A 144,179-nucleotide genomic window follows, 5' to 3' on the forward strand; every position below is an offset into this window, starting at 1 on the left:
CTTAGATAGATGTCTTGTTTTAGATCACAACCTTATTGTTAGCATTAATTTTATCCTTTTACTATTCATTGTATATAAACTAATTTTCTATCTAGATCTTCATGTGTTCCAGTTTTTAGTTTATTGGGTGGGGGTACTGTAAAATATTCATCAAAATCCCTCTTTGCTAACAAGAGGAATGACTTTCAAAGGTCCATCTGGATATTTTTGTTTGAATTGGTGCTGTCCTGCTGCATTCCTATCTTTCTAAATAGAAAGAGGGTGATGGTGCAGAATCCTCTGATTTCAGGGAATACCACAAACTGAAAGGTTTTCTCATTTTATTAAAAAAAACCAAAACAAAACAAAAACAACACTCATGTAATATTATGATTCCATCATTGTTCTTTTTAGACACATTTATATAATGTCTTAATCTTATTCTACTTTGCTCTTTTTTATTTCATATGCCAAGAAGCATACCATCAGAGTAGTCTGTTATTAGACCTGGCATGCATCACAACACTACTTATCTCATGCTATTTCAAAGAAAATGACAAATAAATGTAAGAAGTGAATTACTATTCCCAGTCAAAGGTTGCCATTGTGCAATAACTTTTAAAGAGGTTCAAAACCCACAGCTCTCTCATTACAGGATGTCCCTGTAATGGGGGACAACCCACAAGCCCATAAGAATTTATTATATTTGTTCCACTGAACTGTGCCTATTTCTCATCAGATGGTTCTCCATGGTTATGAGAGGAAACAGAAGAGAGTTGGAAGGGGAAGTTCTGCGTCTGATCATTAAAAAGTGGTTTCGCCCAAAACTCTTTCTTTGGCACTTAGCTATTTTAAACAAAAAAGAATTATATCAAGTTGGAGTAACCACACTCAACCTTTTGTGCATGCAGTATGATACAGTTTTGATCTTTATTGTACATGAGTTTCTTTCAATAAACTTCTCAAGGCACCAGATGGATGTTCCTTTAAAAATGATCAGCTATTGAAAATTTTCTTCTCAATGCTCACACATGATCCCATACATAATAAACTGCATGCATTGTTATAGTTTAGGAATGATATTACCAATTTAGTAGTCCCACTAAAAAGAAAACCACAAGCTGCTCCCCTCCCCTCTTCTGTGGAAGATACAAAAGGCAGAGATTACATGCTTACTGGAAACAGCAAGGAGATAGGAAAATGAAGAGTAAGGGTAAGAATACTAATAACAAAAATGTAGAAAGAAAGGGTGATTTACCTGCAAATATGCTCACCAAACCTGGGACAATGAAAACCAGTTGAGGACAGACCCTTCGGTCATTTTGCACACCTTCTTCTCAAAAGCAAGAATCCCTTACTTCTGCCCCTGGTGATGACAGTGAAGGGATAGAATAAGAACCTATACAGTACGCATAGCTCCAGGCTCCACTCCCTCACAGTCACTGTGAAACAGTTAGCTCTGCCCTGGACAAAAATCAATCTTTGTTTTGAAGAAGAAATTATTATTTTGTGTATATGTTTCAAAATTACATTTACTTTATCATTTATCTGATTCCTTCATGGTATTAATTTTGATAATGAACTTTAACATTAAAATTGCCCCAAAACATCCTTACCTCTGCAGGTAACATTAATATTGGAGATCTGTTATTATTAGCAATGAAACCATTCCAGTTGCTTTCTTAAGTTTGGAAAAAGGCTGAGGGAGGATGAAGACACTCCTTTTTCATGCAGCCTCTATTCTCATCACTGTAGTGACACCATGGGAAACCCATTACCAAATATCAGAATGTTACCCATGCATCTCTCTGTGTTCTTTTCTTGCTTCCCAACCATCTTCACATCTGCCAGCCCACTGCCACCTTTCTTTAATGGCCAGAATCACCTCCTCCTCTGAAGGCCTTTATGCTGTGGCACAGACTGTAGTGTTACATAGACATCTTCTATCCCAGTGAGGTATGGGGACCCCATAATACCACTAGAGTCCTCTTCCAAAAGACACATATACAAACTGACATGAATAGTCTTTCTGATCTATTCTACCACTTTGCTGGGAAGGTAGAAGAATAGGAGATAAGAAAAATGCCCTTGGCTTCTAAATCTGTTTTCTCTACTTTGGGAGTGGAGATGCTACAACCGCCTTTGAGATGGAAGTTGGAGGTAACCACGAGCTATATCTCAAGCTATATTACTAGTGCTACATCATTAATATTTGACTTGATACACTGCTCATCCACTGACTCTTTGAATCTGCCTCACTGCCAGTCAGAGTTCAAATGCTGACTCCAGCCTGAATCCCAGGACCTTCACCCATCCGTTGCAAATCATGGCTGCTGCGTAGGATAGCAGATTTCTCGGAGCCACCTTTATGTCATTCATGGTAGTCCAAAGGCACACAGTGGACTTTGTCCACTTGTCCAAAAGGTGATCATAAATCTCCTGCTTGGGCCTTCTGGATGCTGTCATCCCTTCAGCGGTCTGGAGGATTACGGTCCTACAGCCTGGCTCTGGTTTTCTTTGGAAGGCAATTTCTGTCTGATGGGATAAGAGGAGCAGCAGCCCGGTGATCTTAGCGCTGCTAGAATAACTGTAAGGCAAGGTTTGAGGAACAGGAATGCCCCAGAGCCCGTGCCCCTCCCTTCGGAGCTGCGGTCTCCGCCATCAGCCAAACCGTGAGGGGAGGTGGCGCGGTGCCGGCCACCGCCCCCCGCTGCGTGAGGAAATGGCTCTCACGTGAGGGAGGCGGCAGCGCCCGGCTCACCCTGCCCGCTGCCCTGGGAGGAGGCGCCAGCGGGTCTGGGGCCGTCTGCACCATGCCGACGAGCTTCACGGTGGTGCCGGTGGAGGCCCAGGACGAGCAGCGGCAGCGGAACGGACAGCAGGAAGAGGAGGAAGACGAAGGCGACGAGAGGGACCGGGGCACTGGTGAGAGAGTGGAGAAGCGCCGAGGGTCAACGTGCGATTGAGAGCGTCGGCTCTTGGCGTGCGGAGGAGCGAGTCTGCCGCATGTGGCGGGCCGGCGGGCCGCTGGGGAGCCCTCGAATACTGTGGAGGGGCCGCATCGCTTCTCTGCAGCGAGCGATGCTGGGGTTGCCTGTCCAAGTGGAGAAGCGCGCTACAGGAAAGGGCCAAAGTCTGGCGCCTGGGGTGGCTGAGAGCTTGTTTCTCTTTGTTTCCATTAGTCAGCGCCGCTGGCCGAAAGGAGGAAGTACTTAGGGCGGGTCCAGCCGGGGGAGCGGAGCAGCCCGCGGTCGGGCGCGGCGCCTGCCTGGGGCGGTGTGGGGCGGTCAGCCTGCCTGCCGCCTACGGCGGGGAGCGGGCCGGAGCAGCGCCGCCCACGGCCGTGTAACTGACGGGGAAAACATGTAGAATCAATCGTTTAGGTTGGAAGAGACCTTTAGGATCACATCATCAAATCTAACCATTGGGCTCTCTTAAAAGCTAACTGCTTTTGGAGCTCACTAGAGAGAGGGCGAGGAGGAAAGATTCAGACTGTGGAGAAGAGCACGATTTAACCTGTCTTGCTTCAGGTGTTTGTCCAGCCATGTGCTTTTCCGTCAGATATAGCGTCTAGGGTTAAGTAGGTGTTGCTACGAGATGCTGTCGCATTTGCAGCCTTACTTCTTGCCAGGCCTCGCTCCTGAAGGCTCCTAGGGGAGAATCAAGTCGGAGGTGGAGCTCGGGCATCGTGAGGGTCTGCTCAGGACAGCCCCTTCTGCAGGGGCACTCGTATTTCTACCAGCCTTGCTGGGGAAATGAGTGATTTTTCACTTGGATGACACGGCACTGCTGGGAAAGCAGTAATTCTTGTGGCTCGTAACACTTATTTTTCTGAAGAGTGTTGCAGCAGCAATACCAAGCATGGTGTGTGAATCACTGCTAGCACTACGAGAGCTAGTTCACACCTTGCACGTTGTTTTCGACCCTCTGTTACAGTCGGTACTTTCGTAAAGGTATGAGTGGGGGGATAAACTTTGTTAGATGATCACAGGTGAATAAACTGGGGTTTTTTAGAGGTATCTTATTTTTGTGGTACAGATGACAGATAAATTCCATGGGATGTGGGATGTAAATGTAAAGAGATAAAAACTGAAATTTGACAAACTTAATATATTTACACTATTTTAGGAAGCTAATATAGTAAAACACCAAACTGACAAAGTTGGGTTATTTTCTTCCAAAACATTCTACTCTTAAACCTTACGTACCCATGAAAGATAGATATTACATATGGTTGCCTTTCTCTTAGTATATTCAAACAATGAGTAAGTGTTCTAATAACTGCCTCTTCTTTTTCCAAACAAATTGCAATAGAAAAACCAAAAGAACATAAGCTGTGGCAACAGTTTGTTTCTTGTACTAGATGGTACTAGTAGTATAGCATTAATCTGGACAAATTTTCTTCTGGTAGAAGAGCTAGTCAAAGAGGCAAGGTGTATGGTGTTTACTCAGATGGCTTCGCAAAATACTGAATACAGGCATGGTTAGATAGGATTTGTTAGACTGTATGTATATATGAAGCATCTGAAAGGCTCGGAACATTTTTAAATCCTGGGAAGGTGAGAGGAAGAGTGGAGCTGCTATTTTCATAGGGGTTTATCATGACCCTAAAGGCCAGATATTTTTAAAAAAAAATAATTAAAAAGTAGATTTTGAATGTTATTCAAAGATTTGACCCCAGGAACTAGTCTGCTCCTATCGCTAACATCCACTTAAGAGAACTGAAATACTTTGTATTAAGTTGTTTAAGGCTGGTATAGAATGTGTAATACATTAATGCATAACCTAGAAAACAGGGACATATTTAATTTGAAAGAGGATGAGCAAATTTTGTTGCCAATCTTAAAAAGAAACTTTTATAATTTAAAAATATTTGTTTTTAAAATGAGCTTACAAAATTACTAGAATTATGTTTTAAAGTGTTTATCTGCTACATCTTAAGTAGAATGAATGCCAAATATTCGTACATAAAATCAATGTTTAACTAACTTGCTTAAGGTCTACTAATATGTACTTGGTGCATAAAAGAGAGTTTTTTAATAGTAAATCGGTCTTTGGAATAGATTAATCCTACTTGTTGCTAATCTCTACTGTTCTGTTTAGTGGAGATATTTTAAAGTGAATTTATTTGTTAGAATTAAAATTTTAGAAGTACTTTTTAGATGAAGGTGTGTGGGATGTTTCAGTGACTTTGATCCTTTCCCTAAGCAGGGTGTTTATTGCTAATGAAAATCCTTCAGCTTAATTCTGTTTAGAAAGTTCAGTGACCATCAGGTAGTTTGTGTCATGTGCATGCTTCTTGCTGCCTGAAGTCTTAGTGGCTTGTTTCAGGATTAATCCAGTGCTAGTAAGAAACAGGATTTGTGGTCTTACACTAAGCTGGGAGGGAGGAAGGAACTGTCTATTTCCTGTTTCAATTATTGATACATGAAGAATCGGCAGAGGAGACGGATTTAATTTTCCTTAATCATGAGTGAACAAGGTTATGAAGAAAACAGGCCAAATTCAAGTGAGTCTCTTTGAAAGACAATACTGTGGTTCTAATAACTTTCTTACTGAAATAGGAGGTTCCTGTTCTTCCAGCCATATTTTAAAGAATTTGTAGAGGTTTTGCAGTGTTTTTATTAGAAGTAAGTTGTGCTTGATTAAAATAGTAGCCTAAGTAAAGAAAAGCTAAAAGTTAGCAATGTTGGTAACTTAGGTGATGGATGTAATATTAGAATCATCCATTATGTAAAGAGGTTTATTTACAAGGGGCTTACATCTGTTGTCTCAAGACAGCATATAAATTGTGCTAATTGTTAATAAAAATACTGCAATAAATTTGTGATGTAATAAATATGTTTAGACATATAATTACTAAAAAGAACCCAATAACATGAAACTTTTGAGTTAGGTTGCACTGAATTCTTAAACCAATGTGGCACAGAAGTTGATGCAAGATGTGTTCAAACAAGTTTATTGACACTTTTTTCATCATTTGCATTATAGAAAGGGAGTGGCTTTTAAAGCTTGAGTATATCTTAGAGCTCCAAGGAGTGCGTCAGTATGTGGATTTAGATTAAAAGTGTTAAGACATTTAGTTTATAAGATTCTATGACTTCCCTAGTTGCCTGCCAATTAAAAACTTGAGCATACGGGAAATAAATATGCATGATAGAGAAGATAGAATTATGGGTCTTGCCACAGGCAGCTTTCTTGTATGTGATGCTCATATACATCTGTTTTTTTGACTTTTAAATTTTATGTATTTTTGCCTTAAAAAGTTTCGTTACATTAACATTAGATATTTACTGTCTCTTGTGCAAATAGGATCTTATTTTCATATTCTCAGTTTTCAGTGGCTTGTTTTTAATGTGACCAAATACTATCTGAATGAAAATGTTACCATTGTTTGTATTTAAAACCTGGCTTTCATCTTTATGTGGCTAACTAGAACCTATCTCAAGGTACATGAACTGTGATTAAGAGTTGTCCATTGCAAACTATGAAGAGTTAGGACTTTTCTGTGAAGGATTATTCTCCAACTGCAGTTCTGCTTTAGATAACAGCATATAAAATTAGCAGTTCCTAGTGGGAATCAAAGCTTTTCTAGTTTTAGACATGTACTTGTTTGCAGAACAGTTATGTGTTATCATAGCTGAGCTATCTTATTTGAGGTCATGTGGTTCAAAAGTTTATATAATTCTCACTCCTTTGAACAACCACTGTATTCTTTTGCCACATGAAAGCAGTCTACTTTTATTTTTCAGATAGATGTTAAACTCTTACATCATATCAGGAGAAAAAGGTGCTTGCTTTGGACAAAACGTGATTGAATACAAAAGTAAATAGGAGCATTAGGAGAATTACTTGGATATGAATAATGATGGCAGACATAGTGTGGGACAATGGAAGCAGTGAATCTGGAAAGGATTTAGGGGTCAGACTGGAATAGAATATCATGAGCTTGGTTTAATGCTATAGTAAAGAGGTCTAGCCTGATCCTTGGAGTAGAGAGGTGACGATTATACTTCTGTAAATAGCATTAACTGAGACTGGTGTTAGGAGTCTGTATTTGATTTTTAAAGTTTGAAATTTTTTTGGTATTATGTAACTTAAAACCTGTACAGAATGTTAACACAAAAATAATTTAGAAGTTAGAAAAATGTTTTATGAACTTTTTCAGTTTTTCAAAAGATAGGTTGAGATGATTTGAATAAGTATAGTTCCCTTCATAGAGAGAAAATACTGTGAGTGGTTAAATTTGGAAGCTATACTAGGATGTTATAGCTAGAAGTTTAAAAGAGCCAAATTTAAATAGAAATATGAACAATTTGAGATTTTTTTCAGTACTAAAAAATTAATTGTTACATAAATTAATAGGGTTTTTTTTTCCTATTTCAATTCTGAAAACATCAAGAGATACACTGCTTAAATTTCAGTATGATTTTTTTCAAAGTTATAGAGTTTAATGCTCAAATGAAATTCCGCAGCCTGCAGGAAGATGGAAAATCAGATTAGATAGTCAAATTTTTTGTCCTAATCTCTTGAGCAGGCATCATAGTGCAAATTTAGGACCACTTAAATGATGGTTTCCTTGTCTACCTCTAGCTTTCTCTGCCACTTTCTGTATAACAAGACAGCTGTAACATATTTTTTTCATACTCTACTACTTGTAATTTGGGGTGGGAGAGGAAGCAGAAGTGGGAGGTTAGTGTGATTGTTATGAATGCTAAGGAAACTGTTTCTCTTTGAGTAATTGCTCATTCCTATGCTGATTGTCTCTGGTGACAGCATATGCATTTATCATTAGTTGTTCAATTCCTGTGAGGAACAGTATGATATGGGGATGCAGCTGGGTGTAATAAGCATGAGAGGGGAATTGCAAAATTGTTAGGGTTTGAAGGGACTTCTGGAGATCATCTAGTCCAACCCCTAAATAAGAGGGCCACCTCTTAGATAAAAGTGGCATGTTTAAGCTATACTGTTGGGTTCTGGTTTACACTGTATAAAATGGGCCAGTTTGGATCAGCTTAGAAATTTTTAACTGTTAATATACCTTAAAAGTAATCTACCTGTTGATGTTTGTGAGGATCAGTACTCTGAAACTTCTGAAGAATATGAATTTGGACACTGTGCTGTCTTTTGCCTCTGTGACCAATATTGAATTGTGACATGCAAAAAATTTTTATCTAAGTTTTGTTTGGTGTGTGGAAGTGTTAATAAAAAAATCATCTGATGACATTGTCAGAAAATTTAAGGCCAGCACAGCTCTGGGATAGTTTGTGATCATTTGTGTGGGTTGTACTGCATTAGCAGTTGGGGGACTGGAGTGTATGGGAGTGCACATTGTGATGATGTGCATCAACACATTAAGTATCACCTTGAGACATATCTCCTTCTTGCAGCTGTATGTCTTGTTTGCAGAAGAAAAATGGTTGCAGCTAATTTCTGTGCAGATATAAGCAGTCATCACAGTGCTTGAGTATCTGTAGAAATCAAGAGTAGGGCTTTTTGCATGTCCCATCAACATAGCAAATACCACACAGGCTTTTAGGAAAGGTACGTTAGTTATGGCTTTAATTTGTATATTGGTCCAGCAGTAAGCACAGGATTATGCTATGTTAAATGACCATTCTGTGTCAGATTAAAAATTGTAATGATAATTTTTAAAGTAGGTGCGGGGGTAGAAAAATAATTTTTCAAATTTAGGCTTTGATGACTTATGTTGGTTGACACAGAATATAACATCAACTGACAAAATTTTTTTTGTGTCAGAAGACAGATAAAACATACCATAAACAAACTCAAAGAAGATTGTTTTTTGTTATTCTGTTTTGTCTTTCTTGTGGTCCAAAATGAAATACTAGTCTAGATTTAAGATTTTTGCCTGTAAACCCTCATAAACTGAGTTACTTTCAGAAATCAAGCAACAGGAAATATAAATTCTTGGAGCATTTCGGTCTCAGAAACTGGATTTCAGAAGAAATGCAGCTTAAAGACATGTCTGAAACTACATTGGAAGTTATAATTTTTATGTTTCACTCAGCTCACACTTGAGAACAGACACAATTTCAGAGAAATCTAAGGAAAAGGTGATTTGCTTGCCAAGCATCAGAAGGGGCTGCCCAAGGAAGTGACTGAGTCACCATTCCTTGGTGGTGTTTGAAATATGTGTAGATGTGATGTTTAGGGACATTGTTCAGTGGTGAATTTCGTAGTGATAAGTGAGTGGTTGGGCTCAATGGCTCTTTTCCAACCTACATGATTCTGTGATTTGACTATCTGTGGTGGTTTAGCATGAATGTAAAAGGGTTTTTTCCTAAGGAAGTTATAGCATGGATTGACAGCTTGGCTGATGAATAAGAGTGCTATATACACCTCTGGAGACCCAGTCTTAAATCAAAAGTCCCAGGTGACTTGGCCCTTCCCTTATCCAGCTGGCAAGGAGCTAACATCACCTCCTAAGTCAGAAGTTCAGGCTGGGCTCCCCGGGGCCAGGCCTGACCAGGCCTCAGGGAGGGCCCTGTCTGTGGGAGAGTGGCTGGGGCTGGCCATGTCCCCTCTGTTCCCCCGGCAGTGTCCCCTCTGTTCCCCTAGCAGAGTCCCCTCTCTCCCCCGGCTCCTCCGATTGGGAGAGGAGGAGGATTGCAGATTGGCAGGGCTGGCCCCGTGCAAGGAGCCATGACAGCCGGGCTCTTGGCTTGGCTGCTGGAGCCTCTGGTTCGAGAGAAGAAAGTTTCCAGAATTCTTTCTCCAGAGCTCCAGAGAGCTGATCCAAGTTCAGGTTGCTTCAGATCTGACCAGGAGTGGAGAAGGGTCACCCATCAGCATTCCTGAGCATGCTCCTTCTCCTCCTTCCTCCCTCAAGCACCTGTGGTCTTGAAGTTCCAGGAGTCAGCTAGAGAAGGGAGGGAAAAAAAAAAAACCAAAAAAACGACTCTGGGCAAAGACATTAACCTTTTTCTCTCTTCCATGGAAGACAGAGTGATTTGAAATGTTGAGAGACAGCATTGAGACAAAGTCAGCAAAAGAACTGATAAAGACTATTGAAAGAAGGGATGGAGGAAGTGAACATTTCTAACCGGACTTCTCTGGATGTGAATTATGGAGAAATGGACTATTTCTTGTAATATCATAATGCTGTTTGGGGCAATGCAGGTTCTAGTCAAAGGATTGTGTGTACTGATATAAATGAGATTTAAATAAATGGAGTATGTATCTGGCTCCTGGTAAAAAAATAAGGAGGTCTCAGCCTTTGAGATGAAGATGATTTTGGAGAGGAAGTAATTAGGCCCCAGCTCCTGGGCATAAAAAGAGGTCTCTATTTCTTTTCACATAGAAATGGTTTTAGTGATAGAAGAGGAGAATCCTTGCTTTATACTAGTAAAGCATTCTTGAAATGATACCTCAAGCATGCAGAGACCCATAAGCCGCTTGAGAAACTGTTATGTGCGTGGGACTGCACAGAATCTGCAAAATTCTGGGTAGTTGCAGTTTTGTGACATTGAGAACCACCAGACCTTTTACTTGTGGCATGTTCTCCATAGCTCTGGAGAGGGTCCTCTCCCAAAGTGATACAAGATTGTGTTTAAATGGTGGCAACTGGCTGAAAATCATAGTTTTCTCTCTGTGTTGAGTGGGAAAGTGAACAATTTGGGGTAGGGGAGAAGGTGTTTGAATATCTCATCTTCCTTTCTCCCCTTTCCTTAGCGTATGCTAATAAAATCTGTCTGTTTGTACTTTTAAGTTGAGCCTGTTTCGCCTTTTTCTCCCAAAATCCTATCTCCCAGTTAGTTAACAAAATTCAGCAAACATAAAACCACCACATAAATAGTGCATTAGCCAAAAAACCAAACCAAAACCACTACACTATCTTAAAGCTTCCTAATAGAATTCAAGGGGATACAGTGTGGTGGTTTAGCATGGATGTGAAAAGTTTTTGATTTTTTTTTCACAAGGAAGTTCTAGCATGGATTGTGATTGACAGCTTGGTTGACGAATGGGAGTGTTTCTCCGCCTCTGGAAACACAGTCTTGAGTCACAGGTTCTGGTGATTTTTTGCTTTCCTTTTCTGGTCATCGAGAAGGTAACACCTCTTGTGAGTTGGGGTTCAGGCTGGGCCCCTCCGGGGCCAGGCGTGCCATGCCTCAGGGAGGGACCCTGCCTGTGGGAAAGCAGCCAGGGCTGGCCGTATCCTCTCTGTCCCCTCCCGGCTCCTCCAATGGGGAGAGGAGGAGGACTGCAGACCAGCTGTCTGACCCTGTGCCAAGACCACAGTGGCCCTGCTGTGGGCCTTGGTTGCCAGAACCGCTGGTCCAAAGGAGAAGAGACTTTTAAGAACTTTTCTCTGGAGCTCCAGGGAGCTGATCCAAGTTTGAGTCGCTTTAGATCTGACCAGGGGTGGAGGAGGTTTCATCCATCAGCATTCCTGAGCATGCACTCTCTCTCTCTCTCTCCCCCTTCCTCCCCCCACCATCATCTGTGGCCTTGAAGTTCCAAGACTCCGCTGAAGAGGGGAAAAACAAAACAAAACAAAAACAAATAAACAAAAAAGCCTCCAGCACCTCTGGGCAAAGACTTTAACCCTTTTCCCTCCTCCGTGGAAGACAGAGTGATTTGAAATGTAGAGAGACAGCATTGAAACAAAGTCAGTGAAAGAACTGATAAAGACTATTGGAAGATGGGATGGAGAAAGTGGACATTTCTGACTGGACTTCTCTAGATGTGAATTATGGGAAAATGGACTGGTTTTGTAATATCCTAATGCTGCTTGGGGGAGTGCAAGTTCTAGCCAAAGGGTTGTGTGTATCGATATACATGCGTTTTAATTAAGAATTTTGATTAGAATATGTCCCTGGCTCCTGGGAAAGAACAAGGAGGTTTCTATTTCTTTTGAGATAGAAATGAATTTAGAGATGGAAGAGAATCCCTGTTTTGTGCTAGAAAAGCATTCTTAAAATTATACCCCAAACATGTGGAAGCCCATAAACAGCGTGGAAAACTGTTATATGGGTGAGACTGCACAAAATCTGCAAAAATTCCAGGCGGTTGCAGATCTGTGAAAGCCACCAGACCTTTTTCTTGTGGCGTGTTCTCCATAACCCTAGAGAGGCTCCTTTACTAAGGTGATGTAGGATTGTGTTTAAATGGTGGCGACTGACTGAAAATCATGGTTTTCTCTCTGTGGTGAGTGGGAAAGTGAACAGTTTGGAGCAGGGGCCGGGGAAGGTGTTTGAATGTCTCAGAATGTCTCAATTTTTTTTCTTCCCCCTTTTCTTTAGTATATATTAATAAAATCTGTTTTTACTTTTAAGTTGTACCTGTTTTGCCCTTTTCTCCCAAAGTCCTATCTCCTAGTTGATAAATAAAATTTGGCAAATGTGAAACCACAACATAGGGTTAATATAAACCATAGATGGCTTTAGAATTACTAGTAAAATGAAGTCATTATTCCTTTTGTGTTCCATGATACCTTAGTAGGAGTAACTGAAATAAGCTTTTTCTATTGTCTACTTGATGCATGAGGGGCAAGATTTACAGCATTTGTGAAAAGTGTTAATCCTATCTTTTAGTTCTGCTTTTCTAATAAATAATTTCTTTTATGTTGAATCTTGTTTTGAAGAAAGGATGAGCTAAAGATTAAGATAGTTTGTTTGGGTAATTTCACCATAGATGTTGTCTGTGTCTTGAGATTCTGAAACTAGTTCTTTCTACTAAATGATGTAATACATGTCAATTTGATTTACATATTAATAAGACTCACTGTGTATCTAAACATATTAAATAAGCATACTTCAAAAGATGATGTTTTTTAATTTGAAATGAAGGTGATTTTGTTTACAGCAGTAATGAGACTAAAAAGTGTTCATAGGTGTTTTTATAAACATATTAACAATAAAAAGAGGACCAAGAAAAATCTGTTCTTTATTGGATGTGAAAGATAACATTGTAAAAAAGGATGAGGAAGTCTGAGGCCCTTCTTAGCCTCAGTCTTTAACAGAAAGACCAGTCATCCCCATGGCAACCAGCCCCCAGAGCTGGTAGAGAGAGATGGGGAGCAAAACTGACCCCCTGTAATCTAGAAAAAGTAGTCAGTGATCCAGTGAGCCACTTAAGCACTCTAAAGTATATGGGGCTGGATGGGACCCACCACAGTGTACTGGGAGAGCTGGCAGAAGAGCTTGCCAAGCTGTTCTCTTATCATTCTTGTTAGTCCTGATAAAGTGGGGAGGTTCCAGACAACTGGAGGTTAGCCACTGTGGTACATGTATAAGCTTCAATAAGGCAAAGCACCAGGTCATGTACAACAACCCCATGCAACTGTACAGGCTGGGAGGAGAGTGACTTGAAATTGGCTCATCAAAATAGGACCCTGGAGTGCAGGTTAGCAGCTCGTTGGATATGAGCCAGCAGTGTGCCCAGGTAGACAAGCAGGTCAATGGCATCCTGGCCTCTATTGAAAATATTGTGGCCAGCAGGACCAGGGAAAAGATTGTCGCTCTGTACTTCGCACTGTTAAGGCCACACCTCTGTGTCCAGTTTTGGGCCCCTCTCTTCAAGAAAGACATTGAGTTGCAAACTGTGTCCAGAGAAGGGCAATGAAACTAGTGAAAGGTCTGGAACACAAGTCTGATGAGAAGTGCGTGAGGAAGCTGGAGCCACTCGGCCTGAAGAAGAGGAATCTCTGGGGGTCCCTTATCACTCTGTATAACTACCTGGAAGGAGTTGTAGCAAGGTGAGGGTTGGCCTCTTTTCTCGGGCAACTGGCAATACGGCTAGAGGAAATGGACTCAAGCTGCACCAGAGGAGGCTCAGGTTTGACACGAGGAAGAATTTTTTTACTGAAAATGTGATTAAACGTTAGAATGAACTGCCAATAAAGTGATAGAGCCACCATCCCTAGGGGTGTTCAAGAAATGACTGGATGTTGCACTTAGTGCTATGTTAAGTTGGCATGGTAGTGTTTAGTCAAAGTTTGGACCTGGTCTTAGGGCTTTTTTCCAACCTTAATGCTTTTATGATTCTATGGTTCTAATGATTTTATGATAATTGTAGAAGTAGTCAGCAAACTGCAGATGACAGAGTACTTTTCAGTTTGCCTTTGTGGTCACTTTTTCAACACTGATTATCTTTCAAGTGAAGCTAAAATAATATTTGACATGATCAGCATTATCTATCAAAATGCTGTGCGAAACATACATGAATATAAAGAGAGAGCTGTATTTGAGAAACAGAACTTTATTGCAGTATGTCACTACCAGACTGTTTTGAAGACTATAGTTAGAAAGCTTTGTAATAGGCAGAGTATTGGTTGTAAGCACTGAAAAAAGTTCCTTATTCTTTAGATCCTAAGTTCTGCATTTTTCAGTTTGAAGCCTGTTAGGTGCATTTAACAAGACAGATTTGTTAGAGATACTGTGCTCTGAACTTTTTTCTAGTGGAGCAAAGCCAAGTAACTGTTTAGAAATACAAACATTCTCCTGCCTACACTTTAAAATACTTCCTGTGTAGTGCTGAGATACTGATTGTTACATTCAGACCTGGCTAGACAAAACTATAGTCTTTAACCTCAAAATTATGAATACTGATTCACTTTAATTTTTTTGCTACCCTTTTGGTGTTTAGATTACTCTAGTGGGACCCACTGAAGGAATAATTCAGTTGCATTGTATTCTGTATGAATGGAAAACAATAATTGAAACTTCCCAGCTCACTTTTTGAGGAGTAATCCTTTCTGAAGGGTTTGGAAATACCCTGAAAGGAGTAGTAATATTTAGTTAATAATTACAGGTACCAGCTGTCAGTTGGTGAGAAAGTTGATAGAAGTGTGGGCTCAGCTACACTGAAATCAAGCAACCTTTTTTTTTTTTTTTAACTTGGAATGCACCTTTTAAGGAATGGTTTATAAAAACTTCAGCAGAAACAATGGGGTGATTTCAGGAATGGACCTAAAAGAAAAACAATGTTCCAAAAATCTTGGAAAGAAAATGCTGTGTCTTAAGCAAGAAGTCCTAGTGCTCATAGGCTTTAGCAAAATGATAAGAGGAATCAGGGTGTATTTGTTTCAGGACAGAGTTGCTTTTTGTTGTCTGTGAAAAAGCTAATTGAACCTTTCTCTAAGTACGGTGGAGCCCGTTAAAGGATAAATGCCAATTTTTCAGATAATCTTGTGCAAAACCAACATGGTCAGTATACTGTGAAACATCTCAAGGTGTTAGTTCGTGAGGGAGATTCTTATGTGCTCATAGTATTCCTTCTGCTGGCCTTCCATTAACCTTTGTTGGAGGAGGGGCACCTAACCAGGCTGTAGGACTTGAAATTAGTGGGAGACCAAATATAAACTGTAGAGAAACAGAAAAATGAAAGTTGGAGGATATGGATAGAAGGAGATATATTGGATGTGTGAATTAATCACCATTTCTTTTCTGGACTGAGGAGCTAATTTTAGAGCCCTAATGTTTAGAACAGTTGTTATCTTCTGTCTGTTATGATCGTATGTGGTTTCTATGTCATGATACCAACAAGTATAGTGATACTGTGGAGAGTGATAGGAAATCAGTGGTGAGAAATCCACAGTTCCTCTTATGTTTTAGGGACTGAGATTTATTTCTGTCTGTTTTACAACCAAGATATGTTGTGCTGAGGCTAGTGTACACATTTTCCAGTGCTTTCCTCTGGGATTTTATGTGAGGATAAGTGTCTTGTCGGGAGCAGAGGGAGGAGACAGGAAAAGACTACAACTATTTCCCAACTATTCTTCAGTTCTGTACTGAAGAGACTGTGTAGGTGCTGTTGCTGTAATCTGTGAATACAAGGGTAAAAGGGTGGACAGGCAAAGTGCCACAGGCAAGGACTTGAGATTATTTGGAAATGCTGATGTTGTGACATTATCAGTATGTAATAGTTTTTGTAGTTCATGGGCTGAAAGGCAGTGAAAGTAATGCTGTATTTTTGAGAGGTGTGCCAGAGCAGGCCAGTAGAGCTACAGGTTAATGGAATTTATATTTTAATAAAGAATAGATTAAGTATAGCATGTCATCGAAGGGTCCCCACAACCTTTGCAAAATAATTCCTTTTGCATTGTATTTCATAAATTCCTGCCTCAACTACTGGAGATGTTTTGAGGGAGTCAGTAAAGTAATGAAAAGGTTGGCTGTGGGCTTATTTTATTCTATAACCAAAACCTTTATGTGACATGCAATTATCAAGTGTTTTTAGGGAAACTAGAAAGGGTAGGGGAGAAATCAGTATATGTGTGAAAGAATAAGAGTTAAGAGATGGAGCACTATGTGAAGATTAGACTATTAAATGAAACTGAATTTCCTTAAATGTTTAACATCCACATGTCTGAGATGAAAATTGGGTTTGCAGCCACCTATGGTGTTATTTAGAACCAGTTCTTAAACCAGAGCCTTGGAGTATTCCTTTTATGGTATAATGTATCTCTCTTTTTCTTTTCTTTGCTTTTTTTTTTTCCTTCTTGTTTTAATTGTGTTACTATTCCACTAGGAGATGGGATTGCCAGGGAAAATAGTCCATTTATTCACAGTGCAGAATTGGGCAGAGGAAACATGTATGAAGGAAAGAATATGGCTCTCTTTGAGGTAAGTTAAATACTCCAAAAACTTATTTTACCTTTAATGGAGATGAGCAAACACCTGCTTTCTTTTTGTCTTAAAATGTAGTGGGGGAGAAATGAGTTTTAGTAATTTTGTCAGAGTTTGATTCCTGCTAAAATTCCATTTCAGTGGATTTGAATGATGTATAGGTAAAAACAGTAAATATTGGTGTGCATTAACGTGAAGATATGAAAGAAGTCTTCATACATTTAATTTCTTTTGGGCTAGGATTTAGACATTGTTAGAGAAAGCTGCTAGAAATTAAATCTATTTGTTTTAAGACAGCAGTATTCAGTTTTAAAAGGGTTGGCAAAATAATTTTTTCAGTAGGGGAATTACAGACTTTTTGTAAAGCAGCAAAGCTATAAAACAAACTTATAAGCCATGACTTAGTTGTATTGTCCAACTACAGTGTAGAGCACACCATAGCAATTTCTAATGTAAATATAAATATATAAATAAGTATAATATAAATATAATATGTAATATGAATCCATAATATATTTCTAATGTAAATATATAAATATCTTGATAATAGATGTTTCATACCTTTTTAATCAACTGAATGATTGGAATCAATTAGTGATAAAAGTATATTAATTTAGTACTTTTAAGGGCCACTTTTGCAATTAGGTAGTATTTCTAGTAAAAACCTTAGTTGTTCTGCCCTAGCAGCATCAACTGGTCTTGTTCTGATGCTTGCTGTTAACAAAAGGTGCTTCCAACAGGGTTTGGCCACCTTGTTGTTGTATTCTTCTCAATGTTTTCTTGTTCTCTTATGTTTCTCCCTTCTTCCTTTCAATATCTTTGCACCGAGGACATGGTCTTTCATCTTACTCTGTGCATGACCCAAATAATGTATATTTACTATTTTTTGCTGTTTTAGAGAAAATTATGCTAAGGATTGAAGTAATGTTGATCATTGATTCTCTTTTTGACATGTGTGCAGTATCTTAGTGTTTTTTGACAGGAACAATGATATTAAAGTTCTGTTATTGAATTTCTCTCCTTCAAGATCTATTTCATAAAGCCATTTCCAAAACTTTATGTCATTCAAATTAGCTGTATTCCTCAGTGTTGATAATTTGGCCATAGCTGCTTTATGTCCGAAATCTGTTATTTTGAGTCATGGCTTACATTAAGTTAGCTGATATAAACCCATTACTTTTACATATCTCAGATTATAGACATTGCTGTTAACAGTATCACGTTGAGAGCCTTCTAGTGACTTCATTACCACTGTGTAGTTGTGGTAAATCTTTTTTGAGGCTATGTATGTTTCAGAGTAAATTTCCTATGATCTTGTTTTTCTCCTGTTTTCAGATGTTAGAGTTGTATAAACTGTTAAAAAGAAGTTTGACTGTTATGACCATTATCATTACCTAATCTCCCAGGCAGAGTTACGTTACTTCTTGTCTGTGTTTGTCAGCCTGATCTCTTGTCTTCTTTCCAGTGTTCAATTTTTTGTATTTAATAGAATTATCTTGGATCCATTTTTCTTGGAACTCTTGTGTTGTATATTCTTCGGGATTTTATTATTTGTTTTAGCATTTTTTGTTTTGTAGCAGATAATTGGCTAAAGAAAAATGAGCTGACTTCTGTGTCAGGTGCTATTACATATGTGCAATTATATATTATATATTATATATTGTATATATTTTCAACAAGTTAACATTTTGGAAGTAGTATGCCTGGTGTAAGATAAAATATGTAAGCCTGCAGCGGTAGACTTCAGAGAAATACTTAAGTATTTTAGTGCTTGAGAAATCATTTGTAGTCACTCTAAACACAAGCAAGATGCTGAAGAAACCCTACCAGTACAATCCACTAAAGACTGTGTTGTGATAAAAAATAGATTTTTAAAATTACAGGGGCCTTTCTGTAGGTTTTTCTTACATTCAAGTTGCATATTGTGAGATAGTATAAAAATATGAACGAAATGGTGCAACATAGCCATGTAGAGTTAAACTTCTAGAAAGAATAGAACTTTCTTGTTGGTTGAAAGCTGACTGGTATTTTGTCATGCTAATTTTTTTATTTGGCTGAATAAGGGCTGACCTGTTGAGTATGTGTTTGAAGTCATATCACAAAATGATGACTTAAAAAAAATCTATTTAATAAATGCAGTATTCTTCAAAACCCAACAGGAAGAAATGGATAGTAACCCCATGGTGTCATCTCTTCTGAATAAACTAGCAAACTATACTAATCTGACTCAAGGAGTGGTGGAACATGAAGCAGATGAAGACAGCAAACGAAAGGAAGTCAAGGTATTTAGGTTTCTAATAATCTATCAAGACAAAGCTATAAAGCTAGCTATAAGAGGTGCATTTTTCAACCTGTAAAGAGAATATGTGGACACCTAAAAACAGGAGTAAGATTTGCAATACCATGTTTAGAAAGGAAGCATTTGCAGCAGGACTTGTGTTAATTTGATGTTTTTGTTAGCGTATTTTAGCAAGACTTTGCTGTAAAGCTCCTAGGTAAAACATATGCAAAGCTAGGATCTGAAACATGGAGTATACTCAGTTTTTTCTTCCTTTCTTTTCTTCTTCCTTGTGAACTTGTGCAAGCATCCATACCTGTTACTACCTCTAGTGAGAGTACAGTAGGACTTTCTGCAAGTTTATTAATATATTTTAACTGCCTAATTTTTTAGGTAGTTATGTTAAGGCAAATTTGAGATGAAACAGGTCACTCTTTTAAACCTATAAGCATATTTGCACCTTTTAATATGGTAGTAGTTTTTTCGAGTAGCTGTCTTGGTTTTGTGTGTTGGAATAAGTATTTTTAAAACTTAATGGATACATTACAAGAAAACACTTTGTTGCAAACAATCAAAAATATTATACTTGGGAGAATGGAAGGCATATACTCTGCTTGACACATTGCTAAACACACTTCTTGCTTGACTGAATTCATCAAAGGTTGTCTCTCTACTGGATACCCAAAGTGTGCATCTCTGTATCTGTAGAAGTAGAATGCGTGCTACAGTTGGAGTCTGCAGTGGCATGTTGGATTGATGCCTCTGTCAGCAGGGGTTGTTTTGGAAGGAGAATGCTTGAATCAAAGCACGTGACCTGACAGAGTATAAGAACTTATAGGCAAGAGAGGGATGGTGAGCATGGTGACTGAAAGTAAGAAAATTAAGGTAGGTGCTAGGAATGGACAGTGCTGGGAGTCATCTATCTTTGTGTCAGAGAAGGGGTGCTGCTACAGAATTTATATGCTGAGCTATAAAGAAAAGAGGAGAAATGCGTGCGAATGAATAAAAGGAAAATGAGCATAGAGCAGAAAGGACAGAGATAAAAACATTTTTGAAAATACGCTAAGAAGGGCAGCTCATTTGACTGGAAGGGAGATTTTGAGTTGAAGTTGGTACTAGGAGAGTGGGCAAAGGTCAGGAATAAAGTCCAGCTGTTTGTTTAACTTTTTGCTTATCCTGCATTCATTCATGAGTGTGCTTTCTTTGTTTGTCTAGTTGTGCTTGGGCTATATTTGTTTCATCTCATCTAAAGATAAACTTCAGGTGTGAGAAAAGTAACAGTGATCTTCCCACACTTTCCTTAGTGTGAACCCTGTTGTCCATTCAGCTGCTGCATAGAGGTTTTTGTCAATGCAGCACGGTATTACTCTCTCTGGAGCTGACTAGCCAAATGAACACTCTCTCCTCATTTGCATTTGGTCTTGTTTATGCGCCATGTGGTGGCCTGATAACACAGTTATTATGTATGTGTCTTATTTTATTTATTATTATTAATTTTATTTCTGACATGTGATAGTTAAGTAGTAGCCTGTCAGAGTAGCATTTTTAATGGTGTGATTGAGACAGTAGTGTTGATGCTGCACATGGATATTGCCCAAGATGCTAAAAATAAAAAAAATACAGTCTAAATGGCATTCTATGTTTCCTTATAAGTACTTGGAAATGTAGTATTTTCTTAGTAATTTTGATAACTTCTAAAGCATCAATGCTTGCTTATTTATTTAAATTGATAGCCATTTATCACAGCCCATGTTGTGGTTTGAGACCATCTTATGTAACTGGAAAGCTACTGTGTAAAACTGTTGATTCTAACTAGAGTATTTCAAAGCCCAATTTCTCTTCATAAGTGTAGTAGGCTGAAACTGTAGTGATGAAGCTTGAATGATTTTGTGTCTTGATGTATGATGATCACTAGTAAATAAAAAGTACACATATACTGTGTTGTGGCAAGTTTTACAGTTTTTGAAAAAAGAAATTGTAGTCAGCGCTGCATTACTTCTTGCTCTGTCTTAATACCTTCTCTTGTCTTTTCTAAAAATTGAAAATAGTATTGGATATAATTTTTTATGCAAGCTGTGTGACAATTTGTGATCAAATTTTGAAGAATATAAATGAAATTTTATTATAGCAGTAATTTATCTTCAGCCTGTAACATTAGCCTGTAACTGGTATTTCAGAAAAAAGTTTGTGAAGTGTTATAATCAACAGATTAAGGGCCATCCTATCTCTATCAAGATTTCATCCTAATTCCTGTGGAACAAGAGAGTTTGCTATCAGAAATAGTTTTCTCTCTTTTCAGGAATTTTTCTTCATAAATAGAATATGAATATTTGCGAAGCTGAACACTGTGAAGCTACCATTCAATTTCACTTGCTATTTGTTTGTGGAGCATTTGTGATAAGTGTTTGTGGAATAAAGTTCTTATGAATTTAAATTTTTTAGTGCAAAGGAATTATGTTCTCACTTTGTTTCCAGGGTCCACAAATGGGCACTTTTATTGGCGTTTATCTTCCCTGTTTGCAAAACATCTTGGGAGTCATCCTCTTCCTGCGTTTAACATGGATTGTAGGAACAGCTGGAGTTCTTGAGTCTTTCATCATTGTGTTCATGTGTTGTGCTTGTGTACGTTAAACTTATTTTAAACTTCTGTAAACTTATTTATACTTCTTTTTTAAACTCTTGGCCAAATCTGCTGTTGGAAGGGTATTGATATCTTCTAATAAATGAGTATCGGGAGGAAATAAGCATATTTCATCATATTGGTTAAATTGTACTGGTATTTAACCAGTATGGTTGAACTGAGAGAAATGGGTTATATATTTAAGCAGTGAGTGTCACATGTCAGTCTAACCTGTATGGACATTCTTTTGAGTTGGTCCAAGTAAGCTTTTGTTGGAAGTATTACAAGTTTTATTAAATTGGCCTTTAGCAAATATTTCATTATTTACTTTGAGATCTGAACTGTTCTGCTTTTTACAGCTTCAGAACAAACAGAATAATAAACTACAAATCAAACTACAGCATTGCATCCATAAAGTAATTTTTTAGAATAAGTAATTTTTTAGCCACTTCTAAATGTTATCATAACAATGTTACAATTAGTTTTCACTACTTTTTAATTGGAATAATGAAAATACTATTCAATGTATTGTTTAACTTGTAGTCTGTATTCTTCTAGTTCTTTTTTAAAGACTGTGTTGAATATCTAAGTTAACTAAATCTTCTGCCGAAAAGTTGAGTACTTGAGTTGCATGGATATCCTAAAATAAGCATCTTGGTTAAAAAAGAAATAGTTCCATGTGGTTACTGTTATGCCCAGTCTTAAAAAAAAAATCAAAAAAACTAATATTTTTTTATTTCCTCTATTTCATCTTTTCACAGACTATGCTAACTGCAATTTCAATGAGTGCTATAGCAACAAATGGTGTAGTTCCAGGTAATGAAGAATTTTATCTTATATGGCAAATTCTCAAATGATGGAAGTTTAAATCTGGGATAAGAAATTCTTATAGTACTCAAATATCATAAGTAATGCTTTTGTGGCAAATGCATATTTTCTTTTAATTGATTTTGTAAATAACTTTTTTATGAGAGATGCAGTCTTTAACTGGGCTTTCTAGGAATTACAATCGGCAGCACATCTTTGTCATTATTCATTTGATCCTGTTTTAATCCAAGATAAGATGTTATCATTTGAATTAATAGAGCCTGGTCTTTACACAAAGCGAATATCTTTACAAGGCTACTACTTTTTTCTCTCCCAAATTTGCCTACATTCCATCTAAACACTGGAATTAGTTAGCTTGTTTTCTGCAAGAACAGTAACTGGTCTCATGTCAGAAATATTTTTCTATATAAATGCTCTAGGTTTTGCCCACCTCCTTAAATTTTAAGGATAGATGGATAAATTGATTCGGCTTCATAAAGTAAGAGGATTTTTTTAAAGTTGCAAAATCAGCCCTTGAAGCTCTTACCCTTTTCAGTTTCTTAGGACAATAAATGATAGTTCTGGTGTTCAGGCATTGGTATGAACTCTGAGCAATTTACCTAATGAACTTTAACTGAAGTTGTTGGGCAAAAGTAAAGGCTAGAATTTGTGTAGGATGTAGAATAATTGTACTGTAATTGTATTTCATGGATACAATGCCATATATGAAATAAAAATACAATAGACAATTTTGTTTAAAATACTTGTGTTTTATAATAAAATGGAATTATTCAAATCAGTGTGCAAATAACTAAAAGATTCTGCTCTTTTCCCCTTCATATTTTTAAAGTTCATTATAAAGATTTTGTTTAACATCTGTCACAGACTTTGAAGCCTGCAGCTCTTATGTGAGGCAGGTCTTAATTTTCACTTTTTTGTTGTTGGTGCCAGTTTCTTAGAGAAATGTTGCTTGTCCTGCAATATGTAGAGAAGGCAAAAAGCACGGATAAGAACCTGGGATTGAAGGAGACCTGAGCAGCAGGATCCTTTCTTTTGCCTTTCTATGCAAAAGCATTGTATTTAGTAAAAGGATTTGTGATGCAGCATAATATCTTTGTTAGTTTCTCCTTTATTTGTATTGAGAACGCTGAAGCCTGTGGAGCAGGCTGTGCAGACGAATGGTGGAATCACCATCCTTGGAAGTGTTAAAAAATCAAGTAGGTGTGGTGCTTAGGGACAGGGTGTAGTGGTCTACCTGGTAGTGTTAGGTCAATGATAGGACTTAATGAATGATTTTGGAGGTCTTTTCCAACCTTAAGGATTCTATGAAAAACAGCTTCAAACTCTGCACATTGATGTATGTTATTTAGGATTACACACATCCTTTCTATTGTCTCCTTCTTCTCACTAGCGGGACAAATACAGTGTGTTTAACAGTAGAGGAAAAGAGAACCAGAGAGAAGAGTTTGCCTTGAGGGAGTTGGTTGACATTTTAAAAGAAAGAGATAAAATGCTTGAAATTTAGAGCCTTATTAAAAGGCAAATGGTGTAATGGAAATTGGGTGGTGGTGGTGTAGTTTCTGGCTTAAAGAAAGATGATGCATACTTACGGGAAGTAAGAGTGAGAAGAATTGAAGAACTGAGAGTCAAAGTGAAGTAATTGTAATATCAAGTAACAGAATAGAGCTCCAATAAGAAGTCACAGCACTGTTTGTTAGTTTATTATGAAGTGGAAGCATCCCTTTGTATTCACTGTTTGAACCACTCTGCTCATATATAAGTGGACAAGAAAAAGCAATTCCTACCAACACCTTTAAACAGTGCTAAAAAAATGTGATCTCTAGTGGAAGTGGCAATGGTTTCACATACAAAAATAAAAAGAATCAGTAGAAAATACTCTGTTTTGTCCTTGTCTCATAAAGCAGATATTTTGGAAATTTACTGTTTGATGGGAACAGCTTAAGGTTAGAAGCTGAAAATTCATTTGCATCTCTTTATACTTGTATATCCTTTTCTAATTTACTTCTGTTTAGCTTGTGGAATTTTTCCTCTTCGTTCTTTGGTCTTCACTTTCTGTTCCACAGAAAATGCACACGGCGATACTAATCTTGAAATGTGCATTCTAACTGCCTGGATGGTATAGACATTGATTAATTATAGTCTTGGCATGAGCATGTCAGTGGAGACACATGTAGCGGTTATCTCGATTATGTTGATATTCACATTTTTGTTCTCTACCGCCATCCTTAATCTGAAGGTATGGAGATTTTTGTTTTGTTAATTTCACAGCTGGAGGCTCTTACTACATGATTTCAAGATCTTTAGGGCCAGAGTTTGGTGGAGCAGTGGGACTTTGTTTCTACTTGGGCACAACCTTTGCAGGAGCAATGTACATTCTTGGTACCATTGAAATTCTGTTGGTAAGTAGTAGTTTCTGTTAAGACTAAATATATTTGGGCTGTTTGGGGATATTGCCGATGAATGTTCTTAATGGTCTAAAATGCATTCTAGTTAGATGATCGTTAATGTTTTAATGAATACTATGTTTTCAGGATGTTGATATTTATTCTTACTCTACTTGTGACTATTTGAGAAAGTTAAATTCTTATCAGTAATACAAAAATAAATTATACACCATTTGATGTATATTTATTCTGCTTAATGTAGGAACCAAGCTGAAATCTTCTCTTTCCAAATGATAGTCTGCAAGCCTAGATCAGGCAGACATTACCAGGGTAACTCACTGCTGTGCAATGAAAAGTTGTGAAGAACATGAAGGGCATATCTCTGATGAGGCAATAATCTATCCCTCATTTCCAAACTACTGCCTTTGAAGTTTCATATATTTACAAAGATGCTGTGGAAAGCTGCCTGTATGGCGATGGCCCGGCTACTATGGCTTTGCTTCATTCAGGAGGGGCCAATAATTGGTCATCATATCAGAAACTGAAGATATGCACAGGAGATACTTCAGAATTCTTTCTCATTACTTACTATGATCCATGTAATTGAATCTAGGCTTTTTAAAATTTTAATTAGAGATTCTTCACTAATCTTCACTAATGCTTGCTTGAGTGATCTGATCTGGCTTGTTATCTGGTCTTGATCTATAGTAGTAACATGAGCACATATTGAATTGTGGATTGAATTTGGTGCTTTGTTCTCTCTCTTAGAGAGTAATGCTGGGCTTGTGTTGCTAATAAAAATGTACAGGGTTCAGCTACAGGATCTGAAGTAAAATACTGCCCAGGATATTTGACAAAGACCTCAGAATAGACCCCTGACATAGCCACAAGCCATGAGTATTGCTTTTTGTTTCCTCCACTGGAGCATGAATTATTTGGGGAAGCAGAAATCAGTCATCTGCCTGAGTTTTTCCCTGGCAAAGGCTGTGAACACAGGGCAACAAAATCCACAAGAAAATCCTCTGGAGTACCTCCATACAGACCCTGAAACTTCTGCAATGTCACACTGTAGAGTTTTCTAACAATATATACTCTGTCTGTAATAACTTTTTAGTTTGCTTTCTTTTTCTTCCATGATGATGTGACAGTTTTTATCTCTTCCAGCATTCTAGTAAATATTAGTTTACTAAACTTAAATTTAATCTAAGAAAATTCTGGTAAATAATTGTCTATGTCTATTTTGGATTTTGCTTATGAATGTGTCATGGAGCCTCATGTTCAAAGTTTCTTCCTACTTTTCAAAATTATGTTATTGAAAAATAGTAATTTTAGCAGGTTTTTGAGGGACTAGAGTTGCCTCAAGCCCTTATATTCAAGCCCTAGTAGCGGAGCAGAGAGGAGTTTTTTTAGGGGTGCTAGAAGAAGGAATATAGATATTGTTATGTAGTGTAGTACACCAGTGTCTCAGAACTACAGATCAGTTTGTCTATAAAGTGCTATAAACAGCTTCCAAATTCTTTTCCAGAAGAACACACCAGAATTTAAGAAGGAGAGATCTGTAAGAGAATCTTGATTGAAATCGCAGTAGTTTAAAATGTCTGTTTTAGCGCCACTAAGCTTTTTACACTAATCTTAGTGTAAAATTAGTGTTGCTGTTGCAACTTTAGATCAAAATTTTATGAATTATAGTATACGGTTTATAGTACTGAAAACATTTTTAGTTTATTATGCTTTTCTTTGATTCTTCATATTTTGGTTCAATCAGTGGAAGTCTGGTTTATGGTTTGAGGTGGGTTTTTTTAATTATTGTTCTGTGCTACTTCCTTTCCCTGCCAAGTTGCTTGGTGGTTTTTCCCATTTGGCAGACACAAGAATTTGAGGAGTGGAAGCTCTTTAACAGGAGAGAAGGAGCCAGAGCAAAACCTGTATCATTTTCTCAAAACTTGTTCTTCTTCACTCTAGCCTTTTCCTTCCTCTTATCTCTACAATTTCTAAATGCCAAATTATATGTCTAAACTAATTTGTGAAAACAAACTTGGTATAGAAAATTAGATTTTGCATGCAAGTAAATGATTTAAAATGTTCATTATTATATGTATGATAGTTTGCCATATCTCTTGCAGACCTATATTTCTCCAAGTGCTGCTATATTTAAAGTGGAAGATGTTGGTGAAGAAACACAGGCTATGCTGAATAACATGAGAGTCTATGGAACATGTATTATCATTCTGATGGCCATAGTAGTTTTTGTGGGAGTAAAGTATGTCAACAAACTTGCACTGGTCTTTCTTGCCTGTGTGATTCTTTCTATCATTGCGATATATGCTGGAGTTATTAAGACTGCTTTTGACCCACCTGACTTTCCGTAAGTGCAATATCAAAGTTGTATGGGTTATTTAAAAGAAAAAAAAAAAAGTGTGTGGATGGAATAGCTACTGTAACCATTTCAAGTTTTAAGCTAAGTTCCAAAATACAATGACATTGGCTTCAGTGGTAGGTTTATGTAGTTTAAATATTGATGTGCTCATTTGTTATTCTGAGTTATATGTCTGAACCTCTCTCATTTGTCGTAAGATAACTCTAGAAAATGTTCTTTGGTGCTTAAAATTACTAGCTGTTATTCCATCCACACCTAAGGAGCAAGAAGGTGGGTTTTGCTGGACAGTAAATGTAACTGCTTTATCTAAAGATTTAAACTGAAAACCTATAGAATAAAGTTAAAAGGTAAAAAAAAACCACTGGAGCTATGAACCATAGTTATGAAAAAACTATACTTTTAAACTTTCTGTGTTATGAAGAAAACTTATTTAGAAACTTCCATTTCTCCCTGTTTATAATTGAAACATTGAAGTGTTTAAATCCACTTGTGTTTGCAAAGGCTTTCCCATTAATAAAATAAAATTTTATTGTTGTTGTACATGACACATTGCTTCTCAAGGTCCACAATGTGCTTAATTCTTAGCTCAATAAGATTACTTCTTTATTCCAGTTATTAGTTACATTTTAGTTTATCCAGTTATGTGAGTTGCATTTTTGTGCATCTTTTTATGTTGAAAGAGGAAACAAAATTTTATTGCTTAAGACATGATCAGAATAGGCTGAACTTCAGTCTTACATGGCACTTCATAATGAGAGTTATCCTTTGCTGTATGATTGTTACAAATTCAATATTACTTTGAAGTGTTGGTAATTACATTACAAATTGAGCATTAGAGCAGTACTTGTGGACTGTTTTGTAACATGATTTTACATGTAACATGTAAAATGACAACATATTTCTGAATAAAACTTGTGTTTCTTACAGTAACTTCCAGTGGGGAAATAGTAATATCTTTTTGTCACCTGTATAGGTAAAAGAGAGTTTGTGGATATGTAGCATAGGTAAGACTTATTACCAAGTTCCTGGAAACTTTATATATGGCTGCTACTGTAATATTATTGTATTGGAGGGAAAAATATAAAAAGAGTTCATTTTCCACTAAATGCAATGGTTTACATTTAGAGTCTGCCTCAAAATAACAAACTGCTGCTATTGAGTCATCAAATCAGTAGCAATTAAGAAGGAAAAAAAGCAAGGCACGTAACAGGATGATCTCTACCAACAGTTTTCTGTTAAATCTGCTCAATTTCCGTGTGATGCAATACCTTGAAGCTACAGTGCTTTATCTGCCTAATATGCATGTTTTATTTGATGTCCTTTCTTTTGTCGTCATAGATATATATCATTCCATTTTTAAGAAAGCCTGAATGCCTAAACATCTTCTGTACAGTTTAACAAAGAAATAAAAAAACAAAGATCCTTAATATTCTGTGCTAGTAGGAATTTACTTTTGACAACTGTTCAGACTTTTCTAATTTTTTTCGTTCCTGAAAGAAATAATTTGCTTCCTAATGCAGAATTCTTTAATTTGTACTCCCATCACTGTTGTTAAATTTCACTGTTTAACTTTCCTGGCTTATTTCCTACCTTTTGGATTGTATTTTTGAGGATCATGTAAATTTTTTCATTGCTAGAAAGGGAAGGGCATGATTTATTGCTTAATCTTACTTTCATATTTTCTTCATCAGACTTACCTTTTAATTAAGTTTATAAAGTATTACTTAATTTAACTTCTTTTTTTTTAGGACTGAATGCATCATGATCGCTGTTTTTTAGTAGTCAAACTGACTTAATTGATTTTACTTTCTAAAGAACAAATCAGAAGGCAAAATAGCTGCCAGTACCATAAAGTAGAAATATTTGATCCATATTTTAAAGACTGTTGATCATAGTGTTAGATGTAGAAACTGTGGATTGGGTAGATGTAATACAGGCCTTAAGAGAGATGGTGTAAATAAGAGGTTTCTGAAGAAGTCTAATTGACAAACAAATGGCTTAATTCATGGCCTTGTATTGAAGGAACACTGATTTTATTTTTCTTGTTTATAGTATCTGTCTCCTTGGAAACCGTACATTGTCAAAACGCAGCTTTGATGTCTGTGCCAAATTTACTGAAAGCAATAATGAAACAAAGACTACACCTTTGTGGCGTCTGTTCTGTGATAGTTCTTTGCTTAATGCTACATGTGATGACTACTTTAGTCTCAATAATGTAACAGAAATTCAAGGAATTCCAGGAATAATGAGTGGAGTTCTGACTGGTAAGTTGAAAAGCATAGTGATTTGAAAGTTTTGGACATTATTAATTTGCCCAGTGGCTGGTCAGTAATATAGTGGTCCAGTCTGCCACTGTTTCTTTACCCCTAATCTGTGTGAAAGATTGCTACCTTGAGCATACTTCTTCCTATAAAATTTTCATCTGATTTTAGAATCTTAATATCAAGTGCTTTAATTTGGAGGTAATTAGAGTTTTATAGGTACTCTTTCAAAAGCCGTTGTTCGATCAAAAAGATAGTAAAGTGTTTATCACTTTTTTTTAATGTGTATGCGAAACACACATTTCAATAAGTCATTCATGAATACATTTTCAAACTCTCCTGAGGGAGAACTTGTTTGCAGTTCACAGGTGGTGCTATGAGAATGAAGTTCTGTGGATTGTTCAAGTGATTGAATTCAAGAATAGCAGTCTACAAAGTGTATAGATTTTTTTCTCTACAGATTTTTGTGGTTGTGGCAGCTTGGAATTCAAATTGCATCTTAATTCATCTTAAATGTGTAATAATTTGTATTGTACACACACAAATAATATTTCTGGGAATGAAGTGGGTACTCTGATACCTCTCCTTTGTGTTCCCTTAAAATAAAGTTTATTTATATAAATATGCTACATAGGTACCCTAGACCATCACTACTGCCATAGTACTCCAGTTTAAAATATCACATATAAACTGTACAAATAAATTAAAAGATACTAAATGAAACGTACGCTTCTCTGAATCTAAATTTGTGTTTCTTAAAAAATTCTCAGTGAAAAATGAAATTATTTGCTTGTTACAAGAAAAATGAAATTATTTGCATGTTACAAGAAACAAACTTAGAGTTTGTTCTCTGAATTTTATAATTTACCCTATGCATATCTACAATTTTTCATAAATAATTTTGCATTTCATGCCCCAGCCCAGAAGTCAGCTGTATGTTATAATTTTTGCTAGCCTGTAAGATTTAAATTTTTTTTTTTGCTTTTTGGAGGTTTCAGGCTCAGTACTATTTTTTTTCTTTTGGAAAGATGTACTTTTGTTCCATTCACTGTTTAATGTTTCATTGAACAAGCAGTCCTGTATAAAAGTATATTTTGCTAATTTATTCTCAAATATTGCTGGGATCTCTAAAGATCAGGAGTCTGCTGAAAGCTCAGTGTGAGAGACCTGCCTTCCAGTATTCACTGCTCTTTGCTTATTTGCTTATCAATAGTGAATTCCATCAGTTCCATTATGTTTACTCACTGAATGTGATAAGTTTTTTGTTTTTTGTTGTTTTGGTGGGGAGTTGTTTTGTTTTGTTTTGTTGGGTTTTGTTTGTTTGTTTTTAGTTCGTTGCAGTTGTTTTTCCTTCTACAACTTTGAATTAACTGAGAATTGCCAGCAGGCCCTCATCTTGGTGCTAGCTCTTACTTTTGGGCAGTTTGAGTGTACTGGATAGCACTGTTTACATCCTGATGGTCATTCTTGCAGAAACTTACTGGTGACTGCTGCATTACGAAGCTGTATTTCCATTTACTTTTACCTATTGTTTTCTGTCTTTGAACTGTTTTTTTATCCATGTGAGATTTCCTCTTATCTAATGTCTGCCATAGCTTCCTTGGGTGAGGGATGTTTTAAAAATGTGGGAAATGCAGACAGACTGATCCAAGTGCATTGCCTTCATTTGTGTTTCCCTCAAGGAATTTGAATACTTCCAACAATTTTCTTTAAAAAAAAATGTTGAGGCTTCCCCAGTTTTTCAAAACTCAAGAAAAACTGTGAATAAATACTAAGTGTTGTTAGAACTCAAAGGTAACTCCCATGTTTCTTGCCTCAACTGCTATTGTTGCTATCAACTGTTCATGTCCAAATGCTACTCATGAGTCTTTAGTTTCTTTGTCTCCCTGAAACACTTTTAAATGAAAGAATTTGCCTTCCATTTGTCTGTGGTTATCAATACTATTTCATGTCAACCTCAGGTCTTTCATTGTTCTTGGAGATTTCAGGCTGAGTACTGCTTTTCCTGCTTTTGAAAATATGTGCTCTGCTTCTTTTCACTGATTAACATTTCTCTGAGCAAGAACTACTCCATAACAAAGCATTTCACTATCCTAGTTACACCTAATGCTAAAATTAGGTGTCTTACTTGCTGAATGTGAGCACACATTCTGATTCCTAGTGTAAGCTTGAGCTCTCGTGGTAGAGATTTCTCAAGGAGAGTTTTCTTCCATTTGATGTATGTTCTGCATTGTGTGAGGATTTTGCAGCGGCAGGCTCTGCACATTAAAGTTTCTTGAGCTATGACTGGGAATATTCAGATGCCATGACTGGGTGTCTAAGGAAGTGTTCTGAGTCCTTACACTATTTTTTGGGCAGTCATATACAGTAAGTATTCATCTCTTATATACCTTCTGTGAATGTTGTCCTAACAATAATAAATCATTCTGCAAGTGGCTGACTTTATATAATATTATATGCCTATAATCCTAACAAAAATGATACAGTTCTGCAAATAGCTTCAATCAACATTGTTCCGATGTTGATAGCATGTTGGTCTGATACATTGTGCCAGTTCTTTTGTATGTATCCTAAATATTAGCTACTAGAGGAGCCTTAGCAATCAAGGAATGGTCCTAGAAGGGCCAAATGTTTGGACTTTTCTGAAAAGTTATTCATTTCTCACCATAGCTTTCAAGTCCACTTGGATTATCACTTTTGGGAAAATGAGCATAGGAAAGCTCTGTGTGACATGTTATGAAATGAGAAAGTGATTTCTATTTTACAAAATATGTAAGCTGATTTTACGTGCTTGCGCTGGCACGCACAGTTCCACAATTAAGTTGTATGCATTGCAGTGCTCAGGTCATTGTCACTCCTGTGTCATACTGAATAAAGGACACAAACTGTTCAGTGCTTATTAAGAGTTTAAGTGTTTTTGATTGGCAATTCAAACTGATTTTTGGATTTTCTTATGTTTCATGACATGTGCTAATATGGATATGTGCTAATTTGGAGATCTAGTCTTATTTTACATCACTCATCAAATCTCTGCTAAAATTCCTGAAATTTAAAATTCTCTTGTTCAATTAACTCTTCTTATGATTTCAGTCATATCCCTAGATCAGTCTGTTACATGTCTTCATTTTATTGTAGTAATACACATAGCATTCCTTAGGAAGTAACACTTACTTTTAATCTTTGCTCTGCTTTTTCTTCTGCTTCTCATGCATACTTCCCTATATGCTTGCCGATTGTAAGATTTTTGTTAAAAATCTGGGTATCAGTACCCTGTCTTTGGCCACTTAGGGTTCAAAGTCCATCTTCTACTTCTACTGTGCTCAAGGTTACTTTTTGCTATTATAAAGGCTGTACTTAAATTCCCTGAAGTTGTTCAGGATCTCTGAAAATCTGCTATGCAATCATCCTGGCAGTCCATGGGAATTGTTTATTTCCTTGCTATAAAATCCTTTGCCTTCTTAACAGGCCAGGGGAGTATCCACTTTCTTTTCTCACATATGATAGGACAATTTGTCTCATTTTGAAATAAGTATTAGTGTGATAACAATCTTATCACTTATGGCTCTTTGACCTATCAGTCTTCAAACAAACATGCTTAGTTTGCTGGGGAATTTGCGCCATATTCTGCTGGAATTTTTTGCTTATCAGTGATCTTCTGGAGTCTGGTTACCCTGCTTTTGTCACCATATGGAAATCTTATGCCATGAACAGCTGAATCCTGAACTGTTATCCAGCATTGTTCTGTACAGGAGGTCTCAAAGAACTCAAATTACTGTTAAGTGGCATTTCTTTTTCATACTATTCCTCAAAATACAAGAACAAGAAGTATTAGTATATACTAAGATTCCTTGAACCAAGAGATAAATTTTGTTATTTTTTCACAATAGTACATCTGTGTGCCTGTGCAATGTAAGTACATTCTACAAATATGTTAGAATTTAATTCTATAACTATATTTTCTTTTTTAAAAAAAGAAAATTTTGCAGGACATCTCACTACTGCATTTTTACTGGCATGGACTGGAATGCCTACCAGTTACAGTTGGTAGTAATCATACTGGGAAATGTAATGATTTTTGTATAAGAAAAAGGCATCTGATTCCTAGGATTATTGCATTCTCACTAGTTAACATCCTGAAATAGAGAGATGACACTAACTTGTTTTTTCCCTCATCATGTAGATAATCTCTGGAGTGCCTATTCAGAGAAAGGATCAATAGTTGAGAAAAAAGATCAGCCATCAGTTGCTGGATCAGAAGAGTCAAAAATGGGTGGACTTCCTTATGTTTTTACAGACATCATGACCTACTTCACAATGCTTGTAGGGATTTATTTCCCATCTGTGACAGGTAGGCACAACTATTTTTCTTATGTGAGGATGTGTACCTATATCTGGAAAAAAAGAACTTTTATTTGAAAATTCTTCATTTTCACCAATCTTATAGGTGATTCCTGCTGTTCCTAGATTCCGTGTCCAAGGTTGTGTACTTAAAACCTTCTGGTGCTAGGGAGAGATAGATCATGGCTGGTGACTTTTGGAGGTTATAGGATAAAAATAAGAAATCTTTTTAAGGGCCATTTCTATGTCTACAAAGAAAGCAAAACCCTTGTGTTACTAAATGCTTATTCAAAAAAAGGTGCATACCTTTATAACACTTTATTCTTCAAAGGCATGAGAGAACAGTTTAGTATTACAATTATTAAAATTAATCATTAAAATGATTCTTCTGGTGTCTAAGCTGCCTGGTTAACTGTCTGGGATTTGTTTACATGTCCAATATTATTTTGCCACATTAACTGTGTAGACTTTTTTGTCAAGCTTAGACTAGTTGTATTTCATTTTCCTCAGGTCACACTTGACTGAAAAAAAAAGACATATTTTTCTTCAAAAGTCCCAACTGAAGTAATTTTAATGTCAAGTAACAGAATAGAATTCCAATAAGAAGTCACAGCACTATTTGTTAGCTTATTATGCAGTGCATGCTTCTTTTTGCATTCACTGTTTGAACCTCTTTGCTCCCATTTCTTTACTTTAGACTCTTACCAACATTTCATCATATCTGAACCATGGTTAATGTTTAATTCCATGGAGTTTGACAATGTTTTTGCACTGGAACATCTTGACATTAGCTTCCACGTTTTTGCTTCTAGTGGTCAAGTCAATTCTAGGAGAGATGGCAGAATTAGTTACTGTATGGGTTTCTTTCCCTCCTGTCACAGTATGTGCTACAAAATAATTCTGTTCTCTTTTCAGAGTCCCGTGCATGCGTATATGTGATTTTTCTAACCATTCTTTTTCTTGCCTGCTCCTTTCTCTTTTGCTTCTAAGATTTTATTTGTCAGTTTATTGATTTGCTTGCTTACATTTACTTGGTATTATGATGTCTGTTTAGTAGAAAGTTAGTGCATTAGGTCACACTAGCTAAAATTGCTAAGTCCCTATTAATTCATAACATCCATCCCCAGTAGCAAAATTGCTGCTCCTTGTATTTCTTCATTTCAAGAATGATTCTGAGGATTTGCTTATTCAAGTGGTTAGTAACACAGATTTCTGAATAAAATTAAGATAAAAATTGAGGATTTGTGCGGGATTATAATATACTACTGTAGCCTGCTCCATTGGTAATCTTCAAGTTAAATTTGGCTTAAAATTAGATGTTCTTATTCTATTAGTTCTTATCATGGAGTTATTGTTTTTATGACATAAATTTTGTCTCTTTTTAAGGTATTATGGCAGGTTCAAACAGATCTGGAGATCTAAAGGATGCTCAGAAATCTATTCCTACTGGAACAATTTTGGCTATTGCAACTACATCTTTTATTTGTATCCTTTATCCTGTGACTCTTTTTCTTGTCTACATTTTGTAAATTCTCCAGGTATAACTGGTTTTTCACTGGAAAGTCATTAGAGTTCCCTGAGTATAAAATGAATGAAATCTAAACATAAAAGAATTAAGTTATATTTGTTTAAAATATAAATAAGATTATTCATAATATAAAATATATTTATAAAGTATAAATTAAATAATTATATAGAAATATTTATAAATTATCAATATTTATAAATATTATTAAACATATAAAATTTTATCAACAAATATATATTTTATATTAGTGCTTCAATTCCAAGGTATAGTTGATCCTTTTATTTGAGTGATCCAAAGATTTTAGCATTAGGCTTCAGTTGGCAGATTGTCATACTCAGTAGAACCAGATCTTAAAACAAACAACCAGCAAGAGAAGTTGTCGGTCCTTCAAAACCTAGAGTACACAAGTGCTTGCTGAAATACCTGTTCTCTTGCATGGTATATGAACTGGCTACTTCCAATACTTCACAAATTGCTATGAATCAAATACAGTCATAAAGAACATATTAAAAAAATCATAACAGGGAAGAACTAAAACAAGCAAACAAAAAAGCAACCAGGAAATAATACTTCATTTTCATGGACATCTTCATTTCATACCTTGGTAAAAAATGGTGGGGTTTCCTTTATGTGATGTTTTAGAGAATATTCTTCCTTCAGTCTCAGTAACAGATCTCTCCTGTATAGTGTTGTTTGGTGCCTGTATAGAAGGTGTTATATTAAGAGATAAGTAAGTCACATTCAACTCCTAGTATTACATAATCCTAGGTTATATTAATAGGACTTATTAATGGCTCTTCTGTGAAATATCTATGTGGTATATATTTCTTTTGCTTGGTTTAAAACTAGGGGGAAAGTTTGTCTGTTAAACTGAGATGACTGCAAAAAGTGGTCAGGTTATTAGACTATATAACTTCAAGAAGCAGAATCTAAGATAAATGTTTGAATTTGAACTAGCCTAATAAAATGTTCTTGATGAGAAAAATCATAATTAGTATTTGCAGAGCTGATGGATGGAGATAAGGGGATATTAATTTGGGAGAAGTAATAGGCTTTTGAGGAACAAATTTTAAAATTTGAGGGTTACATAACAAGGGAAGTTTATAAGACTGCAGTGAACCATCAGATCTATGATTTCCACTAGGGATATTTTTTGTTTTAAAATCTCAGTAGTACATTAGGAGTCATGCAAATTTTCAAGTATGTAATTACCTGACGAATTTAAGGCATAATATGAACCATAAAGGGAATAAATGTGATGGACACTAGTATGAAGAGACTCTCCAGATTTTGATCAATTTCTCCATTAGAAGTTGGTTAATATGAAACTGTTGTCAGGTTTCACAATTGTTTTCTTGATGGTGTCTGGTTTTCTTTTCTGAGGTTCATGTTTGCTTATGGTGGTAACGCAGTGTCATTGGGGTGCTGTTTAAAAGGTGGTGAAGTTGATGCTGAGACTAGAAGGAAAACCATAAGTTAAAAGCTGGATTCTAATCAAACTAATACAAGAAGCAGCAGTGGATCCATGAAAGGCTTTTGACACTGTTTCTTGCAGCATTCTTATGGGCGAAGTCAAGAACTGGACAGTGAGGTGGATTGAGAAGTGGCTGACTGGCAAGTCCCAGAGGATCATGATCAGTGGCGGAGTGTAGTTGGATGACTGTAACTAATGGTGTCCCTAGTGGTATGCGCTTGTGGCCAAGAAGACTGTAATCCTGGTTTGAGTTAGGAGGGAGAGCATTGCCAGCAGTCAAGGGACGTGATTCTGCCCCTCTGCTCAGCCCTGGTGAGGGCCACATTTGGACTGCTGTGTCCATTTCTGGACTCCTCAGTAAATGAGAGACATGAAGCCTCTGGAGGTTCCAGATCTCTCATAGTGGAAGGCTACGAAGATGATAAAGGGATTGGAGCATCCCTCTTATGATGAAAGGCTGAGGGAACTGGGCCTGCTCAGTTTTAAGATGAGATGACTGAGAGGGAAGCTTGTCAGTGTATTTAAGTAACCAAAGTGGATGTGCTAAGATAATGGACCTGTGCTGTTGTTAGTGGCGGCAACCAACAGGACAAGAAGCAGTGGGCAGAAACTGATGCACAGGAAGTTTCACATGAATATGAAGGAGTTGTTCTTTACTGTGCAAGTGACTGCACTGGAACAGATTGCCGAGAGTGGTGGTGGACTCTCCCTCGCTGGAGCTATTTAAGAACTGTCTGGACACAGTCCTGTGCAATATACTCTGGCATGACTCTGCGTGAGCAGGGAGGTGGGATCAGATGACCCACTGTGGCTCCTTCCAGCCTTACTCGTGGGTGAGGGAATTTTGTAAACTGTTAGCTCATTAGAGGAGGTTGCATTGTGGCAAGAGCCTTGAATCCATGAACTTTCATTTACATTCCTGACAGTTCTTATTTGGCTGAAATCCAGCAGAACAGTAAAGTTGAATGGATTTGTAGTCTGGTCTAAAAACTGAGTTTTGAGGCTATTTCGTTATGATTGTCATATCTGCAGTGGGAAAAAGTAGGTTGTACATTATTCTGTTTATTGCATCTCTTGAAGTTATTCCTATCCTGTGTTTAGTTAAAAAATAGGCATTAGAATTTGAACTAATAATAGGTATACAGTTATAGAAATCTTGTTATAGAAGCACAATATAGGTTTTATCCTATAATTTTGAGGGGGGTGATTTTATCTTTTTTTTCATCTGCTGAAAATAGTATGTAGTCATGCATTCAAACTTGGGCATAAGCAAGAATTCGAACGCTGGCTTATTATATTCACTTCACTGGTGTGTTGCTTGACCCTGTTTTAAAAGCAAGTCTGAAAAGACAAGAAGCATATATTTTTCCTTAGTTTTTATCTTCTTTCATTTCTGTAGACTTTTCCTTTTATTATGAAAAACCTGAACACATTGGGAAAAAATAATGGTGGTATCACAGTAGAAATAGCCTTAAAATTAATTTTGGCTGTTGACTTAACAACAGTAAGATTAACTACAAGAACCTTACTGGGTTTTAAAACAAAACTGTCAGTTCAAAGGAGGGGAGAGGGAAGAATAATCTTTTTGTAGTTTGTTCAAGTCATGCCTAAATTAACATAAAGTTAGGTATCTAAATAAAAAAAGCAGAGGTAGTATTGGATGGGACTCTTAGGACTGTAATGAGAGCACGTCTTCCTGTCTTCTACTCACTCGTTTGCTGTAGTAAATTGAAAATTGCAACAGGTTGCACAACAGGCAAAAGATGTGGAAAGCTCAAAATGGTTGTCTAGTAATTTCTCTATTTACTTTTAGTATGTCAGTGTCACACTTTTAAAAGGAAAGGCTAATACTTTTTGTGAATCTCCTGCTTATGTCTCAAGATATACTTGTATTACTAGTGGAACAGATTTCTGCAAACTAGTTCCTAGCTGTCACAAGGATCTGTAAGATATATATGTACATACTCCTGCTATTGCTGATAATTCGGAAAAGTTTGCAAGATATCTGATAATTGCACTATATCTGCTTAGAAGCAGCACTTGATGTGAAGTGATTATATCTTCTTTAAAACAGCACAATAAAAGGAGGTTGCTTGGTTGGGAAGTCCTATTACGTGTGCTCTAACATACTGTTTATTGTTAAAAAATGCTGTTGAGAAGAAAGATTGAAATGCGGGTGTTGAAGCTATAGTAAAAGTTATTTTAAGCTTACTGACTCTTTTTTGTTTTGTTTTAATGGTTTTTTGTTTCCCCTGTTCTTTCCTAAGGTTTGGAGAAGCAGTTAATGGAAATCTGGTGGTTGGTACATTGGCTTGGCCGTCTCCATGGGTTATTGTGATTGGTTCCTTCTTTTCAACGTGTGGTGCTGGTCTTCAGAGTCTCACTGGTGCACCCCGGCTGTTGCAGGCCATTGCAAGAGATGGCATTGTACCATTTATTCAAGTGAGATTTTTTGTGTTCTTGTGGATATAGTACTTCCAATGTAGCTTCTATTTTGTAAAAAACTAAACCAACCAAACGAAAAAACTTAAAAGAAGTATTAATACTCCTGTTCCTGTAGAGTGTGAAGAAAAGATATGAAACTCAGTTCTACTTCTGTAGAATAATAGATCAGGCTATTGTAGCACAAGGTTTGAGCTTCAATATTTTTGTGCAGTGCAATTTAATTAATTTTTTTTACACATAAAAGTTAGTGATTCCAAACTGAGAAAATATAGTATTCTATATATGGAAATAAATGAACTAAGAAGCAACTAATAACTGAACTTCTAGACTCTAGGCTGTGTTTGCTGCCTGTATTTGTGAACAGAGTTGTTTAATCTCACTATGGAACTGCATGAAACTTCTCAAGTTACAGAGATGAAATTCTAATTTTTACTCATTTTTGTAAGGTAAATAAAGTCAGCAAAAATGTAACAATAGAATTCCATCCCATGACTCCAAGCATGAAGATTTGTTCCCACATCTCTGCATTCTCTGTTTTAAGAAGAAATAAGTCAGATTTTTCTCGAAATAAGGGAGCTGACAAACAGAAGATGATAACAAAATTCTTTCTGGGCTGCTTCTACAAAACCTAGACAACTACACTTGAGCTAAAAATAAGTAAATAAAATCCCACAAGATAATAGCATCTGGAGAGCAAAGATATGATCTCTATGAAGTTTGGAGTTTGAAAGCTTACCTCAAGACTTGCAAGACTATCTGTATCTGTGACAGAAAACAAATACACTAAAGCTTACCTCAAGACTTGCAAGACTATCTGTATCTGTGACAGAAAATAAATACACTAAACATGCAAGTGGTAGAGTTTGATTTGTCAATGGAAAGGTATTGGAATGCAATAAATTTTAAGTTCTGGGTAGTATAGAGAAAGAAACAAGAAAAATTTACTTTTGCCTGTAGCAAAAATTCGGTAGAGAGAGGATGACATTATGATTACACGTTTTTGGAGTTAGACTTGAAAGGAATGAAGAATCAAAATGAAAGATTTGCAGTTTGGGAAGTGAGAGAAAGAAAACTGAAGAGATGCGGGATATTTAGAAGGATTTGACACTTAAGGATGCACTTGTTTTGGAGTAATATGGCTACTGCATGGACAATCAAGGAAATGCAAGGAAATTATTATAGAAGCAAGAGTTTGACATATTTAAGTTAAAAAACCAAAAAGGCTTGAAACATGAGTAGAAAAAAAGAGGATTTTGATATTATGGTAGGAAAATTGATGGAGGATAGGAAGTTAAAAGAAGACAGCATGGAGACTGAATGAGGACTTAATTTCTCTAATTGAATGGAGGAATATGGGGTAGAAAAATACCACTAGAACTTCAGGCAAAGCATTTTTCCATCTGTCACCAGTATAGCTGTACAGAATTCTCCATAAAGGAAATTACCGCATGCAAAATGGTTTTTGATAGGGCTCTATGTAGGACCATAGTCTTATTTAAGTTCTCTTTAAGGATCAATATTATGTTAACAAGTACTGAATTGACACATAATTTCTATGTTACAAAAAAATACTGGCCTAAACTCTATTAGCTTTTTACTAGGCATAAATCTCTATGCATATGGTTTTTAATTTTCCTAAGATTATTTTAACAACAGCTGCCATAGGACTTTAATGTTACATAGTCATTGCTTACTTTAGAAAGCATACTTCTTGTTGGAAATATGTGTTTTGCAATTTTAGTTTCGGCTTTTCATAGCATAGTTTGCATCATTTTCCTTTGTAACTACTTTTACTTCCAGTTAGTACTAAATAAGTTAGTTCATCATTTGCACCATAGTTTATTGCTGTATACAGCTTTCCCTAATCTTACTGTAAACTTGAATTGAACTAGATATTTGGTCATGGAAAAGCAAATGGAGAACCAACTTGGGCTCTGCTCCTCACTGCTGGTATTTGTGAAATAGGAATTTTGATAGCCTCATTGGACAGTGTAGCACCAATTCTTTCAATGTAAGTATGAGTGTGGTGTTTTGTGTTCTTATGTTAAATAGTATTTTATTTTAAAATTAATCAGGTAATTTTCTTTTTGAAAAAATACAGGTTAGGCTTTGTTTTCTAGCAAATTATATTCCTATTTGATCCTGGAGATAATATGAAACAACAATATGTTTTGGCTGAACTAATTTCTATGCACAAAAAAGTTTTTCTGACAGAGGTCTGGAATGCTAGTAAGGATATGTTCAAGTTCAAAAAACCTGGATTTTAAAATAACAATTACTGCTATTTTAGGTCATGTGCATCTAATAGAGACATACAAAATTCAGTCTCTTAGAATATAAATAGAATTTTATTTTATTGACCTTGTCCAGAACATGATATCATCTGAGTTACTATAGAAAGAGGAGGAAATTAGCTCTGTCACAGCCAAAAATGATACACCATTATTGTCAGTTATTTGCCACGTTTGTCTCCAAAATATGTATTTGAGACTCTATATTATGGTAATACCATATCTTGAGGCCTAGTATTCTGTAAGTAATCCTAATGTATGTCTTGTGTTCTCTTGGCCACTGTGAACACAGTGTACAGCAAAGTGGACACCTTCCTTCCCTTTTTTGGATTGTGTTTATATTTTAATGCACATCTGTCTAGTACATTTCTCATTAGAAAATGCTTTTCCTCTCTTAACAGGTTTTTCCTTATGTGCTATATGTTTGTAAATCTGGCTTGTGCAGTTCAAACGCTTTTGCGAACTCCAAACTGGAGACCTCGTTTCAAGTATTACCACTGGTAGGGAACATTTCCTCATTCAGAAGGGTTGAAACTAACTATACAGTGCTAAATTGTTGATTTTATTGCAATAATAAAACAAAATCTCCTTTACTGACTTAAATGAGTTATGATTCATGCACTCAATAAGAGCATAATTTGTTTTCATGTGTTTAGAATAACGCCATAGTAATAACAGTGATCATGAAAACATGTGGCTAATACAGATGGTTTGGAAACGGGTTACAGGATGACATTTTATTCTGATTAAAAGCCAAGAGATCTTCTGTGTGAAAATGAGGATGAAAAACCATAAAATCTGCCTTGTATATATATTTAAGGAGAACTGGTAAAAGCATTCAGGAAGGTTAGGACGATTTTCATTTTGGTTATGCAAAAAATACACAAACCCAAAACTTCTACAGAAAAAAAACTCATTCAATGTACAAAAGTTGGCTCACTGATGATGTGATGACTCTTTTTTAATGGGTTGAGAGTTTAAACATCTCAAACTAAGATTGGGAAACTTCTTGATTTTTTAAACTATATATTAAAAGTACATAATTTAATTCAAAATAATTCTTTTGAGAAATTTTAATGATGAAATAACCTTAAATACTAGAGCATTTAGTAGATAAGCTGACATGATTCAAGGATGTAAGAGTTACTTACAATTTTTTCCTTTTAAAGAATTGAGTGAAAATTAAATGTTGCAGTTTTGGCTTTGAAAAAATTTGTTGAATCTGCTCAGTAGTTACATACTAGTTTGACACCTAACCCTCCAAATACATACATTTGGCAACAGCTCCTTTTTATATTTTTCTCAGAGACATCAGTGAGGCAGCTGACGCACTGTGTGACTACTTCTAGCCAAAGCAGGTGTTGGAGTGTTCAGTTGGAATTGAGATGGCATTTTATTTTCTGAGTGAAAGTAGAGTCTTATATTAATTTAGGTATAAAAGATCAGCTATTGTTCTTTTACACAAACTACAAGACCAATGTCCTCAGAACTGGTAGAAAGCATTTCCTTAGTTTAAAATTGAACTCAGTGTACTAAAGTACCAAACTAAAGGTACCAAACCAAAGCTGACTATATTGATACCCTGTCAATGTAGTGGAAGTTAGCTGTAATTTAGAAATTGGGTGAAAACGAATTTGGGAGGTTGTATATGACTAAAAGCATACACAGAACTGTCCATTCTGAGGTGATTTACATATGTATTTGATAAGTGTGGGTAAACCAGGCATATAGACATAAGTTTGGAAAGGCTTTTATAATTTTTTCAGCTTACCGTCATTCTTTCTTTGTAACGTTTAAAAGATTGTTTTCTGTATTCTATTGACTTATGTTATTGGCCAAGAGACAGTCCACAACAGAAATGAAGAATAGAATTGACGAGTTAAACTGAATTTAAACTAATCAACTATTTTTGCTGGAAGTAACAAAGTTGTTTATTACTGTTTGAAATTTTTTTGCTTAAATTCAGATCAACAATAATAAGTGATAATGTGTTTTGAAACTGACCTTACTTGGAGGTAATGAAGTTTCAACACTGATAAATGTAGTACATCTATTGTTACATCTAATTTAGATGTTTTATGTTTAGATTGTTTAGATGTCGTGCAAAGATTCTGAATGCAGTTTTTTCATATAAGCTAAAATTGGGATAATGTATTTTTTATTTTATAGTAGCTAAAAAATAGGCTTTGAAGGAGAAACGCCTTTCAGGAAGTTAAATAAGAAATTAACTCTGTAGAACATTTGCATGCATATTTAAAACATGGAAAAAATGGTTTCTTTTAGGACTCTTTCATTCCTGGGGATGAGTTTATGTCTTGCCTTGATGTTCATTTGCTCTTGGTACTATGCTTTGATTGCCATGCTAATCGCAGGATGTATATACAAATACATAGAATATAGAGGGTAAGACCGTATATCTTATTTATTCTATATTTAATATCTTTACCATTAAGCAAAAAGCTCTTTTGTATAAAATAGATACAACTGAAGTAATAAAGTTCAGAGTATTCTTTGAAACAAGGTAAGATCCAACCTCTATTAAGGATTGTAAGTTTTCAGATTTGAATTTCTCTGGAAGCCCTGTTACAAACTTTTCAAGAGCAAGAACTGACAGAAATAAGAACCAATACGTCTGGGCAACTTTCATTGGAGCTGAGATGATGGTGTACTTCAGGAACATTACCTCTCAATATCAAGCAGCAGCTATTACAGAATTGTAAATTATTATTACCTTGTGCAGAAGCTCAAACTCTACTTTTTCATATGTGTTGACTCAATTGCTTTCTAGGATTAATCTTTGAATTGCAATGTACATTGCACTATATGCATTTGTCAAGACATAGTCATAGTTGTAGGACATTCTGAGCAACTATGAGTCTTAAAGGGCATGCTGTGTTCATAAAAAAAATAAAAACCTCCAAAAAATAGAATCAGCAAACAACACCAAACCGCGCCCCCCCCCCCCCCCCCCCCGCCAAAACCCTAAACAACGTATACAAACACTACAGGTAATTATTATCAGTAAATGTGCATGCTATCCCTTTCTAAGGAAAGAAACCCCATGCTGTAAGAGAACAGTAAGATCTTGGAGCAGATAATTGAAGCTAGGCCACTTGTTTGGATGAGTGATAAAGCACAGGTCTTAAGTGGATCTGTTGGTATAAACTGTTCCACTCTGTGGATGTGGATTCTCCATCTTTTAATATCTCCATTTCCAGATTAGATGCTTTCCTGGATTTCTGGATTTTAGCATCTCCATTTACTGGGGTAATGATAAGGAAATCAGATCAGATCAGTTCTGTGTCTGTGTGTGTATATATATATATATATATATATATGTATATATATATATATATATGTGCTTACATAAAATTATATGTAATTCCAAATTCATATATAAGTTCCCCAAATGTTAGCGCATACTAGGACATTTACCTTGTTGAAGGAGATGCTTTTCTAGAAGCAGCAAAGTTCAGAGAAAATTCATGAGTGAAAATCAGAGGGAGGGAGGCGGGCAAGGGAGATGGACCCCTTGCCATTGTAGAATCCATTCTCCTGACCACTTTCAACCACCCGTTTTCTAATATTGGATTTTAAAGGACTGGAAGATGTAGGGAGACTGAAAATGGTCAGCAGAATGGGTGGAGCTTTAGGCTTTCTGGGAGAGAAGCTGGGAAGGAAAAAATGTTAAGAAGGCTATCGTGGTGATGTTAAGGGCCAAACAGGTTATACTAATGCACGTGAAGTCAAGTTTGACTTGCTAATGTTGCTACTTTAAAATAATTCCTTTTAAAAATCCTTCACTTATTCATTCCAGTGCTAAAAAGTACCTTAAGTATCTCTCACCATTACAAAAGTGCTTCTGAAGTAAATAAACTAGACTATAGTAAATATTTATAAATATGGAAAAAATTACCTTAAAGGGGCCTGGAACTGCTTCACCTTGGTTAGTCTTCAGTCTTGATTTAAGTCTACAAGACAAGGTTTTTTCATGAATTCATGCAAAAAAAGAGTGATCGTTTTTTACATCCATTATTCCCCACATGAGAAAAAATACTTGATTTGGATAAATAAATGGGACCCTGTTAAATTAAATCTCTTTTGTATCCCGAAGAGCGGAAAAAGAATGGGGTGATGGAATCCGAGGACTGTCTCTGAATGCAGCTCGCTATGCTTTGCTGCGTGTTGAAGATGGTCCTCCTCACACCAAGAACTGGAGGTAGAGTCCTATGTTTTTCAGAGTCACTTAATTCTTGAAATATGCAAATATATTGGGAATGCTGCTGGTAAAGCAGTGAAGTAAAGATAAAATGAAGTTCACTTGGGCTTGAGAAATTCACAACTTGGGCATGGCAATGATATCATTGCAATACTAATATTCTACTGAAATGGAATGTGATTTGTGGTCAGCATCTAATCAGCTTTGCTAGAAGTATGGGCAAACGAACTTAAATCCATATCATGTTGACATGGTTTTCAAAAGTGCAGAAGATTATAAATAATCAAATTGTAATGTTTGATTATTTATAGATTTTCAGATTCAAAGTAAAAGTTATCATTGAGTCTCACTGTCTCTGCAGAAGAAACACTGCAATTCCATAAGTACAATATTTTATTTTTTGCTTTTGTGTATGTTCCTTCTGAAATACATTGTACAAATCTACAGAGGACCCTTTATTTGTTTGAATTAATGTAATGTGATACTTTAGTTTTAGTCATGGCTCAGTGATAGTATCATGGGGTGCATGCATATGCAGTGTTCTGTTGTCTTTCAGTATAGTGGCATTATTTTACCATTTTTCCTGGGGTTGATGAACTTGGCATCTCAGAGACACCAATGTAATGTATTGTTGACAATCCTGTCAAATATTTGACTGCTTCAGTTCTAAATGACATATCTTCCTAATGTGTCAATGTAATTACTAGAACTGAAGCATCTTGTTACATCTTAAACTGTGCTAGTTTTGAGGTAGGAAGTATGATCCAACTTGTTGTCAGTCTTTTGAATTTGTAGCAATGACAGGAAAAGTATAAAATGTTGATTTGAAACAAGTAAGTAGATTGAATATTGATTAAAGGAAATAAATAGAGTGTATCCTCATCTAGTATGCAGTTGAAACTGAACTTTGGGTACTCTTGGTATGATTAAGGGGTACAGACCTTACGCAGGTAGAGGTGTGGGTCATTAAGAACATCATGAAAATCCAGAAGGATAACTGCGAGTCCAGTACCTGGCACAGGTATATTCAGAGCAGTGATACAAGACTGGGAAGCTGCTCTGGTAAAAAGATCCTGTGGTTCCTAGTAGATAGTAATCCAGCAGTGTGTCTTGGCAATGGCATGCTGGACAGTATTGACAAGAAAATGGATAGTACATTGTGAAGTAAATATATTGGGAAATATTTTTTTGTTGTTTAGCACTTATTAGAATACATTTAGAATATTTCTTCCATGTTTATGTACCGTGATGTAGGAATGACATAAACTCAAATCGATATGACTGGAGATGATGGTTGGAGCACAGGAGCATCTCTCCTCTGGGGAGAGGCTGAGGGGGGCTATGCATATTCAGCTTGGAGGAGGCTGAAGAGAACCCTAAAAGCTATTGTGGCTAACTTACAAACATGCAAAAACTAAAAGAAGGTTTCTAAGAGGATGGAGTAGTATTTCTTGGGGCACATTAGGATAGGAGAATAAGAAAACATGATAAAATAATTAAGCATTGAGGAGGTGACCCAGAGGTCTGTTTCTAGAGGTTTTCCAAATCCAACTGAATGGAGCAGTAAAAAATGTGATGTGCATTCAGTGTTTAGTCATTTCAAGCAGCATATTGCACCAGATGACATTGGAAGAGTAATTTTATAATTTTCTAGGCAAAATTGGTCTTTAGTGGAGCTTTTCAAAATGACATTGGGATGATTTATGTATTCTGTACATGAACTGTTGTTGCTATTGCAAATTATGGCTTACCTACTTAGGAGTTGGCTGTTTTCCATCGAATTAAGCAATTAATCTGCATTTTATTAATAGTTAATTTTAATTTTCCAGTTCTTCCTAATGAATGTATGTGTGTGTGCACTAAACATTTTTTTCCTTTTTTGGCAGACCTCAACTTTTGGTCTTGTTAAACTTGGATAACAAGCAGTTAGTGAAACACCCTAGATTGCTTTCTTTTACCTCTCAGTTGAAGGCTGGTAAAGGACTGACTATTGTGGGTTCTGTGCTTCAGGGAATCTACTTAGATAAATGTACAGAAACTCAGAAAGCAGAAGAGGTATGTAAAAGAGAGTTTGCAAATACTTGTAATTTACATTAGTATTTAAATGTTGAATCTGGATCTGGATAACTCATGCATTGAATGAAAACAGACTGTTGTAAAGTATTGGATAAAACATGTATTTTTGCTTTCAGCACAATCAATGATTATATAAAAAGAATGGATTTGTGTATGTAGCAAAATGTTTTATAAAATTTTCTCATAGATAAGACAATACTGATACTTCCTAGCTTTTTCTTTAATATTGAGAGCCCTGGACTTACAATCAAATTACACACAAAAAATATTTACTCCCAAAACAAAAAACGCACACATAAAACCCCAAGCCCCACACACACCACCCTCCTCCAAAAAAACCGCACAAAACTCCCTCCCCCACAAAACAAACACCAAGTTCTAACAAATTATCTCATAAAGAAAATGACATATATTTAACAAAAAATTTAATGTTTGACTAACAAATGCTAATGTTTGGCATAATATCATCCTCATGATATGTTTCTACATCCTTCTAGAAATACATAGCAGAATTAGGATTAGGAGTAGTCTTTGCTGGAAAACGGTGAACAGGATCCTTCTTAAGATGATTTATTTTATTTTTCCTGTTTATACCATATTTCTAGAGACAGTAAGTACCAAAAAAATAGTAAGTTGTCTTATAATTTAAAATTATGTCTAAGTATGTTTACAAACACAAGTGAATTTAGTTTCAATATTTTTTAATAATATTACTTGCATTTACTTGCCTATGCAAATTCTCCTAGTCCTATCTTTATAGGGTGAGGAAACGTTTGGAGAAAGTATAATGTTTCTTGTATTTTTTGAAATGTCCAAAAGTACCAGTTGATACATCTACTGTTTTGATCCAAGTAGTCTTCAAAGGTGTGTAAAAACCCCTGTGATTTTTTTCAGACCTGGTATCTCTTAGATAGGTGAGCATTTAAAATCTTGAAATGGACTAGCTAACATAGCTAACTGCCCATTTCATCACAGTTTTCTTTTTTCTTCCTCTTAGTATTCAGGCTTATCCATAGTGGTTTTTAAAATAGCAAAGTATAAAGATAGATGGCTTATTTGATATCACGTGAAAAGGTTCCAAGATACCAATGAACTTGAAAACAAGTTGAAAAGTCTAGCTATGCTATATTGTGAAAGTAGTTGTTACTAAGCTGTTGCTATCAACATGTACAAGTAGAAAACAAGATGAAGAGTACAAAATCAGGCTTATGAAATAAAACAGAAAAAATCCTTTAAACTGAAACTGTTTACCCATGAGAATTTGAAATGTTATTTGTAGATGGCCTAACTTAGCTGTTTTTCTGAGAGATGGAAAATGAATGAGTTAAGGGGAAGTCTAATCCATGGGTTCTCTAGAAAGTCAGATCTGGTGTTAAGATTCAGGAAAGTATTGCTTTTAAAATGGAAATGAAGATGAATTGTAAAAGTTTTAGCATCTGCCAGCCTCATTGATACTGGAAAATTTAAAGTAGAAAGTGTTTCTAGGAGACCTGTAGGAAATACAGATTTTTTTTCTGTCTGCCTTTAAAAATCCCCATCTGTTTAAAATGATAAATCCTCAGTGTTGATGGTTTGTATTTCCCTATATGTAATTTTCTTATTGCAGAATGTTAAGGCCTTAATGAGTGTAGAAAAGACTAAAGGATTTTGCCAGATTGTGGTTTCTCCTAACTTCAGAGATGGAATATCCTATTTGATTCAGTCAGCTGGTCTGGGAGGGATGAAGCACAACACAGTCCTGATGGCTTGGCCACAGTCATGGAAGCAGACAGAAAATCGTTTCTCATGGAAAAATTTTGTTGGTATGTGTTTATTGACTTTCTCATTTGCATTTGTAATTCAACTGTGTAATTAATGTATTTGTTGTGTGGAGAAAATGTGCTACTGAACATCTGGTGGACAATTGAATATTTATCTGTTTCTGATTTTATCTGTAGTGGGTTTTCTCAGCCCTCTTCAAACACAGGTTTGCTTTTCTTCTTCTAAGCAGGTTGGTCACAAAAATCATTGTCATGGTTTATGAATGCTACTCAGCAATTTAGTGCTTCCATGGAGACTTCCCAAACAACACTGCTGTTTGCTTGTCCCCCTTCCTCCTCCCCCACCCCTCTTGGGCTGGGTTAGAGAAAAATTGGAGGCACAAATGTTAAAGATTGAGAGAAGAACAATTTACTGGAAACAGCAATGAGCAGTAAGAGCAACAGTGTTAATAACAAAAAGTTTACAAAAGAGAGTGATTCATGTGCAGAAATGTCCACAATGGACACTGACCCAACCACAGCCATGCCACCCCAACCAGTCCCTCTGGCTCAGAACTGGTGCCGCTCAGACTTTCCTTCTGGCTTTGAACCGGCCCCATGCTTATTCAACCAGAAGAAACCCCTTCTCCATGGAAGACACTCCCTTACCCCTGCCCCTGCCAATAACCTGAGTTGGTATAGAATAACCTCTGGGTCCTAGCCATGCCCTCTCCTGGCTGTTGCAAAAGTTAGCCCTGTCCTGGCCAGAACCAAAACTTTATCCACCTCATATTCTATACCATTTTTGTCATGCCCAGATCCTGCACCTTCCAACATATATATATATACAAACAAGTATAATTTCCACAGTCAATATCCATTCCTCCAAGATGTCTCTTGAATTCATTTAGTCCATGGCTGTGGTTCTATTTAAGTGTCTTCCAGAGCAGGAGGGCTGGTTGCAAGCTGCATCAGGAGCTTACAACTGGTGCATCTGTCATAGCCGATATTCATTGTTCATGGTTAAGTCCACTTTTTGATCACAAGCCCATCAATACATTGCATCTCTTTCCTCATGACTTAAGATATCATTGGCCCACTGAGCCAGAAATAATTCAGCCTATGTTGTTAGTCCACATCTATTTGAGAGACTTCATTCTTGGCTGCCCATTGCACTTGTCCATTGTAGTGTACTTCAATAACCTGACTTTTGGGTATGTGTGCATCTACATGGCATGCTTTTACAGTCAACTTCTCTACCCAGGCAGAGGTCTTGCCACAATTCAGCACCCCGGGTGGCTTTACCTCTGTGCTGCCAATAGGTCTTTTTCCATAGTTCTAGCCTGTAACAGTGTGTCTTTTTGGAGTGCAGCTACAGCCTTTCTAAATCTAAAGAAACTGCTTAAGAAGTATTCAGGAAGCAATCAAGCTCACACAACCACACACTTTACCAGGCTAGCTCAGCAGAGAGGCAGAAGGCCCCCAGCCCCAGAACAGTTTCCTGCAAGCGTTTATTCCAGTGAGCTGAAGGTGAATCTGGAGGCAAAAAGAGGGTGAACATGTGGTCTTTCTTAGTTATATAGATTCTCAGGTTCGTGGGTGATACAAGGGGCAGGGCAGGAGGCCTGACCATAGGGAATAGAGGAACAGGACACCAAGCCCCACAGCCAACAGGGAAACAGGGAAAGGGGATGCCATGGGGTGGATGATGGGCTTGCAAAACCCAGGGAGAAGATTGTACAATGTCTGCAAGGATCCATGGGGAGAAGCCTTTTTTTACATCTGAGATACCTTTCATCTTCACTTTTCCAGGGAAGGGCTGTTGAAAATGCGTTTATTGGCATGAGGGTCTCCACACTAGCCATTCCCACAGAGCATTTGCTACCATCCATGAGTCAATGTACAGCTAGAGCATTGGCCATTTATTTTGTTCAGTGATACTTAAAGCCAGCTGGATGGCATTCAGCTCTGCAACCTGAATTTACTATGTCTCTCAATAGCTTCTGTGACTCACCACATAGGAGTGCATACAGCAGCTTTCCATTTTCCATGTACCCCTATAATATGACAGGAACTATCAGTAAAGAAAGCATAACATTTTTCTTTTTCAGGTAGCTGATTATATGGTAGGACATCTTCAGCATGTGTCAGCTTTTCCTCCTCTGATGTTAGTACGAAATTTTCACCCTTCGGCTAGTTTGTGGTTACTTCCAAGATCCCTGTTTAATCAAGGTTTCCTGTTCAAGCTTGCTGTGTGATCAGCATGACCTACCTACTCTGCATAATATCAGTGGCATGATCTGTGGAAGGGTTTTTCCCTTTGAACACGTAGCCCAGCACTGGCAGTCAGGATGCCAGGAGGAGCTGTGCTTTGGTGCCAATCAAACTGCTGAGGAAGTTTGAACCCCTTTATAGTATTCAGTTATAATGCCAGTAGCCCTTTTTCAGTAGGAGTGTAACAGGCTTTAGATCCTTTGTATCCCAGATTCCTGAACCCCAGGAGTCATTGTTGATTCTCCCCAGCTACTGTTCCAGGAAGAACTAATTTCCCTTGCTGCAGCGTAGAGCCTATTTTTCACATCTTGTCCTGTCCTGACTGGCCAAGGGCTACTGCACGAACAGTCTTCTGTTTCATTTGTTCAAAAGCCTTTTGTTGTTCAGGACTGCACTTAAAATCATTCTCTTTCCAAGTCATATGATAGAGAGAACTTATGATTTGACTGTATTCTGGAATATGCATCTTCCAAAAACCCACACTGCCTAGGAAGGTCTGTGCTTCCTTCTTGCTGGTTGGTGAGGATGTAGCTGCTGTTTTGTTGACCACATCCATGGCAATCTGGTCATGTCTATCTTGTAATTTTATTCCTAAAATCTCAGTTTCCTGGGCAGGTGTCGTGACCTTACTTTGCTTTATTGCAAAACTGGCCTCCAAGATGATTTGGGTTATCTTCTCCCTGTTCTCAAAAACTTCTGCTGTGTTGCCTCACAAGATGCTGTCATCAATGTATTCCAAGTGTTCTGGAGCCTCACCCTTTTTCAGTGCAGTCCTGCTTCTTACAGCAGCAACTCTGGTCCATACTGGCAGGGCGTGGGACACCTCCTCTCTAACTTGCTCAAGCTTTTCGAATCTGTCTGCAGTCTTGGATAACCAAGGCACAGGTCATTAGGGGGAGGAAAAGATGATCTTCATATTGTTGGAGTCAGATCATTGCTTGAAGCACTGTTTGTTCTCCTTTCATTGACATCAATGCCAATGAGTTAGCATACAATGATGGCACATGCTGTACATATTTCTCCCGTGTGGATTGTGTACAGTGGACCTCATCTGGATCTACAGGGGACTGTTATTTGAATCCTTATAGATTGCCTTCAGCACAGCTAATTCTCTCATGTACTGGATACCTTTCTCCATGGTGTTCCACATGCTTGGGTGCAGTACAAGATGATCCTTGAGAAAATGTTTCCTTCATGCTTGACAGGAGTTACCTCCAGAGGCCGAGAGTTTCTGTCTTCTTCCCAATCCCCATGTCAGGGATCTCAGTTGCTTGGCTTCACTACCATCTAGTTTCATATAACAGGCAGCAATATCCCAGCATCAGAGCAACTAAGTCACTAGGGGCTCACCTGACTGGCGGCTGTAATTTTTTTAGCATATCTCTTTTTTAGCATATCCAGCTCGCCTGGAGATAGAGATTGGGTGATTATCTCTGGCCCTGCCTGTTCATCTTGCTGTGAGGGTTCTCCTTCCTCTCTATTCTTCACTAAATTAATTGATTTTGTCTTTGATTTCTTTTTCTGTATAGGGGTGACTGCTACTGGCACAGGTTGTTCCTCTGGTTCAGCTGTTGTTTGAGTGGCCACAGTGCCTGTCAGTCTGCTTTACTCCTCTTCCACCTGAGACTGCTGTCTTGTATTGCAGAATGTCCAATAAAGAGTAGCCAAGGCCCGGTAGGTTGTAGAACTTCACATCTCCCTGGAATTGTCACAGCATTTTTCTGTCAAGTATTCTGTTATTTTACCAGGGTCCTGTGGTTGTTCAGGAATGAAGTTCCAAACCACTGGAGCAGACTAATCCTTCAAAAGCTGGCCCATTTTCTCCCACTTTCCATGTCCCTCATGGCTATACACCCTTAGGACAGATCTCTGAATAACCTCTCTAGAAAACTCCACTCTAAACGTGGTGTAGATGGAGAAGACCTGGCAGGCTTAACTTCAAGAATAAGATTTCCTTAACATCCAAATGGAATTCAGAATTCTCATAATGTAACAAGCTGAAGGGGGTGGAAAAGGCCAGGAAAAGGGGATGAAAAGCTGGGAAAAATTATCCTCCCCTGTTCCCGCCACAGAGTGTGGATTAGTAAACATGCAAAGGTAGTGCTCGAGGTAAGAGTATGAGAGTAACAGTCAATATACATCCCAAATGATTGTCATTGCCCTTGACGTTATCATGTCATAAACTGATATCCCTCAGTACATCAGCAAAGAAATCCTGATCCATCTTCCTAATCTGAAATATATCATAAGAAGCACGTACAGGAATGTATACAGGATTAGGTACCACTCCCACATGAACAGGCCAAGCAACATTGTGACCAGTGGCTCCATACCTGAAACAAAAAATGCCTAGATCAAATTTGTTTCCAGCCTGCTCTGGACAGCCTGTTCTCTCAATGCATTGTGCCTCGCATCAGACACCCAATAAAGATTGTTGTGGCTTAGGAGTAGAATTCCCTAATTTAGTGTTCCCACTGAGACACTCCAAATCATGCTACTCGTTTTTCCTCTTCCCCTGTGTCTATTTGGAGAGGGGAATTGGAGGCACAAAAGGTGAAGATCACAGGTTAAGAATAATTTACTGGAAACAGCCACGATGTTAATAACAAAAAGTGTCCAAAAGAGAGAATGAGGCAAAAATGCTCACTGTGAAGCTCCAGCTGATTACAGCCATGCCACCCCAACCTCTCCCTCTGCCTTGGAACTGGTGCTACCTAACCACTCCCTCCAGCTCAGAGCCAGCACCATGCTTACTCAACCAGAAGGAACCCCTTCTCTTCAGAAGACACTCTGCCCTCCTTTAGGCAATGGCATGGAGTAGTGTAGGGTAATGTCTGGGTCCTAGCCACACCCCTCTTTGCTATTGCAACAATTAACCTTGTCCCAGCCTGAACTTAGAGACTCAGGATATTCTTCTTTTGCCAAGACGCCGAAGATATTCTTCTTTAAACTTCGAAGAGAGCTTAAACTTTTGAATTTAAAACAAAAGCAAAATCTGTGTATGAAAACTAGGAGTTCTTGATTAAATGTCTTGTTTTCTCTTACAGATACTGTACGAGAAACAACTGCAGCTCAACAAGCGCTTTTGGTGGCTAAAAACATTGACTTATTTCCAACAAATCAAGAACGTTTTACTGAGGGAAATATAGATGTGTGGTGGATTGTTCATGATGGTGGTATGCTAATGTTGCTGCCTTTTCTCCTTCGACAGCATAAGGCAAGGACAAGGGAAAATGGCTGGGATATAATTTTCTAGCACTGAATGGTTCTAAGCATGTCTAATTAAATACTCCTTCACCTTGTTCAAATTATGCATGGTAATAGTGATCACAGTGTTACAAACTGTTATAATGTATCTTTTTGGTAGGTTTGGAGAAAGTGTAAAATGCGTATCTTCACCGTCGCTCAAATGGATGATAATAGCATTCAAATGAAGAAGGATCTTCAGATGTTCTTGTACCACCTTAGACTGAATGCTCAAGTGGAAGTTGTTGAAATGGTTTGTTACTACGTATTTTTAAGTTGCAAATGGGACTAAACTTGGGAAAGCAGATTTAGCTTTTTTCAAATAAAGGGATATTAGCCCAAATACAGAAATTGAAAGATTGCAGTCCCACAAAGAACAAGAAGTTAACCATCATTATGTTACCATGTTACAATGCTAGTGTGGTGGTGAGTTTAATGGGTTTGTCAAGTGGAATTTGAGATGTTTTATGTATTAATTCTTACTTTATTAATAAGGACTATTCCATAGAGCTGGTTCATTCAGGAAGGAAAAAGCTTGAATTTTTAGCAAGCAGTGAAATGGAATGCTGAATGTGCTTAATCTAATAATTTATGACATATGGTATGAGACAGGATGGACTTGTCTATGTCTCCAACTGCTGTAAGAATACCTCTCTGGAGTAAAGAATCCCTAGGCTCAAATGAGAGTTGTTTTTGGCCTGATCAGCCTCAGCCAGCACTGAACAGCAGGACAGTATAACTACAGTTTCACAAGTCAAGGCAGTGACATAATGAATTTTGTAAGTTTTTTCCTTTTTTTTAATGTAGGTCATAAACTGTTTATGAGAAAAGACAAAAGCTATACTTTTTTTGGGAAACCAAGGATGTAATTTCCAGCACTAAAAGATGACTAGCATAATGTCCAAAGTAAGACTCATGGGGAAAAAAAAACCCCACCAAAACTTCTACTCATTCTGAAGTGGGATGAAGATGAGTAAACTGGTTCGAAACCTGTATCTCAACTAGTTTTTAGAATGACCAGAACTTACTAAAAGGTTTATCATGCTAATCAATCATAAAACAATTTTAAGGATTGTTTTAATTACTTAGGAAAAAATTACTTCTGAAAATCTACTGTTCTGTGCTTAGACTACTAAACATTAAAGTCTCAAATGCTGTGGCATGTACAGTTGAAAGAACACAGAGTGCCATGAAAAGGCTCAACCTTGGTTGAATTTTGAGCAGAAGACAGTATAAAAAGTTGTGTTTGTTTCAGGTAGGGTAGAGTTAATTTTCTTCATGGTGGCTGGTATGAGGCTGTGTTTTGGATTTCTGCTGAGCACAGGGTTGATAATATCAAGATGATGTTGTTATTGTGAAGCAGGGCTTACACAGAGCCAAGTTCTTTTCTGCCTTTTGTATTGCCACACTGGCAAGAAAGTTGGGGGAGGTTGGGAGGAGACACAAGTTGGCACTGGTGTCCCAAACTGACAAAAGGGATATTCCAGACCATATGACATCATGCTCAGTATATAAATTGGTGAGAAGAGGGAAGAAGGGGGAATGTTTGGAATGATGCTGTTTGTCTTCCCAAGTAACCATTATACATGATGGGGACCTGCCCATGGGAAGCAGTGAATTAATACCTTGTTTTGCTTTGCTTGTGTGCACAATTTTTGCTTTTCCTATTAAACTGTCTTTATCTCAACCCATGAATTCTCTAGCTTTTATCCTTCTGATTCTCTCCCAAATCCACTTGTGGGAGAATGAGAGTCTGCATGGGCCTTGGTTGCTGGCTGGGTTTAAACCACTACAGGAATACAAATTTTTCTTTTCTTCTGTGGATAATATTTAATTCTGAGAATTTTCCAGAGGATAAGAGATTTGTTACAAGTCAGTGACAACACAGGTGACTGCTATAGATTTTTATGTTGTATTTTAGTTTTGAGCCAATATGAGACTATATGCCAGAATTTCTTGCTAGTGTCTTCTATTAATGAACATTTTTCACTGATGAAAGGATAATATGTTATTTGTGCCTAGCAGTTACAGTTTTGAAGAAAACAAATGTACACACATGCTCAGGTGGCAGCAATGCCCTCAGTTTAAATATGTGCTTTTATCTCTCACTTCTCCTAGTTGGAACAGAATAGTGGGAAGTCTGTTCCAAGTGTATAAAATGTGGATAAAACCACAATTATATTGTTACAGTAGGATAGATCACTGTATGAAATTGTTATTTGAAGATTAGGTTTTAAGAATGAGGACAGAAGTGATTGATCCGTTATATGCTTAGGATTACTCTAACACCATGAATACATCCAGGACCACAAAATGAATACAGGTATGATAGATATGCTGTCTAATTGTTGTTCTTCTAAATAGTACTTTTCTTCTGATGTTTCTAATGCAAATTTCTTTTGCAGTTTGAAAATGATATTTCTGCATTCACATATGAGAAGACACTTATGATGGAACAGCGATCTCAGATGCTGAAACAGATGCAGCTATCAAAGAATGAAAGAGAAAGGGAGGTAGGAACTTTGACTTGACAGGATGTTCCATGAAAAATCTGAAAGTACTATCTTTTGGCTCTAGCTTCTAATCAGTTCCTAACTAGTCAAAAACTTTCATAACTGCATTGTGTTTCTCTACAACCAGTTTTACTTGCAAGGTTAAAGTTATATGGGGAAAGAAATAATTTTTTATTTAAACAGCATTTTAAGAGTTTTCTGTTTATGTAGAGTGCAAATGTGGGGTAGGAAAACATTTGAGCATCAGTGTCTGGAATACATTCACAGCCTTTCCAAACTTGACATCAGTAGCTAAGGTTCATGATTATGCAGCTATACTGATTATCTTTGATTGTGATTTGGTCATAGGATCACAGAATCATTTAGGTTGAAAAAGACCTTTAAATCAAGTTGGATCACTAACCTAACACTGCCAAGTCCACCACTAAACCATGTTCCTAAGTGCCATATCCATACGTTGTTTAAATACGTCCAGGGACTCAACTTCAGCCACCTCCCTTGGACAGCCCATTCAAATGCCTGATAACCCTATCTGTGAAGAAATTTTTCCTGATGTCTAATCTAAACATCCTCTGGTACTACTTAAGGCCATTTCCTCTTGTCTTACCATTTGTTACTGGGGAAAAGAGACCAACCCCCACCTCACTACTACTGTCTTCTGGGTAGTTAAAAGCCGGGGCTTCTGGGATTCAAGGGAAAGTGTATCAGTTGGTGCCCAACGTATGGCGCTACCAAGGCACAGAATATGCCTAGGTGTGATCTCTGGGATTGACAACCCCAAGCTAACAGAGTGAGCGACATTCAGGATCAGGCAAAAGAGAAGGAGGAGGCTCTCAGTGTGAGATTCCAACCACAGGTTTATTGTAGCTGAAGGGTCCAGGGAGAGAGAGCAATGATCATGGGGATACAGGATCTTTTAAACAGGGGTGGAACAAGGGGTGAGTACAATACAGTAACCAATAACCGTCCAGTAGGGGAGGATCACAGGGAGGGGCTTACAAGGTTATGACCAATGAGGGAATACAAAGGGAGGGTACAAAGCTGAGGGGCCAACAGGGTGTCGAGGAGAGTAGAACTTTCTGGAACAAGGGGAAGGAATCAATCACTGATCAACAGGTGAAGGAGGGAACAATCCTGGGACAGAACCAATCTTGAGAAACTCATAGGGAGGTCAGGGACAAAGCATTGTGGAAAACAAGCACCGCAACAACTAATTCTTGAGAATTAATTCAGAGAGAGAAAATTCTTCCTGGGCCTCCTTTTCTTCATGCTAGAGAGCCCTGCCTCCTTCAGCCAGTCCTCATTTGACTTATAAATACACCATATTGCACAATATAATATGATTTTGTTCAAATCACACTGACTGTGTTTTAGTTTCTGCATTATTTTGAGTGCTTTATGAGTCAAGTAAATTTTTTTGGAACCTAAATTAGGCCAACAAACTATAATCCTATAATATCAAGATGGAAATGCTGGTTTTGCTGCTCCCCTATCCTTACTCTTTTCCATATTGTAGCAACAAACTTCATTCAGCTGTATTTTTATGAATATTTGTAAGTTTCCTTTTGGCTTGTGCTTCTACTCCCTCATCTATTCTGCAAACTCTCAGTATTATCAAGACTTTTTAGTGATGTAGAAGATAATGAATGCTCTGACTATGTCATCACAAATGATTTCCATCCCATGGCAAACAAGAGAACTCTGCTGTGTTTCATAGCTTATTTATAGAACAGGTAGCTTTTTTCTTGTGGCTTTTCTTTTTCTGTGTTAATTGTACAAGTCCAAGCAGTTTGGGGGTTTTACGTTTTTTTCCTTTTATTTTTTATCTTCTCTTTATTAATATTTCACCTCATAGGATTTTTTAAGGATCCTAAAGATGTCTGCTATTGTTATAGTTTATTGCTGTAAATCCTCTTTCTCACCCATGTCATGGTAGTTTTCTTTCAATTTGAGCCTGCCTAACATCCTTCCGGTAAAAATCCAAACTTTTCTGTACATCTTATTCAGTCTTAATTGTTTCTTTGCTGAACAGTAGTATTTTTCTAGTGAAGTTTGAGTGATCTATTTGTTGTAGATTTTGAAGGATTTAACTTTCATATGGTTAGTAGGAGCTAGTGCTCTGTATTCTGTAGCACATAAATTGCAGAGGAGATGAAGGAACTTTTTCTCAACTCTGAGCTGGCTGGAATCTGGACTATACTTCAATGTACTGTTCACTTGGAAGTTTTTATTTTTTTCTATTCCCTCCACATAATTTTCTTTCTTTATTACTCACTTTTATCTGAACTTCACCATCATGATTATGGCATCAATTTCTTCCTTATCAGGCAGGGTAAAATCTGAGACATTCAAAATACCACTGAATTGATTTCAGGGACTGAAGTAAATTCCTTGATAATTCCAAGAACCTCTAGTACTTACTGGCTTGTCAAAAAATAAGTCATATCCATTTATTGTTTCTGATTGCGATATGTAAAGCTACCTTGTTCTTTTGTATTTTCATAAGAAAATGTGTTTTGTTTATGTCTTCGTTTCCTCTGGAGCTACAAGATTAGTGTATGCACTCAGTGTGCCCAGCCCATTCTTACTTTCATCATCTTTTCTTAAATGAGTGGAACCATTCTTTTCAATTTTTTGCTGATGTCAAAAACATTTCTTTTATTAGTATCACTAGTTCAAAGTAGCATTGCTTTTTAATATCCACCTCCAGGCATTCAAATATAACCTGGTATTCCAGCTTTGAATAGTGAGTGTAATTTGGTTTCCTGTTACCACCAAGATTAGTGCTTTAACCTCACTTCTGTGCCTGTACGCCTTCAAATGAAGCTCAGACCTTCCCAAAGAGGAGACTTTGCTTTTGTACAGTGTTTGTTTGCTGTTTCAGTCATAGATGTGCTTTTATCCCTGAGTAATCACCCTCACCTTCCCTTCTACTGTCACTTTTAAAACAGAACCGATTTGATCTTGCCTCTGGGTTTTCTTGTAGAACTCACCAGATTTTTGTTTACTTTTTTTGAAAACTTGGTCAATTTGCTTCTATTCGAGTGTAAATATCATACATGCCTGCAAAGCATAACAAAGGCAACTTAGGTGTAACTGGCAAATATTTATTTATTTGACTTAGTTATAGTGCTACAAAGGGGAAAGAAAATGTAGAGCCTCATTCACTTTCTTGCTTCCCTTTTTGGTGGTTGATTTCTTACTCTGGTTAATGCTCACTAGGGGATCTTGGGCAAGGCAATGATAATGGGACTTGTGAGAAAGTAATTATTCTTTCCACCAACAAATTATGTTGGGTTGTGCTGTTAGGTAAGATTGGCAGAATTTTGGGTGCATGCAGGTGAGGAGCACAATTATAGTTTGTGAATCATTAGGTTTTTACAGTTGAAAAGTAGCTTTCTCACATGCTTTATTTTTTTTTTTCATGCTTTTGATGGTAATTGAGTGAAAAAATTCACCTGAATATGCATATATGTATATGAAAGGATGTGACCCTCCAAAGCAAGTGAATATTTGAGCTTCCCATAGAGGCTGAAGGACTCAGTTGGCTTCATGTTTTCACCCCTGTAAAGGGGCTTCATAAATAACTAGTAAACATTTTAGAAGGAGCCTTACAATCCCATACCACATCTCATCTATTAAAATGAAGAATAATATGGTATCTGCTTTTTTTCTGTAGACTTTTTGTTGTTGTTGTTGGTAACCTTTTTGTCCCAGATTCAGAGCATCACAGATGAGTCTCGAGGCTCAATTAGAAGAAAAAGCTACTCCAGTCCATTGTCCATTGTCCAAGATGCTCAGGCACTGCTTACTAATGATTATCAAGAGGAAGAGGTAGTTGGACATAGTGCTGACCATGACTAGACATATTTTCCATTGCAACACTTCAAGTACCACTATTGCAAACTGAACTACACATGAACAACTTAATCATTTATTGTTACAGAACAGTTTTAATATTTTTTTTCTAAATTATCTTACCCTATATTTCTTGTCTCTAGATGATGCTTCTAGAAGGATTTAACTTTCACATGGTTAGTAGGAGCTAGTGCTCTGTATTCTGTAGCACATAAATTGCAGAGGAGATGAAGGAACTTTTTCTCAACTCTGAGCTGGCTGGAATCTGGACTATACTTCAAGGTTTATGAAGTATAGTCCAGACATGAACTATATTCTCACACTTATTTTCTGTAAAAGAAACATATTTCTGAGACTGCCTGTTTTCTTAAGAGCCAGAAGCAGGCTGTTACATTAATAAACTTATTTCATGCTTCCACAAACGATTGACTTCCTTTATAGTTCCTCTGTTGAAGTACTGAAGATTCTTGGAGACCATATTGATATACTAGGACTTTTAAGGCGCGCAAGCCATTATTAATCTGTATATGTCATTACTGTATTCCGTGTAGTGACACTGAAAGGAAATGCACCGATGTAATCAATGAGTTTAGTGTGCACTTGAAGTGTTGCTTGTATGTAAATGTATAGACTAGTTTGTAGAAGTGCTGTGTACTTTTGTATTCTCTTTCGTCATGGAGTGAGAGAGCAACGTGTTGTGTTTCATTAATTGAACTTAGTATCAAAATAGCACCAATAAAAATGTGCTTTTGTGTTTGCGTTTTTATAAGCATGTATTATAGGTCCAGAATTTCTCTTGGTCTCACTGTCTTTCTAAAAATGGTAAATTTTCTTCCATTGAAGCATAGTTGTACTGAACTCATCTTACAGTTGTTCCTTTGAAATTTTATTTCATTGAATACTGCCACAGTATTTACAATATTGGCATCTATTTGTTAGTTTTTTTAATTCTTGTGATAGAACTGTATTCATAGTAACTTCTGATTTGTTGTCTTTACTCATCATTTAATCATGTGTGAGTGTAGGAAGACCATACTAAGACATATTTATGTGAACCTCAGAACTGAATTCCAGAATTTGAGAATCCTGAAGAATAGGGACTAAGAAATAACTTAGGGAATATACCAAAGTTTAAAAGCATTTAAAACCACCTGCAATTATGGTTTATGAGCCACTAGAGGAATTGCTTTTCTGAGAACAAAAGTAGTATTCTCATCTGCTTGAATTTTATTCATGCTTTTTATTAACCTGCATGTAATTTTTAATTAACATGTATATGGAGGGACCAGGACCACGTTTAACATGTGAATAACTGAGTTTCCCAAATGGAACAGGACCTTTAACTCATGATTTAACAAGTCTCTGAATAGCTTTCAGAACTGTTAAATATCTTTAAAAAAAGCAATCAATCACAGGAAAAAAGAAATACCACCTCCGAAACAGAAAACTCCAAAGTACAAAAAGAATCCTGCCCCCAAATACCAATTCACTTAAAACTTTTGGAGCCTAAGATACTGTATTTGTGTTGCATTTGATGGAAATAGAGAAGCCTATGGACAAAGTATTATGAAGGAAAGTAAATATTTAATCTCTTTTTTCTCTCAAAGAAGCAAGGGAAATGGAAAATAGAAAACACGATATTCTTCACACATGCATATGCACTTGTATGTTCTTGAAGTTGATTTGAGTTTCTACTGTTAAAAGGGAAGAGAAGACCTCTTCATGGCTAGATTGGCATGAATTTATTATGTAATATGCTCTTGCAAGCATAAATAATCTAATATAATAATCTAAATCTATAACTAGCCTTCAATTCAGCCAGTCTCATACTGGCATCATGAGAAGAGTCATGTTGTAGTTCAGCTAAAGGCATGTGAAATGGCCAATGTTTACAACAATACCTGAGAAAATAATGTAACTTGTCAACAATGAGATAACTGGCTTTAAAGGTTTTCATTGTCAAAACACCCTGATGTTAATAAAGTACTCTCTGGTGGAATTCAAACTCACTTTAGTTCTTTACAAAAGTAATGCTCCAGGCAAGATATAGTCTTGCAAATGCAAACAAATAAGAACATTTTTATAAGCAATTTCACTTCATTCTCAAGTCACAATAGTCCCATGTTTGTTCTCAAAGCAAGGTGTGTTTTTCTTTATCTTCTTTGGTTCTACTGCTGTAAAGCTCCTTTTCAAAATTTTAATGTCATGTTATTTACAAATGCTGGTTTTGGCTGAATCTTGGGTGATTATTTGTTTTGTGGCCAGGCCCAGCTTATCCATGATAAAAACACTGCCTCACGCTCTGCTCCAGCAGTTGAAGCAAGTGTGGCTGCTGCTGTGCCAGAGAAAGTGCAAATGACCTGGACTAAAGAAAAGTTAGTAGCAGAAAAGCATAAAAACAAGGATTCAAATATGTCTGGCTTTAAAGATATTTTCAACATGAAGCCGTAAGTATGCATGTGGCATTTTGAGCTTTTTATTTCATTGTGTGTATTTTAATTGGGTGGGTTGGTGGGGGTTAGTTGGTTTTATCTGGGCTTTGTATTTTTAAGCAATACTGCTTTATTTAAAATCAAATACAAAAATAATCTTTTTATGCACTAAACTGAAATGGCATCCTAGTAAAAATAGCATGGACTTGGGTGGAATGACTATAAAAAGTCATTCACAAGAATATTGTAAGTGAAGTTTAAATATAACAGACTTCAAGCTGTAAACTCAACTTCTGGATTGTACCAGAAAGCATATATATTAAAAAGCTTAATGATAACTTTTGCTTTCTTCCTGTATATGTCCCTGTATTTTAACTGTGGTTATTATTAGAGGGAGTACCAAAGAAGCAGATAGTCTTCAAGATGTTTAGCTTATGTTTTTGATTTGGGTGCATGTTTTTCGGGTGTGTGGGATGTTTTATTGGGAATAGAGGTGGGTTGGTGTTGGTTTTTTTGTTTGTTTATTTGGGTTTTTTGTGGTTTTTTGTTGTTGTTGTTGTTGTTTTTGTTTTTGTTTTTTTTTTCTTGCTTGTTTGCTTTTTTCAATGGACATTCAGCCCTCATCCTGTAAATTAAAGAAATATAGAACATATGTTGCTTATATTAGTTATAGAGCTATGTCTTGCTAAATTAAGTATTTCCTGTTTAAATATTCCTTAATGTCTTTTTCTTAAATAGGTAAGAGCTACTCCCTGCTTCAAACCAATGTAGTAGACACAAAAACAATGACAGAGGGAAATCACCTTGTTTGTTTCCTCATGTTGCAATGATTTTAAGCACTCACATGCATATTTTCTTAGTTCTGGAAGAATGCACTTAGAAGCATAGCTGAAATTATTTTCTGCACATGACCAAAGGAAAACTGTGGATGTCAAGGGAAATCTTAATATCTAAATGAAATGCATCTTAAATCCAGGACTCGCAGGCAGTACAGTTAGAAAGCATATTTAAAATTAGTATGTTGAAGTCCTAAGTTGTGGATTTTCTTTGAGTTCTTAAGAAATAGTTTGCCTTCCGCACATTTAAAAAATTACTGTGCTCATGCTCTAAAGCATTGTCCTAGGCTGCATTCTGCTCTAATTATTAGGGGGTTTTTAGGTTTATATATTTGAAACATTTCTTATTACTACTTTGGAATTGTGCAAGGCACTAATTTCAGATATTATTATTTTAAGACTACTGTGTGTAGTTGGGTAGAAATTACAGTTCAAACTTGGTGTGCCCGTACAGTATATTAATATTGTTGACTTAAAAATGTACCTGTTGCCATATGTTTTTTTTCCTACGCGTTTGCTTCCCTTTCACCTAGAGAATGGGGAAATCTGTAAGTCTAAATTTCACTTCAATTAAACAAAATAGGATAGGTTCCCTGGTTCTGTGATCGTGTACATTGTATGCTTGCTTCTAAATTGTAATTTGCAATGCATGTATTCTTTTGTTCCCTGTTTAATATACTGTGATTTAGCATGTCACTAAAAAAATATTCATCATTGTGACTTGTTAATGTTCTCTTAATCAACTTTCTGTTCAAGGTAAGTCACAAAACATGTTATAGTTTCTGTAAGAATATAAAACTTGACAGTACTTCTCTGCACCAGCATAATATTTAGTGTTCTAACTAATGACATTAAAAAAGGAATATATTTTTATTCTGGAAGAATAGCCCCCCATTGTGTTATAACTGCTTGGACAATAGAGGATATTTGGACAAAGGGAACGTTCATGAAAAGTCAGGTTTTGCCTGCCTTTTACAAACCCATGCACATGTAGAAATAACATAAGTTTGAACATACATTGCGTATGACATCACACAAAAGTGGAATACTTTATTTCATGAGTGGAACTCACTTGACTGCTCTGCTTTTTTTCAGAGTTCAGCATTTTCTTAATTTTATCTGCTTAACAAGTTGAGCTTCTTATGAAAATTTTGGAAGTTTACTTTGTCTACTATGTATGATTTCAATTCTACCAATACTTGAAGGATAAGTGATGTCAGCCTCAGTTCACATTTCACACAACACTAGCCTTTATTTCAGTGCTGAATTTTTGCCCACTCTGTTACAATGTTACACCCCACATTTTTTTTTAGTTTAACAATGTTTAAGTTTCAATATTTATACATCTCAGTTATACAATCTTGCCTCTCTTCATAGTTCTTGTTTAGTCTTCTCAAAATGCAGTTCTGCTTCTAAAAACAGAGCTTCAAAGCATTCCTTTGTTCCATATATAGTTTTTGTACAGTTGGTTCTTGGGATAGATCGCCACCATGGTAGAAATTCCCTCAGGAGGTACTGATAAACTCAGTTTTAGAAATCTCATTCTCTTGTAGGGGGAAGATGGGAGGTGGCAGAGCATGAAGAATCAATTTAATTGATAGGGCTGGTTGCCACTGGCCACTAAGTTTCAGGCAAAATGCCTTTTGACTTTTTTTTTTTTTTTAAACCCTACTTTTAGGCAGCAGATCTTTTGGATAAGGTGGAGCTGGAATATTTTGGTCACACTGTAGCATATGACTCATTTCCAGCCTTGGCAGACTTTACACAGATAGCTGTTTCTCAGAAACTGTAAGGAAACGATTATTTTGTTCTGAAAAATCACTAAACCATACAAGAGAGATACAAAAATAAGGACATTTTTTAAATCCTAGCAGGGTTTGTTTTTTTTTTCTTGTGCACAAATCTGCAACAATTATATTTGTAGATGCAACAAGGAAAATAGTAGGAAGTTTTGATAATGTAAAGGGGTAAGCTTCATTTCAGTTCACTGCTTACTGCCTTTCTGTTACAAAGTGAGAAACTAGTAATGTTTTCAAAATTCTATGGTGTTACTGAATTTTCTTCACTGGCTTACAGAATTTTTTAATGTTTCCAAAGGACCATGGGTAAAATCTTGTATTGTACAACATAAATACTGTGATCTTTCCTCTGTATTCCTGTAACTTCATTGTTTGGAAATTCTTGTATAAATTCAGTTATTTTTTAATAGAAGTCATTGTCCTGGTTTAGGACAAATTTGGAATAAATGGGATTCTTAGTGGTTCTTGTTTGACCTTTAATATCTATTGAAACCAAGGTCTTGATTTATCTGGGTAAAAGATAAGTGATAAATGAAAGATTTGTGCATTCTGACAATTTACTTAGAACTGCTTGAATTTTAAAGTTAAATGTTCTTGTCAAAGGTATTATATTTTATTTATTTTCAATATGTACAAATACTAGTGCCTATGAAAATAACCAGTTTTACATACTTACAATTTCCAATAAATAATGTATGATTCAATGACATAAGTATTATGGCAATGCTTAAAAAAGTTTCTTTGCATGCTAGGAATCAGTCAAATGTGAGAAGAATGCACACTGCTGTGAAGCTCAACGGAGTAGTGCTTAACAAATCACAGCACGCTCAGCTAGTCCTCCTGAATATGCCTGGACCTCCTAAAAACAGAAAAGGGGATGAAAACTGTATCCTCTACTGTATTGATTCCATATTTCTTGAAATTAAAAATTTAATTTTTGTGATTCTGGCGTTACCTGTTGGGATAACCATTAGTAAGTATGGTAAGTATAAGTCTGCCTTTAAGAAAATGAAACAGAGAGTAAAAAAATTAAAGGTAAAAAATTCTTGATGGGGGATGTTATTGATATAAATTTGAACTAATTTTAAAATTTCCTCCTCTTATCTTTTTTTTTGTAGATGAGTAGGGCAAAACCAGGAATTTTCCCCAAGTTAGGCCTCATTTCCACTTGAATAACCAGGTAACAGGACAGTAAAGGGTGACACAAAAAACTCATTGATGAAATTTTTGAACTCTATTTTTGTATCAGACTTTGAGAGATTACTAGGTATTTTGTTTCTCTTCTGAAAAAGTCCTTGACCAAATGGTAATTTCAGATATGGAATTTCTGGAAGTTCTTACAGAAGGTCTAGATAGAGTCCTCCTAGTCCGAGGCAGTGGACGTGAAGTGATCACCATTTATTCCTGATCTGTTTGCATGTGTTTTTCAAACACAGCACACCTCCACCAAAAGAAAATAAAGGTTTTTACTGTAATTTGAGCAGCTTCATTATGTTCTAGTGCATTGAAAATTAGCTTCAAGCTGAATCTTCTGATGATGTGTTCTTTTTTTCCTAGTAAGATGTTATATTTAAATAATATTTTAAGCAGATTTATGTAGAAAATTAATAAATGGTGAATTACTAAATGGTGGATGGCTTAGAATATTTAAATTTAGCATATTCTGACACTTCTTAAGCTGTGGTAAAACAAAAAAAATTGGTATTGCAATCATACTTTTAAAGATACATAAATGTAAGCAACTTTTGATTATTTTAATCTTGGTTCTATATCTAAATAAAAGGAAGGGTTTTAGGAAAGGTTATCTTTTGTTCTTACCAAAATGCTGCTATGTTGCCTCTGTTGGCATTAGTCATGGTTCAAAAACTTTCCTTCAGAGATTTATACAGGCAGTCAAATTTGTCTGTGATGTGCATTAGGTGTTTCCCAAAAGTTTGTTATTTGCCATACCTGTTAAAAATAACATTTCTGTATTTAAGATACTTAGGTAGCTGAAACTTCCAGGTGATAGTAAACAGACAAGCTGTGTAGGTTCTTTTCTATGAGGTACTAGAAGTTACCGTTATTTTGCACGATTATACCAGTGATGAAATGTGAGAGCATCCAACTCCTAGGAAGGCTATGGTGCAGAAATTCCACCTGGTTCCAAATATAATTCAACAGTTGATAAACCGCAGCAAGGTGGTTAATGAAATGCAGTCTCTTGTTTTCAGATATGTATATTTTGAAATTTTGTATGTGTATGCTGCTGTTTGAAATAAAATCTGCTTTTCTGAACCAAAGGAACTCTTAAGTGTTTTTCATTTGAAATTGTAAAGTAGTTTAGTTTAGATGCTCAATAGAAACATTTTGCTTCTGTTACAATTCCGTTCCTTTTCAGGCACTCTTTGGTTTTGTAAATGTTGTTTAAGACCTAAAGAAGATTGTTCTGCTCTAAAAATAATGGGTCTTTTTAAAGATATAAACCATTATTTTGGATTTTCTTCTTTTTATTCCTTTATAGTACAATCAAGATGTCTGTTGCTCAGACTGGAACAGCAGTGATGCAGTGCCCAAGTCCCTGTCTAGGCTCAAGGCCAGTGCTATTATCTTAACACTCTCAAGTGAAGACAAAGCTATAAATGGCAAAAGCTGAAAGCAGCCATTAAATGGCCATTAACAACAGCCATTTGCAGCCACTAGAAAGACAGCCATCCTGTCCGTGTAGTTTAATGCAGAGGAACAGAGGGAACATAAAGGTAATCAGGTGGCCCAGTGAACTCCTGATGAGCCAAAACCACTGCTGGGATACATCAAAAGGCACTTGGAAAGGCATGCTGCATACTAGAATGCCACCGTATACTGGCTGTGACTGCAGCTGTCTGCCTTGGGTTAGGAATAGGTTTATGCATAGGCATGAAGAGGTACCTTGCACTAAAGAAAATTCAGGAGCTCTTAAGTACAATGAAAGGCACAAAGAGCCCTGTGGACAGATCAGAAGGCATCTAAAGGTTCTAGATTTGCACAGTAGACCAACTGAATTAAAAAATATTCTCAGACCAGTGAGGAGAAGAAAAACATCAGCAGATGCCCCTACTGCACTCCAGATTGCTCTAAGCTTTTCATGGGACATACTAAAAGGCACTCCATGGGCTGCAGGCATTTATATACAACCACAGATAGCTCATAGTAAAAGGAATGATGAAAATTTAATTTAGAGATAGGCTTTCAGAGGCATCTGGGACCTACCAAAAGCTCTATGAGTTCCCTTAGATGCAAGCCAAGACTGACAGAGGTCTCTTTGGCCATACCAGAAGACATCTGATAAGCTTGAGGGAGTGGTAGAGAACAAACCTTCAAGGTGGAAAGTACAAAACATCAACTTAGACAGGAAGCTTTTGAAGATCCAACAGCGGATTGGCTTCTGAGACTTTTATACATACCTGTGTGTTACAGAAACCACCCATGCTGTGACGGAGGACGATGTTATGGACGTTTACATGTCACCTTCATTTTTTTTGAGATTTGCTTGTAGGTGCACAATATTAAGAATTATAGGCTGTAAGTTATCCAACACTATGATTTAAAGTGATGGATAGGTGAATTCACATCTAAGATTGGTCAGGGCAAAATGCCATTAACAAATGCTTATTTCTGGTGATAATTTATTATATTTCCTAATGATGTTGTAAGAAAGAGCTACAGGACAATTTTGCACCTATTCTTGCTTGCAAATTGCTGTCTCCTGCAGCCTTTAAGTATGTTAGGAAGTGAGGTAAGAACCCATTAGCTATGACAAGTAAACATAGATCGTGGATCTGACACCTGCTGAAGTCCTGAGGCTTTCATACTTTCCAGTGTCAGGTAGTAAATGCACCATGATGGAGGAGGAAGTATGAGTTTACTTGCCTGTTTGGTACATAATTCTTCTGGATTTTGGTCATACTTGCACAATATTAATTAAATTAACTAAATTATTAAACCTTACGTGTTATAAGCTATGAAATACCTGTACTTTGTACTAAGTTTTTGTTTAAAAGTAGTGACTATTTGGTTAGGATTAATATGTTCTTAATTTAAAGTAAGAGATTTTTTAAAAGAAAACTGTGTATTGTATAAACTTAATTTATTTTTTAAGGGCATAAGTTTGTTAGTTGTTACGTAGTTGTTGGTGAGGCTCTTTTTACAGGTATTTTTAGAAGGTGAAATTATGAATCCTTAGAGGTTGATGTTAGGGTTGGATGGTAATCAGGTAATCTTTTCGGGAGTCTTATTTTTTGGACTTGTTAATAAAATATAGGCATATTTTTTCTTTAGGTTAGTAAATTAGATTTTATTAGTGTATACTTAATTAAATATTTTATGTAGAAATTTTAGAAATTACTCTTATACATGTAGATTTTTAAAGTAGTATTGTTTTGTTAGGGATTAAATTTGATTTTTCATTATGAATATGAAGACAACATTAAAAGTAAACCAATATGTGACAAAATAATAAATTTACACTAAGCAGAAACAAATTAGATAATACATACAATTAGTAGTACATGAGAGATAGAATGGTGATTTAAAACAATGTATTATCAATTTTTAAAATACTATACTATTATCTAGGGTTTGTAATAGCTGGTAAGCCTCATTTTAAAGCAAGGGCATAGAAAATTATTCTTGGGTATGATTCTTTATTTTAAAAGGAGGTCTAGTTGTTATTATAGGTTCAAATTTGGTAAGTTAAAATGATTTGAGTACAGTTTTGGTACTCAATATTTTGGCAGAAAACACCTTGGTTTGGCATATTTTTTGACTAGGTAGGACTAGGATTTGGCTAGGGTCTGCGCTTTAATAGAAGAGTCTCCCCAATATATTCTAAAAACTCACTACTAGTAGTTAGGAAACTACTAGTTTTCTAACTAGTAGTTAGGAAATTTTTTTTAAATTATACATGCTTTGTAGATAGTTATGTAAAGATATATTAAAGTTTGAAAAGCAACTGGCTTTGTTATTTGTCTTTAGTTAAACAGTTAATGATACTGTGGACAAATAGTAAATGAGTAAAGTAATGCTTGTTATAAAAAGTCAGTGAATTCACATTATAATATTAACAACATAATTAGAATTACTAATGTATTAGTAGTAACTGTCAAAAGAAATTGAGGTTATATTTTCTTAGATATTTTTATATATGACATTAAAGTAAAAAAGTATTAAATAGTTTAGAACTAATAACAGTTATAATATGGAATTGATATTCATTCTTTAGTGTTACTTATGGAAATAGTAGAGATTGTTATTTTTATAATCAAATAGTTTTATCTTGTAATTTAAATGAGAAAAATCTCACAGAAATTCATTGAGGCTTTCTATTAGTCATTTGTCAAGGTAAAATAGCATGTAAATAAACAACTACTGAAATAGCAGCAATATGGATTTACTGGAGGGATTAAAGTACTGTAGGTTTTAAGATTGTTTGTACAGTAGATTTGAGTTTGGCTTAATAAAAGTAATAGGATATAAATATTGACGGTTAAACTATTAAAAATAAGTTATATAATACTGTTTTGAGTTTTATATAAGTAGTCTGGTTAGGTTAGTGGGTGTATAAGATTAATACTTGCATATAAACAGTTCCAAAGGGGTTTACATTATTTTAAAGAGTAAGTTACTGTTTATTGTATTTGTGGTTTATTAATATGCTTAAACTGTTTTGATATTAAGTCTAATTTTAATTTAAATATGACAAGGAAAATTAATTACACTTGAGTCACTCAGTACTAGTGATTCACAACAAAATTGCGTTGTTAAAACTGTGGAGTAAAAGAGAAGGAACTGGTAAAGCTGATAGTGAAGTTTCATGTACCAATTACAGTTAAATTTTAAATAACTACTGTAGGTAAAGTTCAAAGTTTGCTTTTAATGGGAGTAAATGAATGTTAAATTTATGACTTCGCTAATTACTCTCAGTAAATCATGTAATCTTGTTATGTTACTGATATGTAGGAAGACACCATATTTACACAAACAGCTCTAAATTTTTCTAGTAACATGTTAAAAATTATAAATCACAGGTCAGTGAAATTAGAAGGCAAATTTTAATGGAGTTTTGGTTAGTACGTAAGTGTAACCAGAGTAAGTGGTTAGTGTAAGTTGATATTTTGATGTGCAATAGTTTCAGCATGCTGTGCAGGCTACAATCATGCTGGCGGAGGCTCAGCAGGGGGAGTTGCACCCTCTGCTGCAGCAGTAGTAGCAACTACAGTTACAGCTCCAGCCACAGCCACAGCTTCTGGTAGGCATCATCTGGGGAGGTAAAGTTCTGGTTCTTTTTTAGGGTTGACAGGTCTAGGGTTAAAGAGGTATTCTTTGTCTTCATAAACTGTAGTCTCGAAAGTTATCTTTTAAGTGGGGAGAATTTTACTGGCTAAGGGTGATGCAGCTGGGAGTGGTGGCAGTGTGGGGCTGAGGGGACTACTGAAGATGTGGTTGAATTAAACTGCTTTCTAAAAATTTCAATAAGTACATGACACGCCAAGAGCAACTTAGCAGCTGTTAAATCACAGTGAGTGGTTGCATCATAGAGTTTAAGGCCCATCATAGACTTTGAGACTCCTACAGAGTCTCAAAAAGACATGGGAAAAGCAGACGCAGGATTTGTATTAAATTTTTTCTGCACTGAGCATAAAAGGTCTAAGCTCTTGCTTGGGTATGACATGAGAATTAGATCTGATCAGAGCTTTAAGGCTCTTATAAGCATCTCTGGATTGTTTGGACATCTTATGTCCTATCACATTCCCCGAAGCCTACCTGTTGTCATACAGCAGGTGATAATACCAGTCTCTGAGTCAAACCAGCGGCGCAGGCAGAGGTTCCAACTGCTTCTTCTTTGGAGGAGGACTATAAATCCCTAGGGTTTCCTCTTTCTCACAGTGGCACTTAGAAAAAATACTTCGGGGCATTCCAACTGCTCAACAAATTAGCTGAATTGCATTCCTCACACAGGGAATCAATTGTTGGAAAGACCTAGCTCTACAGAGATGAGGTAACTGAGAGGCATTTTTAAAGATTTTATTCCATTATCCATTTATTCCAATCTTGTAGAAGGGTGAGACACAAGAGATGTAAGACTCAACACCATTCTATTAGAAGACAAACTGTTTCTTTGTTACTGGCTTTTACCACACAGTGCTACTAATACTTCTAACACCAATCACCTATTATTTTACACACATTATTTTACACACACATCCACACACACACCCCTCCACACCCGTGTATTCTTGCTACAATGTATTTTTCACTGTTCTGGTTCTCCAAAATATCTACTCTGTTTACAAAGCCATTATATGAAACTTGTTTCCAGTTCAATTTCCCTCTTAACAATGTCTTTTCTATTCCATGTCCTTTCTAAGTCAGCACACCTTATCTCAAAGTTTACATGCAGATGTACAAGACTATGTGAACTTCCAGTCAGGCTTTGAAAATCCTCTACAAATCCATCTCTCACAACTTGGTAATTTGCGGGTTGTATAAGAAAGAGGACTGCCTCTTGAATGTGGTGCAAATCTAAGTTTCCACAAGTCACAGGGCAAGCTCAGGGCAGGCCTTTTGTCCTGGCACAGTTACTCTTGGCGAGATGTAGTTGAGAAGCTTTCCAGAAAGATTCTGGCGAAAAGAGGCAAAATACAGTGCTAGGTAGCGCTGAGAAGTTAAGTGCGTGGCCTGATCATATTTCGGCAAAAGTGGTGCGCCACCTCTGAGAGAGTGAAAGCTCGACTGGTGACAAAAGGTGAAGAATAAAGCCACTGAGCAACAGGTTTGTATGCACAGCGTTCAGACTGCAGGAGGAACGTGACTGCTCCTGACCTGCCTGCTGAATTCACCTTAGATGTCATACAGAAAATATTCACTGACGACTTGCTTTTGCTGCTACCTTTTCCTTCTGTAGCCCTCGATGGAAATGCTTGTGCTCCCTGTCAGCTCTGAAATCCATAAGAACACTACAGTAGCTGCAGCAGAGATGGGTAGTACAGCATGCACCAGTGAGATTGAAGTGCTTTAATGCAAGGGAAAAGGTGCAGCCCTGCTGCTGAAAGTTGCAAAGAAAGTTGGGAGAGTGAAAATTGGGATGGCACCTCTATCTGAGAAAGAGGATGCAGAGCAGCAGAGGGTTGTACACTTTTTCAAGGCTGTTTAGAATTGGTCAACTTGAAGTCAGCCTTGTGTTTTGCAGAAGCTTACCACACAAAATGCTCATGAAATTGCTTCTCTTCATGTTTTGTGATGAGGTCCTATAGCTGCATGTCACATTTTTAAGCAGCAAGACAAATCCGAGCTGTGTCTGATTGTGAATGAGCTGTTGCTAGATTTTGCAATTTGTTATTCTGCTCACACAAGCCTGGTGCTCTGCCACTTCATTCCTCATTATGTGATCAGGAAAGAAGTGAAACCCTGTGGTAGCAGTTTCCCACTTTTCAGAGTGTATACTGCACACAACCATGTGTGCTGTGCACACTTTTTCCTCAGCTTGATGAACAATGACACGCTTTCTGTTTTGCAGTCTGTCCATGTGCTTCTCGTGTAGCCAGAGAAGCCAGGAGAGAAGCATTTTTGCTGGATTAGTTGTTCTATGGTCAGCACTTTCAACACCGCACCACTGTCTGGGCAACAAGAAGGGGACACGAAGAACATGATTCTTCCTAGTATATGATTCTGTGCCACAAGGCTATGCAGACCTTTAGCCCTTGAAAGATTTTCATGTGCGCAGTGGTCCTTCCAGCTGAGAGGGATTGTATAGAGTGTATGGCTTTCATTTTAGGAGAAATCCTGTGATGTTCGTAATTTTAGGAGGGAGAAGCACATCCCCAGCCAGAGGACCCTAGAAAGAAACTATGGTCTTCACCATTGCAAACAAAACTCACCCCCACCAGGTTTCTGGTGTCAGTTTGGAGGACGTGTTTAGCTCTCCAAGGGCAGCCAGAGTCTTAAGTTGTGGCAGCTTTTCTCTAGGAGAAATCCGTCAATATTCGTAATTTTAGAAGGCAGATGCCAACTCCCGCCCACAGGTCATTGGCCAAGACTGATGGCTCTTTTCCATGGGAAACAGAACTCATCCCCCCATGTTCCTATTGCCAGTTTTAAAAAGGTGGTTGGCACTCAAAGGGCAGCTAGACTCCTAGGTTTTGGCAGTTTTAGTCTGGGAGAAATCCTGTGATGTTTGTAATTTTCTCAGACAGAAGCACAGTTCCCACCACAGGCCCGTGGACAGCAACATTGGGCCTTTTCCACAGGAAACAAGACAGCCCCCTAGGTTCCTGATTTCACTTTGGAGGAGGCATTTTGCACTCCAAGGGAACGCAGAGTCCTTCAATAAAACTGCTTGGTTTTGGAGAAATCCTGCGCTGTTTCTTATTTTCTGAGCCAGAAGCACACTCCCGGCCACAGACCCCTGAGTGCAAACATCAGCCCTTTTCCATGGGAAACAAACCTCAGCCCTCCAAGTTTCTGATGTCAGTTTGGAGGAGGAGTCATTTGGCACTCTAAGGGCAGCCAGAGTCCTAGGTTTTGGCAGCTTTGGTATGGCATAAATCCTCTGATATTCATAACTTTAGGAGACAGAAACCTGCTCCTGGCCACAGGCCCATGGATGAGAACAGTGGCTCTTTTCCATGGGAAACAGAACTCAACCCCCCAGACTCTGATGTCAGTTTGGCATTTAGCAGTCCAAGGGAAGCCAGAGCGCTTCAAATAATCAGCTTTGATTTTGGAGAAATCCTGTGCTGCTTGTAATTTTTGGCGGCAGAAGCCCACTCCCAGCCACACACAACTGGACAAGAACAGCGGCCCCTTTCATGGGAAACAAAACTCATCCCACCAGGTTTCTGATGTCAGTTTAGAGGAGGCATTTGACACTCCAAAGGCAGGCAGAGTCCTATAATTTGGCAGCTTTGGTTTTGGAGAATTCCTGTGCTGTTTTTAATTTGATGAGGCAGAAGCCCACTCCCAGCAACAGGCCCCTGGACACAAACAGTGGCCATTTCCCTTGAGAAACAAAATTTGGCCCCACAGGTTCCTGGTGTCAGTTTCCAGGAGGCATTTGGCACTCCAAGGGCAGGCAGAGCCTTAAGTTCTGGAAGCTTTGTTCTGGGAGAAAACCTGCAATCTTCATCATTTTAGGTGGCAGAAGCCCACTCCAGGCTACAGGCCCCTGCACACAAATGGTGGATTTTCCATGGGAAAGAAAACTCAACTCCCCAGTTTCCTCCTGTCAGTTTGGAGGAGGCATTTAGCACTCAAACTGAAGCCAGAGTTCTTAGTATAACCAGCTTTGGTCTGGGTGAAAATCTATGGTATTTTAATTTCAAGAGGCAGCAGCCCACTCATGGCCTGAAGCCCCGCATCAAGAACGGTATCCAATCTCCATGGGAAAAAACCTCACCACCACAGTTTCCATTTCCAGCACCGGATGAGATTTCCTACTTTTTTAGTTTTCTATGTCTGCAGCAGCTAAAGTAAAAGCCTTGTTGTCTCTTGGCTATTTTCCATGTCAGAGCTGTAAATCACTAAAAGCCCCCTTTTGCAGAGAGAACACTGCATTCAGCATTCTGTTTGTGTGCTTGTTTTGGGTGGCTTGCTTGGGGCAGAAGCCCTGTGTGTTTTCTGTGCTCCCAGCAAGCAGAGAAGCTACTGCAGCACTGGTCATGCTTTTTCCAGCCCTGGAAGACATTCTGCTGCAGATGGAGTTTTCCTGTGTCTGCAGCAGCAAGAAGCAAGACCCTGCTGCCTAGTTGCTTCTTTTCCACATCAGAGCTGTCAGCAACCTCAGGTTCTCTTTTGCAGAGAGAACAATGTGTTCCTTTTGCAAGCCATAAACAAAGACTACGTGTTTGAATTTCTACAATCTATTACTCTAGTTGTTGAAGTCTGTTTATGTTAAATTACAAGGCTGGCATAAACTATATGTGAGCATTTTGAATACCCACCTCCAGTCTTCTGCCTTTATCCCAGGACAGAATTGTTCCTTTTCCTGTTTATTTAAATGAAATGTGTAGTGCTTAATCAAAATAATATAATTAAATGTGTAACCGTTTTTCTAATTTGTTTTTTGTTCCCTGTAGAACTGAGTAATTAACTTACCAAAATGCTAACTTCTTTGCAATCATCTTTTGCTTAACCTGCAATGAGACTGACTTTCAGATTTTTCCTAGATTTATTCATTTGTCTCATTTTGGAATTTATCCAGCTTTAACACTGAAGCAATATTTTATGCATAGACATGTTTTGGTAATCTATAGGAGCAGAAGCCTCATTCATGAGTGAGCACATATCATCAATGTTAACAAAGGCATGGCCAGGTGAACATTAGGGATCATTTTACAGTGGGTTAAGTAACTGGCTTGTATTTGCTTGTTATCATCTCTCAAGTCAGCATTTCGATGCCTTCCTATTGGATCCTATAGGTGGTCATGCTTGCATTAATTTTACCCTCCTTCAACACACATAAAATATTTCATTTGGAGAAGAGGTGCTGCATGGTAATGAGTAAGTGAAGGGTAATGAGGTAAGGCCAAGTGCCTCTGACTAGCAAATCATACATAAATTCAAAGATAAAATTTCTGAGATCCTTTAAATTTGCCTCAATATTGGATGAAGTCTAGGAACATAGACCTGTCAAAAATGAAACTCTTGACAAAACTTCTAGTGATTAAAGACAAACTGGGACCCTGTAGCTCCAGGCAAGTGGTGGCTCTGAGAAGACTGGTCATGAGTTCAAAGAGAGGGAAATATCACAGGGCCAATGCATTACTTTATAATAGCTATTAAAGGGATTATGTCCAGACTTCTGAGGTTTTCAAAAGGTACACAAATCAAAATTTCACAAAAATATCTTCAACTATAAAACCGTTTCCTCAGAAAACAGTCTCAAAGACTTGAGTGCACACATGTGCGACTGCTGGTTTCAATCATAAAGGACAAGACATCAGTTAAATAGCCTTCATAAGCTTTCCTTTTGGCAAGGTTTCCCTCCTCCTGACCCTCCCCCCAACCCCTGCCCCTTCTACTTCCATCCCCCTCTAAAGAATATAAACAAAGATCAAATTGCCTCTTGTCAGGGGAAGAAGGTGAAAGTGAGGTTGAAATGAAAAATATAATAAAAGCTGTATGTGATATCAAAGTAGGTGCCTGGCTCTGTGATAAGAACCAGGCTCTTACCTTACATACCCACTCTCTTCAGTATGGGTATCTAAGCTCCCAGCATACTGGTGAAAGAATTTTTGGATATTTTAATCTAAGCAATGAGAATGTATAGATTTTTTTTTGTGCTACCCCCAAAGTTGCTAATGTCACAGGCAAACTGCAATGCATGTTCCTAAAGTAATTAATAATTGCTTGTTTGACTGCTTTAAAAATAATGATTAGTTTATTTCTTGAATTTGAAAACATTTAAAGAGATTTCTGCTTCCAGTTGGAAATTTTTTCTTCCTTCACAGAGTGGCTGTAAATCATTGATTCAAGACTGGTCTTGGAAATGTCTGGTATAGAGGCTCTTAAAAGATGAGATATGCCCAGGAATTTCCTCCTGTGTTACTGAGCTATCCCCTGAAACAAATGCTTAATACCTTCTTTGTTCAGAGGAGGCAGGGAGGGAGGGGGACTGGTGGCTGAAGGTGTTTTAGATATTACTCCTGCAGTAAAGACCCTAATGTCTGGTAGGATCTTATTTTAGGAGTTTATGTGGATCTAGAGTCCAGTGCCTTTTCCTAGCTGTGTTTCCATCTTGGTAGTAAATTACTGAGTTGAAAGAATAAAACTAATGGATCCAGGATAAGAAGGGTTATTTACAGATATGAGAAAGGCTGGTATTTTTCCTGGAGTGACTTTATAATGCTTGTATTCCCAACTGTCTATTCTGTTTATGCATTTATACATACAACATATATTCTGTCTTCCCTAACAAACCTCTGACATGTACCACTGGGACTTTGTCTTCTTGTATGCATGGGCTCAGATTGGCCAGGGCCTGCTCAGTTGGTGGAGCCTCAAGTGTTAACTAACCAGGTGGTCTTTGCTAGATACTCCTCCCAATTCTTGAAAGATCCCCCACCCAATGCTTTCAAGGTGATTTTGAACAGTCCATTGTACCTCCCCATGTTGCCTGCAGTTGGTGCAGGGGAGGAGATATGGTACCCCCACTCAATGCCATGATCCCTAGCCCAGGTGTTGATAAGGCTGTTCTCAAAATGAGTCCCATTTTCAGACTCAATCCTCTCGGGGGTACCACGCCCCCAAAGGATTTGCTTTTCAAGGCCCAGGATGATGTTATGGGCCATAGTGTGAGACACAGGGTAGGTTTCCAACAATGCAGTGGTGGTTTCTACCATTATGAGCACATAGCACCTGCCTTGGCAAGTTTGGGGAAGAGTGATAGTCAATCTGCCAGGCTTCCCCATACTTATATTTGGACCACCACTCACCATACCATAGGGGCTTCACCTGCTTGACCTGCTTGATCACAGCACATCTCACAGTCATGGATAACTTGAGAAATACTGTCCATGGTTAAATCCACTCCTTGGTCTCATGAACACTTATAGGTGGCATCTCTACCCTGATGACCTGAGGCATCATGGGCCCATCGAGCTAGGAACAACTCTCCCTTGTGTGGCTAATCTAAATCTAACTTTGGCACCTCTATCTTTGCAGCCTGATCTACCTGCTTGTTTTGGTGTTAGTACCTCCTCATTAGCTCTATTCTTGGGCATATGGGCATCTACATGGTGGACTTTAACAGGTAGTTCCTCTACCCTAAAGTGCTTTCCACTCAGCAGCAGCCCAAATTGGTTTTCCCTTATGCTGCCAATTAGCCTTTTTCCACTTCTCCAGCCATCCCCACAGAGCATTGGCTACCTTCCATGTATCAGTAAAGAGGTAGAGCTTTGGCCACTTCTCTCTTTCAGCAATGTCCAGGGCCCATTGAACAGCTTTGAGTTCAGTGAGTTGGCTTGACCCACCTTCTCCTTCGGTAGCTTGTGCAACCTGTCATGTGGGCCTTTCTACTTTTGCTTCATCCCTACAATGTGATGAGAACCATCACTAGAAAGAGTGTAATGTGTTTCTTCTGCTGGCAGTTGGTTGTATGGTGGAGCTTCTTAAGCACGTGTCACATGCTCTTGTTCTTTTTCATCAGTGAGACTAAAATTTTCCCCTTCAGGCCAATTTGTAATTATCTCCAAAATCCCAGGGCAATTCAGTTTTCCAGTATAGGTGCGCTGTATGATGAGAGCAATCCATTTGCTCCATGTGGCATCGGTAGCATGGTGGGTAGAAGGAACCTCTGTTTTAAACATCCACCCTAGCACCAGTAGTCAGGGTGTCAGGAAGAGTTGTGTTTCAGTGCCTATTACCTCTGTGGTGGCTTGGACTCCATAGGCTGCTAAAATTTCCTTCCTCTGTGGGAGTGTAGTTGGCTTTGGACTCGCTATAGCTTCAGCTCCAAAACCCTAGTGGTTGACCTTGCCAGGCACCTTCTGCCAAAGGCTCCAGGACAGACCATGGCTCCTGGCTGCAGAGTAGAGCACGTTCTTTCACATCTGGTCCTGTCCTGACTGGGCCAAGAGCTACTGCATGAGTGATCTACTGCTTGATCTGGGTGAAAGCTTGTCATGGCCTCACTGGGAAGTGTTTCTTGTTGCAGGTGACCAGGTAGAGAGGACTCACAATATGGCTTGTACTCAGGAATATGGATTCTTCATAAGAAAATTTGTGTTTCCTTCTTGTTGGTCAGTGGAGACATTGCTGTGATCTTGTTGAAGACATTGGTGGACAACCGTCCATCTTGTCACTTTACTCCCAGGAACTAGATCCCTCGAGCAGATCCCTTAACTTCGCTCTTCTTGATGGTAAAACCAGCTTTCAGAAGAATCTGGATGATTTTCTCTCCTTTCTCAAACACTTCTGCTGCCGTATTCCCCCACACAATGATGTCCTGAATGTACTGCAGATGTTCTGGAGCTTCACCCTTTTCTAGTGCAGTCTGAATCAGTCCATGACAGATGGTAGGACTGTCCTTTCACCCTGGGGCAATCTGTTCTAGGTGAAAGCAAACTGAGGCCTGCATTCTGCTGCCAGAGGAATGGAGAAAAACACTTTAACAATGTCAATAGAGGGATACCACTTTGTTGCCTTGGACTCCAGCTCATATTGGAGTTCCAGGATGTCTGGCATGGCAGAGCTCAGCAGTGGAGTCACTTCATTCAAGGCACAATAGTCCACAGTCAATCTCCATTCTCTGTCAGGTTTGCACAGAGGCCAAATGGGGCTGTTGAAGGGTAAGTAGGTTTTGCTGACCACCCCTTGGCTCTCCAGCTCATCCATCTTGTGGATGGGAATCACAGCATCTTGAGTTCTTCTGTCAGCAGTGCACTGTTGAAGTGGCCATTGGTATTCCTTGCACTTCCCCCTTCAGAAGTCCTACTACAGAAGGATTTTCTCATAGTCCAGGCAAGGTGTTCAATTGCTTGACAACCTCTGTCTCTACAGCCACTATCCCAAATGCCCACCTGAGTCCCTTTGGTGTACTCACTTTGGAGGAAGCCTAAGTCTAAAATGCATGGAGCCTCAGGGCCAGTCACAATAGGGTGTTTTTTTTCATTTCCAGTCACATCTGCTTCCACCAAAGTAAAATCCTGTGACCTCCCTGTCACACCAGCAATAGAAACAGATTCTGTCCCCACATGTCTTGATGGGATTAGTGTGCACTGCACACCAGTGTCAACAAAGGCCTCATAATTTTGCCAATCTGATGTGCCAGGCCAGTCCAAAAAACATGGCTTTCCCCTAGCCTCTACCTAGCTGGAGGCAGGGCTCCTCTAAGCCTGGCAATCCCTCTTTCCCTGAGCACATGTCTTGGAGGTTCCTTCAAGGGGATCGGACATGTCATCATCATCATGTCTGGCAGTTTGGCTATGGGCTAGTGGAGCTGCTTCCTTTTTGGTGGAACTTCCTCTCTGAGTCTTGTTGTCCTTCAATTCAAGCACCCATTGTGCCAGAGCAGCAACAGATTTTCCATCCTACCTCTGCATGTTTTCTCCACAATCACACAGGAAAAGCCACACCTCAGCCTGTGGGGTGCACCTTCTCTCCCTCTCTGGGGGATGTCTACATTTGGTACCAGAACCTCTAATCTGTACTTCCAAGATTTGGAGAAAGCCCTCTTTCATCTTCTCTCTAAGCTTCTTGTGATTCTCCTCTAATCTTCTCTTCTAATTTCTGCAGATGTGTTTTCACAGCTGCAATTCTAGCATGTGTTGGACCATGCACATATGCATATGCTCAGAGTTTCTTCACCGTATCAAGCACAGTCTCCTCTGTACCATCCTGCTTCATTATTGCTAAAGCAGAAGTGTATTCTTGTGCCCCAAGTCATACAGGTTTTTTGCCACATCATGGATGTACATGGTACCAGGTCTGGATTCTTAGTTATTAGGTCATCTGACAAGACAATCTCTGCCACTGCCATTTCTCTCAATCGTTGAATTCCTTGTTCTATGGTCTTCCACTGGGTTTGCTGCATATAGAGATCGTCTGCACACAGATATTTTTTTTTGCCACACTTCCCATGCCCAGAGACTGTGAGGTTTAGCCTCTCTCACCATTCCTTGGTGGATAACCAGATTATGTGACAGGGATCCCAAATGCCTTGCTTCAGTACCTTCCAGAATTGTAGCCTCGCCTGCAGCGTCCCAAAGGTGGACTATCTAATTATAGATTCATCAGGTCACTGAGTGTAATCCTTTCTTAGGCCATGAAGGTCCTTCAGGAAAAATGACTCAATAGTGACTTCTGGTCTTGTCTCAGTTGCTTTGACTTCTGATTTTTGTTGAGGAGCTCTCTTTGAGGATCCTTCCCCCAGATCATTGTTCTCCACTGGCTGATTGGTTTTGTTTGTGTGCTTCTTTCCCAAGGCGACTGTCAGTGGCTTAGGCTCACTGTCTGGTTTAGCTGCTGACTTAGGCTCACTGTCTGTTTAGCTACAACCTGAGTAGCTGGGGTGCTGGCTGCAGCCTGTGTGACTTGGGTACCTGCCCCCTGGCCTCTATCTGCTGCCCTACAATATCTAGTGTGTGATAAGCATATGCCAAGGCCCAGCTTATTGCAATGAGATTTTCTCCTTAGAGTCCTCATTGCACTTCTCTTTCAGGTATTTCCCCACCTCAGCTGGGTTTTGTATTTGTTCACCTGGAAAGTCCTAGGCTATATAGTGTCAGAAAATTCCTTCAGGGCTCAGCCCATTCTCTCCCGTTCTCCACACCATTCAGAATTTTCCACACCTGGGTCTGCTCCTGGGTCAGGGGCCTCATTAGCTCCTATGGAAATCTCAGCCCTCACTCTAGAGAAGCTGCAGACCATGTAGAGGAAGGTCACCAGATTAAATACCAGGAAGGTGGTCTCGTTAACATTCAGAGGCAACTGAACATTCTCCAAAAGTGGCATAACAGATTAAAAGGAGAAGAAGGAAAGGCTGAAAAGCCTCATCCCCTGCTCCTCCTCTAACAAAATGGGCAAAATTACTAATAAACCCCCAAAACATGCTACTGGAACTAGGACACAGGGTTGGACGAAGAAACCATGAACCATACTGTCTTAGTTTGAAAGACAGGGGTCTGCCAAGGAAAGCTGGAGCCTCCCTTAGAATGGAGAATGTAAACCCCCTCCCTTTGAATTATTACAGTTTGAAATCAAGGGGCTCTCAAGCAAAGGCCTGGAGGATAGGAATAACAGTTCTTTACTAGTATGTATAACGGGGCAAACAAAAGAAGAATGGCGTTAACAACAAAACAGAACCAGGAACCTTGCAACAGCCTTCTCAGCAGAGACAGGAAGGGATGGAGGAGAGGCTTTGCTTCACAAAACCTGGGGCAGTCTGATCCCTGTGCCCTTGCAGGACTCTGAGGAATTCCAAGCTGGAACGGCAGGAATGAGCAGGAATCTCGGGCTGATGGATGAGATGTATCAGAAACTCTGTGGTTGTAGCTGGAACTGCGGGAGATCCCAGCAGGACAGGGGGGGCAGGGTTACAGCATAACAAAAGACCCAGAGCAGTGCTGGAGGAGCAGCAGGGGTGGGACAGCGGCAGCCCGACTCCAGTAAGGCAGGAGAAGGCGAGTTTGGGATTCCTGGACACATGAGCAGATGGTGATAGATTCCCTAGGACTGGACTTTGGTGGTGACAATGAATTCTCCCCGCACTGAGGAACAGCTTGGCCATCCTTTTTCCGATGCTGAGAGTGAAAGGGAGCAGCTGCCCCCAGCCCCGTCCTTTACCTCCCCGCAAAAACTTGCGGTGTCTTTCCCCTCTGAGGAAAACTCCCAGAGACCAAAAGAGATGTAGCCAGGTGCTACACTGCTCTCCTTTGGCCACTTCTGTGTTTTTCTTAAGCACCATTAAGTACTCAGTAGTTAGTTTCCTAGCAACATATGGGAAAAAATTCTATAAGTAAAAAAAAGAAACAAATCTAACCTCCAACACATACCTATCTTGAATAGACTCCAATGCCTTTGTAAACTTCGTATTAATCATTATCACCCCACCCAGCAAAATAGCTATTCTAATTCATGCCCCTCTACTGTAAAAGCTACATGTTAGGGACAATACTGGAGCTATCTCTGGGTAAGACAATAGGCCTAGGGACCAGAAAGGTATTAAAACCTCAAAAAATCCTAGGGACCAGAAAAACATGAAGGCCTCCATCCAGAGAGACATGAATTCAAGCAACATGGCTAGTGACTACTTAATCCCAACTAAGAATAAGTGAAATCAAGATGCAATCAGTACAGGTTTTTTCCACTTTCTTGAGCCATGTGTTGGACACCAATTAATGTATATGTCCTGATTTAGCACAAATTTCGGAAGGAAATCTCTAGAAAGCAAATTCAAATGGCCCCTCCCCTAACTTGTCCAGGAAAAAAATTCCTCTGAGAAAAAGTGGAAAACTGTTTATTCAACAAGCAAAGTATTCACAAGCATAAAAAATGAATAATATTAAACTGTAAAACCTCTCACCACTCTGAAGAGAGATGGCAAAATTGAGACAGTCCTTGCCATGGGTTGTAGCTCAGCTTGCCCAGCCTCTTTATGAGTCCCTCTGCCACTGGAAAATGCCATTCTGGGCCCCAGTGGGCTGCAGGCTTGAGATCCAGGTGTTTTCTGGATTTTCAGTCCAGAACAGGTTTAAACAGTTCCAAGAAAAAGAAAAAGAAAAAAAGAAAAGAAAGAAAGAAAAAAAACAACAACAAACAAACAAACAAAAAACAAACCCAAAAACCCACAAAAAACAAACAAACAAACAAAAAAAACACCACAAAAGCCCAGTCCAGGGAACTTCTCTGCCTCAGCTATCTTTAAAACTAACTAAAAAGCAAAAGGGAGGTCTCTCTTGCTGTCTGTCCATAGACAACACAGTCTAAGAGCAGAATGCAGAAGAGTGAGTGCAGTTTCTGAAGACAAACTACCTGATTCTTCTTTCTCCCTCTTTTTTCTTGGAACCAGTCTTAAAGATGTAGAACGTAATACCCAGCATAAACAGAACAGACAACTGGGGATACAAGCATCATAAAGTCACCCAGGAAATATTCTTACTGCAAATTACACTACCATTAGAAGAGCTTAATTACTGATCTGACAAAGGGCAGATGGGAGAAAATCAGGGAAAGGGCTTATGATAGTTTCAGACAGAGTTGCAGTGGAAAGCATTTATGGGGTAAAAGAGAGAGCAAACAAGTCTGTCGCAAAAGAAAGAGGTACAGTGGCATTCCCAATGGAGGCCAAGCCAGAAGACTTCATCTCTTTGTATGTATGACATTTAAAAATCACCCAACAAAAATATGGTGATTTGGAGATGAATCCACATCACCAAACCCTGCCTGTGTGTTCTGAGTTGGCAAGGGAGGCCATAAGATTGCTAGGCATTTCTTTGCCTCAGAAAGACATGAGAATGTAGATATTCTAATTAAAAGATATTTTCTCTCCACTGCTCAAAGCTTCAGTATTAATAAATTAGTATTAAAGTTATTTTGCACAGATAGCTTTGGAAATAATCAGTGACATTAGCCCACATCAATCTCTGGATAATTTTACAGGCTGAATAATGTGTTTTAGATTAATATTTGTCCCATCTGTTCTGCTGATCACATTTGGATGTGTCCTGTAGGTTCTACTTCTACAGTTCTTAAACATCTGATTCACTTGAAGTGAGGATATCAGCAATAATAAACTGTGAACATAGTTTAAACATGGGCAATAGAATAAAATTCATAGTGTTTATGTTTTCATGTAAAATTTAATGTTTCTTCCTGGGAGACTGGACCTGGTATTTTTGTAGCTAATAACTATTTCACTCATGTGAGACTTCAATATAGCTAAGCATATGTCAAAAATAAAACATACAAGAATTAGAGAGAAAAAAAAGGGCTTATTAAAATCTCAGTCATGGCTTCTCACTACCTTAAGTCACTGAAGTGAAATTTTACATAAGGTAGAAAAGGAAAGATTTAAGAAACAGCTTTTTCTAAAAGAAATTGATGTGTTATTTAACAGTCTAATGACCCTTTACTGTTCATTGTAACATTTTAATAAGCTCTAAAACTCATTGATTTAAAAAGTTCAATACGAACTTTTATCTTTTAAACTTAAAGGAGAGACTGACCTCCATCATGTATTTTTCAATTTCAATTTCAATTTTACCAAAAATTTTTTAGAATTTTTCCCATTTCTTTCTGACTTGGATATTTTTTCCCTCTGGTGTTTTTCTCCTATTATTTCCACCGTCAGAGTGGATTGGAGGCAGAGATTTTATTCCATCCAAAATTTGGGTGAGTTTTGGGTTTTATGGCAAGAAAAAAGGGTCTGGGAAGTTTTGCCTTTTTTTTTTTGTTTTTATGGTGTGCGGTTTTGTTTGTTTGTTTGTTGGGTTTGTTGTTTTTTTTCCCCCTTTCCTCCCCATTTTACTCCGCTTTTCCTTTTTTTTTTTCATTTTTTCCCCATTTCCCCATTTTTTCCATTAAATCCCAGTATTGCCAATGAAATTTTAAATGAAGTTTTACATGAAATTTTTACTGAAATTTTCCTTTTATACAAATTCTTCCATTTTATCCCCCAAATTTTCCAGTTTTGACTCCAAATTCCTTTAAAATACAGTGAAGACATCCTGGAATTTTGCAATTTTTTCCAAAAATTCATAGAATTTTTTACCTTTTTTTTTAGTCAGCTGACAGCACAACCCTAAAAATCAAAGAATTCTTCAATTTTTCCCAAATTTTATTAAATTTTGACCTTATTTTCAGTCTGCAGACGCCACCACCCTCAGATTCCTCCGGGATCCAGGGGAAAAAAAGACATCTGGGAATTTTGCAATTTTCCCCAAAAAACTCAAGGAATTTTCAACTTTTTTTAGTCAGCCGATGGCACCACCATAAAAATCCAAAAAGTTTGCAATTTTTCCTCAAAATCTATTAAATTTTGATCTTTTTTTTTTAGTTGGCTGACACCACTGCCCTCAGCTATTTCTCTGGGACATGGGGGAAAAAAAATCCACAATTTTTCCCCAAAAACTCAAGGAATTTTCAACCTTTTTTCAGTCAGCTGATGGCATGTCCTGGGGCGACCGTGATGCCTCTGTATCCCTAGTCGTCTGTTCTGTGTGTGCTGTATGTTGTGTTCTGTACCTTTAAGACTGGTTCTGAGGGTGAAGAAGGGAAAGAAGAAGCATGCAGTTTGTTTTGGAAACAGTGTTCACTCCTCTGCATTCTTCTTTCTCTCTTCCTCGGGACCGTGTGTTCATCAGATACACGGACAGTGGCCGGAGAGAGGGATTTTTTCCCTTTTAGTTAGTTTAACTAGCTGAGGTAAGAAGCTTCCTGGATGGGTTTTTTTCCTTTTTCTTGGGAATGTGTAAATCTGCTCTGAACTGAAAACCCAGAGAAGGACCAGGATCTGGCACCCGTGGCCCTCTGGGCCTGGACCTCGGCATTTTCCAGCACCGAAGGGACTGGGACTGATAAGAGACTGAGAGAGCTGAGCTAACTCCTGGCAAAGACCCTCAGTTTTGCCATCTCTCTTTGGATCAGTGAGATGTTTTATTGTTTCTTTATTTTTTTTTTTAATTCCTCATGCTCGTGGGCATTTTGTTTGTTAAATAAATAGTTTTTTCCACTTTTCTCTGAGGAAATTCTTTTTCCCAGACCGGCTGGGAGGAGGAGTCATTTGGGTTTGCTCTCCAGAGGAACCCCATTTGGAGGTTTTCTCCCAAATTTGCCCTAAACCAAGACATGGCACACCCTAAAAATCCGTAAGTTTTGCAATTTTTCCTCAAAATTTATGAAATGTTGACCTTTTTTAGAAGTCTGCAGACACCACCGCCCTAGCCACATTGTGACAGGTTTGAAAACCAACACCAGGTATGAGTTCTCCGTCGTGGTCACCAATGGACGACGTTACAGCACTTGGAGCATGACGGCTCATACCACCACCCACGAGGCAGGTGAGGCAGGAAAATTCTGAGAAAAAAATTGGAATTTAAAAAAAAAATTGGAGTTTGGGATTAAAGTGAAAAACTTTTAAAAATCCCTGGAAAAACTGGAGCAAGGTTTAGGTGTGTGTGGGGAAAACTGCAGCTTGGTTTGGTGCCTGGAGCTTCTTGCAGTTGTTCTGAGGGGAAAAGCAGCTCCCAGAATTCCCAAATTTTTAGAATTCTGACAAAAATCGAGCCCAAATTTTGGGAATTCTGATAAAAATCTAGGCTGGATTTTGTCTAGGCTGGATTTTGTCAGAATTCCAAAAATTTGGGAATTCTAGGAGTTGATTTTCCCATAAGGAAAATATTTCAGGCCTGAATTTCCCCTCAGAAACAAATTTGGGAAGAAATATGGATTTAATTCTAAAAAGAGGGAAAATCAATCCCAAATTTTACCTGGATTACAGATCAGGGATAAATCCAGAATAAATTCAAAAAAAATGTGAAATTTGGGAATTTTTGGAGTTGATTTTTCCCTCAGGAGAAATTCCAGGCCTGACTTTCTCCTCAGAAACAAATTTGGGAATAAACATGGATTGAATTCCAAAATGGTGGGAAAATCCATCCCAAATTTTAAATTATGGATCAGAGATAAATCCAGAATTAATTCTATCAAAATTCTGAAATTTGGGAATTTTGGAGATGATTTTCTCTTCAAGAAAAATTTCCAGGCTTGAATTTCCCCTCAGAAACAAATTTGGGAATCAACACAGACTGAATTCCAAAATGGCAGGAAAACCCCAAATCTGGGCCTAGAATTTTTTTCTGAGGGTTAGGAGTAGGGGTAAGGTTCAGGTTAGGGGTAGGGGTAGGGATAGGGTTAGGGTTACAGTGAGAGTTACAGGGAAGGTTAGGATTGTGTTTAATGTTGGGTTAGGGGTTAGGGATTGCCTTCCCTTACAGTTAGTTTTAGCATTAGTCTTAGAGGTTTGGGTTAGTTTTAAGTGAGGTTTAGGGTTAGCCTTCAGCTTGGGCTTGGTTTTAGGATTAGGTTATGGTTAGATTTGGCGTTAGGATTAGAAATAGGGTTAAGGTTGTGGTTAGGGTTGGAGTTAGGATTATGTTTAGGGTTAGTGTTTGGGTTGGGTTACAATTAGGATTGGGTTAGAGAGGGGGTTAGGTTTAGACTTAAGGTTAGGGTTTCTCAGAATGAGTTTTTCACCCGAGATCAAGGTGGTTAAGCTTTTTTTTCTTTTGAAAACTCTGAGCCAGGTCGCAAGAAAGAAACTGAGTCTTCAAGGTCCTGTTTTCTTGATTTTTCATGTTGTTTATTATTTCATATCTCACAATGTTCTCCGTGCCCAGCCGAGATCTGAACAGGGACTAGGACACAGGGTGACTCCCATTGCAGTGGGACATCACAGCCCCTTTATACAGAAAATTACTTACCACCTGTTTACAGTTATGTGCCAATACCTATCACCTATACTAAAGGGTCAACCCTACTCCTTAAACTACTTTGTGCCACTGTCACCAGAAGATGACGCCCAAAGAAGAAGGAAGAATAAGGGCACCACCCTTAATCCTCCATCTTGTCTCTGATGTACCTATATTCTAAAAACTCAAAACTACATAATTTTTCATCCTATATTAAGCTAAACTACTGTTTTCACACCTTTGTGGTTTGTAATTTTTCTATCAGTGTTGGAAGCCGTTCCCATGGGCTGAAGTCAAAGGCTGTGTCCTACTGGGCTTTCTGCTAGGGTCTCCAAGCCCCCTGTACAGATCCAAGACCCCCTTGCTCGAGTCCCAAACCTCTCTGCCGAGGTCTGTGGCCTCCCAGGGCACCCAGAGGAATGCCCTGGACTCCAACAGGGTTACGGTTTGTTTTAGGGCTAAGGTGCAATCTTAGGGTTTGGGTTTGGGTTAAGGTTAGGGTTTAGTTTTAGGATTAAGTTGGGTTTGGTTTAAGGTTACATTTAGGCTTAGCCTTAGGCTTAGGTTTAGGCTTAGAGTTAGGTTTAGTGTTAAGCTTAGGATTTGCCTTAGGGTTAGAGTTAGGGTTAGGGTAAAGGTTAGGAATAGGTTTGAGGTTAGGGTTAAGGTCATGGTTAGGGTTAGATTTGGGGTTAAGGTTCGGATTAGGGCTAGCATTGTGTTTAGAGCTTGGTTAATGGATTATGGTTAATATTTGGTTAGGGTTAGGCTTAGGTTTAGGCTTAGAGTTCAGCTTAGGGTTAGGGTACAGGTAAGTGTTCGGGTTAAGCTTGGGGTTAATGTTGGGTTTCAGGTTTGCATTTGGTGAGGGTTACTTTTATGGTTAGTCTAAGGCTTGTGCTTAGATTTTGGGTTAGGAGGTTTGGTTTTAGGGTTAGGCTTAAGGTAAAGGGCTAAAGTTCGGTGTTCACATTAGGGTTAGGGTTAGGCTTAGGTTTAAGCTTGGTCTTTGGTTTGGGCTTAGGCTTAGTGTTAGGGTTATTTTTTGGGTTAGGGTTACGGTTTTGGTTAGGGCTAGATGTAGGAGTAGCGTTAGTATGAGCACTAAGGTTAGGGTTAGGCTTGGGGTTAGTGTTAGGTCAAGGTTAGGGTTTGAGTTAGGGTTAGGGCTGCATTAGAGTTAGTCTTAGTGTTAGGCTTGAGTTTATTGTTAGGTTAAGGTTAAGGTTAGTGTTAGCATTAGGGTGTTAAGCTTGGGTTTAGTGTGAGGTTAGGGTAAGGGTTAGGGTTAGCGTTAGGGTCCAGGTTAGGCTTGGGGTTAGGGTTTGGTTAGGGTTTGCATTATGGTTAGGGGTTAGGCTCAGCATTAGGGTTAGTGTTAGGCTTAGGGGTTAGGGTTCGGTTTAGGGTTAATTTTGGGCTGAAGTTCGGTTTTAGTGTTAGGGTTAGGCTTAGGCTTATGTTTAGGATCTGTGGTTAGGGTTAGGGTTAATTTTAAGGCTAAACTTGGATTTCCAGTTTGGGTTTCGGTCTTAAGGTTAAGTTTAGGTTTAGGGTTCTGTTTAGGGTTGGGTTTTATTAGGTTCTGTTTAAGGTTAGGCATAGGCCTTGGCTTTGGCTTTGTTTCAGACTTACACTTAGTATTAGGCTTAGAGTTAGGGTTCTGGCAAGTGTTCGGGTTAGGATTGGGGTTAGGATTAAGTTTCGTGTTTGTGTTAAATTAGGGTCAATTGCAGGGGTAATCTTAGATTAGGTTTTGGGTTAGTGTTAGGTTTAGTGTTAGATTTAGGTTTAAGCTCAAACTTGGTTTTAGGATTAGGTTATTGTGAGGTTTAGAGTCAGGGTTAGGGATAGGGTTAAGTTTTTGCTTAGGGTTACAGTTAGGATTAAGGTTAGGGTTAGTGTTTGGGTTTGGTTAGGATTAGAGTTGGGTATGCTTCAGCTTAGATTTAGGCTTATTCTTAGGCTTAGGCTTTGGGTTAGGGTTATGGTTAGGGTAAGCTTAAGGGTTAGGGTTAGTTTAAGGGCCAAGTTTTGGTATTAGGGGTATGGTTTGGTTTAAGGGTTAGGGTTCGCGTTAGGGTTAGAGTTAGGGTTAGCCTTAGGTTTAGGTTTAGGCTTGGACTTAGGCTTACCGTTAGGCTTAGGGTTAGTCTTAGGGTAAGGTTTAGGGCTAGGGTTAGGGTAAGTGTTTGGGTTAGGCTTGGGGTTAGTGTTAGGTTTAGGGTTTGTATTTGGTTTGGCTTAGTTTTAGGGTTAGTCTTAGGCTTAGGCTTAGAGTTAGGCTTAGGTTTGGGTTAGGGTTAGGATTAGGGTTAGGTTTAGGGTTGGGCTCTGTTCAACAGATACATCACTGGCCAGAGATCTGGGCGTTGCATAGACCTCAAGCAGTTGGCTGTCTAAGCCCAGAAAATTCAAACTCCCTATTAAAAAGAAGTTCTGAACAATAAGGCTGTTTGTTGATGACGCTGGGTGAACTGTGTCATTTGTCTGTCTCCAACCAATGACCCCACGTAGCATTTCATAATGATAGCTCTTGCTTGGAGTCTGTTCTTGCAAGGTATTGAATGCTCAGGCTGTAATCCAGCAAGATTTTAGGCATGCAATTGAATTCTAAAGTCATAAATTGTCATAGTTCATTGAAATAATTTTAGTGCTTAAAGAGCTCAGGTGCATTGAGTGCTTTTCTGGATTGAAGCCAGAATGCAAAGGGTCTTCCAAGTTCAAATCCTTAATTAACAAATTGATTCAGAGGAGTTCTTGTATCCGAGGCAACAATAGCAATGGGAACTATCTCAGGGCATTTAAGGACAATGAGTTTTGTTAAATTATAGTTAAATATGGCTAGGTATGGTTTGCTGTAATCTGTTCTTCTCAACTGGGCAAAATCTGGGCTTGATGATTGTGTGTTGATGAATATAAATGAAATAAATGTGTCACACTATGGGTGATAGATATAAACATTCATGGAGTTCTACTGTTTGTTTACTAACTTAAAATAAGTATTTATATTACTATTTCTTCAATGGTAAGGGAATTTTTCTTTTTGATTAGAAGATCTTTTTCATTAGAAGGATGTTGCTGAACCTCTATGATTTGAGAGACTTTAAAATGCATATTTCTTTTGTCTCTACTCCATAGACTTTGTTTAAATGGACGATACTTTCTCATTCTCTAAGATTGAATTTACCTTTATTATGCTAAACTACGAAGTAATCCAAAACTATTTAAATAAATACTGGACAAAAAGCGAAAGGCCCTTCTTTTTCTGTGACTTTACATCTGAACATGTGATCAACCCTGGCAAAGAGATCTCCTGATAGAAAGGTACATTGCCAACTGCAATGAAAATCAGCAGCTTCTCACTGTGGCCTGGCCACAGTGCTTTTTGGGACACAATTCAGCACTCTAAGAGGACTGTAGTTGAGGCAGGAACCCATACTGCATTTGATGATAATACAGCTGAGACAAGGACTCAAACTATAGCAACTACAATAATTACTCTAGTAGTGAAAAAGAAAAAATGGACAAGGCAACCTATGCATCTATATCATCCTCCTCTCTTTATGTTTAAAGTTCTTAATTTTGGAGACTTTCTCATGGCTTTTTGTGTGCTGGGTTTTTTTTGTTTGGTTGTTTTTGTTTTTTTTTTCCCCATATAACTAACTTCACAGTTGATGAGAAATAGAAAACTGAACCAGTTCTTCAGTAATTTCCTCCAAATGCTCAACTGCTTTACAATAGTTAAAACACAGTTCTTCTCAATGGCCTAGGGTCCAGTAGACTTGACTGACAAGGCTCAGATGTCTGTCAGTGTAGGCTCTTCCACAGTTATATATTATGTAGTGGAAAACAGTGTGCAATCTTATCTACTGTTTCCCAAGCTAGCCATTTTAGGATTGTTCTCTCTGTAGTTGTATGTCTTGCACCATAGATCTGTCTGATTTTCTGTTGATGTTGCACAGCATCAGAATTATCTCGTGAAGCACTGCACAAGTGGCCATGCTGCTGGTTCCTGCTGCTACCACTTAACGCCATCTTCAGCTAGTCAACAGCTAGAAAACAGTATCAAAAATTACAAGGCTGGTTTAGAGATGATTCAAACCCCAGTGTCTCCTCTTGTCCAACTTATATTTTAGCTTTTGGAGGTTATTTTTCAAGTTTTTTCCAGACTGGCTGTTGCTGGTGGAATCTGAGGCCCAGTGTAAGATACTCAGTGTTTCCATTCTGCACCACTGCAAATCTCCAAAAATGGAGATTGGTTAAAAAAAAAGGAAATTTACAAAAGAAAAGTGCATGCCTCTTACAGATGTTAAAGATCAGCTGCAAAGAGACTTTAATCTTAAACTACTACAATGAAGGATTGATTTATGAGGGTTGGGGGAAATTTTAGTATTTATACAAAAATTGTCATAACTGGAGGTTGTAGGCGAGTCCGCGGATGGCTGGGACAAAGAATTCTGCTAACCTGTATATTCTAGAACATGTGGGTTTATTGCAAGGGTCGTGGGTAAAAGGGCCTTGCCTTCAGCCACCAGCCTCGGCTGAAGGGAAGTTCCAAAGAGAGAGGGAGAAAGAACAGCAGGGTGTGGGCTAAGTGAGAAGGGAGTGAGAGAGCAAAGTGGCAGGGGGAAGACAGCAGGAGAGAGCAAGAGTAGGGGGAAGAGGAAGGGTAAGAGCGAGCTAAGAGCAGCAGGAAGGAGAAGAGGAAGAGGTAAGAGAGTGAGGTCTTTGTTACAATACATTATATCTCCTTTTATGATGAATATTCTAATTTTCAGTGACTAACCAACACAAGACATAAAATCTTATAGAATCTACATACAGCCTATAAGAACTACTATATTACCATACTGTGTTATATTTTAAACTCTAAAAACTACTCTTTAAACTTCTGTTTTGCTACATTGACCTTTGGATCCCTTAGCCAGCAGAAAGTGTTCTGCTCAATAGAAGGGATTCTCCTTCAGCTAGCTAGACCATTGTTTTCAGGTTATATAGTAACTAAGACTTAGTATCCTACAACTCAAAGTAAGCTTTCATTTCTATTTCAATTATAGGTTTCATATTTTCAGAATCTTTTGCTAAGCAATCATATTTATAAGATTTCCCTGATTCATCTTCCCCAACAGGAGGTTACTGTGTAATACCAGGTATATAACGGTACTTTCTGCTGAAGATGTTTGGGGTCAGGTTTCTTTCCTTTTGTTCCTTTTTTTTCTTAGAGAATTTTTTCCCATAAGTTGCTAGGAAACACTTATGACTGAGTACTGAAGAAAAACAAAAGATGTGGCCAAGCTCAGTGTAAAGAATGAAATGTGAATTCCAAATTATTATACAAAGGTGCTAACCCAGTTGAACGCTGAATTCCCAATTATTATACAAAGGTGTGGGAATACACAAGTCTGAGAGTAAGACAGACTTAATTAGCATAACTAATCTGGTGACTAGGATGCCATGGCAAGGACAAACAGAACTTTGAGCTTATGAGAAGATGGGATTAAAACCTGTTTAAGGGAAAAGATTCAATCAACCCCCTACGATAAAGATGTTGTATAATGCATGAGTTGCCTGTATGATCTTCTAACCTAATTATTGTAGTGGAAATTATTAACTTCACTGAAATGGTATATAAGACTTGGAAAACCTGAGTAAAATCGAATTCTGACCATGAATCAGTCTTCCCGTCTCTCCAACAATCGCCAATAAAAGGTGTTGTTAACCGAGTTGAATGTTGTTGTAACCGTAAATGCCTTCTCGGTTTAGGTCACTTACCTCGTACCTGTACCTCTTTTTCATGTTCCTCTTCCCATTGGGTATTGCCTTTGCTGCTCCCTGTGTTACCAAAATATCAGAAAATTGTATAGCAGTAGTTATGCTAAGGCTTCTTGGCTAGCATTAGGGCACTAGGCCTTGGGAAGGTAGCCTGGGAATATGCTGGGTCTGTGGAAACAATAATCAAAGGGATTAGCAAAGCATGAAGAACATGCTGTAAGGGAAAACCGTCTTAAAGATAAAGTCTGAAATATTACTAGGAGGGGGTCTAGTGACGGGGGAAGGTAAATTTTGGTAATTAACCTATAGTTTTAAATAAGACAAGCATGTAGAATTTATTACTTTAGAAGCCTGTTACCTAGTAGCTGAACGTCATTGCTTTATCAAAAATTTTTCTGTTTGTAATCTTTGTAAAAAGGTATAAAAACCTGAGTCTTGATGAGGGTCTTTGGGGATCCTGATTTGGGACGTTGGTCCCCAGGTCCCCGGGCCCCGAATAAAGCACGACATAAACTGACTCCTTGTTAGTTTGTGTTTTAACTTCGTTCCGGGCAACAGTTTTCTGGCGACCGCGGCAGGACTCCGAAGGCTGCTGGGGCAGTTCGCGAGCTGATCAACTCCACGCCGGCACCAGGTGATTTCTGGGGAGACATCAACCCGTGCCCGACCCCGCGCCTGACGGACAACTGTGAGGTAAGCCCGACAAGTGCTTTATTCCTCTAATAAGGGTGTCGCCCTATAAGACAGGAGAGTAATTCCCGCAGGGCTGGGTAAAAAGACATCTGTGGTTGTGGTAAAAGCCTAGGCGCTGGCCGTAAGACACGGCAAGGAAGCTGTGCAGGACCAGCACTTGCCGCTCGCAGTGACGAGAAAAGGCAAGAATTGGTGGAATTGGTGGAATAATCAAGTTGTGTAAGTGAGATAATAAAATTGTGAGTGAGTGTTTGTTGATTAAGTGTGTCATGATGCCGTTTAAAAACTTCAAAGCATTGGCGTCCGTAGGTATGGAGATCCCCGATGATTCTCCGCTTGGGTGCTTGCTGAAAAATTGGAAAGTGGGTAATTTTGGGCAAGAACTGTGCAAAAAGAAATTAATGGACTATTGTAATCATGTTTGGCCACAATATGAGACTGGGGGAATGCAATGGCCCCGGAATGGTACTTTGAATTCTGATATTATTACTCCTTTGATGCACTTTTTGCGGAATAATGAGAAATGGGATGAGATACCGTATTTGGATTTGTTTTATTATTTGCAAGGAAAGCCGGAGTGGCAGAAAGAGTGTGGTTTGTTGGTGTTGAACGTTACTGCAGATGACAAATGTTTAGGTTGTAAAAGCAGGGAAAATTGTAAGTGCTGTTCTGTCACATTCAAAGAACCTGAGGAGGATGTTTCAATGCTGGTAGCACCCAGTGCCCCTCCTCTGGAATCTTCAGACGAGGGGGATTCAGAGGAAGAGGATGGTAGAGAGAAAATGAGGGAAAAGGAAAAGCCTAGAACTCCTTTATCGGAAAGGACCAGGAGAGGTCGGGTAGGAGGGAAAGGGGGGAGGATGGTACAACCCTCTTTGATGGCTCCTTTGCGAGAAGCGGTAGGACCGCTGGGGGACAGGATAATGGTAAAAGTGCCCTTTCCCCTGAATGATTTAATGATTTGGAAACAATCAGCTGGTTCGTATCGCGAGGACCCGGATCGGGTTGCACGAGTGGTAAAAATGGTTATAAAGACTCAAAACCCTGACTGGAATGATTTGCAGGTATTGTTAGATACAGTTATGGACTCCACTGAGAAAGAAATGGTATTTAGAGTCATGTCTGAAAAGGCTCGGGAAATGCTACGATTGCGAGTAGCAGATGGCACTTTAAATGATTTAGTGCCCAGGGAGGATCCGGAGTGGGATCCCAATTCGACCGGAGGATACCAGAGGTTGAAGGCTTACCAGGAATTATTGATTGAAGGGGTACGGGCGGGGATCCCAAAAACATTAAATTGGTCAAAGTTGTATTAGGTGCGGCAGGAAAAGAACGAGTCCCCATCGGCTTTCCTGGAACGGTTAAAAGAGGTTGCTAGGCGATTTACTAATTTAGAAGTAGAGGAGGAATCAGGGAAGTTACAGCTGGCATTGATATTCACAGGACAGTCACAGGAGGATATAAGGAAGAAATTACAAAAGTTGGAAGGGGAAAGAATTTGACCACCAGTTTTTGTATATGCCCAATAGCCCTGAATCTTTATTAGGAAGGGACTTGCTGTCTGTGTTGCAAGCAAAAATAACATTTGAAAAAGGAAGGGCGAAATTAGAAATACCAGAAGAAAACATATCTAAATTGTTTTTGGTTAGGGAAGTGGAGTCAGTAGAAGTCCCCAAAGAAATAGAGTTGGCTGTGGTCCCCTGGGTATGGGAGACAGGTATTCCGGGAAAATCTAAGGCTGCACAACCAGTAGTAGTGGAATTAAAAGAAGGAGCCAGCCCGGTAAGAATAAAGCAATATCCTTTAAAATTGGAAGCAAAGAAAGGAGTGACCCCGATGATATCCCAATTCCTGACCATAGGTATTTTGCAGGAATGTGAATCTGAGTTTAATACTCCCATTTTCCCAGTAAGAAAACCAAATGGTAAGTATAGGTTAGTCCAGGATCTAAGGGCCATTAATAATATCACTAAGGACATTCATCCAGTGGTGGCTAATCCTTATACCTTGTTAACATCTGTGTCAGAAAAATTTCAGTGGTTCTCAGTAATTGATTTAAAGGACGCGTTCTTCTGCATCCCTTTGGCATTTCAAAGCAGGAAATATTTTGCTTTTGAGTGGGAAGACCCAGAGACAGGGAGGAAGAAACAACTCACTTGGTGTCGTCTGCCTCAAGGATTCAAAAACTCACCTACAATATTTGGGAATCAATTGGCTCGGGAATTAGAAGAATGGAAGACAACACAGGTAAAGGAGTCACCTTTCTCATTTCTGATTTTGCAATATGTAGATGATATTTTTCTCGCTACTGCAGATAAGGAGATTTGTTTGAAGTCGACCATCGATCTGCTGAACATGCTAGGTCAGGCTGGATACCGGGTGTCCAAAGAAAAAGCACAACTGGTAAGACCACAAGTTATCTACTTAGGATGTGAAATTTCTCAAGGAGTGCGTAAGTTGGGGGTCAATCGAATTCAGACTATCTGTGCTATCCCGACCCCACGAAATCATCAGGAATTGAGGTCATTCTTGGGAATGGTGGGGTGGTGCAGGTTGTGGATCCCTGATTTTGGATTAAAGGCCAAACCTCTCTACGAGGCTGTGAAAAATCCCGAACTGAAATGGGGCAAGATCGAGGAAAAAGCATTTCAGGCCCTCAAACAGGCACTGAGAGAAGCTCCGGCACTGGGATTGCCTGACCTCAATAAAGATTTTCAACTCTATGTGACCGAGAGGCAGAAATTGGCATTGGGAGTGCTCACCCAAAAATTGGGATCATGGAAACGCCCGGTAGGATACTTTTCCGAACAATTGGACTCAGTTAGTGCTGGATGGCCAGGATGCTTGAGAGCAGTGGCCGCAACAGTACTATTGATACAAGAAGCCAGGAAATTAACTCTTGGAAGAAAAATGGAGGTATACGTTCCCCATATGGTGTTGACTGTTTTAGAACAAAAAGGGGGGCATTGGTTATCCTCAAGCCGGATGTTACAATACCAGGCATTGCTGAGAGAGCAGGATGATATTGAATTAAAATCGACTAATCATCTTAACCCAGCAGAATTCTTAAGAGCAGAAGAGGAAACTGGAGAACTGGCACATGACTGTGTGGAAGTCATTGAACAAGTATATGCCAGCCGAAAGGACTTAAAAGATGAGCCCTTGGAGAATCCCGATTGGGAACTGTTCACGGACGGATCAAGCTTTGTGGAGAATGGAACCAGGTATGCTGGGTATGTGGTGGTCACCTTGCAACAAGTGATAGAGGCCAAAGTTTTGCCTCCTGGGACCTCGGCCCAGAAGGCTGAAGTCTGGGCCCTAACACGTGCTCTCATATTAAGTCAAGGGAAGAGGGTAAACATATGGACAGATTCTAAATACGCCTTTGGGGTGGTACATGTACATGGTGCCCTTTGGAAAGAGAGGGGCCTGCTGAATTCCCAAAGATCATTAATTAAACACCGGGAAGAAGTAAAAGCTCTTTTAGAAGCTATCCATAAGCCACAGGCTGTTGCGGTGATGCATGTGAGAGGACACCGAAACGAGGAAGGGAAAGCATTCCAATGGAACCATTTCGCAGACCGGACGGCCAAGCAGGCAGCCCGAGAGGTATGGACTCAGTTGGTGTTACTGCCCACACGAATCAATCCAGCCACACCGTTTATGGATCAACGACCCCTCTACTCGCCAGATGATGAAAAATTGGCAGCATTTGTTCAAGCTCGGAAAAATTTAAGAGGATGGTATGTAACTTCTACTGGACAGGTGGTACTGCCTCAGAGGATCATGAAAACAGTTTTGGAAATAAAACATAATAAATGCCATTGGGGAGCAGAGGCGCTGACAAAATTTTTGAAAAATGAGATAATCTCTAACCAGATGCTAACAATGGCTAAAAGGATCAATGCTATGTGCCCTTTGTGTATTAAGAACAATCCGGTGGTAAGAAAACAGGTGCAAATGGGTAAAATACAAATTGGACCACAGCCTGGAGACTATTGGCAAGTAGACTTTTCTGAGTTACCTAAAGCACAGGGGTATAAATATTTGTTGGTTTATGTGTGTACCTTTTCGGGATGGCCAGAAGCTTTCCCTTGCAGAACAAATCAGGCTAAAGAAGTAGTTAAAACGTTATTGAGAGAAATAATCCCTAGATTTGGGGTGCCATTAGGGCTATCATCAGACAGGGGTCCTCATTTTGTGGCAGGAATTGTGCAGGAGATAGCTAGGATGTTGGGAATCATGTGGAACTTACATACTCCGTGGAGGCCTCAATCGAGTGGACAGGTAGAGAGGATGAATCAGACACTAAAAGGGCAGATCAAGAAAATATGCCAGGAAGCCAAAATCCAGTGGCCACAAGCTTTACCACTGGCCCTACTAAGAATAAGAATCAAACTGAAGGAAATGTTATATAAATTAATGGGACAAACCGAAAGACTGGCTGCAGTCACAAAAAAGGATTCAAAGATGTTAATTTGCAGTTACAGGCAACCACAAGGATGACAGTACAGAATCGTATGGCATTGGATATGATACTACTCAAGGAACATGGGGTGTGTGGGTATTTGAAGGGTAAGGATGACCATTGCTGTATACACATCCCAAATGTGACTACCGAAGTAGAGAGGGATATTAGCCAATTAGACCAAATTGAATCAAAAGTCCAGGAGGTAGAGAAGGAGGCAGAACATAATTGGGTTGGAGCTTTATTTAGCTCATTTGGAATCCAGATCTCTGGTTGGATCTCTTCAGTGATACAATATATGATCATGATTGTAATAATCATTATTGTAGTAGTAATCTCATACAGGTGCCTTCTGGGGATGATTATCCGGGAAGGAACTCATACCCGGAAGATCATGAAAGCAGTAACCCGAAGTGAAGTAATGGCTCCAACTTCTAGAAGAACTGCTCCCCTGCCGTATGTTGAAACCACAACTTGAAGAATTGAGCATCCTTGCAAAGAAGATTTTTGAAGAATGCTCAAAAGGGGGGAATGTTACCAAAATATCAGGAAATTGTATAGCAGTAGTTATGCTAAGGCTTCTTGGCTAGCATTAGGGCACTAGGCCTTGGGAAGGTAGCCTGGGAATATGCTGGGTCTGTGGAAACAATAATCAAAGGGATTAGCAAAGCATGAAGAACATGCTGTAAGGGAAAACCGTCTTAAAGATAAAGTCTGAAATATTACTAGGAGGGGGTCTAGTGACGGGGGAAGGTAAATTTTGGTAATTAACCTATAGTTTTAAATAAGACAAGCATGTAGAATTTATTACTTTAGAAGCCTGTTACCTAGTAGCTGAACGTCATTGCTTTATCAAAAATTTTTCTGTTTGTAATCTTTGTAAAAAGGTATAAAAACCTGAGTCTTGATGAGGGTCTTTGGGGATCCTGATTTGGGACGTTGGTCCCCAGGTCCCCGGGCCCCGAATAAAGCACGACATAAACTGACTCCTTGTTAGTTTGTGTTTTAACTTCGTTCCGGGCAACACCTGCACACTTCTAATGGCAGCCAATGACATCACCTGGCATGCAAAGGAGACAACTCCCATGTGCTTTAGCACCCAGTGGAAGTAGAATTAATACCTAAAAGAATCCCTAGAGCCAGTGAGCAATTGCTCAAACAGAACTCCAAACTACTTCAGTGAGCAAGGAAAAACACCGGGCTACTTATTGGAGCTCTGTGTCTCCTCACTGTGAGTTGATTAACACCTGCACCGCATGACTATCCTAGAATTTCAACGAGGCACTGTCTTCCCAGGGACTCTCATATCGACAGAAGCCCCAGCTCTGCCCTGTGGCAAAGCTAAACACCTCCTCCTCTGTGTTGTCCATCAGAAGCAGCGGCGGTGTGCGTGACCTCTCGGACCCCCAATAAAGGCATTGAAAAGGAGCAGGTCTCCTTGCCCGTTCTTTTCACTCAAGGGGAGGAGGGCACCTGGTTGCACTTATCTTATCTGGGAGTTTCTCTCTGAGGGGCAGAGATACCATGAGAACTGGGCTGATAAAAGATGGGGATGGGGCAGCTGCTGCCTCTGTCTCTCTGGGCTTCGGGGGACAACTGTCGACAGTTGGAAGTGCTGCTTGGAGAAAAGAATTCGCTGCTGCTGCCAGAGCCCAGAGCTGCTTCATCTGCCATGGGGTGAGCCTCTCCTTGAGAGCAGCCACTGAACTGAGACCTAATTATCACCTTTCTCACTAAAAGAAGGACGTATCATCACCTGCTTGTGAACCCAGGATCCTAAGCTCGCCTCTCCCTGCCCTGCTGGCAGCTGGGCTGCCATTGCCCTGCCCCCACTGCCTCTTTGATACTGCTCTGATTTTTTCGCTGTACCGTAGTCCCGTATTTCATGCCTGCTGAGATGTCCTGATGTCCTGCCATTCCATCTCGCTGCTTCCGAGAGTCCTGCAGGTGCACCAGGACTGACTGCCCCAGAGGTTTGTGAAGCAAAGCCTCTCTTCCGCCCCTTCTCATCTCAAGCAAGCCGCCATTACCCCATGATCCCCGAGCCTGCGCTCTGCAGCCGTGGGAGGCGTGAAATGTCACATTTGGCTATGGCTTTCAATGAACTACTCTAGTAGATATTCACACTTAAATGGCGGAGCTTGTGAAACGAGCTGAGTACTGAAACTGAGGGCAGAGTTGCAATTAGGAAAAATTTTAAATAAGTATTATAGAAGGTTAATATCTTTATAGAAGCTGCACACAGTCACCCCAAACCACTAAGAACAATAAACAGTATTCATACTTTAGGGCATTTGATGCTGTCTTCTCCAGACTGAGGTATGATTTCTTGAGTTTTCTATATGTTTTTATTGCTCCAAAGTACAAGACAGATTGTGTATACCTAACAGTAAACCTAGAGAAAGCTGTATCATGGATGTATATAAATACAGAGCAAAGAATACTTTCTTTTTTTCTCCCCTAAATAAATAGGAATAAAATTGAAATATTTTATTTACAAAGGATAGATAGACATCTTTCTAGGGTACAAATCATTAAAATGAATGACCAAAGAGCAATCAACATTCAGTCCCACTGGCTTTTAATGTTATTTTATTTTCTAATTCTGCAAACTAGTTCCATAAGGCAGTTTTGTATATATAAAGTAAGTAACATTTCTGTGAGAGCAAACGGAGTTTTGACATTAAATAGCCACCAAAAAGCATCATAAATTATAATATTGGTTATTGATCTACTATTTTTATCCTTTGGGATAACAGACTTCCTCTTCCATATTTTGGACAGCCTAACTGTGGTTATTTACTTTAAAGATGGGCTGTATTTTCAGACACTGAGCTATGCAATTTTGCTTTTTCCCTTCCTTGGTACAAAGGTTTTCAAATATATAAGATTTTTAAAACACTTTTATCTTGTTTTAAATTCAAATGTATTAATAGAAATAATAATTATTACTTTTACATGCCCCTAAGAATCAAAAGGAAAAATACTAGGAGATGAAAATATTCAATGCTAGTTCATTTGCTAGTAAGTTTACAAATACAAAATACTGGTGTGAAGCCTACTGAGAAGTTGTACATAACTCAAGGTTCATAGTATTAAAAGTTGCAAGAGGCTGAGGACAAAATTTGCCTAACTTTAATTGATTTCATTCATAGAGATTCTTTTTTTGTTCAGTAGATAGATCTGTTAGTTCCTGTCTGGTAGATAAAAAGGAATATTTGCCCGTTTTCCACAAAAGTAAAAAAGGCTTCAGTTCCTTAAAAAAGCCATATTTATCAGCAGAGGAAAATCACTGCTATGCAAAAAGCAGATTTTTTTCCCCTGCACTCTGCTGCAGAAAGGGGAGATGAATCAGGAGAAAATAAGAGATGAATTATTTTGAAATACCGGCCACAGACACTAGGTGGAGATAAAAGTCAAACCAAAAATATTGCTTCCAAAATGCACTTTTGCTGCGAAGAATCTGGGTCATTTTACATGTAAGGAATGAACTGGGGATGCTTTATAAGTTTCCTGTGATATCCATTTTCTTTTAATATACATCTATATACATCTAGAAATATTCTAATCTGTGCTGGTAAAAAATTACTATTTTCCTCTTTTTTTTTTTTTTTTTTTTTTTTTTTTTTTTTTTTTTTTTTAAATCTACAGACTCTGCTTCATTTATCTGACACAAAAGAAAAGGCTAAATAAAACATTCTTAGATTTTCCCAATCAAGTTTACATACACATAGACTAGATTGAAGAAAGAGCTTAAGAGCAGTAAAACTTTGATTTCTCTACACAAATAGGCCAGAAGTAACATCAAGAGCTGCTGACATGGAAAAGTTAGTGTGAAAATAATTTCTAGGATAATTTTAGAATAGAAGACTATATCCAGGCAGGTAGAATAGCTCTCATAACATAAACCATTTGAAATTTAAAGACAATTTTTTCCTTACATTTATTGTGAACATGGTACTGACTAGCATTTGATGTCAAAGAGAAATGAGAAGAGCGAAAACCTAATTATTTGGATAAATTAATTCCCTAGCCTGATGTTCATTACATCAGTGACTGCAATGTTTCCAGTTAGGTCTGACACACTCCATATAGAAAACATTATGTATTTTATGGAATCAAAAAAGACAAGATTTGAGGTGTGTTAATAATTGCCAGAGTATTTATTGTCACCTCTGAAGCAGGTGTTTTTCAGGTAGCTGTCTGAAATAAAAAAAATTCTTGGCAGTGGAAGCATCCTATGCAGCCTCTTCATCCCCACACAGCATCCATACTTCTCAGGTGTGCCAGAAAGTCAAGGTTACATAGAGAAACTCATTTAGATTAAAAACCACCTTGAGAAGTACCCAGAGATGTTGTATTGCATAAATTAGCACTGTTCAAAAAAGTCGTCATTTATTAAAGTCTGTGGGAAAAACTCAGGCTATGCTGTTATAACAGGCGGCAAATGTAAACACAGAATATGACTAGTATTTTTCCTAAATAGATGGAATTGGTGTGGTTTTTAAACCTGATAATTATGTTTTATTATTATTTTCTAAGGGAGTTGGTATTCTTTATCAGCTATTCCTAAAAATTGCATTTTGACCCTTATGTACATAGTATATAAGTAGTATAGTAGTATATACATGTATGTATGGGGGCAGAAGGTTGTTACTCTGTCTCTTAAAAGATGGAGACAAAGAGCCAGCACAGAGACTGAACCCTGTCTGTATCCTGTTCCAGGAAAAAACCAGCTTGAACTGTGAATTTATGATTATTCATCATGAAAAAACTAACTCTTGGAAAGTTTTCATGTATAGCAGTTCAGTTTTCACAGTTTTAAACATCAACAATGAAGTAATTATGGCCTCAAATTAAAAGGCATGATTTTGTATCAAAGAGGAGTTATTGCTTTCCTCAGGACAATTTGCTTCTCATTCCCTCATGAAGGTTAGAGTAACACTTGATTTTCTGGTTAATTAATACTCCCTTTTGTTTGCATTTTTCGAAAGATGTTGGCACCATCTGGCACCACTGCATCAAGCTGGAATGTACATTAGTAGCCTCCACTGGAAGTAGCCAGCCATACTTTCAAACTTGTAACTGATGTTGATTGACCAAAGGTTCATTTCTCTGAGATTACAGTTTTCTGAAAGCTGTATTTATGTATTTGTTGTTATTGCAAGTGGATTGCTTTTGTGTCAAAAATCAGACTTGTGTCTAAAACCTACTCTAACATCTAAAGAACTGAGTTCTAACATGATTTCTTCCAGTTTCACAGATCTCATCTGATTTACTCTTTCTTGAGAAGAGTTGGCCAAGAAACTGTTTTCACATTTTGAAACTTCGAGATTACTATTAAAAGAAAAAAATCCATTCTATATTGAGGAAATTTTAAAAATAAGGAAAAGAGACAAATCTAGGCAAATCAACCAACCTAAGGATCCCTTTCTCTGGTTTTGAACAGTTTCTATTCTAGAGCCAAGAATCCTTTCCTGATGAATATTTAATTAAAAGACGGGAAGTTGATTCTAAAACGTTAAGAATATATTACAGTATGAAAGAGTCTCATCAGAGAATTCCCTATCTAATTTTTCCTAGAGAACTAGGAATATAGAGGTCATTCACTGGTAAATTTCTATTCTCAAATATGCTTACAGATGTCATTGCATCACTGATTTCCTGTCCTGCATTAAAAACCTGTGTTCCTTGGTCCTAGTAGTTAATTACCATCACTGGCAGCAGCAGCTTCAACAGCTGAACACTAGTCAGTGAACAATTTAAGTCTTGAGCTAATTTTGGCACTATCATTTTCTCTGCTTATTTTCTGCACTCCATGAAATATATGTGTTCATTTCACTACATTATAAAATCTAAATTATTCTTTTACATTCAGATGGTCTTTCTTTTTTACATCCAGATGACCTCTCAGCTGCAAGGAAGGTGACCACCTTTAGATTATCTGCCATTTTTGCAACAGCAGCTGCAAAGTGCCTATCCTACAAGTGCCAAAAAAATCAAGGAAGATCTTTTAAAATAAGACAGCATGAACAGGTCTGCTTCTTTTTGTATACATGGCAGTGGGAGTTGAGAGTAGTGGCAATGACATTGTGGCAGTTTATGTAAAACTAACGAAGACTTGTCATCTTGATTTTCAGGTGGGAAAAAATAAAGAAAATAATGTTTTGACTGTTTTTTTCCCCGAGACATTGTACAGTGGTGTAACTCAGAGGAACAGCACTACAGTAACAGATACAGAATGATTTGCATCTTGAGAATCTAGCTCAAATCACTGTGTGTGTAACACAGTGTGATTTTAAGCATTTTGCAGCTGTACTTTTGCTTAGAAAAAACAGACATCAGCTGTTTTCCAGCAGCTTTGGCTGCTGCCCTCTACCATTTCCTCTGCCACTCAAGGTTAACTGCTCACAGTTCAAGGGAAAACATTCAGGATCTAAAATTAGTGCATTTCTCCAAAGACAGAGGAACCTTTTGAAATAATTTCCCCATAATAATAAGAAAAAATTATCCAAATTTAATTTGCTCTTCAAGATTCATAATATACCATCTGGTATTTACTGCATGCCTTTGTAGAGTTGTTCACTGACTCCCCTGGTGTCTCAGCTATTTCTATGCCTCTTACCTAGGCTGAGAGATGACCACTGACTTCAGGTGCCTCCAAACCATTTCCTGATGTAAATTAACAGCAGTTGAATTACTCTGGTGAACTTCAGCTCTGTCTGTAACCGAAGCTGACTATTACTGACTGCTGTTTTCTCAAAAACTATGTGAACAGTCTTTACTTTCAACATATTTTTTTTCTTAAGATGCTACACAGGACTTAAAAATTTATAGAAGCTGTGTTTGTGGGGTATCAGTCAGATGGACAAGGCATCCCACACACCATGCCTTTCTATTTAAAAGAGATTTTTCCTCCAGAATTACAAATCCAGAAATTAGAAAATTATGAACCATAATCTATGAAGACTGTAATAACCAAAAATGAGACTATTAGAAAACCTCCTCTGATTTAAAATTGAACAGTTTTATTGAAGACTGCAGAATTACAGATGTTTAAGTGAAAGCAGAACATGAAGATTATAAAGATTAACAATTTTTGTGTGGAATTTCATAACTGGGGTTTCTCTATGTCTCATTTGATTAAATCACTTTTTTTTTTGTACAATCCTTGCAGTATTTGTATAGAGAGTCATAGGGTTGTTTTTTAGGCTGCATTTGCTATGTGATAGTTAATTCTGCAAGGCTACTTAAAATTCGTGATTTTGAACTCCTGTACTTTTAGCATTAACAACAATTATTTAGTAGTATTAATTTCAGTAGTGTACTCTTCACTTCTAAGTCCATTTTACCACCTAAAAATATTAATCTGTAGATGAATAAACCCTGCTTACTAGGAGATAAGTGAACTCTATCTCTGTTTTACAGGTCAATACACTGAGGCTCAAAAATGCTAAAGATGTTCAAAGGTGAGACAAATCTTATTACAAGAGTTGACTTCCAAAATCCGTAGCATGGTAGGCATCACGGGAAATTCTGCAGATTTCCTCATGCCTTGGCATACCCAAGGCTGTGGAGCAGCTAATCTCACAATGTTCCTCACTGTCTCACAGAAACCTGGCAGAGCAGCACAGGGCTTGCATGTAGATGTATACATACAGCATATGCATCATCCACTGTGTAAATAGACACCAATTAGTAGGGTTTTGTAACGCTACTACACCAGCTTTGCACATAACCATTTGCTTATCTGCTTGTCTCAAGGGATAGGAATAATTTTAAACCTAAGAATTAATCTCCAAGACCCCTTTAGTCAGTATAAATCACACCCAGTGATGCCAATGGACTCGGGATTCATGCCCCACACCTTGGGATTCATTTCCAAGAGCTAACCCTATAGGACTTCCCTCTAATGCAAGCTTCAGGTCTCTTCTCCCTGATCTCATTGCTGTCCATGATGAGTCCTAAAGCAGGAGGAAGGCCGCAGAATATCTATCACACCAGGGATGTGAAACATGAGCCTAATATCAGAGGGCATCAGGTGTCAAAACCAAGAGGGCAGCTGAGGGTCCTTATTCCTGCAGGCCCTGCCTGCACAAGTACCTCATTCACAAAACTACTCCCTGCTTGCCAGATTACTTCTCAGGTCATAAGTCAAGACTGCATGAGCAGAAAGACTGAAAGACTGCTTTAGTGCTGTGAATGATCTCTTTACAAAGGAACTGAAATGGTTTAGAGAGGCCCTGTGGGGAAGAAAACTGTGTTATTGTCTAGTGTTCCTGTTCTGCAACTACATCTAAGACTTCAAAGTCTACTTCAGTTCCCTGGCATCAAAACAAGGAGGTTTTTTTTTTTTTTTTTTTAAATGAGCAAAACTCCAACCTTAGCAAGGTTGCACTACAGAAAACATGCTGTGAATGTGTGATCCACCCTTGGAACTTATCAATTAACAGAACACTTAGATCTATCTTGGTTAAAGCTGTGGCACACACCCAAGGGTCTATTTAAAAATATTTTTTTAGAAAAAACAACCAAACCCCTAAAAAACCTGAAAACAAAGCTACCCCACCCAAATCTCAGATTTTTTTTTTTAAGCCTAATTCAAGCCATTTGTGTTAAAAGATTCTAACAGATGTAAACACACACGCACAGGCAATCTGGATACCATTGCTTTATGTGCAAGGTAAGGAATTGGGTTTGTATATGCTCTTGATAAATGAGAGAGAATTATTCCTGTCTTTGGCTAGTTTCCCAAACACTTCGTGAAAAGTCTAAGCCTTGCCAGTGAGTTAAGAGCAAATTGTAGTTGTTGAATACCATACAATGCTGTAAGTTATTCATCTCTATTTGCATTCCATGGGCAATTTTTCTCAGGAAGAGAAAGTCCCAGACTTGTTCACTCCCTCCAATGAAATGTCAATATTTTCTCAATTAAATTGTCAAATCATTTCACAGCTGCAGATAACATTTTTTTTTAGCTTACTTTGTAAGAGGACAGAATGGCTAATCTTGTCTGGGGTTTTGTTTTGAGGCTTTTTTATGACTCCCTTACCAGGAGCCACAGGATGTCACAGTGTGTCACAATATGCCCTGTTTCTTTTTGTTGCTGTTAAAAAGTAATATAAAGAATTCCATTACTTAGAGAATTAGATAGGTGTAGGCATATGTTAACAAAAATTATTTTACTGCCTGTCTAGTTTTAATGGATTATGGTTAAGCAGCAAGCTGCTATTAGAAAAGTAAGACTTTCTAATAGCATCTATAAAAATATTCATAAAAATCCTAGTAATGGTAATTAAAGAAAATAAAGATAAGTCTTACGAATGATGATATCCAATTTTCCAGGACTAATAAATTATAAAATGGTTATATTAACCTAAACCAATTAACTTAACTTTTCTCTATTTCGACATTACACATGCATTTACGTACCTGCCAGGAATCAGATTTATAAATAGATTTTAAAAAAAATCCTCTAAAAAACACAAGTTAGAAGACACCTTAAACTCTTTAGAGGTATCTGGAAATTAAAATACTTTCGGGAAAAAAAATATAGACAAGAGAAATGTGAATTGTTTATTAGTAGCAGGGAAAAGGGAAGCAGGAAAAGATCCTTTCCACGATATTATTTAAGTACAAATGAATAAATATAAATAGACATGCTTTCTATTACAGTATTATATGTGAATTTGACATATTATTTAACTCTTTACAGAAGCAAAAAAGATTTTCCAAAGATTTTTCTCTCACCTAGGCCACAGGATGTTACTGTGTATATATATATTACTGTTCTGACACACACATTAGGATAAATACACATTTAGAAAGATAAATATTCGAAATACTGGCATTTGATGAATTGGGTGTATAAGAATGTGTTTATATGTCTGTTTTTGTCTGAAGAATATTCTTCCATGAAAGGAAGAAGTTGAGATCTACCCTTGAAGAGTTATGCTGCAGTCAGGACAAATACCTCCAAGCCCAGAAGAAGTAAAGAAACAGTAGTAAGTACATGACTGACTGATATTCTAATCATAGCCAGGAGTAAATCCAAAGCTGCTATACATCAGCATTCTTTATTCATTACCCTCAAATTTATCGCGTTTGTTAGAAACATAAGAAAATCAGCCAAAACAGATTATTCTTCAAGGCTAGTAAAAAACTAATTAAAAACATAGGGTAAAAGTCAACATATTATAGTCAACTCCATACCAGGAGCCATAAAAAAGTCAGTTTTCTTAGTTCTGTTGTTCTCCTAAATCTTCTGATTCTAATAATCAGTTTGCTGGAAAAAGGAATTTTTTTCTGGAAGTTTCTATAAAAGCAAGCTATTCAGACTCCACTAAAATTATTTCCCGACTGTAAAAAGAGTTGTTGCTGAATTCAGGCTGTACATTCAGGAACATCAGGCTTATTGTGGTGAATCTAATTTAATATGCTCAATTGTGCAAGTTTTTCTTCTTTAATCTTGTGTTACAAATACTACAGACTCACTTCACTGTAGAAATTCACTTCACTGTCGAAATTCACTTTCTACCTCCCCTTTCAACTGTATCAATATTAAAAGTGGTCTAAGGACAACATTCATTGCTTCTATAAGATGGAGAAAACAGTAGCATTTCACATTACTTGTAGTTTAAAAAAGTAGATTTACCCACGCTTTTCCAGAATATTTCTCTTTGGGAAAAGACCAAATCTAGGCTTTAAAAATGACGTAGTAGAAGACCCTAAATACAACTTTAGCAGTAAGAATAATAACTGAAACTTTGAATATTAATTATTTTATTAATCCATATTTTTTAATGAATCCATGTTCTCAGATATTATTCTGCAAATTATTAAATCTGAAGAAAACAATATTTCAACATTAATGATAAGAAAATTGGACAGGAGAAACTTTGTTTACAGAGTCATAAATTTAGTTGTGTATATAAGCAAGGTAAATATTGTATTAATACATGCAAAATATTGCTTAGTGCTCAAGCACACTAAAACATGCAAATGAGATGTACAATCTTGTGCTAGAGTTGTGTACTAAATATAAAATTGAGATGGTGTCCTAGGGTGACTATGATGCTTGTATCCCCAATTGTCTGTTCTGTGTGTGCTGTATGTTGTGTTCTGTACCTTTAAGACTGGTTCTGAGAGTGAAGCAGGGAAAGAAGCAGCATGCGGTTTGTTTTGAGAAAACAGTATTCACTCCTACACATTTTTTCTCCAGACTCAGTGTGTTTGTCAGAGGCATGGACAGTGGCCGGAGAGAGAAATTTTTTGTTTTTAGTTAGTTTAGCTAGCTGAGGCAGAGAAGCTCCCTGGACTTCGTTTTTTTTTTTTTTTTCTTTTTTTTTTTTCCTTGGGACTGTTTAAACCTGTCCTGGACTGAAAAATGCAGAGAGACACTGGGATCTCATGCCTATGGCCCACTGGGGCCTGGACCTTGGCGTTTTCCAGCGCCGAAGGGACTGGGACTTATAAGAGACTGAGAGAACTGAGCTAATTCCTGGCAAGGACTTCTCTCAGTTTTGCCATCTCTCTTTGGAGCAGTGAGAGGTTTTATTGCTTCATATTATTCATTCCTTATGCTTGTGGACATTTTGTTTGTCAAATAAGTAGTTTTTTCCACTTTTCTCTGAGGAAGTTCTTTTCCCAGACCAGCTGGGGAGAGGGACTGTTAGGGTTTTCTCTCCAGAGGAACCCATTCAGAGGTTTCCTCTCAGATTTGCCCTAAACCAGGACAGATGGGAAATGTTGGGGGTTTTTTGCTTTAAACACCTGTTCAGGAAATCTAGATGAAATGCAGCATTGTGGTCAAATGTCATTTAATATATGAAGAAAAAAACCAACACAATCCTCCAAATTCCTTGCTAGATATTTTTGATTTAGTTCATCCAAATACTTGTATTTTAAATGAAGAGGCTGTAGTAAACAGATGTTGAGGTGTATATAGATTTCTTACCAGCAAGAACATAAACAGCAAGAATATAAGCACCAAGACATTAGACATATGAATTTCCACTGAAAGATGACAGAGTATAAAAGCTAAAAATGCCAACCTATTCCAGCTGGTAGAGGGGTCCGCCGCTTGGGACCCAGAGAGCCACAACCACCCCCAAAAGATGTCTCGCTAGAAACAGCTTCTTGGGGGGTCAGGGCACTCCTCAGCTGTCAGACGGGCTTCTCAGCAGGAGGGCAGAGCAGTGATTTCAGCTCAGTGATTTCAGCTCAGTGATTTCAGCTCAGTGCTCTCAGCTCCTGCCCTTGTGAGTTTGCCCCTCTTTTAGCCGGCCGTGATGAGAGAGAGAGAGGTCTCGTGTGGAATTTCCGCAGGTGGTAACTTTATTGCAAAGGTACCAGCGAAAGGGGTCCAGGGACGAGGTAGCTCTACCAACCAGAGGAAATCCAGGGTTTTTTATGGGACACCAGGGTGGGAGGAAAAGAGCACAAAACCAATCAATTGTAACAGATCTACATGAAATCCCGAGGGGGCTTGTGGGTCTCTGGACAGGTCGCCGTGACTAGAAAGTTTGTCTTTTGCCTTAGGGGCTCTGGGTGAAGTTGCAAAATTCTTTCTTAACTCCTCAGCTTGGCCCTCTCCAGGGCAAAGCAGCTGGGGCTCCGCCCACCCCAACACCATCCCATTTCTTTTGAAGTATGGGGGAAAATAATAACAGATATTAACTGCCTCTAGTTTAAGTTTCAGAAGACTGAAGTATACTTAAGTTCCAAGAACAGCCAAGATTTAAAAAATAATTAGAAAGTTTCAACAAGCATATATCCTGGTGTTTTCAGCTTGGAAAATACGACAGCTTATTATTTTGCTCCTCCATGTGATGCATGATACAACACAAGATTGCAAATACAACAAGTAAGTGCCCCTCCCCACCGGCTTATAACCAGTCATGTGTTTCTCACAAGTCAGATGACATTCTATAACTGGAGAAAACAGTAGAATGCATTGGCACAGTACACATATGGACTGGGGTTTTCTGAATTCCTCTGAGTGATCAAGTGTTTTACGATATTAAAATACTAAAATAATAATTATGACTCAAAATTCACTAAAACACCCAACACGAAAGATAATCAAGAATAAAATTTAAGATTCAAATGTATTATTACAATTAATTTCATATTGCAAACACTCAAGGACAGCAGCAATAACAAAATCCAGCAATCCAGTCTCCCAGCCTAAGTATTAGAACATACACAGTATTCCAAATAATCCACATACAGTATAAGAGGTTCTGCTAGTGACAGTAGTGTTAGTGTGCTTTGTCTGACAGATTAGATGATGATTAAATGTCATCTAATGCTAAGCCATTTTACTATTGTCAAGATAAAAGGAAAATTTTGTCCCTACACAAAACAAGCAGTATAATCGTGCCTATGGTACACATTAATTCTCACAGCATGTAGTCAATAACTAATTCTCACTAATGTTTATTTAAACAATTGCTACTTCTCTATGCAGGAGCTGTTCTCTACACACAAAATATACAGCATGTAGGAAAATACGACAAACAAACAAGTCTTTACTTTTCAAGTTAAGTAATGATAAGAAGGTTAAAATTCTATTTTCTGAACTATCCAGCTACCTGTGCAGAAAGACATTGGTGCTTAGGAAATACATGTCCATACTGGAAGAATTTAAAATTATGGTTTAGTTACTGTGCAACCAGAGTACTGTAATCCCCATTCTATTAAAAAAATACATGAATGGGAGGAAAATGTTATTATGCCTCTTGAGAAATACCGACAATGTATCTTCCCTGCTATAAGAACAAAAGAACAAACATTTCAAGAAACATAAAATTTGAATTGATGTTTCATAATTTGACAGATGTTTCTAAGATTCTTCTGCAGCCCAAACATAATGATTTGAAATTTTGTGGATGTTCTAGAGGAGGATGTCTAACCTTTTGCGATTGTAAAAAAAGAGCCACTCACTATTCTGCTGCCTCTGTGCCTCAAGCATAAAACATTTAAGTATCACCTTTCCCGTCTTGTGGTGTAGATGGAAATCAAAGGGCTTATCTGAGATGGATTGTTACGACAAAGGGAATACATCATATGCACATTTCTGTCTGAATATTTCCAAACTACTTTAGGTTGCGTGAAAATCTGTCCTATAATCTTTCCAGACCTATACACACTGTAACTTAATTTTGGAGAACTTTAGTATTGGAAAATATCTTAGGGGTGCCTCTTTGTTCTTTAAAGCCAAAGCACAACACTATAGAAGACAGAGTATAAACAAAACAATTCCTGAGCCTTCCATATTAAGGAACATGTATTTCTTCTCCCTTTCTTTCAGTAAGATAAACTAACTCAGTCTAACTATATTTTTTGGGTAAGATTTCAGAAAATTACACATTTCAGAAAGGTTAATCCAAGTCTATTATAATTTCCGAATAATGGCCTGAAGTGATAAAATTTGACTTTGAATTTCTTTCTCCTGAGGCAGGCAATACAGGCAACTTGGTATTTCAGGACTAGAGTTACAGGTCTGGGGAGAAGTCACCAGGAAAATGCCTCCTTCTTGGGGATGATGGTCCTGCTGTTTGGAGGAAACAGCAAAGTCACACTGCTAGTTATTATTTGGAAAAGAATAAAGAGACAAATGTGTTGCCATAGCTGTCATTCATACATACTTTGTTATATTTCATTTTTTTGAATAGCAAGCAATCTTCTGTGGTTCTCCAAGAGTGAGAATTGATCATCTTTTCTTTTTCTTTTTTCTCTCCCCTCCCCTCCCCTCTCCTCTCCTCTCCTCTCCTCCCCTCCCCTCCCCTCCCCTCCCCTCCCCTCTCCTCTCCTCTCCTCTCCTCTCCTCTCCTCTCCTCTCCTCTCCTCTCCTCTCCTCTCCTCTCCTCTCCTCTCCTCTCCTCTCCTCTCCTCTCCTCTCCTCTCCTCTCCTCTCCATCTTTTTCTTTCCCTTTACCTTTTACTTTTTCCTTTTCCTGGCTTTGAATAGAACCCATTAAAAAAATCCCCAATGGAAGACTGTGGGGCAAACAAAATCAATATACTCTTTCTACGCAATGTAAAAAGCCTGTTTTGTCTGCGTAGATGGCATATGTTGCTAAAATAAAAATAAAAAAAAAAAAAAAAAAGCTGATTACTAAAGGTAGATATTAAATTGATGTATCTAAATAAAACACATTGCTATTGAAAATACTGTTTTCTTTGACATTCTCAAAAACTGCCCTTTGGCTAGTGGACAGATCACTTTGTCTGGAGTTTGCAAAACTTAAAAACCAAAAAATCCACTTGCTCTTTCAAAAGTTAGATAAATTAATTAGTGTATTATACAAATCAAAATAAGACATGGGGACATATCTGTTGAGCAAAACGATCAAACATTCAAACTGCTATTACTAGTAACATGCTGGAACTGAATAATGAGTTGTAGTAGCCTGCTGTCTACTGTCTTGTCTACTCTGCCTTTCTCTCATGCAATGTAACAATAAATAAAGGGTTCCGAATACAACTGTGTGATCACATCTATCAAAATCAGATGAAACCCCACACCCCCCAAATCATAATAAAGAAAAATGTTGCCCTTTTCCTTAGACAGAGACATTGTGTCTCTAGGGTCCTTGAGGGTGCTGCTGGACAATATCAAATGCGTAGCAGAAGCCATAGGAATGCTGAGGTGGGAGTCAGTTTTGCACTACTTCATTTAACCAATAGTATGCTTACTTTTAGTTTTATGCATGAGCTTATTAGGTGTGCTATAAATTCTGTAAACGCTTCTAATAAATTGAGTCTTGTCGATCAATTGTATCAATTGGGGCATTTCTCCCGCCGACCGTGACATAATGGTGACCTCCATGAGATGAAAATGAATGGACCACAGCCGGTCGGCGGATGGGGGACGGATCCTTTTAACAGCAAGGTCGACAAAAAGCACCAGGGTGCCGCGCCCTGGACGACCTCAGCGAAGGGTTCGGCTGTTAAGTGCTGCGGAAGACCTTGGAAGGCTGCAACAGCGCTGACAAAAAGGATGGAAAGACAAGCAGAACATGATTTATTCTCTTGCTTTTTAGAAAAGCATCAGATAAAGGACATAGATCTCCATAAGGAGCTCCCAGGGCTGCTAACCTATGGAGATGCACAGGGGTTCTTTCTGAATCACTATACAATCCATGAGCTAACTGAGTGGCGCGAGTTCGATGATTAGTTACGACAAGCCCAGCGCGTCCACATGAGCTGACAACAGCAGAGAGCTGGGAGCCTGGAGGCGGGACTGCCCTGTTTGAAAATTGGAGCCGCGAAAGTTTGCATTGAGTGGAGAAGATGGCTGCAGTAAGCTAAACTTGTGAAACAAAGAAACAGAAGGGAAAACATATAGATAGAAAGTTTCAGGCAGCTACATGGCTCATCTCAAATATTCTCTCTAAGAGAGGTGAAACAATTAAAGACAATGGCTAACCCTATAGACTAACAAAACAAAACAAAAACAAACAAAACAAAAAAAAAAAAAAGAAAAAAAGTAGCCAGACCATCGCTCATGTTTAGTGAGATAGAGTGGTGAAAATAGGAGAAATACTGTGGGACTGTATCATTAGGAGGCGGAAAAGACAGAAAAACGGCTTGGGAGTTCAGTGTGGTTTGGGAAAAAAGTTTAATTACCTGGGGACTTTCTTGGCCGAAAACAAAGGCTGTCGAGACTGTCTGACTGCTGAGATCGCCATTCAGGCTTTAAACGGGATGAGGAATGACGCAGAGAGATGCAAAAGTCCTCCAAGTTTTGCGAACTTTTTCAGTGTTGGTGACCCCCTGTCCCAAGAGAGGTACAGTGCCTATCGCATCTTGCTAGACAATAGACCGCATGGCTTTAGGAGCGGAAGTTCTCTCGCCAGCTCCGAGAGCAAACTGACCGATCAGGAAGTGGCACAGCCGCCAGACCCTGAGGGCATGGTGAAACACAAGAGGTCCGGCAGAGCTGAGAGCGACAAGGGGGGCGCGGCAGCGGGAACGACACGGGAGGCGAGGTGGAGACTGGAGCGAGACGGCAGCGAAAGAGGCAGCATGGGCTCCTCCCTTCTCCCGGCAACTGGGATGCAGCGAAGAGCAGGAGGAGGGAGGCGGCGGTGAGAGAGGCAGCGGCTGCAGCTCCCGCGGCGGCAAGAGAGGCGGCAGCGTGACCCCCTCAATCACAGCACAGTACAGCACTGCAACAAAAGCGAGGGAGAGAGGCGGCGACAAGAGAAGTGACAGCGGATGGTGTTCCCTTCCCCACTACGATCAGCAGAATGGAAGAATTCCAGCTCTTCAGCTTCAGCACAGCACCACAAAAGTTGACCCCCCACTCCTCATACAGGAGAGGGAGAAATGTGAAAACCACTAAATGCATGCAGAGCAGGTGCCATGATCACAAGCAAAGTACACAAAAGAAAATACAGTAATAGTTTATTTTTGTTGAAATAAAAGTGAATTTTTAATTGTAATAGTTTGATGTACTTAAATCCAAGTTAGATTGTGTTTTAGTATTTTATTGGTATTAAAGAATCATTTTTATGTGGTTTGTTTTAGGTTTAAGGTTTTTAAATTTAAGATTTAAGGTTTTAGGTTTTTAAGTTTAAGACTTGTTAAGCATAAGTTACATTTAAGATTTAAATAATAATTTTAAGTTTAGGCTTTAATAGGTATAACTTAAGATTGAGGTTTTTAAAGTTTAAGTGATAATAAATTTATAGTTATTCGTAAGGTTTTTGTGTTTTAAAATAAGAAGTAAGTTAAGATAAGTAAGTTAAAATAAATAAAATAAGTTAAAATAAGTAAGTTAAATTAGGTTTAAGATAGGTATTTGAAAGACATGTCTTGTTAATTGTTTGAGTATTTTGTTATTGCTATTGTTAAGAGCCTTTTTTTAAAAATGTTTTAAGAGATATCACTCTGGCCACACTTTGACTTTAACTAGAGAGATGTTTTCATCAGCAAATCCAGATGTTTTCTGCACAACAAAAACTAAATACAAGTCACTTTGACTTGACAATTTGACGTTATATATATGACAGCTGAATAGACTTTTGAGGTAAACTTGGAGAGCCTTACTCGAGGAGGCTGCCTAAGCCCTCCCTGAAAAGGAGTTTTTTCAGCTGTTGCATAATCTGGGACAATGAGATAATATTTTGGTAATTGACAACCAGAGTCGGCCTTTCATATGTGCGTGATTGGTGTGCCCTTTAACGACACTGAGGTGGGCATCATTACTACTGAAATCAGGAGTCAGCTACAGCGCTGTGGGAGTATACTCAGAGTATGGAGAACTGCACCCTGAACTATGACTTGTGGGATGACAAGTTACCATATGGCGAGAGACCACAGACATTAGAAATACTAGGGTCATTGCATGCCCAGTCATGTCTGTATATCAATGCAATGGGCAATTGCAATGAGGGGAAGGGTGCGTGGTGCAACTTGACCATGGCCACAGACATAACACCTGAGAATGAGTTCTGGCAGAGTGACACGAATTGGTGCCACCACCTAGGATGGAACATATCTCACCCTGCCCTGGGCACAACAATTGCTCGTAGATTACCACTAGGGGTATTTCTTATATGCGGGGATCGTGCCTTTACGGGGATTCCTCAAAGACCTGTCGGGGGACCATGTACCTTTGGGCGCTTGACAGTAGCTCTACCCACACAGGTGGGAATGGCAATGGCCAAGCGGAACGTTACTCTTACTGTCCAGCAAAAGCGAAGTGTGATTGACAGTAACTGTAATGATGAAGTCAAGCTGTTTAATCGAGCAGAGCAAGTGGTGGCATCCCTATTTATGCCAGGCTTAGCAGCCAGCCATGCTTTGTTCAATTTAGAAAAGTTTCAGTGCTGGGTAGGGAAGCAGGCTAATGCAACTTCTGAAATATTAGGTATGTTAGCTGCAGATGTAGATACTATTAGGCATGCTACGCTTCAAAATAGAGCTGCTATCGATTGTCTTCTTTTAGCAAATGGCCATGGCTGTGAGGATTTTGAGGGAATGTGCTGTATGGATCTTCAGACCCAATCGGAATCCATTCACTGGAAGCTGCAGGACCTACAACAACAAATGCTTACTTTTAGTTTTATGCGTGAGCTTATTAGGTGTGCTATAAATTCTGTAAATGCTTCTAATAAACTGAGTCTTGCTGATTCAATCGTATTGATTGTGGCAATTTCTCCCACCGACTGTGCCATAGTACGCTGGTGGGTATCTATCATTACCTTTCTATCTGAAGGAAAATCAAGACAATTCAAGGGTTGCAAGTGATGTCTTGGCCCTTAAGGGTGACCATAAGTCACCTACATCAGGGCTCTGGGCAGATGAATGATCAGAGGTAAGTCGGCAGAGGTCAGGATGTTGTTGCTGTTCACAAGACTCTGCTGCATGAAGTTATCATTGCAAGGGGAAAGGAAAAAGACCAAGGCTCTCCTGTACCACACCAGACAGCTCTTTTAATTCATACTTGATTGTTTAGATTTTTCTTACAGCTGTCTAAAACTGGAGCACCCATTTGGAATGACATACTGCCTTTCTGCTCTTTGTATCAACCTCTGGCAGAAAAGTGAGGTCCAAAACCAAAGACCATAACACCTGAATTCATGAAACCTGGAGTTTCTCTTTCCAAGCCACTTGACCATGCCTAAAGTCTGACATTTTATCCTATGTGATTATTATTAATGATAGTAACAAGAAAGATTTTCTTTTTCTAAATCTCCCAAAGGAGAGCAAATCAGAAACTCAGTGCAAACACTATGTAGTTCACTATGGGGCTTGATTGTAACGAACAGGTCTCCAGGAGTGAAGATGAAAACAGGAACACCATTGCTTCGTTTAAATATCTTCTTTTTTCATGTCAAGAGGAAGCTCAGTTCTCCACAACAATTTAATCCCTCCAGTAAACACTCCATTTTGCCAAAAGCTCAAGGGCCCTCCAATCATGTCAACAGAACTGTATTCTGGCGTTTTCTTACTGTTATGAAGATGAATACTACAACCTGACAAGCAAGAAACCTTGCATTTCCTTTCTTCTCATGGTGCACTGATTTTGGCCAAACAATTTGTAAAATTTGTAAAAATGCAGAAGTTTTAGACGTTCAGATGCAATAACACTTTGATAGAATTTAGCCACTGCCATCAGTTTTTTACCATTTATTTGCGTTAACATCAATATTAGGTTTGTGTGGCCAGATTTTTGTAGCGGCTTCTGTGAAAAGCTGCTAGAAGTTTCCCCCATGTCTGAAAGCTGTGTCAGCCAGCTCCAAGAGAAACCCACTGATGGCCAAAGGTGGGCCAACCAGGAATGACAGTAACACCTATGTGATAACATATTTAGGAAGGAAAAAGATCTTTGCACAGATAAAGCTGTGGCTAGAGCAGGATGCAAATAAATGAGAGGAACCACTCTGGAGACACCAAGGTCAGTGGAGGAGGGGGCAGAGATGCTCCAGGCATGGGAGCTGAGATTCCTTGGCAGTCTGTGGTGAAGACCATGGAGAAGCAGCTGTTCCTATGTAGCCCATGGAGGACCACAGGGATGCAGAGGTCAACATGCAGCTCGTGGGGGAACCCATGCTGAAGCAGATGGATGCCTGAGAGGAGACTGTGAACCTGTGGGAGGCCCGTGCTGGAATAGGCTCTTGGTAGGGATCTGCAGATGTGTGAAGAGAAGAGCTCCCACTAGAGCAGGTTTCCTGGTAGGATCTGTGACCTTGTGGAGGCCCCACGCTGGAGCAAATCATGCCTGAAAGGACTGTGCCTCGTGGAAACAGATGCATCCTGGAGCAGTTAATGAAGTTAATAGCTTGTGGGAAGGACTCATGTTGGAGAAATTCATGGAGGGCTGTCTCCATTAATCCCACTTTGGAGCAGGTGAAGGACTCCTATCCCTGAGCTGCAGCAGGAACTGTGATGAACTGGCCATAATCCCTATTCCCTGTCTCCCTGTGCCACTGTCATGAGGAGACAGAGCCTGGGAAGGAGCGAGAGGTGGTGGGAGGATGTTTTTAAGATTTGTTTGTTTCTCATTATCGGCTCTGATTTTGATCAGTGATAAATTCAATAATTTCCCCAAGTCAGCTGTTTTTCCCATGGAAATAATCAGTGAGTTACTCTCCCTGTCTTTATTTCAACACATGAACCTTTCACTATTCCTTCTCTCCACTGTCCAGCAGTGGAGGGGAGTGATAAAGTGGCTTTGGTGGGTGCCTGACATCCAGTCAGGGTCAACCCACCACAACGTGACCTTAAGTTTCAAATATATTTTGCTTATCCCTTCACACACTGCTCCAAAGGAGGCATTATGTGTATAATTCTGTTTCTCATTCCATCCTGTTCATGATGCAGAAACCGTATCTGTGGGCAACATTCTATTCCTCTTGACTTTTCTAGTGTTTTTACACTGAAGAAAATCCTTGAACCATAGAGCTCATTTATGAGGAGATCCTTGAAGGAACATCTTGCAAAAAACCAAACATGAACCTGTATTGTTGTGCTAATTAATAAGTTTAACATGAGAAGTGCAGTGACTAGAAAGCCACAGTGTGGGTGAGCCTCATTAAGATACAGCATTCCTCATTAATTAATTCAATTCAGATGGAAGGATAGATCACTTTCTTTGGCATAATTAAGAACTCCTAGGAATAAGTAAATTAAGTGGAAGAAAAATAACATCAGTGGGTTTTTTAGGTTTTGTCCTTATCCCTTTCGTTTGTGTGTGCTCTTGGGAGGGCATTCAAGTGAACACTGAGGTTAAGTAATTTTTTACAGCTTACCAATAATCAGTTCTGCACCTCCAATGCTACTGTTAGAGTAATGTATCTTGTATTAATATTATTATGCAAATACAGTCAAATAAGAACAAGACAGTACAAATCAACACCAACTTTGGAAGTAGCATTTACCATTTACTACACATCAAAACTCAGTTATAAAAGTTTTTTCCTCAACTAATTTTTAATTATGAACAAGCTCAAAATGTGAGTTGATCATAGACTGTATAAAACAACGCAATAAAGGCTTTCAATTTTATAAACTTATGATAGATTCATTTTCTAGTTTTGGATAACATTTCAGTCCCTCACAGTTCAGTAGGATGTCTATGCCCTATAACTGTAAAAGAAACTGATATAAGTTCAGTTGGTAGAGCTCTGGGATAAGTGCAATAATGAATAAACAGCATGGTGCCCTGATGGTATGGATTGCAACAGTATCACTGGTTTTTGCTTTTATATCAACTGCATATCATTACTTTGAACATAAAGTATAAGTCATTTTTTCAACTAAAATTTAGATACAGACTAAGAGCTGAGCTTCGACACTATAATAATTGAGAGATTTGGCACTGAAGCCCATTTTATCCTACTGTAAAATTCAAAGTGCTTCTTCTACTTCAGTTTTGGTCAATTATAAGAAAATCAAGGACTTGCATTAAACAGAATTTGGAAAGAACATAAATGAGATCAATGAGCCAACCTTTCATCAGAATAAACCTGATTAACTACTTAAGCTTCTTCCATTAAACACAAAAAGATGTATTTTACCAGACAATGTCCAATACGGCTTTTGGAATCCAAGGACTAAAAGCTGGGAGAATGAATAAATACTTAGTGGAGAACAATTTAAATCTTAATGTAGTAGCAATCTCAAATAAAAGTTATCCAAACCAACAGTTCTGAAGGGAACCTTCGATTAAAGGATATTGCTCAACTTTCATGCACAACAGTTTCCTCTCCCTCAGTAGAACCAGGCTATATTAAGGAGGATGCGGATTCTTATTCAATTTCCTCATTCCTGCATTATACTCATTTAATATTGTAATTTGGAAACAAATTTTGTCTATCATCTTGCCAGCTATGATATAGCAAAGTGAGTTCTTTCTCCAAGAGTTCTTAACTCCTTCATAAATAACCAATATAAACCATATCTAATTGTGTTTTCCTTTGTTCTTAAAATTAATTATGAATAGGTATACAAGTAAGAAAAACAAGCAAAAACATTTCTGCTCTGTCCAGTTCATAATCTGGGTCTCTAAACATAACTTGGATGGAGTAAATGTTACATTACTTTTGTGGCCTCACAGAGAGTCCAGGAACCTCTTCAACCTCAAAATATAATTTGTACTACAGTCCCAAGATATTCATTAACTTTTGTGACAGAAACTCTACACTACCATGAAGTTTTACTCTAAAACAAAAGAAAAAACCATGTCAATATTCTGACAAGTGAAATTTCCATTTTTGTCACAGGGAGTATCCAAAACTCCCATATGATATGTCTACCCTGGAAAGAACAAAATCCTTCACTATTTCATTTCACTGACACCACTATCAGCAGCTTAGATCATGTTCTCAGCACCTCTGTGTTGAAATTCTGAAGAAATCACTGGCTATAGCTATTTAATCACCCAGAGAATCAAGTAGTTACACAATCATCGCATGAAACAGGCTGTTTTGTAACTCTAATGCTATAAAGCCCTGTCAAAACTAAAAACACTCTTCAAATCTTTGGCAGAAAGGCCAAACTCCTCAAACTGATTCTCAAATTAATCATCAGGCCTTAGCAATAAGTGAGCCTCAATGATCCCATTAACCAGTTCTTTAGAGATACTGTGCTCTATGGAGACAACATAAGTAGTTACATTTAAATATGTATTGGAATTGCTATTATAGGCAAGTCACAACACTACTGCCAAGAGTGTACGTGATACGTTGACACATTTAAGTGACTCCAAATACATTTGAAAAACCATAATTGCAACAGCTAATTGCTGGTCTGAACCTACAGAAACAACCACAGTAGGAGAATGTAGAGCCAAACCAAGTCTCTCCTCTTCTCAATACTACTTAGATTGATACTACTTAGATTCATTCATGTGTCACCATACAAGATAGCACGTAGCACATACCAATTTTTCTCAAATCCACCTACCAAATTCAGTCAAGTGAGAAATGTGATGGCTAACCGCAAATGATGGTGTTGTTGTGGTGTTTTTTTTTTTTTTTTTTTTATTTTTTTTTTTTTGCTGTGGGGGAGAAGATATTGTTTGCATTTAATACTGCTAGTTTTAATACAAAGTTAAAAACTTAGTAGTTCTGAGTGACTGTAAATTTCAGATAGGAAAACATGACAGAATTAAGTCCCTCTAGTAGAAGTCTGATTAATTTCATATATGCATTTAATCAATGCAAGGACACTGATCTTTTGATTGTTAGAACAGTCATACAAAAAAGAAGAAAAAAGTTTAAAATTATTTTTCTCTCTGACCTGACCTGTAGATGTGATTCTATACTTTTAACACGATAAGTATACTAATTTACTTCTCAATCGTGCCAAAATTTTTGGAGGCTCATGATTTCATTTTTAATTCCTGTTCCGTACCAGAACACATGCAACCATTCTGTACTTTTCTTTATCTTCTTTTACTACTGTTTTAGGTACCAGCAGGTAGGAAAACTGGAGTATAGGGAAGACCATGAATTAAATTCCTTCTATTGTTTTGTTTTTTTTATTTTTTTTTTCAACCAAAGTTCTGCACAAATAACAAATTGTGCTGCTTAAATGAATTCCACAGAATATTTTTCACTTAAAACAATAGTTTCTCCTGATGGATTGTGTTGGTTTAGCATGGATGGTGGGGATCAGTTAGTGATTTCCTTTGAATTGATAACCAGAATAGCCAACTGGGTGCAGGTATACACCTCTGGGTCACACAGCCTTAGAAACCTAGAAGGAACCCTGGGGTTTTCCTCTTCCTTTTGGCTTCACAGGAGGTAAGAAGGCAGTCCCAGCTGTCTCCTTCCGAGGGGGAGGGTTGGGATGCTTGGTGACTCCCAGGCTAGAGGAGGGGATGAGCATATGCCCCGTCCTGGCCTGGATTGGTTTTTAGCAGCTGTAAAACACCCTGCCACTCCCCCTATGGGGGGAAAACTGGCTCAAGGCCATAGGCCTGGGCCCTTTCCCCCAGCAGGGAGAGGGGAGCCTGCAGTCACTCCAAGCTGGGCTATTTCAGATGAGACCAAGGGGTGGGGGCAGGAGGTATCCATCAGCCAGGCTGCTCTAAGATCTGTCAGCCTGAGTTTTCTTTCCCCATTCCCGCAGCTTTTGAAAATCCTGATGCTGCTGTCTGGCAGAGATCACATGACCCATCTGCAAGAATGTTAAATCTTTCCTGACACAGATTTAGACTTTTAAACCTTAGCTCTTCCCAGAGAGAGAGAAAAAAGATGGAGTGAGCATAGAGAAGACTCAGCATAACAGTCAGATGGGGAGAGTGAGTAAATGATTAATTAGAGGAAGGTGGAGGAATTGCCTGCTGGCTGGACTTCTCATCTGAGCTATGAAAATAAACTATATAGGTAGATTATCCTTTAAATCATGGAAAATATGCATTTGGGGAGATGATTTTGTGGATTTTTGAGCAAAGGTGTTTGTGATGGACTGAGTAACCTGTGATTCGAATCTGTGATTCTTGAGGTCCCACGAGATGCCTGAACAAAGATAGAGAGCAGTGTGAGAAGCCTCCTCCACCAGTGAAAGAACTGAGAAGACATCTCTGTTCCTTGAGATGAAGAATCCTTTGCCTTTGAAGTTGCTAATTTTTAAAAGGTGGCACCCCAGATCCCTGGGTTCCATGACCCCTAAGCAGCTTGGGAAAATGCTAGTGGGAGAATACCACATGGAAGCAGGTTTCCTCGGGCGGCTGTTTCTGTGAGAGTTCAGACCCACAAGAAAACTATTCTAGGTTGTCAGTGGGGAAAAATTCCATGGTAAAATAAGAACTTCCTCTCCTAAAGAACTGATGAAAGACTGTATTTAAATGGTGAAACTGACTGAAAATCACAGGTTTTGTCTCTATCTTGTTTGTAGAAAATGAGACGGAGATTTGAAACTTCCAACTGATCTTTTATAGCAAATTTAAGAACATACATGGTATGTTAGAATAGTGCTTTAGAATATATGAGATCACATTTTAGAAGACATTCAGTGAATAAGAACACTGTGCCTGTTAGCCTTTTGCATATTTTTAAGCACTACAAGCATCAGGAGCCTTTGGCGACAGAAGAAGAAAAACTAGCCTAAACAGCAGAATAACAGGACTAAGAATGCAGATAAAGAAAAGAACACAGACTCTAAGATGGTGTGTTCCCCTGACAAATTGCCAAAGGGGCCAAAGCACACATGAGAGAGATAAAGGTGAAGGGTCACACGAAGGAAGACTTGTTCCTTCATCCTTGGAAGACCACGAGAGGCCACCACAATTGAGCATGCCTAGAAGGGTGTGGAGTTAATTACCATACAAAGTGAGGATGGGCGGGGTCAGGGAATGAATATGTATTGGAGGGACTGTAAAATCTCATGCATATATAAGACTTCAGGGAATAATAAGGGAGGCAAGTTCTCTGGTGTTCATGTGTGTCTTTGGTGAAATTGTTCCCCATGCATCTCAATGTCAGCTCAATACATACCTCTCTAACAACTATTACTAGTTGTGGAGTTCTTTCTGCTGCATTTCATTAAAGTGAACACTTGTGGGGGGAAGAGAAGGGGTTTGAAGGTTTCATTTTTTTCTTTCCCTCTCGTTTTCTTTTCTTTAGTGTGTATTAATAAACTATCTGTTTACCTGTAAGTTGGGCCTGTTTTGCCTTTTTCTCCCAAAATCCTATCTCCCAGAGGTAAAAAAGAGCAGACATTCAAACCACTACACTAAATTTTGCAAAACAGGAATTTGGTGAACGTGAAACCACTACATTAATTGGGTGTTTCCACCCGGTTCCGAACCAAAACCTTTACGCAGATAAAATTTTCTCATCATCTTTAACATGTGATTAGATAACAGTATTCTCTACATAACAGTATATGAAAAAGATGAGGCTTTTGCACTTGGCCCAGATATATTATACAGAACTATGCAGTGTCCACAAATTGTCAAAATAACTGTAGAAAATGGGCTGCTGGGCTGCAAATAAGGAACAAGTAAACTAAACTTCTCACTTACATTTTAAATCAAATTTCACTTCAATATTCTAAACCACAAACTACTGCTAAAAACTCACAAGATATTAGCACCAATTTAGTAACAGGTGAATAGTTAGGAATAAGCAATAACCATAAAAAAGAGCCTAAGAATTATATTTAGCTGCTGATTTTTCACAGTGGGATTCATTCCTGGGACTTGTGGCCCTGCAACCACAAGGTATAAGGTAAAATCAAATAAACTACATGTAGCTTCTGATTAGGAAGAAGGGCTTTCATTTTCACTACCTCCAAGAAAGTTCAATTTTACTGTACATGGGAATCTTTAGTTTAAAAAACAACTATTAAGTGCTTCACAAACATTGCATGCTCGAGACCCTACATTAAACTTATAGATGTTCTTGCTGGTTGTGATAAATGATTTGCTTGTCCTGGTACTGCTTACAGTAGGCCACCCATTTACTTCTCTTGGCACTTGAACAATGCAGCACATATGCCATTTTATTCATCACTATTTATTATTAAGAAAATATATTTACTTATATACATTTATTTCATATCTAAAATACAAGAGGAATCTTAGAACAGAAGAATTAAGTTGAAAGGGACCTACAATGACCTTTGACCCCAACTGCCTAACTGCTTCTGGGCTGACCAAAAGTTAAAGCATGACTTAAGATTCTTGTCCAAACGCCTCTTTAACACTGACAGGCTTGGGACACTGACCAGCTCTTCAGGAAGCCTGTTCCCAGGTTTGATCACCATTGGTAAACAACAGTTTTCTCATGTCAAGGCCAAACCTCCCCTGATGTATATTGAGTTATTCCCACATGTCCTGGCACTCGGATTAGGGAATAGAAATCATCACTTGCATCTCCACTTCCTCTCCTCAGATAGATGCAGGGAGGAGTGAGGAGGTTGGCCCTCAGCCTCCTTTTCTTCCACACTAAACAAGCCCAGTGCCCTCAACCACTCCTCATGGGATTATGCCTTCCACCTACTTCACCTTTCTCTGGATGCATTCAAGTATCTTCACATTTCTTTTAAATGGTAGGGCCCAGAACCACATATAAGACTCAAAGTGAGGCCACACCAATTCTAAATAAAGCTGAATAATCACACCTTTTTGCCAGCTCATGAAGCTGTGTTTGATGCACTCCAGGATGCAGTTTGCCCTCTGGGCTGCCCAGGCATTTTGACTTGTTTTGAGCCTCCTGCCAGCCAGAACCCCTAGACTCTTTCTGCAGGGCTCCCCAGCCACTCCTCTTGCAGTTTGGATTTGGTTCCAATGTTAATCTAACCGAGGCAAAAAACTCAGCAGCTGATCATTCTCAGTTTTATGCTGCTGGTGATTGCCAAGTGCTTCAAGATACACATATCCCTCTACAAGCCCTCGTGTCCCTCAAGAGTCAACAGCACTCCATTTTGGTACCAGCAAACTTGGCAATGGTGCATTCAACCCCTGCATCCAGATCACTGATAAATATTTTAAATAGAACTGGCCCTAGGATTCATCCTTGATGAATGTCACTGGTCACTGGCCACCAGCCAGAGGTTGTACCATTTACTATAACCCTGGAGCTCTCTTCTTTAGCCAGTTCTTCACAGAATCACAGAATTATTTAGGTTGAAAAAGACCTCTGAAATCATTGAATCTAATCTTTGACTTGTCACCACCTTGTCAACAAGATCATGGTACTAAGTTCCACATCCAGTAATTTCTTGAACACCTACAGTGACAGTGACTCTACCACCTCCCTGGGAAGTCTACTTCAAAGTTTAACAACCCTTCCATGAAAAAAAATCCTTATGATGTCCTAAATACCATCAACACACTCATCTCACAGCTGGGCAACTTGTTCCAAAGGAAGCCTTATTAAAACCCAGAAAAACTACATCCAGCACCCATCAGAGATGTGACCTTATTGAAGAGGGATCAAATTAGTTAAATAATACTTTCCATTTTGAACTCACATTGACTGTCTCATTCTCTCACATTCTTTAAAAGTCTTCCAGTAGCTCTCAGCATAATCTTCCCCATCATTCTTCCAGGTACTAATCAGTTTTGCAGAGAGTTGCACACCAGTTTTACACCTCAGCAGTAAAAGAACTGTTACAATAAATCAGGTGAGGTCTAATAATTCTGACAGATGTCACAGATCACTGCACTGGGTTTTGTGTTCAGAGGATTGTTTGCCATAATTTGAAATTACTGACCTGAAATCAAAAAACAGCAAGCTTTAGTATCCCAGAAAAGCATATATTGGTGAAAACTTCACTATATAAAGAAAGACTCTTTGTACAACATTGAAATAGTACTTTTATTAAGTAATCACTTTTAGATTATATGAGCAGAGTTGCAATCTGTGTTTTCACTTAATCACCATTCGTTTGATTCATTGAAATAAACAACATATACCTGTAAATCTAGAATGGAGATATTTTTCACCAGAGCAGGCAAAAAAGTCAACTAATATATTGAGCCTTTAAACCCTCTGCTTCAATTGTTGTACTGAGCCATAAATCCTGTTAAGGCAGTAAAATCAGGCATTCAGAAGACAAACAGCATCACGCTTTATTCTTACAGACATTTTGCATTTTTTTCTGATTATTTTGTGTGATTCCATATGAGAGTGAAATATGTTGTATTGGAAAAATCTAACATTTTGGAGCCTAATATTGAAAAAACTGATTTTAGTAAGTCACAACGTGTTAGATTTGTAGTAGGGGCATATCTCTGAAATCAGAATTTTTCATTTTGCAACCACCCCATTCCATAACTGCAAAATAAAATCCAACAAAGAAATAGATGAGTTCAACTCTAGAGATGAAGAACTGTAAGGAAAAAGATGCTACACATATCCACCAAGGACAAATGTAAAGTTGAATAAAGAGAATTTGTTTGCTTGAGTATTTAAGGATTACAGATTTTGATTTTCAATATAATTGCCATTGATGTCTGTCCTAATAGAAGAATTTTCAAATCTCCAAATAGTCTGTGACTAATGCTAGAAAGTAAATGGTTTTCTCTTCCCTTAAGGACATCCAAAAGCTAGTTTAAACTAGATAAACACAGCTAAAACTAAATAAAACAGATGAAAATAGTGAGAGATGGATAAACACAGTTCTCTACTACAGACAAAACTAACACTCACTGCTGCAATATTGATTTGCATTGTCTTTTACAGTCCCACATGCAATAAGAATTTGTCCTTAGTGTGCACATCCCATATTGTCAGCAACCTGAAAATATGTCTGATTTTTTATGGACAATACATTTAAAGAAAATCCAAGAGAGTTAGGCTTGTTAAAACCAATACAGTTACAGAATCTACTCTAAAGGAACCAATATATATTATCATACAGGACTCCAGCTACCTGTCTAGTAAATAGTAATTAACTAATTATCTGATAATGAAGGTATCCTTTCATATATTTTTGCTTCAGGTTTTCAAAGGAAATGCTGTTCAGTTCTCAGCTCCAGCTGAACAGCAGAGGGAAGGCAAGATCTCTGGATATTTCAAAAAAAAGCTCTTAAGCTTCGGTTTGTGCAGTGTAATAGAATCAGCAATGTCAGAGGAGAGGTCCTCCTTTTCAGAATTGCCAATCTGGTACCAGGAAAACTTCCAGAATATTGTTTAAGTGTAAATAATTAGTAACCCCAAGGTCTCTCTCAACAAGTATTCAGTGTAAAACCTGAGAAATTGGATGTTAAAAGTTAATGTCTCATAATTTTACAAACTTCTTGCAAGAAAACACCTGGCCAAAAAAGTGTTCTTCTGTCCCCTGCAACCTAATGAACCAACAATAAGGACAAGCTAGCTTATGTCAATAGAAAGTGAAGGTAGCTTAATATCTTGTGTTTGGGAGTGCCTTGAAGTAGGAACTTGGAAAAACAATGCAAGAGTAGGGCAGATTTAGATTTTTTTCTTTTCCAATACACTTGTCTACCAAATGGCATCTCAGCTTCAAAGACAGATAATGGGTACCAAGAATCACCTTATTAATTTCAGAAACATACATAGGCGTATTTTCTAGTCAATGGAGTGAAATAAATCACCAAAGCCACACAGTTCCCTCATTCCTGAAGTCTATCTTCGATTTTAAAAAAATGAAGTTTATATTTAAATGAATTGAATTATTTTTCAAAAGTAATGGAATTTTCAAATGTCATTTTGCCCACCTGCTGTGGGAAATATCACTGTACCTTTTCAAGTTCAATATCTGGATAATTCATTTGATCCCCCTAGATTTTGTGCTTGAGATGACATCATTCCTTGGTCTTATACATATTATAATTTTTTTTACAGAATTCAATTTCTACTCCATTTTTTCATTTCTCATAAAATAGTCTTAAGGCATACAATGCCCCTTAAAAATAAGCTATAAACACCAGATCTGTAGTACTAAAAACATAGGTGAATAATCAAATTTTTGGAATGACATAGTAACTTATGTTTTTGTTTACTATTTAATATTAAGAACTCTCAAGAAATCACATTTTGACTTCCACTGATTATTAAGCTCAAATATTTTCAGTACCACAGAAAAATTTTATTATAAGAAATATACATTTTTCATATTGCTATTCAAAATAATAAGCTCTCAAACTGTGAGGCTACTACTGGTGAACATCAGTAGTTTTTATTTATATATCTTAGTATATAATCTCATTACTTACCAACAAGTATTTTTAATTCTCCCTCAGTCCACCTTCCCAACAAACTATTCAAACAAGATGGCATAATCTTCAGATTTGATGCTGATTTTGCACTGTGCTTTTAAACCTTTAGTGTTTGAGTAGTTTGATAGCATGCAATATGATTTTCATATCATTATACTCTTGTATGCTCATTTGGGGTCTCTCGTAGAGTAGAGAGAAACTGTTAGATGATTCCGGCTTGTCTACATGTTCATAGTACATGAAAGATAATGGCTCCATTTTTCATTCTCTTTCTGTTATCAATATGATTTTAAAGTGAATAATGAAAGAACAAACAGCATTCTAACAGCGATGAAAAGTTTCTAAGCTAACTGAAATTCCTGCTTCAAATGCTCCTCATTAGCTCTCTGAAACAGGTACTGTAAACAAGAGAAGTGGAAACCAGCTCTGAAGGCTGCTTAGGGATGTTTTGCTGTTTAGATCTTTAAAAAGTATCCAAGGAGATCCTGGTGCAACAAGTGAGCATTGCTCATCCAGAGTGTCCTATCAGGTGTTGCAAGGACAATTCTCATTTCCAGCATCTAGAAATGTCCTGAGCCTACCATTTCCAAATGACGCTTCTGTAAATCTGAAGCCAGATATAAGAAAACATTGGATAACGGGACTTGGTTGGCATTCAGGCTATTTTCTGATTGGAAAACCACGACTACATCTGGGCCAAAACTCAAAGACTACCATCGTAGAAACTCTTAAATTGAAGTTTTCCTGAGCGATCATAAAAATATTATTTCAAGATGGAAAACACAAGGCTGTTTCTTGCAGAGACAGATTCATTGACACATAAACCAGGAAAACAGTTGACCACAGGAGTGCATTAGAGAAGAAGTTCTACTGCCTATGTTACACAACTGCATCATTATGGAATCATTTAGAATACTGCAGGGGAAGAGTCCAATTTTTGTTTTAGCAATGATGTTTAACACGAATTTCCACAGAATAAATTATTAAATTAAGTGTTTCAAAAAGATCTTATATTTCCACCTCTTATGAATAGAAAGAATCTACATAATTTTGTTTTATATTCCTGTGAATGATCACAGGTTATACAATTTCATGATAGTATATGTGTATTTAGCCCAACCAATTAATGAACTTACTTACCTAAAACTAGGTCCCAGAAAACATCCAGTGTTGATTTGAAGATGCCAAGAAAACCATCAAAATGCAAGAAAAATCCATATCAGTTTAAAATTATGAGACAGATATAAATGCTATTTATGTTCTGAGTCTTACACTTATGTGTAATAGATAAGATACTTAATTATATTTTACTGTGTACTTCAAACATTATTAAAAAATCAAATAAATTTGTTCACTCATTAAATTTGAGTTACTACAGGTGGCAAATGCTCAGACTATAATTATGTTAATCTAAAGAAGGCTTTGCATTGCATATGTAAAACACACAGAACACTGTCAATCAGCATAATTCCCTGCATAAAGTTGCATGCATGCTTGTGCTGATTTTTATGATGAACACTTTGAATAAAACACTCAACTTGCCTTGTGGAATTCTTTTACATATTGAGACAGTTTCATTTTGCCTGACTTTTGCTAGTGAACTAGTAGCTTAGAAGTGAGGTAATAAATTAGTTAAGCAATATTTACTCCCCTGCTGCCTTCTTCCTCTTACCTAACTTGTGCCTCTTTCTCCTTGACATCTATCTTTTAAAAATCCATTCTGTAATTACATTTTTTTTAATATAAAGCTTTTCCTGACAAGCACAAAACTTACTGGCACACCTTTCCTGGATATGTTGTCTGCCAAAATCAATCATTCTCATCCTTATTAAGACCCTTTGAGGTTTCTATTTTTTTTTCTCTCTGTTTAGTGGCTTAAGACTGTTGTGCTTCAAACTGCTCGTCTAAGAGGAGCATATGCCCTCAGTATGGCTGTCATTCTTATTAAGATGCGCAGACACCATCCTTGCATCTACCCTTTTTGACTCTTGCCCTGCTGTTGGGGGTTGGGTTTCTTTCCTTTTGTTCCTTTTTACTTGTGGATTTTTTTGCAATCGAGTTGCTAGTAAGCACTGATGGCTGGGTACTTGAGACAACAGGGCGGTGGACAAGCCTCAGGGGAGGAGGGCGTCTGGTGGCAGCTCCTCTAGTTTTTGGGAGTTTCTCTTGGAAGAGGTGAGGCAGGTAGGGAGCAGGGCTGGGGCAGCTGCTCGCTCTCTCTCTCACTCTTGGTTTCAGAGAAGGACAGCTGGAGCTGCTGCTTGGGAAGGGAATTCGTTGCTGCTGCCAGAGCCCAGCCCAGAGCTGCCATGAGCTTAGTGGTCCTCCATGTCCTGCTGGGGCACTGGGATTGACTGCCACAGGAGTTTGTGAAGCAAAGCGTCTCTTCCATGCCTTCCCATTTCAGCTGAGCTGCCATTACCATGTGTTCCCCCAGCCCACACCACAGCGCCCCCTGCAGCCGTGGAGGAATCATCACACCTGCCCTGCCCACCAGGAGCCACCAGCGCCCCTGCTGGCTGTGACCAGAACTTCACCAAAGGGGAAAGTGCCTGTGGCCAAGAAAGCTGTTACTGGGTTTGTGGTTCTGTTTGTTGTTAATACCAGAGTTGTTCTTGTTTGCCTTCTTATACACAATAGAACTGTATACAGTACTAATACATAAAGAACTGTTTTTCCTATTCTCATATCTTTGCCTGAGAGCCCCTTAATTTCAAAACTATAATAGTTTTGGGGGAGGAGGTTTACATTTTTCATTCCTAGGAAGGCTCCTGCCTTCCGTAGCGGACACCAGTTTTTCAAACCAAGAGACCTACTCAGTTGTTTTGACACTCTGTTGTTCTATTCTAGGTCTATGCATCTATAGATGCAGAATAATTTTTTAAAAATTACAGCCGTGACTCAGTACCTATAAAGGTCTCATTACAGTGATAAAGACTTCCCAGATAGTCTCAGAGAAAAATAAAAAGCACTTTAGGCCACAGAAATTAATTTACATCAGAAACCAAAATGCTGAGAAGCTTGAGCTGAGGCACTTAAGACCAGCTTTAGAGTTTCTGTAATTTAAAATTGTCTCAGAAGAAGACTGCCTTTCACTCTGGAATCTGTATGTCAATCTAAGGTCTGCTTACTAAATCAAAAAAATCAAATCTTTTCTTAAGCCAAGCCCATTCATAAACCAGCTCCAGATTTAAGCACAAGGTCAGGAGGGCTCTAAACTTTAAACACATATCTGACTGTACAATTAAAGTTACATCCATTATCTAATAAAATTTACTCCATACAAAATAACAACAAAAAAATCAATTCTTCAATAAGGAACATATGGGCATCAGTTTAAAGGAAGTTTTCTTACAGAGATTAAAGTTTACAAGTCCAACTTTGGGTAAATGTTGCATCTACCTGTGTCACTTGGCTCAGCCAGCCCTGGCACCACGACGACACTGGAGTTCTTGGCTGACCAAAAGCAGGAACGTGGTGAAGGCAGGAGATAAAAGGTGAGATTCTTCAGAGACAGGGCTACACAGTTTGTTGGATCAGGGGGATCCTCACCCTAGGGCTCTGTGTCAGGAGAGACCCTGAGAATGTGAGGAGAGCAACTTATAAAGGGGAGTGGGTCTCAGGGATTAGGTACAATGACAAACCAATGACAGAAAAGTAAGGAGTGACTCTTAACATGACATACAGGTAGAACATCAAATCATAATCAAATGGGAGGGGACCCCCTTGGTTCTCCCCAACCACTCGACGCCTCTCTTGGAATTTTCTGGACGCAGGGAGAGGCCCCAGAGTGACTGACAGGACCAGAGGGTTATGTAACTGATGATTGACACTTAAGAATATCTGACAAACAACTTGGGGATGAACCAAGGGAAAGGAACAGGAGGGGGTACAAAGAACTAGCCATTTTACATTAAACTTTCTGGAAATAACTCATATAACAGAACAAGCAAAGTAAAATCCAAAACATGCACTACCTCAGGTAAAACTTCAGCCCCTGAAACCAGGACAAAAAATAATATTGTTTTCAAAATATCCACTGAAACAATCGTTCATGTTTAAGTTGGCTGTAGCTACCCGTCTGAGAGCAGGGAGGTATATGGACAATTTTACAACTCAGTGGTTATTCACTGAGTAGATATGCTTGTTGTTTAATCCCTAAATCAAGTAGGGACAGAAAAAGCTAAAATTCTCCTTATGTACATTGCCCCTTTATATGCAACATTTCACCTACCTATTCAGTGTATCTCCCTATCTTTACATTATTCAGAAGTATTTGATTTCTTGCCTCTAGGACCCTCTTAGGAAATGAAGAATCTCTTTATTCTGTTCCCAGACTATAATTCTCAATGTTTAATTTATAACCATTTTTCCTCATGGACATTATCAATGTTTAGCTTGTAACCATTTTTCCTCATGACCATTCTCTTGCTTGAATTTTTCTCTTCCTGTTGGTTACTTCCCAAATCTATTTACACCAAACAATCACATCCTTTCTGCATACATTTGCCAGACTAAGTAACACAAGTTTGTTTAGTTTACCATCTCTTCCTTCATCTGATCATTGCAACAGCTCATCTCTGTAAGTCCCCATTTTGCTTCTTTCTCATTTGGGTCCCACTACAGCCACATGACTGTAGACACTCAAAAGTCCCATGAATACACAACCTGAATACATTGCACTAGTATGCTTTTGTGAAGATGTATCAGGTGGAGGAAATAGAATTGATCATCTCATTTCAAAAGAAATGCATCTTCTCCACAGATGTTGAAGGGAGAGAAAAGAAAAAGAATCTGGTTTCTCTTTCTATTCCCAGAGCTGAAGCTAATGTCAAAATTCAAAATAACTTCATGTGTCTAAGACCTTGCTGAGGTGAGAACTCATTTTGGTGTGGGACTTCAGAGAGCTGGGGCATGTCAAGGGTATTTTCATCCTAGTTCTGCTTTCTCTGAAGCAGAACTTTGTACCCAGGACTTATTTTTTTGTTGCAATTCAAATAGTAGGGTTTTTTTCCCTAACCATTCAGTGAACTTAAAGCATCTTGTCAGGGCTCCATCCTAAGCAATGCATCAGACTGATGCAGTGGGTATGAAAGCTGTGTTTTCTTACCTACTTGAATTCAAAAAGAAGACTTTGAGTGTCTTCAACAAAATCAAATTAATTCCTATGCAGAAAAAAATTTGAGTCATATTTCCTGGCTGGAATGATTACTTCAGTGATACTAAACATTTTGTTTTCTGCTCTAGAATTTATATAGGTTAGGTTTAGTTCCTTAAATTTGTCCCAGCACTAATTTGCCATACCACTGTGGGACCTCATAAGGCCAAGGCACCTTGCTAAAAATTTCAGGTGATTCAGCAGCATCCCTTTCTCCTCCCTCAACTCCTGAAATGCTTAAAGGTTTTTAAGAGGGACAATGCACAGGTGGCAGCAATCCTCCTTTAACAGGGAAGATGGATTAGGTGACCTCCAGAGCTCCCTTTCAACAAGAATTTCTATCTTTAAACAAACCATTTGCCTCCCTGCACAATATAGCCCACTGTAAGGCCACTCAAAGATCAGTACTTATTCAAGTAAAGGGGGAAATAACAAAGCTACAGCTCTGCATCTCTTATTAGTGTGTGTTTTTCCAGCATGCCCAAGTGCAAGTTCAGTGTGGGTGTAAGGCCAAATGGGCAACTGATAGAATTACATCAGACAAGGTGGACCAAGTACTCCCAACCTGGCCTGGATTTTGCCTTGCAGTTTTCAAGAAGCATATTGATGGTTTGATGCAAGCTAAAGACATACCAGGGCCATTCTCATAATTTAATAGTAGGCAGTGGACCTGCACCAGGTGCTTCTTAATATAAATGCACCACTTGGTCCAGATCCTTGAATAGATCTGAATAAATTTGTGCTGAGCTTCAAATATACCTTGTTTTGTACCTTGGGATCAGAATTTACAATGAGTATAAACAAGTGTTTAATGTGTATTGTGTGTTTTCCACTGAGCTTCTCTGGCCAAATTAGTTTTCCAACCAAGCTGGACCTGTTGCTGTACAGTCTCCAGCACAATTACTCACAGTATTTTTGTATTCTTTCCCTGTCTCTGTGTGTTTCTTCCTTTGACATTTTCCATAACATCTTCAGCTTGTCCTTAGCCTTGTGGGAAACAGAAGCAAATGGTCTCTCTGAACTCAGACCACACAAACAGAAGGCTGAAAGCATTGCAGTGAAACATCTCTCTGAGCAAAGGCTATTCAACATAAACATACTGCTATTCGGTTCCAGGCACAAAACCCCATAAATTCTCTTCCTCTTGCTCTTTTTCCTCTGACCTTCCATTCTCTTGGGAAAAAAACCAATGCAAACAAAACAGAAAGAAACCCCAACTAACACTGTTATTTCTGGGAAAAAAGTAAAAGAATATATTTGGGTCCAAGATCTAATATGATTTCACCCAAGAATCTGCACATTTGGAAGAAACAAATTGCAAATTATGTTAGTGTACATAATGGAAATGCACATTCTATCAATGTTACTAGAGACGTGCAAACTGTAACACTTGAGTCCTTGTAGCTGAGTATCAGCTGGTGTTAATTATCAATGCTCTACCAGTGCAGTGGATATCTGCCTCCTCACAGCAGCTGAGACACTAATCCTCAGCCTCTGAACTCCTGCACTATGCATTCACAACATTGGACATGGCATTATAGAAACTGGCACATGCTCCTGGCCATGACTTTGACGTGGTACACTCTTGGCTGGTCTAAACAGTCATATGTTCTGGGGAAAGCAACAAGCAACTCAGGAGGGACATTAGCACCCAGTAACTTACGTACAAATACTAAATTAGACTTAATTGTAAGAAGTAATTTTTCATTTCCCAGCAAGATACTGGCCTTTGGAGATCAACTCACCATACTACTTACACAGTATTTATGAGAAACACAGCATTATCACAGTGTACTTAAACCCATGCAATCATCCCCTTTTCCAAGAGCCAGGGAAGACTTTAAACCAGGAGTTTTTGGAATGGGTGGTGAATTTTGCTGCCATAAATCTTGGCTCAAAAACATGGTCTCGGTGCCTGGAGTGCAATGCAAAAATGCACGCTGCCAGTGGTGGCGAGCTGTTTTCACGCACTAGACAATTTTTGTGAGTTACGTAAGTAATAATTACTGAGTAATACTATGCAGAAAGGTGAACCTCCAGAAGGATGAACTTAGAGAAGACAAGAGTCCGAGCCATTGCCTGTGAGGTTAATCACCATAGGTGCTGTGCAATGAACCAGCCATTCTGCAGGCTGGTCCAAAAGTTCAGCTCTTGTAAGAGCAGGTTTGCACTCATTCTGTACTATCATGCCAGCTTCATCTGACTGATGAGAACTACCAAGCAGGATCTCAAGGATTATGAAAATGACCCAACAGTACCCCAGTCACCAACCAGAGACAAGAGATTTAATTTCATTTATAACCTCATCATAAAAATTCTGAAATGGAAGGCAAAAACATTTTGAACTAAAATTCATAGGAGGTACCCCAACAGATATTTAAATGTCTCCTTTTTAAACTTTAAACAAATATTTAAAACACTGTTATAGAAAAAATCCGGCTAAAAGGCAAAAATCTATGAAATGTACTGGTAAACAATCCTCTCCCAATGCATAAGAAACCTGCAGCCACAGGATGGCCACGATGATTCTATTACAATGACTATGGAAACTGATCAAAAATATGTTATATACACCTGGCACTCAAAATCATGTCTAATAAGCCCAGAGTTGTTTAGGTATGTGACCAGAGAAAATTAACAAGAGTAGCCTGCATTCAAGCAGCGAGATTTATGAGAGACTAACATATTACCCCATATTATCATATTAGAACCTGTACAATACAGAAAAGAAGATTAAAAAAAAAATCTTCAGGGCTAACCTTTTTATTTCCACACAACATCCACAAAATTAAGTTTTGCTTAACCCTATCAAAGGATTATGTGCTGCAAACTCAGGTTTGCACAAAGTATACCTATGGGAAGTCACTAGTAACGTCCCAAATAACCATGGCATGTGGCTACATGCCAGACTGTGTCAATGCTGCTTACAAACTGCATGACTTGATATACACATAGAAGCCAGGATTAATCCTGAAAAGAAAAATCCACTTAACTTCTGATTGCTATCAACTCTCATGTTATAGAACTGATTCTGAAACAAAAAATCCTAATAATGAACTCCCAGGTACAGAAGTCATTATACAGTTGATTTAACTTGTGCTTCAAAACATCTGTGGCTGTTTGGGTTTTGAATTTTTTTGTTTGTTTGTTAACGATTTTCTTCCCTCATTTGATCAGGCTGTATATTCCCTTGCTAAATTATTGTCTCTCTGAATAAAGTTCCATCAGTTTTGGTTCACAATCATGATCACGGCTGTAGCCATTTAAGAATTATCTGCAATTTTCATCACTTGACAAGACTATCAGTTCTTAATATGCTCTTGAACCATTGTTCCACATCCTCTGATATTACAAAGAACTGTATTATGTTTTTGCACAGAAACCACCTGTATGTTCTCCTAGATAGGAACTCAGCAGCTCAGTAAATATGTGGACTTTTGAAACAATGTGTTAATTCTTAATATTGTTCTTCTGAAACACTGGAAAATTTCCTTTTCTTTTACAGATGTAGGTTTATAGTCTGCTGTTTGGTGGCTGACTATATCTAATGAGGTTGTTAGGATAGGGTTAATAATTTCTGTTACCGGAGAAGCTGGGAATAGAGTCTCAGCTCCACTGCAACCAGGTGTTGCTTCCATTGTTCCAACCAAATCAAGTATAACTTTACCTGGGTAATCGGGATGGGGGGAGAAGGAGAAGATTGGGACGGCTTGTATTTGGAAAACAGGTCGGGTGAAACTGTACCTAATCATCATAAGATAGATGATCAAATTGTAATGATTGTTAGAAGCTGGACACGATTATTACTTCCAACCAGAATCATAAAGAAGATATTTTCAAAATTCATGCTCGGATGTATACAATAGAACAATGTAGGTTTAATGATTAACATAGAGTTATGTAACAGAGGGGTATAACACTGGGGCCTTTTTGGACCCTCGTTGGAGTTGGATTTGGGTTTGTACCCCGGCTCCCAGAGCTCTTCAATAAAGCACCTCATAATCATTCCGATGGTTATGCGTTTTCCTCGCTAACAAGGTAATAGAGAACCTGAGAGAGTCCACAGAAGGCCAGTACTTTCACACAGGAAGAAAGAAAAATATTTGAAAAGTTTCTTCATTAATTTTATAAAAAAAACCCACCCTCCAGTATGAGAGTTTTCTGTCATCTTATATCGTGGATAGGATCTATAATATGTACTAGCATTTTAGAATATGGTTTTGAAGCAGAACACTCAAATGTTGCATGGGTAGAGACTCAGGGAAACCTGTTTGAAGTCAAAGTAAAGAGTAAAGGTGTTTGAATGAATTGGGAATTGGGCACTGATGGCTTGCTTTTCCTCCCAAGTAGTTATTTCTCCTCCGTTTTCCCAGCCACCAGCAGCCCAATGTTACCATGGTTTTGAGGAATGCTTAGCTGCTCACCAGCCTCATGAAACTCATGGAGTCACATATCGGTCATTCAAGTCCTTAGCATAACATGGAATACTCTAGACCTGACTAACAAAGAGTTGATATAAAACATGCCTTTAAGAATTCCTGGGGAAAAAAAAAAAAAAAAAAAAAAAAAAAAAAAAAAAAAAAAAAAAAAAAAAAAAAAAAGGGAAAGCATAAAGCATGCTTTCATTATGAGTATGAAAAGGTGGGGTTTAGTCTCTACCTTTTAAAAGACAAAATTTAGTGATTCAAAGAAGTTTCATGTTCTTACTTTGAAATTCCTCTTAACATAGAAAATGAGAGATGGAAATGAGAGCCAATTTTTTTAGTTGAAAAAAAAATCCATGAGATTGAAGAATATTTTTAATCTTAAAATATACATGAAAATAAAACTGGGAGATGGATGTTTACTTTAAATTCAAGAAATGCTTTCTGGAACTAATTTCCTAAAACAATGTGATGTTCACTCATTTTTTTCCCTTTTGAAAAAAAAAAATTGAAAAGGAAAAATACGGGTGGCTGAACTAGGCAACAAATCATGAGGATTAAAAGGACCAACATTCTCCAGCATATATTATGATGTCAAATATTTTCCAAGGCCTAAAACCGAAGTTAACCAAATCCAGTCCTTAGGTCTGTGCAGTAATCTACTGCCTCAAAACAATAATTGCAGATAATTGAAGGTATCTGGCTAGCAGCTGAGAAAAAAAACCAACTACTGTAAACCCATTGTTTGCCAACATTTTTTAGTTTTCAAGCAAAGACACCATTTAAGTTTCATCTCCTTTGTAACAGAAATGAAAATATCTATTATTTTGATTTTCAGTGGTTTTATTTTAGATAAAAAACCCCCAAAACATAACAATGTAGTGGATTCTCAGTTACCTTACACATACAGTTCTTCAAGTTCTTCCTCACCCTAGGGATTAAACATTGACTTTTGTTTTCCAGTGTAGATGGTTTTGTTTTGGTATTGTTGTGGGGTATTTTTTGTCTTTGGAAATATGTCAAGACTTTGTGAAGCCTTTTCTGTTAAACTGAAGTTCATTTAAGTTAAAAAATCTCTTATGTACACAAGTTCAAATACATATTTTTTTTTCTTCTGGACCAAAATAAATTGGGCTATGAGAACTATTTCTCACATGCTCAGTTGATCCGGGCATATTTTTCTGAACCCTTTTCATGCTGAACTATTTTTGGCTTTTTGGCTTCCTTTATGGCAAGACACATCTACAGAGATAACATACATTCTTATTGATATTCAATAGCCCCTTAATTAGAACAATGGTTCTCCTTCCCTACAGCGTGATATTGTGGTGTTTTACTCACCACCTGAAGACAATTCTAGTGCATATGGACTACACTACATGGATTTCAACCCTTTACACATAATCTTCATTATTTGCTGTTCTTTCCAGTAAACATTCTTTTTTCAAATAGGCCAAGCTGAGGAAAGGCCACAATGAGAATTTTCTGTAGAAACACCCAGGTACAGAACTCATTTCCCAGTATTTTCTGGCCTAACTTTCTGTCTCTGGCAAATTTAACCACCCATATATACAATTTATTGGCAAGAAAATGCTGAAACTAAAATCACAGAATTACTAGGAAGAGACTTTCAAGATCATTGAGTCCAACCCACCCCAACCACCTCAATTAAACCACGGCACCAAGTGCCATATACAGGTTT

At 38.2% G+C, this 144,179-nt stretch overlaps 1 protein-coding gene across 2 annotated transcripts; it reads left to right on the forward strand.

Moving 5' to 3' along the window:
* Positions 1–2,690: 2,690 nt before the first annotated feature.
* Positions 2,691–68,669, forward strand: SLC12A7 (solute carrier family 12 member 7). 2 transcript variants are annotated; one of them, XM_066323360.1, is made up of 26 exons: positions 2,691–2,904; positions 16,474–16,568; positions 18,731–18,853; positions 21,325–21,471; positions 22,231–22,285; positions 24,566–24,696; positions 26,805–27,046; positions 29,111–29,322; positions 33,500–33,667; positions 35,044–35,142; positions 35,858–35,915; positions 38,927–39,101; positions 40,997–41,115; positions 41,797–41,895; positions 43,679–43,798; positions 45,510–45,614; positions 47,501–47,669; positions 49,297–49,492; positions 54,751–54,920; positions 55,071–55,202; positions 57,355–57,462; positions 61,180–61,296; positions 63,586–63,767; positions 65,122–65,136; positions 67,140–67,273; positions 67,704–68,669. In XM_066323360.1, exons 1-26 carry the CDS (start codon positions 2,793–2,795, stop codon positions 67,793–67,795), a joined length of 3,375 nt encoding a protein of 1,124 aa, XP_066179457.1. In that variant the 5' UTR covers positions 2,691–2,792; the 3' UTR covers positions 67,796–68,669. The 2 variants fall into 2 exon arrangements, with proteins under 2 accessions (XP_066179457.1, XP_066179455.1); XM_066323358.1 differs by lacking the exons at positions 61,180–61,296; positions 65,122–65,136 and having other exon boundaries at positions 2,693–2,904.
* Positions 68,670–144,179: the final 75,510 nt, after the last annotated feature.

Source organism: Sylvia atricapilla, chromosome 1 (genome assembly GCF_009819655.1).
Source record: "Sylvia atricapilla isolate bSylAtr1 chromosome 1, bSylAtr1.pri, whole genome shotgun sequence".
Classification (NCBI taxonomy): Eukaryota; Metazoa; Chordata; class Aves; order Passeriformes; family Sylviidae; genus Sylvia; species Sylvia atricapilla.

Excerpts from the sequence above, each read along its gene's own strand:
- SLC12A7 (XM_066323360.1), top strand. The coding sequence starts at position 2,793 with ATGCCGACGAGCTTCACGGTGGTGCCGGTGGAGGCCCAGGACGAGCAG. Across the intron at positions 35,916-38,926 it reads GGTGTTATATTAAGAGATAA|GTTTGGAGAAGCAGTTAATG; the intron begins GTAAGTCACATT and ends TTCTTTCCTAAG. Across the intron at positions 45,615-47,500 it reads CCTCACACCAAGAACTGGAG|ACCTCAACTTTTGGTCTTGT; the intron begins GTAGAGTCCTAT and ends CTTTTTTGGCAG.